Below are 144,179 nucleotides of genomic sequence, written 5' to 3' on the forward strand. Positions count from 1 at the left end.
AAAGCATTTTTATGGAGACACTATGAGAACCAACAGAATATTATGCCATGAAGCAAAGTAAGAGTCCAACATGAATTAAATAAAAGTTTTTAAAAAGCAACTACATATTTGAAAGAATACCATGAAACAAAAATGAAAAAACTCAGATATGGGAAAGCAATAGGAAGATATGAAATGGAAACTGGCAGGACTGAATGAAAATGAATAAAAAGATAAGAGATTACTTGCAAGGAATATAAAGGATAAAAGCTGAATAAGTGGCATAAAGAACACCAATGTCCAGGAATTCCAGTTGTGGCTCAGTGGTTAACGAATCCGACTAGGAAGCATGAGGTTGCGGGTTCAATCCCTGGCCTTGCTCAATGGGTTAAGGATCCAGCGTTGCCGAGAGCTGTGGTGTAGGTGCAGACACAGCTCAGATCTCGCGTTGCTGTGGCTCTGGCGTAGGAGGGCAGCTACAGCTCCGATTCAACCCCTAGCCTGGGAACCTCCATACGCCGCAGAAGTAGCCCAAGAAATGGCAAAAAGACAAAAAGACAAAAAAAAAAAAGAAAAATGTCTAAACTCAGGAAAATAAAACAAATGAGGTAATAAAAACAGATTAGAAAGAATCTGTAATGAACAATCCAAAAAGGAATTTTTACAAAATCCATTTACAATAGAACCAAAAAGAATAAAATATTTATGAATAAATTCAGCAACAAAAAACAAAGTCTTGAACACTGAAAACTACCCCCCTAAAAAAAGCCTGCTGAAGGTAATTAAAGAAGATATATATAAATGGAAAGATATCCCAGGTTCATAGATTAGAAGACTTAATATTGTTGACATGACAATACTACCCAAAGTACTCTACAGATTTGATGCAATCTCTACCAAGTTCCCAAGGGCATTTTTTTTTTTCTTTTATAGACACACCTGTGGCATATGGAAGTTCCCAGACTAGGGGTCAAATCAGAGCTGCAGCCACAGGCCTACTCCACAGCCACGGCAACGGCAGATCCAAGCTGCATCTTCAAACTATGCTGCAGCTTGCGGCAACACCAGATCCTTAACCCAGTGAGCAAGGCCAGGGATTGAATCCACATCTTCACAGACACTATGTCAGGATCTTAACCTGCTGAGTCCATGGGAACTCCAAATGGCATTTTTTAATATTAAAATTCATATGAATTGCAAGGGTACCTGGAAAGTCAAACAATCTTAAAAAAAAAAAAAAGGAACAAAATGGGAGGACTTACACACCCATTTTCAAAATTTACCACAAAGCTACAGTAATCAAAACAGTGTGATACTGGCATAAATGCAGACATACAGACCAATGGAATAGGACAGAGAGCCCAGAAATATAGTCAATTCATCTTAGGCAAGGGTGCCAAGACCATTCAATGGGGACAGGTCAGGCTTTTCAACAAGTAGTACTGGGAAAACTTGGAAAAGAATGAAGTTGGACCCTTACTTAACACCATATATGAATATGAAGTCAAAAATGGATCGAAGACCTAAATGTATGTGCTAAAACTATAAAACTTTCAGAAGAAAAAATTGCTGTCTGATTTGACCCTTAGCATGGGAACCTCCATGTACCACAGGTGCAGCCCTAAAAAAAAAGACAAGATAAAATTTGTTACATATAGGGAGTTCCCACTGTGGCTCAGTGGTTAACAAATCCGACTGGGAACCATGAGGTTGCAGGTTTGATCCCTGGCCTCGCCCGGTGGGTTGAGGATCTGGCATTGCTGTGAGCTGTGGTGTGGGTCGCAGATGCAGCTCAAATCCCGCGTTGCTGTGGCTGTGGTGTCAGCCAGCGGCTACAGCTCTGGTTGGACCCCTAGCTGGGAACCTCCATATGGTGCCGTGGGTGCGGCCCTAGAAAAGGCAAAAAGACAAAAAATTAAAAAAAAATTGTTACATATATCCTATCATTTTTTAAAAAAACAAAAAACACTGTTACTAAAGTTTTGTTTGACTAATGTTGTCTGTCTACCTAATGTGCACTCGTTCCGTTCCTTTCCCCAATCATTTCCAATCTTCAAATTCCAGTTCTAATTTTTCTAATTAGAAATCTAACTTCCCAGGCTCCTTCCAGTTCCAAAGTTTGTCACTTTTTTTTCTGGATTTCAAGAACTCTCACTGTCTGAGTGAATTAATTTGACAATTAATGATTTTCTGCCTGGTGACAGTTCTTCTGCTTTCTTACCTTAAAAAATTTTTAAATATTTGTATGTAGAAACAGATTAATTTAAACTCAGTATCATCTCGACTAGACTACGTACACTAGATTAAATCTTATCTAAGTAAGTGGCAATATCCTATTCTTGATGTTAGTAAAGATGAAAGTTTTTAGAACTTGTGCCTGGGTTTGATTAATAACAGATTTTAAAATATTCCATTTTATCCCAATTCACCACTTCTTTCACTTGTAGATCCCAGGAATTTCTTCTTTCAGGTTCTCCATGTTGAGGAAGCTCTAGACACTTGCTGTGGGTCTGATTTTTAGTCATTAGGTTGGCACAGGATTATGCGCATCACCCCAGTGGGGGAGCAGCCAATGATAAGCTATAGACAGCACCCCACTTATGCTGGATTAAAGAATGTGTGTGTGGGATGAGATCTTTGCCCCTAACTCATGCTCACGTCATCTCTAACTCTCTGACTCAGGACAGCATAGTGCTGGCACTCATCTAGCCTCTGTCAGCCTGAGTGACCACAGAGGGGCCCGAAGAATAGACCATTTACCTTCAGGGTTCCTGAGAGATTGTCTTTATTTACATGCTGATGTTCACCATAGATGAGATAAAACCTGTAACGCTCCGAGAACAGCGAGCTCCAGCTTGAAGACCGCAAAACTCTTCTTCCTTACCTATCCCTGTAAGACGCTTTTTTTTAAATAGGAAGGAAAAACCAGAGCGGTTTTCCTGAGAGCCTTAATGATTCTTCTGCACTGCTTTCTTGAGCCCTCCACACCATCACCACACTTAGGCACAGAGAGGAAGAAGAAGGGGGCGAGTTGTGACTAATCCCTCTTTGAAGAAATCCCTAAGGAAAACAGGCTGGATGTGGTGGAATAAATCAAAGAGGATTCTTCGGATGATTCAACAGCTGGGAGCTTTTCAGGTTGTGTTTTAGGATGAGAGAGTTCTGTGGGGGAAATTATCTCACTTGCCTCCAAGGCAGACAATGTATTTTGGAAGAGAGCCTCTCTCGTGGACTCCCGGACGGTTGCTTGGGTAGGTTCAAAGGCCTTCATGGTATGCAGCGGTTGTCTAAAGTAATCCTTGTGAACCATGGGTTTCTTGATGGTTTCCTTGACTGACTCTTGCTTTCGAGCTTTCTTCTCGGGCACTACTGAAAAATGGCTAGAGTGTGGTTGCTTCCTTATGCTCCTGGTTAAAGATGGGTAGTGGGCTGTGTGAGTCCAAGGGATCTCCATAACGCGGGTGGGAGGCTCCATGGATAAATTTGAAGCTTTTTGACTCTGACGTTTTCCCTTTTGGAGGTTGATACTCGGAGAGTCTGTGGGATACAAAAGAAAAAAACAACAACAACACACTCCTCAAATGTCACTTCTCTAATCTTTGCCAGTCATGTGGTAAAATCCTAATCATCTTTAAAATGTTAGCGCCTCACTTACCACCTTGGGTCCTTTCTTCCTATTTCTCTCCCTTCCCAGGCTTTGGGCAGTCTTTGTTGACGTCCTCGATTCAGCACGGTGCTGGAGTTTAATAGTCTATACGTGAGGTTTTAGCGCATCATGGAAGCCTCAGAAGGCAAAGACTGACATTTACTTAAAGTGCATGCATTTCACAACCACTGTTTCCAAATCATTTTGAATAGAAAAATGAACACATTCTCCATTAGAATGTGAGCTTTTTAAGGACAGTCTTTGTCTTGTTTGCCACCACATACACAGTGCTTAGAAGTGTCTGCCACACAGTAAGTGCTCAAAAATAATTTTTATCTCACTGATAGAAAAAAAATAGATGGAGACTTTCAGTAATGGAGCTAGGACATTCACTCCTATCAAAGACAAATTAAAAATGGATAATATATACAACCAAGAAAACATCTTAAATTTATCTAAGAATTTACAATGTATGGTGAGAAACCATGGGGCCAAAACCTAGACGAAAGTGAGATTCCAAAGAAATAAACCCAAACTTGGTTATAGTTGCCCTGAGTGTAATTTCAATACTGATAAGAGCTGAACATGAGAGCTTCATTTCTTGTCAGCTTCACAGAAGATTTCTATTGCACTTGAATTGACTTGGTAGGTCAATTCCATGACAACAATATCTATGATAGTAAGATTTCTAATTAATGAAAGTGGTATGCTGCTCCATTTATCTGGGTCTTCTTTTTCTCACTAAACTGTTGTAGTTTTCAATGACCAATCATCTATCTTCTTTGCAAGGGCTTGCAACATTTCCCTTAATTTTTCCAATTTATGTTTTTATGCTGCTGTAAATGATGCCATTTTAACTTAAAATTTCCAATTATTCACTGATAATATATAGACATGCAATTGAGTTTTTCTGTATACTAACTTTGTATCCTAAGACATTGCTCAACCTACTTTTTAGTTCTGGAAGATTTTTTGATTCATTAGAATTTTTAATGTAAATAATAACTTCAAATCGAGAGATTTATTTCTTCTTTATGCCTATTATTATTTTTTATGCCTATTATTTATCTTAGTGAACTGGCTAGGATATCCAGCACAATGCCAAATAGAAGTGGTAAGATCAGATATCCTTGTTCATTGCTTTATTTTTTAATTGAAATACAGTTCATTTACACTGTATCTGGATACAGCAAAATGACCCAGATATATGTACGTATTCTTATTTTTCTCCATTATTGTTTATCATAGGATATGCAGTTCCTTGTGCTATACAGTAGAACATTATTGTTTAGTAGTTTGTACCTGCTAATCCTCAAACTCCTAATTTATTCCTTCCCTACCCCATTTCTTCTTTGGTAACCATAAGTTTCTTTCCTATGTCTGTGTACCTACTTCTGTTTTGTAAATAAGTTAATTTGCGTTATATTTTAGATTCCACATATAATTGATACCATATGGTATTTGTCTTTCTCTTTGTGACTTAGTATGATAATCTCTAGGTCCATCCATGTTGCTGCAGGTGGTAGTTATTTCCCTTTTTAGCAGCTGAAGAGTATTCCACTGTGTGTCTGCGTGTATATACATATATGTATACATATACACATACATATATGCACATATGTATATATACACGTGTGTACACACATATACACGTATACATACATGTGTGTATACACACGTGTATATACATTTACATACATATACACACATGTATATACACATATTATATATGGTATATGTATACACACATGCATATGTATATACACATATGTACATATGGTATATGTATACACATATGTATATACACATATGTACATATACACACATATATGTATACACACACATACACACACAAACACATACTTACGTACATAGAAGAGGTATATTTTCAAATTAGAATTTTCTCTGGATATATGCCCAGGATTGGAATTGCTAGATCATAGAGCAACTCTATTTTTTGTTTTTTGAGGAACCTCCAACTATTTTCCATAGTGGCTGCATCAATTTACATTCTTATCAACAGCGTAGGAGGGTTCCCTATTCTCCAGAACCTCTCCAGCATTTTTTATTTGTAGATCTTTTAATGATGACCATTTTGACTGGTGATGTGGTAACACTGTAGTTTTGATTTGTATTTCTTAGTAATTAGCAAAGTTGAGCATCTTTTCTTGTGCCTACTGGCCAACCATATGTCTGCCTTGGAGAAATGTCTATTTAGGCCTTCTGCCTATTTTTTGATTGGGTTGTTTGCTTTTTATGATACTGAGTTGAATGAGCTATTCATATATTTTGGAGACTAAGCCCTTGTTGGTCACATTATTGGCAAATATTTTCTCCCATTCCACAGACTGTCTTTTCATTTTGTTTATGGTTTCCTTTTCTGTGTGAAAGCTTCTAGGTTTGATTAATTCCATTTGTTTATTTTTGCTTTTATTTCTAGTGCCTTGGGAGGCTGACCTAAGAAAACATTAGTAGAATTTATGACAGAGAATGTTCTGCCTATGTTCTCTTTAAGGAGTTTTGTGTGTCATGTCTTATAGTTCAGTTTTTACGCCATTTTGAGTTAATTTTTGTGTATGGTGTAAGGGTGTGTTTTAACTTCACTGCTTTATATGCACCTGTTTGGTTTTCCCAACACAACTTGCTGAAGAACTCTTTTTTACAATTACATATTCTAGCTTCTTTTGTCAAAGACTAATTGACCACAGATGTGTGGGTTTATTTCTGGGCTCTCTATTCTGCTCCATTGATCCATATGTCTATTTGTGTGCCAATACCACACTGTTTCAATTACTGTTACTTTGCCATATTTTCTGAAGTCTGGGAGGGTTATACCTTCTGCTTTGTTCATTTTCTCAGGATTGCTTTGGCAATCCTGGCTCTTTCATGGATCCATACAAATTTTAGAATTATTTGCTCTAGTTCTGTGAAAAATGAAATGGTTAGTTTCATAGGAATCACATTAACCTGTAGACTGCTTTGAGTAATAGAGCCATTTTAACAATATCAGTTCTTCCAATCCAAAAGCATTGGATATCTCTCCATTTCTTTAAATCATGTTCAATTTCCTTTATCAGTGTTTTATACTTCTCAGTATATAAGGCTTTCATTTCCTAGGTAAGGTTTATTCCTAATTATTTTATTTTTTGATGTGGTTTTAGAGGGGATTTCTTTCCCTTTCCCTTTCTGATATGTTTAGTGTGAAGAAATGCAATTGATTTCCATATGTTAATCTTGTATCTTGCTACTTTGCTGAATTTGTTTATCAGTCCTAATAGTTTCTGTGTGGAGTCTTTAGGGTTTTCTATATATAGGATCATGTCCTCTGTATACCATGACAATTTTACCTCTTCTCTTCCAATTTGGATAACTTTTTTTCTTTCTAATTGCTGGAGCAAGGCCTTCAAATACTATAAGTGGTGAGAATGGACATTCTTTTCTTTGCCAGGATTTACAGTAAGCCTTTCAGGTTTTCACCATTTAGTATTAAGTTGGCTATGCATTTGTCATAAATGGCTTTTCTTATGTTGAATTACGTTTCCTCTCTGCCCACTTTGGTAAGTTTTTTATCATGAAAGGATGTTGAAATTTTTTCTTCCAACTTTCCTGTAACTTTAATCAAAAAAAATTTAAGGGAGTTCCTGTCGTGGCGCAGTGGTTAACGAATCCAACTACGAACCATGAGGTTGCGAGTTCGGCCCCTGTGCTTGCTCAGTGGGTTAAGGATCCAGCGTTGCCATGAGCTGTGGTGTAGGTTGCAGACGCGGCTCAGATCCCGCGTTGCTGTGGCTCTGGCGTAGGCCAGTGGCTACAGCTCTGATTCGACCCCTAGCCTGGGAACCTCCATATGCCGCAGGAGTGGCCCAAGAAATAGCAAAAAAAAAAGACAAAAAAATTTAAATTATAGTTGATTTCAATGTGCCAATTTCTCCTGTACAGCAGTGACTTATATATATATATATATATATACACACATTACGTTGAATTGTACTGAATGCCTGTTTTGCATCTTAGATGATCATGCAATTTTTGTCTTTTCTTTTATTGATGCCTTTAAAAGGCTGAAAAAATACATCCTGAACCTGTAGAGGTGATGAAAACCTTCTGGTGGCAGCAGCAGGTGCAGCAGTGTGTAAGCCCCATTCCCAGGAGTGGTTGTGCTGCAAGATGTGCCACTATGTGTTCAAGGCTCTATTCTATCAAACATGAATGAAACTGGGCTGAGGTTCTAGCCTCTTTCCAGTCTTCCTTGTTCCTTCTCTGATTCTAAATTTGGTCCTGCCCATTCTAGGTACTCAAACAGCCTTTCAATGTATTTACTTAGATCTGGAAAAATTGGCTTTTGCAAATGGACAATGAAAAACTCTTAAAAACAAGAAAAATTCTTTATTTTCTACTCAACTTATTTTCTTATCATCACTTCAACATGGTATGAAGTGGGGATCAAGTTAACATTTTTTAAATCCAATTTACATAGTTTTCTTTTTTTAACTTTCCCTCAAAAATTCTCTAGACCCGAGAGAGGATGCTTTGTCTTGCCTCATTGGCACAGGTTCAAAAATACCTCACATGGAATGTGCAGATAAAGCCTATGTGGTGTTCAGCATAAAGAAAACACACACACACACACACACACAAAACTACTCTCTCCCACCCATGCCTCCCTCACCATTTCCATAATCTTTTCATTTCTTGGCTGGATTACTGTTACACACTGAATTGTGTACCCTACAGATTCGTATGTTGAAGCCATAACCTCCAATACCTCAAAACCTGACTATATTTGGAAACTGGGCCTTTAAAGAGGTGATTAAAACGAGGCCATTGGGGTAAGCTCTGGTCCAACTGAGCAGAGAAGAGAAAAACTGAACACAGAGAGGATATGAGGGTGTGCAGAGGGGACACATGGGGCGGGGCGGGGGAGGCGCTCAGAAGTAAGGCTGCATGAGGACAAAGCAAGAAAGTGGCTATTTACAAGCCAAGAAAAGAGCTCTCAGAAGAGACGAAACCTGCCGACACAATGATCTTGGACCTCTAGCCTCCAAAACTGTGAGAAAATAAAGGTCTGTTGTGTAAGCCACCCGGTCTTTGGTATTTTGTTATGATAGCCCCAGTTTGTTCATACGACTACTGCAAAATCATAAAGCAGCTGGAATGCAGTCTTCAGTCTTAACAGCTGACAGAGTGGACTTCTCAAAAGCCAGGTAACTCAGACTTGAATCTCTCTGTCCCTTAAGAGATTTCAGTGAACTTGGCTTGAACCTAGTTTCACAAAATGAAAGTCTATTTCCTGTCATTTAATTTATTCACATTTCTGAACTTTTTTTATGGTCCCTGTGAATCCATTCTGCAACTCTAAGTACTATATGAGTTTAACCCTTTGCCAACTGGTACACAGCATCTCATAATCTTCACCACTATCCACAAGAAATTAAATTAATTCATAATTTTGTGACCATACCATCTTTACTTAAGGATCCAAGAGCTATGAGAGGAAACTGTACCATGTACTGCACAGTCCTCTGACTCCTAACGGGTTTATCCTCTGATGTTGCACTGGCTTCCCAAACCAGTAACTCACTGTGTGATTACAGAATAAACTCTAGCTTCCCTTCTCCTTACTGGGCCTGTCTCAGTTTCTCAACCCCTGAGTTACTCTGATGCATATTAAGTTATTCTGCTATTCCATCCCTTCACACCGAAGTCTAAGCATATTGTTCTCTTGTTTGAAACTCATGTGCCATCACCTGATTGGTTATACGCAAAGCCTAGATCCTAGTTCAGGATTCCAAGATAGCTGCACTTGTCTCCCTCCACCTTCCAATCTCCATCTCTCACAGCTGAAGCCCCATAAAGCACATTAAGCCCTGACGGGCATGGAAGTGTCCCTGTCCTGGCCTTCAGTGCCTGGTCTAAGGGTGTCAGCAGCTATGCCTTGCCTGCTTCCTCACTGCTCTCTGTGGAACACCCTCTTTTCTCTTGGGCCACCCTCTATTGACAGCTTTCAGTTACTTCAGCCTCTCAAGAGTTCCTGGCACAAAGTGAGACTCAATAATTGGGTGATGAATGAATATATCAGCAAGTGAACGGAGTTCCCATCGTGGCGCAGTGGAAATGAATCCAACTAGGAACGGTGAGGTTGCGGGTTTGATCCCTGGCCTCGCTCAGTGGGTTAAGGATCTGGCGTTGCCACGAACCGTGGTGCAGGTCGCAGACATGGCTCGGATCTGACATTGCTGCAGCTCTAGTGTAGGCTGGCGGCTGTAGCTCTGATTAGACCCCTAGCCTTGGAACCTCCATACGCTGTGGGTGAGGCCCTATGAAGACAAAAAAAAAAAAAAGTGAACAAAGAAATATCCATATTCGAAATCTTCCAAGGTGTCTCATGGCTTACACAATAAACTCCAACATAATGCCTGATGCCAAAAGCCCCCCAGAATCTGTGCCCAGCCTATCTGTCAACCTCTCGCTGGTCCCCGCCAAGTGATTTCAGACTCCTTCAACTATTATCAGAAACATTAAGGAAGGCACTGTGTCCCGGAGGCAACAAGCAGGAATAAAGAAACATATGAGGGTGGGCTAGGCCTCTGACTTTACCTGTGACAGTGCTGCTGCTTTTGAGTAATGTTTCTTTTTTGCTCTTTCTCCACCTGCAAGGAAGCAGACTACCTATGAGCCTCATAGACCTCTTCCAAAAAAAAAAAAAAGCCAATAATCCAAGCAATTATTTGCAATAATTCGAAAAGAACATCATCCAGTCAAATACTCAATTAGGTAGAGGGTTTGTAGTTTCACCCTTTAAATGACACCTCAAATGAAGAAACGGTGGACATGAGGAGGTCTCAACTGTCATGGTCTCTTCTAGCTAATTCTTCTACCAGATGTCCCCTCTCCCACCCTGTACTTTGCAATATTATAGCATCTGCCTTGCAAGGATTCTCAAATGTCATTTTCTTGGACAGATTTTTTAAGATCTATGACCTGGAAAGGGCAATGATTCCAAGGGTTGCCCAGCAGCCAAGGGCAAAGCCAGGACAAATATCGAGGCTTCCCAGATTGTGAACTTGCCCTGACACGGCACCCCGCTATGTGCAATTCTGTGGAAAGTGGGACAATTTGGAGGCACTTTGGTGAACAACCTTTGGTCCCTGTCCCCTCCCAGTTGATCCACACTGAATCTGTAGTCACAGGCTTTGGTTAAGCTTTAGTAAGAGTCCTCGTCCTTCAAATGTGGTCTCATGTTCAGTAGGTAGATGGTGTGTGAGGAGCTGCAGGCAGCGTGAGAAGAGATGAGAGGTTCAGATGATACAACCCTGTCTCCCTGAGGATTTGCCATGCGGGATTATGAGAAAAATGTACTTGTTTTTTCTCAAATTTCCGTAAGAACCATTTATACTTTTATTTTGGGGGAAAAAATCACTTAAAATTACAAATATATGCTTACCAATGGAAATAAAATATGGCAACAATAAAAACTGCAGAAACACAATCCATGAGAATCCATATGAACATGTAGAAATTTGGTGTCTGCAAAACAGAGAACAGAGTTAAAGGATGTAGAGCTGGAAGGGATTTTAGATCCTGTGGGCCAAGTCCCTTTCCTGGCTGCCAGGGCTGGAGTGAGGGCAGCCCAGACAGAGGAAGCTTGATTGATGAAGCTGGTCTCCAGCACAGAGTATCTGCTGCAATTCTAGCAATCACCGCTCACAAGGGCAGAGGGCTCCACGAGGGATTAAACACATCTCACCCTTCATCTTCCTAGATCCCCAACACAAAGGTCACATAGGAAGTCTATTCTGGAGCCAAGATCTCAGCCCAAGCTTCTTCTTGACTTCCAGTGCTCTATGTTTTCATGGCTTCCCAAACCTCGCTATGTATCCGGGTCTACATGAGCAGCTTTTAGCAATATAGGTTCCTGGGCCTCACTACAAACTCAGGAATTAGAATTTTGACATTTTTAACAAGCTCCACAGGAACAAGCAACCAGCCGGTGAACCAGCATTTAGGAATCATTCTCCTAAATGTTCACACCTCACATAAGTATGTTGAAATTATAATTCTTGCCTAACATGCCTGAATCACCCATTTCACAGAGCTCCATATTTTAGCTTCTGTTGTATGAGTTTTCTAATTCCCTGGTGTGATCCTCCCTTTCCACCTTCATTGTCCTCCAATATTACTAGAGGTGTGGGTATTGTCATTTTTTATTCTTATGCCACTTCTACCCTATCTCAAGGTCTTCCCTTGGACTGATTACTAATGATAATAACACAAAGGATCCTAATAATGATGAGAACAACAACGAACATTGCTAAGCATTTACAGGAGCTAAGGACATGTCCCAAGGACATGAAGGCTGTTTTCACAGCTAATCCTCGCTTCAGCTCTCCTAGGCTGGTACAATAGAAGCGCTTAAGAAACTGCCACTAAACTGAGGCTTGTAATCTCCTCTTGGAACCTGACTGACCAATGGCTTGGTCTGCTCCAGGATGCCCACCAGGCGAGCTGTATGGTCACCAAGAATCAGTAGTTCTTACCGTCCATGTGGCTTAGAATGGCTGTACCTGTTGTTATAACGCCACAGTGTAATTAAATATTACTTAGATCTATAAAATCTGAGTTTAAAAAGTATGGCAGTTTCAAGGAAACTAAGTGATACTTTGAAAAACCTGACAAGGACAGAAAAAGTCATTAAAAAATAAACTGCAATTGACTTAGGTGTGAGTGAAACACTAAGAGATGATGGGGTGGGAGAATGATAAAAATCTGGGCATAGGCCTCATTCAGGTCATTTCTTCCATACCTTTAAGTACTTGTGCTTTAAGGAAACAAGACTTGGAAGTCCTATCTGGTTCAGTTGGAAATATACATACACAAAAGAATACAGAATTCAATCATCTGACACACACTCAAAGGGAAAACCATGAGGCTGTGTCAAAAGGTGAACAAATACTTAAAATGTGTGAGATGTGATGTGACAGACTGTTTATTAAAATGACCACATTACTCCTCCTGAAACGCAGGTCTGTGTGCAGCGTGACCCTGCTGTTCTTCTCCAACAAAGGTAAAGTCTGTGTCTTCTCTGCGCCGCCTTCAATCTGGACTTGACCATGTAACTTCCTTTGGCCAATGGAACATTAGCAAACATCATAGTGGGAGAGCACTAAAAAGGCACATGCATTGGGGCTTGACTTCTCTTGCTGCTGGGAACCTGCTGCCACCAGGTGAACATGCTCAAGCTGCCCTCCCTGAGGATGAGTGACCAAATGAAGAGAGAACGCAATCATACCATGTAAGACCCTAGACATATGAACAAGGCCATCCTAGAGCACCTAGTCCAGCCAAGCTGGCTCAGACCAGAGAAACTACTCAGCTGTCAAAACAGAATGTGACAAACAAATATTTATCAGTTTTAAGCCCTTAAATATTAGGTAATAGACTGTATACTGTTTATTTCACAATTCCCCAGTTTAATTTTTTCAGATGAACAGACTACTAAACAGAATAGATTGTGTTGGATAAATTTAATTCTATTGTAGTGTTTTTGTTCCTAATCTACAAATAAACAAACTAAGGCCCAGACAGGTGAACTAACATTTCCAAGTCCACACAGTAAGTGGCAGAGCCAGGATTTGAATCTTCATATTTTAACCCAGAGTGTGGGCAGCTTAGGAAAGCCCTTGGGATACGGACCCCCCCTCTGAACAAAGTGACCTTGGGTCCCTTATAAAAGCCAAGGCCAGGGAGTTCCCACTGTGACACAGCAGGTTAGGGATGCAGCATTATCCCTGCAGTGTCAAGGGTTTAATCCCTGGGCCAGTAGAGTGGGTTAAGGATCTGGTGTTGCCACAGCTGTGGCATAGGTCGAAGCTATAGCTCCAATTCAATACCTGGTCCAGGAAATTCTATATGCCACAAGTGTGCCAAAAAAAAAAAAAAAAAAAGGCTCAGGCCAGGTAGAGAAGGAAGTTTTTTACTTACTTCCTTTTACACTCTTTGAATTGTGAATCATACGAATCTATTATCAATTTAAACATTATCGATTCAAGAATTAAAATGAATAATTTTACTTAATAAAGATAAGTATATTTAATATATCCAAAGGGACAACTTTAATACATTACTGATTTAGGGGGATAGAATTATGGAGGGGTATGCTGCTTGTTAATTTATGCGTTTTTGTAATTATTGGATTTTATATAATGAAGTTTACTTTGCAATCAATTTTAAAAAAAAATGTATATAGTACATACTTGAAGAGGGACAATATGGGGACAGACAAGTGGAGAGGCTTCACCTACACCAAGAGACCTGCCATCCAAGGTTTCCTTGAGGGTCATCTGCAAAGCTGCCCAAGCCACCAAGAAAGAAGGGGTAAGCAATATCACACTGCCACCAGAGGGCCTCAGTGCAGTACTGGCCCTGCAACTGTGCCCTTGGTCCTGATGCCCCTTCTCCTGTCCTGACCCTGACGAAGTCAGAAACAAGGGCCAGTGAGGCTGGGGGATGGAGAAGGCAACTGAAATATTTAGGCTTCTCATTTAGGTTCCTTCGCCTAAAGCTTTAACTCTCAAGGCAGTTTAGAATCTGAGTTACTACCCTGGACTAGACACTTTGATGCTGAATTGAGGCCTTTTGGTGACTAAACTGTACTTTAAAAATTTATCTAAGAGGGACTAGAAAAGTTATGGGATATGAGTGCGATCTAACTCAGAGTCAGGGAAAGACCTAGGCTTAAGGAGCAATTTAAATAGTCAGTGGAGGGAAATTAAGCTGTTTTCTGTTGAAGGCTGTTGGTTCCACGCAGTCAGTCAACCTGCTCTACACTGATGAGAAAAATGGGCTCTGTAGCAGTTAGCGGTTAGCTGGGGCTCCCTTCACAGGTAATAAGTGATGGGATTTAGCTGAAATTGTAACCCGGGTCCTCAGGTCCCCAAGCCTCTGGCCATAAGCAGTAGCAGGGCAGAGGGGGAAATCAAGCTAGCTGGCTGGACACTCGCTCCTCTTTTCAAAAGCCTTTTCTCAGGACACGACACACAGTTGTCCCCTTGGGCTTGAGGACACCTGGTTTTCTCTCCGCAGCCCATGCCACTGTCATTGTTGCCACGCCTGCAGGTATGTGGGGCTGCACTGACACAGCTCTGGAGTCAGACTTCATCTGAACCTTGCATTACGTGATGATGTGCAAGGATCTTAGCTTCAAGCTTCCGATTCCCCATGGGGATACCAACTGTGGATACCTCAGAGGGTTAAATTACGTAATGCATGAAAGGTACATTGTGAGGATTCGGTAAACAGCAATTACGACACCAATATTGATTTCTCCCTCAAAATCACAGAACTATCTGGGGGAGAGAAGGGAGAAAGCCATAGATCCAATATCACATTAGTCTCTGCTCTTAACTGGCTCCCATGGAGACTGCACAGTAGGCAAGGGAGGAGTGGGGTGTGGGACAGAGGCTCCTATTTTACCAGATGTGGAAGAACAGTCTGGACAACCAGCTCACCATGAAGTAGTAAGGGTGATTGATCTTATTCAGGACCTGAATGTTGTCTGTGGTCACTGACTGAATCCTGGAGCACCAGGCCAGTGAGAAGAGCCAAGGTTCATTGATGACGTACAAGTTGATGTTGATGTTAGCTGCTTTATATTCTCTGGGAAGACAAAGAACCCACAGGAGATTCAGGCTTAATCTCACCTTCATCATGTAAGAGGGAAATAGCCACCATAGTTGGGAAGGCTGTTGCTTAAATAACCAGAAGCAGCTGGTCCTGGGACAATTTATAATATGGCATGCAGAATGGTGTTACAGTGAGATAAAGTACTAGACTTAACACCTTTCTTCTGTTCCAACGGGAGTATTTTAGTGAAGTGGCTGTCCTAAGGGAGGGAGGAAGGGAGAGGGTGAGAGTGTATGTGAGAGGGAGAAAGAGAGATGCAAAGAGAAGGGAAGGAAGGAAGGGAAGAAGGAAGGGAGGGAGGGAAGGAAGAAAGGAAGGTGAAGGAGGAAAGGTGGGAAAGGAGGAAAAAGGAGAGAGGAAGAAAGAAAGGAGGGAAGGAAGGAGGTGAGGGAAGGAAGGAATGAAGGAAGTAAAGAAGGAAAGAAAAGAAAGAGAAGGAAAAAGAAAGAAAGAAAGAAGAAAAGAAGGCAGGAAAGAACAGAGGTAAGGAAAGAGAGAAGGAAGGAAGGGTAAGAGAAAGAGACAAAGGGGAAGAGGGGAGAGAGGGAGGGGGGGAGAGAGGGAGGAAGGGAAGAAGGAAGGGAGGGAGGAACAGAGGGAGGGAGAAAGAAAAGAAGGAAGAAGGAAGAGAAAGGAAGGAAGGAGAGATGGAGGGAAAGAAAAAAGAGGAAAGCCCTAACTATATAATTTGCCAGTTTCCATGGTGTAAGTATTCCTACAAGAGCCAATTTTGAGCTACCACTGATAAAACAAACTTGCAAATTTCCTGAATATTTAATAATTTCACTCCCTTAAGTGATATGTGCCAGCAAAAGCACACTATTGTGTAGCAAATGTACTTACTTCCATCAGAGCACTTATTTATCCGCTTTCCTATCAGTCTTCTTTACTTGACTGTAAGCAATTAAAAATAGAGAATGCGTCTTATTCAGTTCTGTGTATCCACTACCTAGTGTAATACCTGTATTCAGAAATATTTAATTGAGAGATGGGATTAAGATGGCAGAATAGAAAGAATGGAGCTCAACTTCTCCCCTAAAAACAACAAAATTACAACCAAATGCTCAGCAATCTTCAACAAAATCAACTGGAAACTTTCAAAAAGATATCCTACTCCAGAAGACAAAGAAGAGGTCATATCAAGAGGTAGGAGGGGCAATATAAGCAACCCCATACTGCCTGGGGTTGGGAAGCCCCACAGACTGGAAAGTTAACTGTATCACAGAGACTCACCTACAGGAATGAGAGTTTTGAGCCCCACGTCAAGTCCCCACACCTGGGGATCTGGCATTGGGAGAAAGAATCCCTGGGAGTATCTGGCGTTGAAGGACAGTGGGGCTTGTGCACAGGAACTCCACAGGACTGGGGGAAACAGAGACCCCATTCTTAAAAGGCACACACAGACTTTCACATGCACTGGCTCCCAGGGCAAAGCAAAGTCTCCATAGGAATCTGGGTTGGACCTGACTGCAGTTCTTGGAGGACCTCCTGGGAAAACAGGGGTAAATGTGACTTGTCAGGGAAGGGCACTGGAAACAAAGCTCTTGGAAATATTCATCAGCATGCCTTTCTCTGGAGGTGGCCATTTTGGGAAAATCTGACCTCACCCGTCAGCACTGAGAAGCCCCAGGGCAAACAACAATCCAAGTGGGATCACAGCACCACCCATCAGTACACAGGCTGCCTAAAGACCCCCCAGGCACACAGCTGCCTCAAATCTACCCCAGAGATAAAGCCCCACCCACCAGAGGGATAGGAATCAGCTCCACCTACCAGTGGGTAGGCACCGGTCCCTCCCATCAGGAAGCCTACAGAAAGCCCCCATACCAACTTCAGCCACAAGGGGAGCAGAAGCCAGAAGAAAGAGACACTACAACTCTATTATCTGTAAAAAGGTCACGACACCAAAAACCTATAAAAATGAGAAGACAGAGAACTCTAACTCAGTGAGGGAGAAAGAAAAAACCCAGAAAAACAGCTAAGTGATATGGAGATTCTCAGCCTCCAGGAAAAAGACTTTATAGACTCTTGATGCTGAAGATGATGCATGACACTGGAAATAAACTGGAGGCAAAGATGGATAACTTACAGGAAACACTAAGCAAAGAAGCCCAAGATATAAAACTTAAGCAAGAAGAGATGCAAAATACAATAACCGAAATAAAAAATTCACTAGAAGCAACCAACAGCAGAATACAGGAGGAAAAGAATGACTAAGCGAGCTGCAAGACAGATTAATGGAAATGACAGATGCGCAACAGAAAAGAGAAAAAAGACTGAAAACAAATGAAGAGAGTCTCAGAGAACCCTGAGTCAATGTCAAACACACCAACATCTGTGTTATAAGGGTGCCAGAAAGACAAGAGAGAGAGAAGGGGACAGAAAAAATATTCAAAGAGATAATAGCTGAAAACTTCCCTAACATGGGAAAGGAACCACTCACTCAAATCCAGGAAGCACAACGAGTACCATATAAAATAAACCCAAGGAGGACCACCCCAAGACACATATTAATCAAACTGACCAAAATCAAAGACAAAGAGAAAATCTTGAAAGCAGCTAGGGAAAAGAAACAAATAACATATAAGGGAACCCTGATAAGGTTCTCGGCAGATTTTTCAGCTGAAAATCTGTGGGCCACAAGGGAGTGGCATGAAATACTTAACATGATGAATGGAAAAATCCTCCAACCAAGATTACTCTACCCAGCAAGGATCTCATTCAGATTTGAAGGAGAAATCAAAACCTTCACAGATAAGCAAAAGTTGAGACAATTCAGCAATACTAAACCAGCTTTACAACAAATACTAAAGGAACTTCTCTAGGCAGAAAAGAAAAGGCCGCAACCAGAAACAAAAATACCACAAATGACAAGGCTCACCAGTAAAGGTATATATACAGTAAAGATATGAAATCATCTACACACAATTATGCCACCAAAATCAGAAATCATGAGAAGAGGAGGGTACAAATGCACTGGACACTGGAGATGTACCTGCAATTAAGAGACCACAACTTAAAGAAATCTCCTATATATACAGACTCTTATATCAAAACTTCAGAATAACTGCAAACCAAAAAACTACAACTGATACACAAACAAATAAGAAAAATCAACTCAAATACAACACTAAAGACAGTCATCAAACCACAAGAGGAGAGAACAAGAGAAGAAGAGAAGAAAAAAGAGCAACAAAAATAAATCCAAAGCAATTCACAAAATAGCAAGAAGAACAATAATTAATTACCTTAAATGTGAATAGACTAAATATCCCAACCAAAAGAGACAGACTGGCTGAATGGATACAAGAACAAGACCCATATACATGCTGTCTTCAAGAGACCCCCTTCACTTCTAGAAACACATACAAATTGAAAATGAGGAGTTCCCGTCGTGGCGCAGTGGTTAACGAATCCGACTAGGAACCATGAGGTTGCGGGTTTGGTCCCTGCCCTTGCTCAGTGGGTTAACGATCCGGCGTTGCTGTGAGCTGTGGTGTAGGTTGCAGACACGGCTCGGATCCTGCGTTGCTGTGGCTCTGGTGTAGGCCGGTGGCTACAGCTCCGATTCGACCCCTAGCCTGGGAACCTCCATATGCCGTGGGAGCGGCCCAAAGAAATAACAAAAAGACAAAAAAAGAAAAAAGAAAAAAAGGAAAAAAAAAAAAAAATGAGAGATGGAAGAAAATATTCCATGCAAATGGGAATCAAAAGAAAACTGGAGTAACAATGCTCATATCAGACAAAATAGACTTTAAAATGAAGAATATTTTAAGGGATAAGGAAGGTCACTACATAATGACCAAAGGATCAATCCAAGAAGATATAACAATTTTAAATGTCTACACACCCAACCTAGGTTCACCACAATATATAAGGCAACTGCTAACAACCTTAAAAGGACCAATCAACAATAATGCAATCATAGTGGGGGACTTGAACACCCCACTTACAGCAATCAACCAGACAGAAAATCAATAAGGAAACACAGGCCCTGAATGACGCATTAGACCAGATGGACTTAACAGATATTTATAGGACATTCCATCCAAAAGCAACAGAATACACATTCTTCTCAAGTTCACATGGAACATTCTCTAAGATTCATCACATCCTGGGCTACAAATCAAGGCTTGGTAACTTTGAGAAAATTGAAATCATATCAAGCATCTTTTCTGACCAGAAAGCTATATGACTGGAAATCAACAACAAGAAAAAAAAACCTGCAAAAAACACAAACATGTGGAGACTAAACAACATGCTACTAAACAACCAATGGACACTGAAGAAATCAACGAGGAAATTAAAAAATACCTAGAAGCAAATGGCAACAAAGATATGACACCCCAAAACCTATGTGATGCGGCAAAAGCCGTTCTAAGAGGAATGTTTATAGCAATACAAGCTCACCTCAGCAAACAAGAAAAAGCTCACATAAACAACCTAACTTTACATCTAAAGCAGCTAGAGAGAGCAGAACAGACAATACCTAAAGTTAATAGAAGGAAAGGAATCATAAAGACCAGAGCAGAAATCAATGAAATAGAAATGAAGAAAACCATAGAGATGGTCAATGAAATGAAAAGCTGGTTCTTTGAAAACATCAACAAAATTGATAATCCCTTAGCCAAACTTACCAAGAAAAAAAGAGCAAGGACTCAAATCAATAAAATTAGAAATGAAAAAGGAGAAGTAACAACAGACATCACAGAAATACAAAGGATTATAAGAGACTACTATATGCAACTATACGCCAATAAAACGGAAAACCTAGAAGAAATAGACAATCTTAGAAAAGCACAATCTTCCAAGACTAAACCAAGATGAAACAGATAAGATGAAAAGACCAATCACAAGTACTGAAATTGAAACTATGATTTAAAAACTTCCAACAAACAAACGTCCAGGACCAGATGGCTTCACAGGTGAATTCTATCAAACATTTAGAGAAGAGATAACACCTATCCTTCGGAAACTATTCCAAAAAATCACAGAGGAAGGGACACTTCCAAATTCATTCTGTGAGGCCACCATCACCCTGATACCAAAAGCAGACAAAGATAACACAAAAAAAGAAAATTATAGGCCAATTTCACTGATGAACATAGATGCAAACATCCTCAACAAAATACTTGCAAACCACATCCAACAATACATTAAAAGGATTGTACGTCATGGTCAAGTGAGATTTATCCCAGGGATGCAAGGATTCTTCAATATCCACAAATCAAGCAGTCTGATACGCCACATTAACAAACTGAAGAATAAAAACCATATGATCCTCTCGATAGATGCAGAAAAAGCCTTCAACAAAATCCAACACCCATTTCCGATTAAAAAAAAAAAAAAACCCTTCAGAAAGTGGGCATAGAGGGAACCTACCTCAACATAATAAAGGCCATATGTGATAAACCCACAGCTAACACCATTCTCAATGGTGAAAAGCTGAAGGAATCCCCGCTGAGATCAGGAACAAGACAAGGATGTCCGCTCTCGCCACTACTCTTCAACAGAGTTTTGGAAGTCCTAGCCACGGCAATCAGACAAACAAAAGAAATCAAAGGAATCCAAATTGGAAAGGAAGAAGTAAAACTATCACTGTTTGCAGATGACATGATACTATACCTAGAGAATCCTAAAGACTCTACCAGAAAACTGTTAGAGCTCATCCATGAATTTGGCAAAGTCGCAGGATACAAAATTAATACACAGAAATCGACGGCATTTCTATGCACTAACAATCAAAGAGCAGAAAAAGAAATTAGGGAAACAATCCCATTTACACCATCACATCCAAAAGAATGAAATACCTAGGAGTAAACCTACCTAAAGAGACAAAAGACCTGTACTCTGAAAACTATAAGACACTGATGAAAGAAATCAAAGATGACACAAACAGATGGAAAGACATACTATGCTCTTGGATTCGAAGAGTCAGTATTATCACAATGACTCTACTACCCAAAGCAATCTACAGATTCAATGCAATCCCTATCAAATTACCAAGGGCATTCTTCACAGAACTCCAACAAAATATGTTAAAGTTTGTTTGGAAGCACAAAGGACCCAGAATAGCCAAAGACATCCTGAAAAAGAAAAATGGAGCTGGAGGAGTCAGGCTTCCGGACTTCAGGCTATACTACAAAACAATAGTCATCAAAACTGCATGGTACTGGCACAAAGACAGAAATATAGATCAGTGGCTCAGGATAGAAAGCCCAGAATTCAACCCATGCACCTACAGCCAACTCATCTATGACAAAGGAGGCAAGGACATACAATGGAGAAAAGACAGCCTGTTCAATAAGTAGTGCTGGGAAAACTGGACAGCCACATGGAAAAGAATGAAATTTGAACACTCCCTAACACCATACACAAAAATAAACTCCAAATGGATTAAAGACCTAGATGTAAGACCAGACACCGTAAAACTCTTAGGGGAAAACATAGACCAAACACGCTCTGACATAAATGACAGCAACCTTCTCAGACCCACCTCTTAGAGTATTGACAATAAAAACAAAAATAAACAAATGGTACCTAAACAAACTTAAAAGTTTCTGCACAGCAAAGGAAACCCTAAACAAAATGAAAAGACAACCCACAGAATGGGAGAAAAATTTTGCAAGTGAATCAACTGACGAGGGATTAATCTCCAAAATTTAAATTCCTCCTACTGCTCATATATGAATTATCTCATTTAATTTTTTAACCATTCCATCAAATTAGTGTCATCTTATTTATAATGAGAGAATTGATTTTTAGAAACTTGTCCAAAGTCATATGTTTAGTTGGTAAGCCAGGGTTTCAAAAAGAGCCTGTGGTCACCCAACCACAGAACTTGACACATAATAAAGGCTCAATAAGTGGAAGCTATTATAATTATTGTTCAACTGTTAATCTAAATTATGATGAGAGAAGGAAATCATCTGGAGCCATTTTCCCTTTGATAAAAAGTAAAAGGAGAGAGACATATACTCAAAATAGAAGGGTTGTTGGAGAAAGAGAAATACTCTGGGAAAAAGAGGTAAAACATGTAGAATTTTCTAATGCTAAAAGAAAAAAAGACATATTTTATGATCAACTTTTCCATGGCCAGAGAGGAGGGAAGAGTCAGAACACAAACAGAGGTGCATTCAATAGCCTAGCTCATGGACTGAAATAAAGGTATCAAGAGGAATTTTTACTAGCTCAAGATTTTGGAGATATGGATATATACATATCTATTTATCTGGAAAATATACACATGTTCAGACTGTCTTGGAAGTGGTTAGAATTATCTGAAAAAAAAATTTAAATCTAAGAGAAAGATGATTTGGATTAAATTAAGCAGTGACTGATAAGAGTTAAATTTGAAAAAATTACCATTTTATTCCCAGGTGTTTTTAATTCTAAAAATCTGTTTCTAATTACATATTTATAAACATAGCTGTTAAGAATTTTAGTTTCAGGAGTTCCCTGGTGGCTTAGAAGTTAAGGATTCAATTCTGTCACAGCTATGGCTCATGGTTCTATCCCTGGCCCAGAAATTTCTGCACACTGTGGGCATAGCCAAAAAAAGAAAAAAAAATGTAGCTTAAAAAAAAGAATTTCAGTTTCATTTCATGTTTGCCTGTTTAAGGGTTTTTTGAATAATGATCTGAATGGTATCTCTAAGAAATTTGGGAGTTTTTGTTGTGAGTCAGTGGGTTAAGGACCCGATGTAGTCTCTCCAAGAATGCAGGTTCAATCCCTGGCCTTGTTCAGTGGGTTAATGATCCGTGTTGATGCAGGCTGCAGCATAGGTCACAGACGCAGCTCAGATCCAGTGTTTCCATGGCTGTGGTGTAGGCCTGCACCTGGAGCTCCAATTCGACCCCTATTCTGGGAACTTCCATATGCCACAAGCGCAGCCATTAAAAAAAAGAAAGAAAGAAATCTGGCTACCTGGATCACAAAGTTATTTATGAGGTAGTGCAATCCATCTGGTAATGGCAGAAGTAAATCAACTTTTTGAGTAATGACTTTCAATCATTTTATATAAAAGCAAACATACCAGGCATACAGAAAGGTATGTTGAATGATGAAAGACTGGAGCATGAAGAAGAAGGGCCTAAAGAGTATGTTCCAGAGCAGGTAAGTGTTCATTAGCAGAGAAAGAAGGAAGGACAAAAAGAGAAAAGCAGGAGATTCCAAAAAGGTAGCCACACACTGAAATCCTGAGATGAAAGGGGGTACCTAAGTAGCTTGGTTGGGATGCATATTTTGTGCAAATAAGGCATTACATGTTGAGAAAGATGTAGTCAAACACTTACCTCAATCCATTGTAGAACAACCTCTTGTAGTCAACATTTACCCTACTGATATTTTCTTTTGCAAGGTGTTCAAGTGAGAACAACTGGCTCACTTGCTGAAAGCCAGGAGCTCTTTTCTTGACATACTGCCTATCAGTATCTGGCAACCAAAAAATCTGGGAGGAGAAACAGGAAGTCTTTCAGCAGATCATCATCTATCTAGGTACAAACAGCCCCAAGTAGAATTGAGTAGAGCCCAATTCCAGCTTGCCTAACAGTCCATAGCAAGCAGAGACTCTAGCCCTTGGTGAGTCAATCTGGCCTAACATTGCCTAATCAACTCTTCCAACGGGGCTTCCATTGGGGTTTTTCTGGATCTAGGTTTTCCCAGTTAACCTCATGAGACCAAGAGTTCATTGCGTGCTTACACTAGCCAAAGCGGATGAAGAGCTGGTAGGTGGGGATGAAAGACTGGAATCATAAACGAATGATGATGCTAAAAATGATTCTTGAGAGGGGTCATTTCTTGCCAACAGGGAATTCTATTATGACTCATCTGTGAAAATAGTTCTATTTGGAAAAGACTCATTTGTTTTACTCATAGCATTCTTCCATGTTCTGAGAATTTAAAACATTTGGAATGATTGACTGCCCAAATGCAGAGAGTAGCTTCTGAAAGACATGATGAACAAATCTCTTAAGTAGGAACTAGTTGTCCTTTCTATATAATTAACAAATGCTGATCTTCAAAGCCTTGGTATTCTATACCCAGGCCCTTTTTAACAGCTCTATTTTGGTGATGGCACAGGTCACACTATACAGTCATGATACAATTCCCTTTTAACAGCATATTGACATTTCATTTGGTAGAGAATAGCGAACAGCTTCAATGTTTTTCCCCCACTTATATAAATTTCATTGGGTCAATTCTTAGGTTGCCACAAGTAGATGTATAAAGCAATCATCTCCATTTTTATAGGGAGCAAAATTATTTAAGGATCCGAGGAAGACCTACAAGGTAGATCAGTTTCAACTTCTATGCTCCTAGGACATGCTACTGACCTCCCAACCTCTACCATAAATACTCAGAGGACACATACCAGATGTTGCTCAATTCTAGAGTCAAGGATCACTCTTACTATGTGGCGTACGTATGAGCTTCTGTGAAAATGTTTTGGTGCAGGGCCATTAAGATCAAATATCACAAATTTTTTCTCCTTCTGTGCAAGTTGCAATAAATCAGTTAGTTTTGGAATCTTCTGATTTCCTGCTTTTTCTCTGTCAGCCTCTGATAGGGGTTTCATACGGTAAAATGGTTTGAACTAAAAATAAATACATCAGAGAAAATATTGTCTCCTATCAAAACCATTTTCAAATAAATTCTCCTGCTCTTTAGTCCCACACACCCAACCCTAACTCCATGTTGGTCATTACCATTCAACCCACCCATCTTTCTCAAATGCTGATCCTGAGATAAGAGTTGCCAAGGAGAGAAATTATATCTTCGTAGGTCATTATGGAATGTGGAAGGATTTATTCTATTATCATACAACCTATTATATATGTACTGAAGGTCCTTCATGTTCTTGTCTTGAGCTTCCTTTTCAGCCTTTTTTCTATAACTCAAAGTAATTCAATCCCTTTTCAGTCTCACTGGCTTCCCACATTTTCTACCAGTTCAAATGTTACCTCCTTCATGAAGCTTTCCTTAAATATTCCTGAATTAAAGATAGTTCCATGGTATTAAACCCCAATGACCCACTTTTATGCCTTTGTAATTATATGTTTCATTCTGCCTTCTGCAGTTATTTTTACATATCTTAAACCATATTCAAATTCTGGCTTCATGTATCTTGCTATGCAACATTGGTAAAACCATTTAAAATTTCAGAGCCTTCACTACCCTAATAAAATGGGGAATGGGAAAAGTAATCTATGTATTTCTCAGGATTATTATTATTAATTATTATTTGCTTTTTAGGGCCATACTTGTGACATATGGAGGTTCCCAGGGTAGGGGTTGAATCAGAGCTGCAACTGCTGGCCTACATCACAGCCACAGCAATGCCAGATCCAAGCCGTGTCTGCAACCTGCACCATAGCTCACAGCAATGCCAGATCTTTGACCCTGAGTGAGGCCAGCGTTCAAACCCAAATCCTTATGGATCCTAGTCGGGTTCATTAACCACTGAGCCACAAAGGGAACTCCCTCAGGATTATTTTGAAGGTCAAATATGATAAAATATTCCCGAGGTCTAGGAGCATATCTGGTACATGGAGAAGTGCACAATTTACAAATGTTCCCTGTCTCTGCTGCTTCGAAGGAATATAACTGTCTTTGTCAGAAACTGTCATTTCTTCACAATACACAGCATTCCTTCCATCTTATGCCTCAGTCTACACAAATGTTGGCCATGCTAAATTTAATAGACGGCTACTTTTAGATCATTGGTGGGTGAAGTCAGTGATAGAAGACTATTTATCAAGAGAAGGAAGCATAGCTACCTCACAGTTTCTCAAGACTCAGATCATTTCCCTTTTCCCTACACAACTTCACTTTCATTCTCCTTCTAATCCTGTCTGTGGTCTTCTCCTTTCTTTAACCTCCTAAGCAAAGTGCCCCTTCTTACCTTTTTCGTAAGAAAACCAATCACACTGCCCAGTGTTCCCATTCGATACCAGAAAACAGATCCTAAGTGTGGAAGTGGACCATTGTCTACCTCTGAGTCAAGGTCTATAACTAAGGGTTTTCTTAATCCTTAAGAAAATAGAAATGTGCTTTAGAATACAAGATTTTGTTAGAGTCTACCCGATCTAGACCAAATGATCCAGTTAATTGTTAGACCTTATGTCAGGGAAATTGTAAAAAACAAACAAACAAACAAACAAAAAACCAGGATAGAAAAGACCAAGCCTGGATTTAAATAACTCAGCCATGCATAATTTTTTAAATGTCCCTGAATGGGCAAAAAGAATAGGAAATGCAAGGACATTTATCTATGAAGCCTTTCCCTTAATGATTAAGTAAATGAAAATTCAAAATGGCAAAACTATAAATATTAATCAATAGGAGAATTTAAAACTAGATTTCAGTAATTTCTAAATAGTGTTATGGCCTTGATCTACTATCTGAAGTAAACTGAGCCTCTATTTTGTATACAAAATTGGAGGACTTAGAAAAATAAACTGGGAAGGGACGATACCAGTTTAGACCATCTCCAATAGAAGATTGAAATTTTCAAAACAGTACTAAAAGGTCCTCGGTTCTCTATGCCTGTGCCTTGAGAAATTACAAGAAGTGTCCTTGGGTGATCCAATGTATCACATTGGTTTAGAAGCAGGAAAACTATCCAAAATCTCCCAGTGATGCCACTTACAGGGAAACAACACCACTCAACAGACAGTTATGAGAACTATCTGAAAACACAGATGAATGATGATACAGTTTTCTTGTTGATACAAGTGCCACTACCTTTACTATTAGTCTCACTATCAGAGAAAATCAGGTTGCCAGAGTACTAAAACCAAGAAGTGGGAATTGGTAACAAACCTAAGCCCTTTTCCATGTCCTCACCTGTAACTGTCAGAAGACCATTCCTTTCTTCTCTACAGCACTTTCTTATAAATGTTATTGTTAGGAAGCTATGTTGTAAGAAGAAACACAAGAATAAACGTACCACAGACAAATTATCATCAGGAGTCACAAAAAATTCTACTGCATTATCAAATTATGGCTATGGATGTCAGCAAACTGACTTTTAAAAACTACCAAATAGCTGTCCATGGTACCAGAACCTCTGAGGGGGAAAGAGGCGGAATAACTGGAGTCAAACCCATAAAGTTCAGACTGACTCTGTTGACACTGTTGCCTAAAATCCTCTTAATGGTGAAGTTAGAGAAGATCTAAGACAACTATAACAGATAATACAAGGGTTAATTATCCCTTTTTAAAACATGCAAAAACAGTTTTACATGTTTTTTAAAAACCCCAAAACTGAGACGGTGGTCCTCCACCAATATTTGTGAGCTATTAACCAAGAGTTTCACCTCATTTTCTGGCACTGCCTAACCCACATTTGTTCTCTTTGGTCTTATCTTTACTTTCTTTCATGTCCTATCTGATGAAGGCAGTCAATACTGACCATCTTCATCAGAGGAAAATCAACAACTTACCTAGAAAGTCATGTTTCAGGCATTTACTGAAGTCCCATCCTATTTTTTTTAAACCAAGACCTTAAGGATATGTATCAACTCATCTTGAAATTCTAAGACTGGCTCTATAATTTTATTCACATAGCTTCTAGGGAGAAATCTTAACTCTACACAGTAACAGTTCCCAAGAACACAATCAGTGTTCAGCGAACTTATTCTGTGAAAGGCCATACACTTTTTTTACTTTCTTAGATAGATAGTCTCTGTCACAATTACACAACTCTGCTATTATAATAAAAAAAAAAAAACAGCCATAGACAATTAAGTGAATAAGTATGGCTGTGTTCCAATAAAACTCTGTTTATGGATACTGAATTCTGAATTTTATATAATTTTTACATGTCATGAAATATTAACCAAAGCCAAAGTTACAGCTCTCTCTAGGGCATGTGGGATACTAAAAATAAAGGGGTAAATATACACACTGCTTGTTCGCTTCTGAAGTAGCACTGAACTTTGAAATGCTATGGGGGGGGGAATAAATTTTTAATCTCTTCAGTTATCTGTGTTAAAAATAAATAATAAATAATGTATTACTAAATGCTAGAGCTCCCCACATAAACTGCTGTCCTAAAGGTAGAGCTCTGCAGTAAAACAGACATTAGAGGAAATAGTTTGGCAGATCATCATGCCAAGCAGAATGCTCTGATTAAAGTCCTTAGCTAAGAACCTCTTGTAAAGAAGAAAGACCAGTCTACGGGATTCAAAAATTCCATTATTAATGCAAACTTGGTAACTCAGGAGAAATTCATTCTCTCTCAGTTTGGAGGCCCAAGAGTAATCAAGGTGCCGTCAGGCCCAGGCTCACTCTGGTGGCTCGGGGGAGAATTTGGTCTCGCCTCTACTAGCTTCAGGTCGCCTGGGTCGACTGGCGGCATGCCTTGGCCCTTCTTGGCTAAGTGCCTCATCATGCCGATCCCCACCTTCACGATCACATCCCTTCCCTTCTCTGTGTGGTCTCCTCTGTATGTGTGTCTGTTCTCCCTTTGTCTCTCCATTACAATATACGAGATTGTAATTAGGGCCCACGCAGGTAATCCAAGCTCCTTCTTGACAGATCCTTAATTTAATCACACCTTTTGCCTTTATGATAACAGTTACAGGTTCTGGAGATTAGGATGTGGCTATATGTTTTTGAGGGTCACCAATCAACTTAATACACCAATTTTATCAATAATCATTTCTTTGTAAACAATACCAAAATAAAAAGAAATTCCCTTGAGCTAGTAGTAGATTAAAAAAATTCTTGGGGTATAATAGTGAATGTTTGTCATGACAATTCTCAGAGAAAATATATGTTAACTTCACCAAAATTGTTTGTGTCTCTTGTATAACTAATTCCTCTCTTCTTTCGATATGTGGAAATTAGACTTTCTGACGTTAATCCAGGCCAGGGTTAAATGTTCAGTGGGGCTATTAGACCACTCAATTGCAGGGCTCCCCAAACCCTTAGAAAACAGTATCTGTTTATAAAGAGTCTGAAAACATAGCATATGTCCAAGGGGGAGATAAATTAGGAGATTGGGATTAACGTACACAGATTAACTACCTATAAAACAGATAACCAGGGAGTTTCCATCATGGCTCAGTGGTAACAAAGCCAACTAGTATCCATGAGAATACGCGTTTGATCCCTGACCTCACTCAGTGAACCAGGGATCCAGCATTGCTGTGAGCTGTGGTATAGGTCACAGAAGCAGCTCAGATCCTACATTGCTGTGGCTGTGGTGTACGCTGGCAGCTACAGCTCCAATTTGTCCCCTAGCTTGGGAACTTCCATACACACACACACACACACACACACACACACTGAATCACTTTTTTATATACCTGAAACTAACACAACATGGAAAATCAATTATACTTCAATTAAAAATAGCATATTTTCTAGGAAACAGCCTTCTAAGGATACTGATCCCATCAGCAGGCACTGAATAACTTGAAGTAATTATCAAAGATTTGTCTTCCACTTTGGCTGATATAATAAATAACACAGCCTGAGCCATCAGTGTACAATATATAACAGTTTAAATTCTTTAGCCTAAGTAGTTATGAAAAATAAAAAAGCCCTAGATTTTCTTCTGACCAACCAGAGCCATTATTAATATCTTGTGTTGTACCTGATTAAAGATAAATTGTGGCTTAATTGAGTAGGTAGTATCTATTAAATACAATTTAGAGGACTTCCATTAGACTTGATTTTGTAGCAGTGGATGCTACTTGAAATGCAGTATTTCAGGAATATTAATTTATCGATGCCATTAACTGTATATTTTCAACAGTGAGAGAACAAATGAGTGTAACACACAAATTTGCTTAATAAGCCTTTGATACTAGGCAATCATTCATTCAGCAAGCATGCTCTGTGTGTTCAAAAAACATAAATCCTGCTCTCAAGATACTCACATTTGAGTAAAGGAGATAAGACAGACAGAAAAAGTATCATAAAAGTACCACGACAGTGGTCACTAAGAAGTGACCTTCTTAGAATTGGACTACAGAAAACTTCAAATGGATTACTTGATATCAGAACATTATGAATTAAAAATTTAAAAAACCAAAGCTGTTAACTAGGATAAATGACATGTTCAATGATTCAACTAATAGATAAATGTAAGTGACAACAACTGGTGAACAATTCTAGGCAAAAATCCAGCCCCGATGGTGGGATTCTCTCCTTGGGTGTATTATTTCCCACTATAAATATCACACTAAAATAAGGATATTCAAAGTGCTGGTTACTAATTAGATGAGGAGTTTGTACCAGAATGTATTTTAACAAACTATTTTCTCCACCAAGAAAATCTTGCTATGGAAAGAAAAAAGTTGACTGAACTAAACAGTGTATTTGGTGATACAGCTGATATAAATATTCAGTTGTTCTAAAATGTGAAACAAAATAATTAAAGACAAATGGGTGGGTAAAATAAGTTTTAGCAGATTTCAGAGAAAGTGAACTGTATCTGCTTTAATTTATGATAAGTGAAAATAATGAATGTGGTAAGAAGCAATTAAATGCATTAAAATTTTGACGAAGTTGGTCCAGAAACAAACTCATTTAAGATTTTTTTAGGAGTTCCTGTAGTGGCGCAGCAGAAACGAATCCAACTAGTATCCACGAGGATGCAGGTTTGATCCCAGCCCTCGCTCAGTGGGTTGGGGATACGGCACTGTAGCTCTGAGCCGTGGTATAGGTCGCAGATGCAGTTTGGATCCCGTGTTGCTGTGGCTGGGGTATAGGCCTAAAGCTATAGCTCCAATTCGACCCCTAGCCTGGAAACTTTCATATGCTGCAGGTGCTGCCCTAAAAAGAAAAAAAAAAAAAAAGATTTTTTTTTAAAGTCTTGGGAATCCTTTACCAACAAATGTTATACTATTGCAAGATTATAATTCAATTTTCTCTTTGTTAAAATGACAGATTGATCTTTGAATAATCTTCTCCTTAAAATTTGAACTAAATCTTTACTTACATTGCAGGTCAGTTGCCAAAATAGTCGAAGTCCTATTATTTCCCCTAAAATAACAGTGTGCTTTGTGCTAACTTTGTCATGCCTAGTATTATTTTTAAAAAAGAATAAAAAGCAAGAGTTTCTCATTTCTGAAGGAGCTCAAGCTCCTTAAAATTGCACTTTAAAACACTGTATTATCAGTCTGCTTAATAGGTAGTAAAACTACAAACATTCATAGTTCTCTGAAGTACTTAATATGAAGTGACCAACCCAGTACAACAACATTTTATATATATATATATATCACCTTTCCAACATAGGACTCTAAATTCAGAAAAAATAGAATTCCCTGAACAATTCAGGAGGTAGTGACAGACACACAGTCAAAAATCTGAGTTTAACTTTACAGTCCATCATCTATTTCCATAGTGCTGCATCTGCAGATTCAACCAACCAGACTGTGTAGTAATTCAGTACATATTTATTTTTTTAATCTGCATACAAGTGGAACCATGCAGTTCAAGTTCCTATTGTTCCCAGGGTCAAGTGTAAAATTATTAATTTTTTTTCAAAGAAATAGTAAGATATCCCATGCTCTTGGAGTGGAAGAAATAACATTGTTAACATGGCCATACTACCCAAAGCAACATACAGATTTAATGCAAAAATCTATCAACTTACCCATGATATTTTTCACATAACTAGAACAATTAATCCAAAATGTTATATGGAACCATAGAAGACCCAGAATTGCCAAAGCAATTCTGAAGGAAAAGAACAAAACGGGAAGCATAATCCTCCCAGACTTCAGACAATACTACAGAGCTACAGTAATAAAAACAGTGTGGTATTGGTTCAAAAACAGATATATGGATCAATGGAATAGAATAGAGAGCCCAGAAATAAACCCACACACCTAAGGACAATTAATCTTTGAAAAAGAAGGTAAGAACATAAAATGGGGAAAAGACTGTCTCTTCAGCAAGTGGGATTAGAAAAGTTAGTCAGCCACATGTAAATCAATAAAGTAAGAACACAACCTCCCACCATGCAAAAACAAAAAAATTCAAAATGGCTTAAAGACCTAAATATAGTACATGATACCATAAAACTCCTAGAAGAAAACATAGGTAAAACATTCTCTGACATAAATTGGAATAATGTTTTCTTAGGTCAATCTCCCAAGGAAATAAAGGAAAAACAAAAATAAGTGGGACCTAATCAAACTTAACTACCTTTTGCACAGCAAAGGAAATCATTTTTAAAAAAATGAAAAGACAACCCATGGAATGGGAGAAAATGTCCGCAAATGATGTGACCAACAAGGGCTTAATCTCCAAAATATACAAATAGCTCACATAACTCAACAACAGAAAAACAAACAACCCAATCAAAAAAATGGGCAGAAGACCTAAATAAACATTTCTCCAAAGAAGACATACAGATGGCCAACAGGCACATGAAAAGATGCTCGACAATGCTAATTATTAATGAAATGCATATCAGAACTATGATGAAGTATCACCTCACACCAGTCAGAATGGCCATCATTAAAAAGTCTACAAATAATAAATGTTGGGGAGCGTGTGGAAAATGGGCAACTCTCTTACCCTATTGATGAGAAAGTTAATTGGTGCAGCCATTATAGAAAACAGTAGGGAGACTCCTCAGAAAACTAAACAGAGTTGCCATATGATCCTGCAATTCCACTCCTGGGCATATACCTGTACAAAGCTATAGTTCAAGAAGATATATGCACCCCTATGTTTGTAGCAGCACTATTTATAATAGCCAAGATATGGAAACAAGCTAAATGTCCACTGACAGATGAATGGATAAAGAAGATGTGGTACATATATACAATGGAATATTACTCAACCATAAAAAGAACAAAATAATGCTATTTGCAGCAACATGGATGTAACTAGAGATAATCATACTAAGCGAAGTAAATCAGAAAGACAGTACCACGTGATATTACTTATATGCAGAATCTAAAATATGACACAAATGAACATATATATGAAACAGAAACAGACTCATAGACATAGAGAACAGACATGTTGTTGTGGGGGCTCGGGGGAGGGGAAGACAGAAGTACTGGGAGTTTGGGATTAGCTAATACAAACTAGTATATAGAGAATGGATAAAACAAATGTTCCTATGTAAGCACAGGGAACTACAACTAATATCCTGTGATAAACCACAGTGGGAAAGAATATGAACATTCTGCACAGCAGAAATTAACATAATATTTTAAATCAACCATACTTCAATAAAATTTTTTAAAGAATGATGTTAAAATTCCCCTTTGTGAGTTTAAGGAAGTTCCCTTATAGTTCTACTCTGCTGGGAGTTTTTAATCACAAATGGAATTTAGTTGAATATTGATTGTCGAATGTTTTTGCTACATCAATCTAAGTAATCATGTAGTTTTCTTTAGCTTGTTAATATAGTAAATTATATTGACTTATTTTTTTTTTTAATGTTGAACCAATCTCACACTCCCAAGATGACCCCACTTGGTCATGATATATTTTCTTTTTCATGCCATCATGCATTTGAGATGCTAATATTTTGCCAAAGTGTTTTCTGTCTATGTTCGTAAATTATAATTATCATTGACACAGAGGGATTATATCATGATTAGTGTTCTATTGCTACTGTAACAACACAAATTTAGTGGACTGAAGCAACACAAGTATATTATTTTATGGCTTTTTAGGTTGGAAGTCTTGTCTGGGTCTCACTTGACTAAAATCAAGTTGCCAGCAGGGCCATGCTCCTTTCTAGTGTCCCATAGAGAGGGATAATCCATTTCCTGCTCATTCAGGCTGTTGGCAGAATTTAGTTTTTTGTGGCTGAAGACTTAGGTCCTCATTCCCTTGCTGTCTGTCACCTAAAGGCCATCCTTATCTTCTAGAGGGAACCTGCATTCCTTGGCTCATAGCCTGGTTCCTTCATCTTCAAAAGTAGCAACACTGGGTTGCGTCTCTCTCATGCTTGGAACATCCCTTCCTTTTCTTCACTGTTGCAGCTTTTTAAAAAATTACTCAATGAATTTTATTACTTTTATAGTTGTACAATGTTGCAGCTTTTTGATTGCAACTAGAAAAGATTCTCTCCTGTTAAGAACTCTTGTGATTATATTGGACCCACCCATATAATCCAGGATAATCTCCTCATCTAAGGATCCATAACCTCAATTAAATCTGCAAAGAACTTTTTATCAGGGATGGTAACATATTTACCAATTCCAGATATTATGGCACAACCATCTTTGGGAGGCCATTATTCTGCCTACCACATGTTGTAAAAATGAGGCAAATTCTCCAAGGAGACATACTAAACCTAAATATGTATGCTGTTAACAAGAGAGATTCAAAAATGTATGAAGCAGAATTTACAGATTGAAAAGAAATATAGAAATCAACAATTACGGTTTTTTTGTTTTGTGTTTTTTTTTTGTCTTTTTTTTTGCCTTTTCTAGGGCCACTTCCCAGGGCATATGGAGGTTCCCAGGCTAGGGGTCTAATCCGAGCTGTAGCCACCGGCCTACGCCACAGCCACAGCAATGTGAAATCCGAGCCGCGTCTGCAACCTACAACACAGCTCATGGCAGTGCCAGATCCTTAACCCACTGAGCAAGGCCAGGGATTGAACCCTCAACCTCATGGTTCCTAGTTGGATTCATTAACCACTGTGCCATGATGGGAACTCCAACAATTATGGTTGAAGACTTCACTACTCTTCTCTCAGTAATGGATAGAATGGGCAGAAAATCCTTAAGAACAGAGACAATGTGAACAGCATTATTAGCCAACTTGACCTAACAACATTTACAGAACAATCTCTTTAACGAATGCAGACTATACATGTCTCTCACAGACTCTTGAAATATTAAGACAGGCCATATTCAAGACCATAAAACGAATCATAGTAAATTTAAAAAAACAGCAATCACATAAAGTATGCACTCAGATGAGAACACAATTGCATTAGAAACCAACAATAAGAAAATAACTAGGAAATCTAAACTATTAAAAATTAAAATATTTCTAAATAACCTATGAAAACTCAAGGAAAAATTTTAAATATTTGGAACTAAATAAAGATTAAAATGTCACATATCAAATCTATGCAATGAAGCTAAAGCAGTACTTAGAGGTAAATTAAGTGCCTATGCTAGAAAAAAAAGACTTAGAATCAGTAACCTAAATTTCTGCTTCAGCAAACTAGAAACAAAAGATAAAATCAAACCCAAAGCAAACAAAAGGAATAAAGTATAAAGACTTTAGCAAAAATCTATGAAATTACTAACAAAAAACCCGCAATAAAACCTTAGTGCTCCTTTGACAAAATCAACGCATTTGATAGATCTCTAGCCAGGTGAATGGAAAGAGAAGGGGGAAGAGAACTACAAACTATGGAAAGCAAGAATAAAAGAGGAAATATAATCACTGGCCTCACAGTCACTAAAAAGATAATATTATGAGCAACTCTGTCCATAAACTCAATAACTTAATAATACAGACTAATCTGAAAAGACAAACTAACAATAATCACTGAAGAAGAATGAGATAAACTCAAAGCCATGTATCTATTAATGAAATTGATTTTGTAAGTAAAAATTTTTCCACAAAGAAAACTTTAGGCTCAGGTGTGCTTACTTTTGAATTCTACCAAATACACAAGAATAAATAATACCAATTCTACACAGCTTCTTCCAGGAAATACAGAAGACAAACATTTTTAACTCATTTGTGAGGTCAACATTATCATAACACCAAAACCAGATAATGACATTACTAGAAAATTACAGACCAATATTCCTTATGAAAATCTTGTGAATTTTATTTATTTATTTTTTATCATTTTAGAGCTGCACCCACGGCATATGGATGTTCCCAGGCTAGAGGTCGAATCGAAGCTGCAGCTGCTGGCCTACACCACAGCCACAGCAACCTGGGATCTGACCCATGTCTGCGACCTACACGACAGCTCAGGGCAACACTGGATCCTTAACCCACTGAGCAAGGCCAGGGATCAAACCTGCGACCTTATGGATACTACTCGGGCTCGTTACCACTGAGACACAATGGAAACTCCAATCTTGTAAATTTTAAGTTTCAAACATTATTAGTTTCATAAACTCTATTTGGTTCTTTTTATACCTCACACATCTCTCATTGTATAGTTTTTCTTTAAATTCTTGATACATTTATAATAGTTTCTTAAAGGACCCTTTCTGTTAATTCTATCAGTTTTGTCTTTTCTGGATCTTTTTTTTTTTTTGCTTTTTAGGGCTGAACCCGCAGCATATGGAGGTTCCCAGGCTAGGGGTCCAATCGGAACTGCAGCCACCGGCCTACACCAGAGCCACAGAAATGCAGGATCTGAGCCACGTCTGTGACCTCCACCATATTTGATGGCAATGCCAGATCCTTAACCCATAGATTGAGGCCAGGGATCTAACCCAGGTCCTAGTCGGGTTCGCTAACCACTGAGCCATGATGGGAACTCCCTGGATCTTTTTTTAATGCATAGTTTTGTTCCTGGTTTTAAGTGACATTTTCCTGTTTCTTTGTATGACTAGTAATTTTATTATTGGCTGCTGGACATTGTGACTGCTAGACTGTTAGAGGCTTGACATTGCTGTCCCTTTTAAAGTATAGTAAAATATTTTGAGCAGGCATTTAGGTTACTGTTTTAGAGTAGGTCTTAAATGGCCTTTACTCTAGAGCTAGTTTAGCCCTATTACTGAGGTGTGACCTTTTGGGGGTTTACACATGTTCAGGAAAGTCTATCTTCCAGGATGGCTGGTTAGAACTTAAATATCTTCCAGAGCCCCACCATCTTTTAGAAGGGTTCAGTTAAAGCTCCCTAGTAGAACTTTGTCCAACCTTCTGGAGGTTCGCCTATTTGTCTGCATCTTAGATAGCAGCAATATACTCAAACAGACCCCATGGAGATTTCTGGAGGCCTTTCTCTAGAAAGTTCTCTCCATTCTGGTATTCTTCCCTCAACATTACCACTACCTCAATCCCCCCCAAAATCCAATCTCTCTCTCCTCAATTCCACAAGATAGCCATGATTTGGTTACATTCCTCCTGCTATGTAATAACTGCAAAGTGCTTCCAGGCAAAACATGAGGGGCAATCCTAACAGGCTTCCTAGTGTAAGCAAACACTGTCATCTCAATTAGATACCAATCCATCTGTATCAGAGAACTGAGTCAGAATTGCCAATATTAAATTTTAGAGCAGAAGCAGATAACTCTGTGGATACACTCTGTAACCCTAGATATAGCAGGACGTTAACTATGCCAGATTGAATGAACTGATGAGGGCCATCTAATTATGCTTATTTATTTTGGAATTTTGTTGACGCTCATTTAACGTTCTATTTTCTGATGAGCATATGATAAAACCCATTTTCTTTTGACTTTTCTATAATTTTTATGCTTGTACAAAACATTCCTTGTATTTGGTAGCTTGTTTTCATCACTTCACAGAATTCGGGTACAATATTTTTACTGAGTCTCTACGTTTCTGGGAAATGCAGTTATTTGTGTGAGTTGAATAAAAATCTATCCTCCTGGAGTTTCTGCCATGGCACAACTGGTTAAGAATCCGACTGCAGCAGCTCAGGTTACTGCGGAGGTACGAGTTTGATCCCCAGCCCGGAGCAGTAAGTTAAAAGATCCAGTGTTTCCACAGCTGTGGTTCAGGTCACAGCTGCAGTTCAGATTCAGTCCCTGACCCAGAAACTTCCCTATGTTACAGGTGCAGCCATAAAAAGAAAAAAAAATCTATCTTCCTTCTCATTAGGATATAATTGGACAATCTGATTGTGTAATTAAGGCCCTATCTGAAGGATCATATTTCAGGATATATTTCATTCAACCCAATATGATAAACCTCAAGCCTCATTAAGGACACAGGTGCAACTGGTATTTGGAACTAATTCTATGATCCTTCCTAGGCAAACTGTCCAGTGTCTGTTGTTGTACAGTGTCCCAGCTTTAAATGTAGTAAGAATATCCACTGACTTGCAGTTAAAGGAGAGAGGACTTTGCCCACATTTTAAAATACACAGATGAATTTATTTTGTAAATAACAGTGATTAAAAAGGGCTCTAGAATGATGAGGACTATTAAAAATGAAGTTCTAGATTCCCTGCATATGCTCCAGACAGAAACTAATTTAATACCCTTAGCAGTTGTTTGACATAATGTGTATATTTGCTGATTATGTAATAAGGAACATTATGTGTGTTAACTGACCGTTCTTACTGCACTGATATGAATCAATAAAGCCAAATACTACAAAAATCATAATGAGACCAGTCCCTAAATAATCTACAGAGATTATTTATGATCACAAGAGAAGACAAATTATTCAAAATTTAGGAATAAGGCAAAAGGTGATTGCTGGACTTTGTAATATCATGGTAGCACATGGTTTAACAAGCACACCTAAGGATCATTGGACTCTTACGGAAATACACCTTTCTTTGAATTATAAATTACTATTTATTATTCACTAGAGTCAGACTACATAAAGTTAGATGTCGGCTTACAGAAAACAAATAAAAGTGGAAATGATTTTTGTCCGGTAGAGATGCAAATGAGTTCTGACAGAGAAGACAATTCCAAAGATACACTTTATTATTATAGAATATACTGACTGGATTAATGTACTAGGTTTGTATCCAACTTAGGAATGTAATTTCAGCTTTTCTTTGTTACATGACCACTTGCATCTTGGTTTCTCACATCTCTTTCGAGTGGGTTTTGTCATCCTGCTTGCCCTCGCATTAACATATTAAATAAAACTTGTACTCTGCTCATTACCTATACGCATGAGAATTACATTTTTATAATTTTGAGATTCACTTTCAGAAAAGGATATAGAAATGCTCCACATAAATGTTGGTTTTACTGGAAAAAGAGGAATTCAGCTGAGCTTCCAGGGACAATTCCCAAAACTTCAATATCTATGTTTACTTCATTATCCATCAGATTAACTACCTAATTTTCAGACATGATTTCAAGAATAATAACTTTACTGATAAGCAGTAATCAACTCATGACCACCAATCCATAATTATACCCATCCAAATGAAGAGCAACCCACAATAATTTTCACAAATAAAACCAATTTCTTAGCTATGGAAAATTACCCAAACATCCAAATCTTTTCAGTCATGTGCAATACCATTTCAATCACCTCTGACCACATGGCATCCAAACAAAGAAAGTTCCACAATCAAACCCAAAAATAAAGCCCCCTAGATAACCACATTGGAAGTCAAGGTTTCAGGGTACTCATTTAGTAGCCAGAGTAACAGCATAATTAAACTCTGCAAAAAGACCACCAAAATATGCTAAAATAAAACCATTAATCCTAAAGATATCCACAAAAATGTATTATAAGAGCATATCCAACCCTACCACTTACAATATGTAGCTCTTATGAGCCATAGGTTACACGTTAGATACATTAACAGCCTTTTCATTTGGAACACACATTTGCCAAAACATTATCTATGGCTAACTAAACATATACATTCTAATGAAGCTTCTCAAGTTTATACCTGTCTTTTTATTCATGTATGATAAGACTTGTATAGAGAGCCTACATACACACAGAACCTGGAAGGCCAGATTGATCCTATCACTTTCACATGTGGAAAGAGCATTTACTCTGAGGTGACATAGTAATTACTCTAGTTAATACTATTTTATAGAATGAATTTGAAAGGGATAAGTCTATCCTTACATAATTCTTTACTTTTCACTTTTTTAACATGAAAAAGGATCAAATCAGTCCTTAGGATTAACATGAAAAATAAATAATATATATATATTATTTCCGTTCCACCTTAGTACATAAACAAAAAGTTTTTTTTTTTTTGGTCTTTTTAGGGTCACACCCACGGCATACGGCAGTTCCCAGGCTAGGGGTTGTATTGGAGCTGTAGCCACCAGCCTACACCACAGCCACAGCCACACCAGATCTGAGCCATGTCTGTGACCTACACCACAGCTCACGGCAACACCAGATCCTTAACCCACTGATCGAGGCCAGGGATTGAACCCACAACCTCATTGTTCCTAGTCAGATTCGTTTCCGCTGCACCATGATGGGAACTCCCAGCAAGAGTATCTTACAGTTTATTTTCCTAATTACATAACAACCTGCTAAGAGAGCTATTACCACAGCTGAGCCCCAACCATGATGGCTCTGCTGCCACAGGTGCCGACAATATGAACGAATGCTGTCTGCGCTGCTCGGATATTTACTGTCAAAATCAAAGACTCAAAATGAGTAGATCTGATGGGAAGCCTCTAGGTTACACAGATTTCCTCGAGGCATATGATAACCTGGAAAGCGCTGTTTTGTTTTAACCTATCTTGAGAAGGCAGGCTTGACCTTTATCAAATGCAAATTTGTCCTTTAGTTTTACTCATTTTAAAATGCTGAAGATGGAGTTCCCGTCGTGGCGCAGTGGTTAACGAATCCGACTAGGAACCATGAGGTTGCGGGTTCGGTCCCTGCCCTTGCTCAGTGGGTTAACGATCCGGCGTTGCCGTGAGCTGTGGTGTAGATTGCAGACGCGGCTCGGATCCTGCGTTGCTGTGGCTGTGGTGTAGGCCGGTGGCTACAGCTGCGATTCAACCCCTAGCCTGGGAACCTCCATATGCCGCGGGAGCGGCCCAAGAAATAGCAACAACAACAAAAAAAAAATAAAAGACAAAAAAAAAAAGCTGAAGATAATTCTAAACTCTCTAACTTGTTAAGCACTACTATAATCTCTTCATAACATATTTTCCCAGATTTTTCTCCCAACCTATCCCCTCCCTACACCTCCTTTGGTCTCTCTCCTTCCTTTCACCCTTCCTTTCTTCTCTCTCTCTCTCTCTCTTTCTCACACACACACACACACACACACACACACACACACACACACACTATATCCTCTCTTGCTTCGGTGTACTGTAATCTCTGAAAGAAACCAGTATCACTGCCTGTGAGCCCCCTTAGTACTTATCTTCTCTCAGCTCAAATGATACCTTTGTATGAAGTATTCTCCAACTCTCTTAAGTAGAACCATTCACTCTGTCCTCAAAATTACAGTGTTCACAGCAAATACTTTCTATTTTACCACATCTCTGCTAGCCCATACATCCCCTTCTTTCCAGAATCCCCCATCCCCATCCCCATCCCTCAGCCTGAGCTAGAAATTGTTCTTGTGTGCTCCTAACTTTAGCACTTACAGTGAGCTGCAATTGCCTCTTTCTTACACCAGTTTGTGAACTCCATTAGAGCTAGGTGTAATCACCATCGTAATTCATGTGTCTAGTGCCCAATAGGTATGCAACACACAGGTGTTGAAAGGTAAGAAAGAATCCAGAATTAACGTTTCCTAGTCTACTCATCCACCCCTGTGAACGCCTCAAGATGTGCCCAGGAAAATGCTATTTACTTAAGAGATGTTAACCATAACAGTTTAGGAAATACTGAGATAAAAACAAATTAAATGACAAAAGTAGGTTTACAAGTTTGTCTTCAGAATTTCCAATGAATGTAAAATGTAGCAATGCGACTGACTGCATAACTGCAATAGCCCTCCTGCCAATGATATTGACAGTCCTGCTATCAAACTGGGATGAAACTGTGTACACCTGGCTAACTTCATCTAAAGCCTTTATCTCTAGGAGTTGGGGAATGTGTCTTACCCGTGAATGTGAAAACCATCTGCCTGCATTCAGAGTCGACAGGAAACTCCAATCAAATAAGGAAGGGTGTGTGAAAGAGGCATTTGGCTTGACCTCCTTGATATTGGTTGTTCTTCTCAGGTTATTGTCATGCATGAGAAAAGGCACATCATCATTACTGCAGGCAGAGGGGGAAAAGAGGGGAAGGTGTGGATAGGCTGAATGCAGCCACCTTGGCAGATAAGGTTCTCAAAAAGCCCATCGAGGTCACAAGTCTTACTAGGGTTCCTTACTCCCTCCCGCGTCTTAGCAAAGGGATAAGCACCAGTAATTTATACTTTGACATCAACATTTTTCTGCCCAAGGAAGCAATCGCTTGCATGTACAGGAACTGTTATTAGTTGCTGCTATCCAGGGAATTCTGGGTCAAGAAAACAATAGGCAGAGTAATGATCTGAGAGTAGGGTGAGTGGAGTGTGGATGGGACAAGGCCCTGAGATCCCCAGAACCACACCAAGCAGGCACCCACACAATCTTCCTGTCTTTCTAACTCACTTCCCAGGTGGCAACTGCCCTGAGTATTTCTGGTCCTAGACCCTTCGCATCAGACGTCATCATTAGAAAAGTTCATCTGAAAACTTCTATCTGCTATATGCCTTGAAGAATCTCTGCTTTTATGAAAACCTCTTTCTCATTAAAACACATATGAAGAAAAATCTGAACTGACAATGAAGGAGTAACAGGGTTGAAAGCCTACTGCTCTTAGACAACTGGAAAACTGGACAGAATAGAAGAGCGAACTTTTTTAGGAAATGGACAATGGGGAGGGAGCACAGTGTAATGAACTCTCAAAAAAGGTAAACAAATGAAATGAGCTCTACGATGACCCAGGCTTCCTTCTTGCAGGTAAATACTAGAATGCGGCATGGGGCAAGGAAGGGGGCATCTAAAAAGGACCCAGCTACAGTAATAAAAAGAGGAGAAAGAGATAAGATTAAGGAGAGGTCAAGACAAATAAAATTTGTTGGATAGAGACCTTTAGAGAATGGAGCTATGCAAAAAGAAAGCATTCCAGGGAGTTCCTGTCATCGCATAGCAGAAACGAATCTGACTAGTATCTATGAGGATGCAGGTTCGACCCCTGCCCTTGCTCAGTAGGTCAGGGATCCAGTGTGGCCATGAGCTATGGGGTAGGTCACAGACGTGGCTTGGATCCCAAGTTGCTGTGGCTGTGGCCCGCAGCTGTAGCTCCGATTCGACCCCTAGCCTGGGAAACTCCATGTGCCACAGGTGTGGCCTTAAAAAGCAAAAAACAAAAAACGAAAAGCATTCCAGGGAAATATGCAGAGGTCCCTTGAAATATGGTTGAATATCAATTTGTGCATGTGCAGAGTAAAACTCTATGAAGCTTGCCAAGAACAACTTCCAAGAAAAGGAAAATTACCAGAAAGTTCTAAAACAATTTGCAGGGTTCACAGAGGGATACGACTCATTCAAGTTCTATCAGTGACAGTGAAGTAACTTCAATAATTACATGGGCACATCTTTGAAATGGGAATAATTTAAAACTAGAGTGACTTTAGAGCCTCCATAAAAGAACTTTTAAAAACAAGCCTCCAAAGGATCAAATTAATTGCAAGTAACTTAACTGACTGCTAGAAAAAGTCCAAAATTCTTAAAAGGAATACAAGAAAATATGCCACTCGGCATGGTAAAAATTACAAAGTCTGGCATGTAACTGAAATTTACCAGACATGTAAAGAACTAGGAAAATGTAACCACAACCAGGAAAAATTACTCAATAAAAGCAAACTCGGGGGTTTCCATTGTGGCTCAGCATGTTGAGAACCTGATCAGAATCCATGAGCATTTGGGTTTGATCTCTGGCCTCGCTCAGTGAGTTAATGATCCAGCATTGCCACAAGCTGCAATGCAGGCCACAGATGCAGCCTGGATCCAGCGTTGCTGTGGCTGTGGTGCAGGCCAGTAGCTACAGCTCTGACTGGATCCCTGCCTAGCAGAGAACTTCCCTATGCCATAGATGTAGCCCTAAAAAGAAAAAAAACTTGCAAATGATAGAGTAACAGAATTATAACTGAAACAAAAATTTTACTAGATGAGTTTAACAGCAGATTAAATATTATAGATCATGTAAAGATCAGTGAATTTGAAGAGGTAGCAATAGAATCTATCCAAATGAACTGTGAAACAATATCAAGCAGTATTATATATGTGTGACTGGGGTCCTAAAAAGAGGAGAGGAACAGAAAAAAAAAAAAAACTGAGGAAGTAAAAGTGAAAAAATACAAAATTTTATAAAAATTAAGCATCAAGAGATCCAAAAATATTAATGAATACCCAAAAAAATATGTAAGAGTACACATACACATGTGCATACCCCATAGTAAGAATTATTATAACCAAATTGTGGGAAATTGATGAGGAAAAGAATATTGTAAATGTAGTCACAGAAAAAGAAAATATATATCTAGAGAGAAATAAAAATAAGCATACAACAGACTTCTCATCAGAAAATACGAGGCAAAGAAAACAATGAAACATTTTTTTTGGCTGATGTAGAAGTTCCTGAGCCAGGAATCAAACCCACGCCACAGCAGCAACCCAAGCCACAGCAGTGACAACACTGGATCCTTAACCCGCTAAACCACAAGGGAACTCCAAAACAACACATTTTCTTTTATTTTATCTTATCTAACTTTATTGTCTTTGTTTGCAAATTTCAAGGGTAAGCTTAGATGTAAACTGGAGTTAATTTCAGTCAGTTTCAGCTCTTAGCACACTAGCTGCTACCCATCACAGGTCCCTAACCACATGACAAACAAATGTATACATGCTCCTGGAATTAATTGAACAGCAGCTCATGAGAGCGAAGGTGGCAAAAAATGAGCCTGTATTTCAAATATAGGGGTTCCCTGGTCTGATCACTATTTTTTTGCTACAAAAGGGCAGACAGGAAGGTGGGCAACCATGTTGGTGCACTTTCTTCCACTGTGGCAAAGCCCTCACCTTCTAACTCAAGTGATTTCCACAAGATTTAAAGGGACAGCACAGCTTTAAACCCTCCTCATTTTTCTCCATTTCTCCATATATGCCCAAGGGTAAGATCAAAACAACCTGAGAAAAATTAAGTTTAAACCTCACACAGAGACATCTTACAATTTTTAATTAAAAAGCAATAACAAAAAAGATAGCAAACACCAAAGAAGGGAGAGGGGATCTGATTTCCAATGTTACCACATTATTTGACTCAAAGGTCCAATTTTCAACCAAAAAAAAAAAAATCACAAGATATAAAAAAAAAAAACCAATAAAGTATGGCCCATTCGAAGGGAAAAAATATCAACAGAAACTGTCCCTGAAAAAGAGCTGATGGCAAATATACTAAACAAAGATTTTAAAACAACTGTCTTAAAGATACTCAAACAACTAGAGGAAAATTTGGATAAAGTCAAGAAAACAATGTACAAAGTGGAAGTATTAATAAAGAGATTTTTTAAATCCTAAAAAGAAACCAAAAAGAAATTCTGGAGCTGAAAAGTACAATAACTGAAATGAAAAGTTGACCACAGCAATTTGAAGGCAGATTTAAAAAGGCAGAAGAAAGAATCAGTGACCTGAAAGATAGGACAATACGACCTATTGAATCTAAGAATTAAAAAAAAGATTGAGGAGAAGTTACCAGCATCTGAGGGATAATCCAACACCAAAGCCAAACACACTACAACAACAAAAAAACCCACACATCAATATTCCTTATGAACACTGATGCAAAAACACTTAACAATATTCCTTATTAATATTGATGGAAAAAATCCTCAATAAAGTATTAGCAAATAGAATTCAGCAGTGTATTAAAAGGATTATATACAATGACCAAGTAGGATTTATTCCCAAAATGCAAGAATATTTCAACGTAATGAAGTCGATCAAGGTAATACATCACATTAAGAGGATGAAAGGGAAAAAAACACACAATCATCTCAATTAATGCAGAAGAGGCATTTGACAACATTCAACATCCTTTCATGATAAAAATTATCCACAAATTTGTAACAGAAGGAAAATACCCCAAATTAATAAAAGACATACATGAAAAACCCACAGCATACATCATATTCAATGGTGAAAGACGACGAAAAGCTTTTCCTCTAAAATTAGGAACAAGGCAAAGTTTTCTGCTTTTGGCACTTACATTCACAGTGACACTAAAAGTTCTAACCAGAGTAAGTAAGCAACATAGAAAAATAAAATTCATCCAAACTGTAATGGAAGAAAATAAAATTACTTCTGTTTCTAGATGATATAATCTTATATGCAGAAAGCCTAAAGTTTCTACAATGACAGCAACAAAGAAAATAAGTGAAATAAAAGCAGCAGAATACAAAGGAAACATCCAAAAATCAGTTCCATTTCTATAAAGTAACAATGAAGAATCTGTGTAGAAGTTCATGAAGTAAATCTCAAGGCATCCACTATAGACCCAAAGCGGCAAAAAAAAAAAAGATTTGTACTCCAAATATAGGAAATCTCTGCTCTGGTCAATGATTACAGAAATCTCAAAAACAGTTTCATTTGCAATAGCATCAAAAAGAATAAAACAGAGTATTTTAAAAATTAACTGAGCCAAGGAGGTGAAAGGCATATGCAATGAAACTAGAAAAAAAATTGCTGAAAGAAATGAAGGAAGACCTAAAGAAATGGAAATATATCCGACATTCACGGATTGGAAAAATTAACATCGTTAACATGTCATTTCACGTGCAATTTGTCTCGGCACGAACCTCTTTGGGTTGATCCGCTTGGTATTCTCTGTCCTTTATGAATGTGATGTCTGTTAATTCTCCTAGGTTAGGAATGTAATTATATCTTCAAACATGTCCTCTGCCTCTCTTTCTCTCTTCTTGGGACCCCCTTATAATATGAATGTTAGTATGCTTAATGTTGTCTCAAAGGTCTCTTAAACTGTCTTCATTTGTTTTCTTACTTTGCTCAGCTTCAGAAATTTCCACTACTCTGTCTTCTGTTAGCTGATCTGTTCCACGGTATTGTCTGATCTACCATTGATGCCTTCTAGTTTATTTTTTTATATCACTTAACTATATTCTTCAGCTCTGTTTGGTTCCATTTTCAAAATCTTTGCTAAAAATTCCTAATGTCTCCTTTGTTCATACATTCTCCCCCTATGTTCTCTTGAGCATCTTATTGATCTTTACCTTAAATTTGTCAGGTAGATTGTTTATCTCTCACTTTGTTCTTCTTCTGGATTTTTATCTTATTCCTTCTTTTGGAACATACTTCTGTGTGGACACATTTTGCCTATATCACTACTTCTATTTCTGTGAATTTCATAGGTTAGTACATTTCCTGATGTTGGAGAAGTGACCTTATTTTTTTTTCATTTTTTTTTTGTTACTCAAATGAATTTATCACATCTGTAGTTGTATAATGATCATAACAATCTGATTTCACAGGATTTCCATCCCTTAGGACATTTCCTATAGGGCCCAGTAGCACATTATCATCTGGTAACCATAGCTATATGCTTACAGTGTTGGTTACAGGGGCTGTGTGCATCCCTCTGTTGTGGTGGGCTGACTCTTGCAGGCACACAGGTAGGCATGACTGGCCTCTGGTCTGCTTAGACGCCAGGGCTTGCCTTGTGCAGATGCTGCTGGCCACTAGTGGGTGAGGCCATCCTGTAGGGCAACTTGCTGCTCAGCCAAAGGAGTCCCAGACCTGGTGCTGGCCCACAGATGGGTGGGACTCAATAGCAAGGTGACTAGCTAAATGCTCCAGGAGGCCCCACATGTAGCTCTGGCCCAATGTTGGGCACAAGTGGGGCCTCCATGGCTGGCTGCAGGGGGAGGGTTCGCAGAAATAGTGGCACCCAGCTGATAGATGTGGTTGTGGCCTGGAGGTATCCCAGGGCAGGCGTCAGTCTGCTGATGGGCATGGGCAATTTTTGACATGGCTGGCTGCAGGATCTGGAGATGATAATGGCCCATTGGTGAGTAGTACTGAGTCCTGACACAGCTGGCTGAGGGGCCCAAGGTGTGCAACAGCTGGTAATTTCCTGCTGTTGAATGGGGCCAGGAGCCTGGCTGAAAGGCTGGTGTTGGCACACTGGTGAGCAGGGCCAGGTCCCAGGGTGGCTGGGGGCTCAGATGTCCTATGGCACCTGTCCTACTGGTGGGTAAGGCTATGTCTCCAATAGGCTAGATACATGGTGCGGGGCATCCTAGGATTGGTGCCATACAACTGGTGGACATGGCCAGATCCTAGCATTAATAAGCTAGAAGAAGGATTTTATTTTACTTTATTTTAAATGATTTTTATTTTTTGATTACAGTTGGTTTACAATGTTCTGCTAATTTTCTACTGTACAGCAAAGTGACCCAGTCACACATACATATATACATTCTTTTTCTCACATTATCCTCCATCATGCTCCATTATAAGTGACTAGACATAGTTCCTAGTGCTATACAGCTGGATCTCATTACTTATCCATTCCAAGGGCAATAGTTTGCATCTATTAACCCAGACTCCCCCTCCCCCTTGGCAACCACAAGTCTATTATCCAAGTCTATGCATTTTTCTGTGGAAAGGTTCCTTTGTGCTGTATATTAGATTCCAGATATAAGTGATAACATATGGTATTTGTCTTTCTCTTTCTGACTTACTTCACTTAGTATGAGAGTCTCTAGCTCCATCCCTGTTGTTGCAAATGGCATTATTTTGTTCTTTTTAATAACTGAGTAGTATTCTGTTGTGTATGTATACCACATCTTCTTAATCCAATCATCTTTTGATGGACACTGAGGTTGTTTCCATGTCTTGGCTATTGTGAATAGTGCTGCAATGAACATACGGGTGCATGTGTCTTTTTCAAGGAAAGTTTTGTCTGGATATATGTCCAAGAGTGGGATTGCTGGATCATATGCTAATTCTCTATTCAGTTTTCTAAGGTACCTCCATACTGTTTTCCATAGTGGCTGTACCAATTTACATTCCCACCAACAGTACAGGAGAGTTCCCTTTTCTCCACACTCTCTCTAGCATTCGTTATCTGTGGACTTATTAATGATGGCCATTCTGACTGGTGTGAGGTGGTACCTCATTGTAGTTTTGATTTGCAAAAATTAAAAATAGAAGTCACATATGTCTCATCAATCCCCTTTCTGGGTATACGCCCAAAATAACTGAAAGAGATATTTGTTCACTCATGCTCAGAATAGCATTTTAACTATAGCTAAAATGTAAAAGCATAACTAGAAACAAGAAAAGTTCAAATAAGAAAACTCACTGGTAAAGGCAAACATGCAATAAAAGGAGGAAATAATCCACTGGGGAAAAAATATGAAAACTAGCAACTATGAAAAGAGGAGACTACAAATGCATAATATTGCATATGCACTTGAAATTAAGAGAGCAGCAACCTAGAACACTTCTGTATATACAGAGACTGCTATATAAAAATCTAATGGGAACTACAAACCAATAAACTACAACAGACACACATAATTAAAAAAGCAAACCTAATACAGCACTAAAGATAGCAAATCACAAAAGAAGAGAATAAAAGAGAAAGGGGGGAAGGACCTAAAATAACAAATCCAAAACAATTAATAAAATGGTAATAAGTACATACCTATCCATAATTCCAATGAATGTAAATGATTAAATGCTCCAACCAAAAGACACAGTCTGGCTGAAAGGATATAAAATGTCACCCATATATATCACCCATAAATATTCCATCTATAAGAGTCCCACTTCAGATCTAAGGACACATTCAGATGGAAAGTGAAGGAATGAAAGAAGATACTCCATGCAAATGGAAATCAAAAGAAAGCTGGAGTACCAATACTCTTATCAGACAAAATAGACATTAAAATAAAGATAATCACAAGAGACAAAGGAGGACACTACATAATGATCAAAAGATAAATCCAAGAAGATAACAGAATTGGAAATATACGGCACTTAACATAGGAGAACCACAATATACAAGGTAAATGCTAACAGCCATAAAAGGAGAAATTGGCAGTAACACAATAATAGGAGGGGATTTTAACACCCTAGTTACATCAATGGATAGATTATCCAGACCAAAAAATCAATGAGGAAAAAGGCCTTAAATAACACATTAGAAAAGATAAACTTAACTGATATTTACAGAACATTCCATCCAAAAGCAGCAGAATACACATTCTTCTCGAGTGCATATGGAATATTCTCTCTTGGGCCACAAATCAAGCCTCGGTAAATTTAAAAGACTGAAATTACATCAAGTATCTTTTCCAACGACAATGCTATGAGACTAGAAATCAACAACAAAAGAAAAAAAAAACAGCAAAAAGACACAAAACACCTGGCAGCTAAACAATATGATACTAAACAGGGAGTTAAAGTTCTGGCTCAGTACATGAAGGACTTGACATTTTATCTGTGAAGATGTGGGTTTGATTCTTGGCCTTGCTCAGTGGGTTAAGGATTGAGCATTGCCACAAGCTGTGGCCTAGGTTGCAGCTGTAGCTCAAATCCAGTGTGGCCAAGGCTGTGGCATAGGCCAGTAAATGCAGCTCCAATCCCCACTAACCCAGGAACCTACATATGCCACACACATGACCAGAAAAAGAAAAAAAAAATGTTACTAAACAACAAATGAAGTACATGTGTCTTTGCAAGTTGCGGTTTTCTCTGGATAGATGCCCAGAAGTGGGATTGCTGGATCAAATGGTGGTTCTATTTTAGTTTTCTGAGGAATCTCCATACTGCTTTCCACAGTGGTTGCACCAATTTACATTCCCACCAACAGTATAATAAGGTTCCTTTTTCTCCACACCCTCTCCAGCGCTTACTGTTTGTGACTTTTGGATGATGGCCATTCTGCCTGCTGTAAGGTGGTGCCTCATAGTTGTTTTGATTTGCATCTCTCTAATTATGAGTGATGTTGAACATCTTTTCATGTGCTTTTTGGCCATCTGTATGTCTTCTTTGGAGAACTGTCTGTTTAGATCTTCTGCCCATTTTTTGATAGGCTTGTTTGTTTTTTTGGTATGGAGCTGCAGCAGGTGTTTATAAATTTTGGAGATTAATCCCTTGTCAGTCGATTCATTTGCAAAGATTTTCTCCCATTCTGGGGGTTGTCTTTTTGTGTTGTTTAGGATTTCCTTTGCTGTGCAGAAACTTTGAAGTTTGATTAGGTCCCATTTGTTTATTTTTGTTTTTATTGTCAATACTCTAAGAGGTGGGTCTGAGAAGATGTTGCTGTCATTTATGTCAGAGCGTGTTTGACCCATGTTTTCCCCTAAGAGTTTTATAGTGTCTGATCTTATATCTAGGTCTTTAATCCATTTGGAGTTTATTTTTGTGTATGGTGTTAGGGAGTGTTCAAATTTCATTCTTTTCCATGTGGCTGTCCAGTTTTCTCAGCACCACTTATTGAACAGGCTGTCTTTTCTCCATGTATATCCTTGCCCCCTTTGTCATAGATGAGTTGGCTGTAGGTGCATGGGTTGAATTCTGGGCTTTCTATCCTGTTCCACTGATCTATGGTTCTGTCTTTGTGCCAGTACCATGCAGTTTTGATGACTGTTGTTCTGTAGTGTAGCCTGAGGTCAGGGAGCCTGACTCCTCCAGCTCCATTTTTCTTTTTCAGGATGTCTTTGGCTATTCTGCTGGGTCTTTTGTGCTTCCAAACAAACTTTAACATATTTTGTTGGAGTTCTGTGAAGAATGCCCTTGGTAATTTGATAGGGATTGCATTGAATCTGTAGATTGCTTTGGGTAGTAGAGTCATTGTGATAATATCGACTCTTCCAACCCAAGAGCATAGTATGTCTTTCCATCTGTTTGTGTCATCTTTGATTTCTTTCATCAGTATCTTACAGTTTTCAGAGTACAGGTCTTTTGTCTCTTTAGGTAGGTTTACTCCTAGGTATTTTATTCTTTTGGATGTGATGGTATAAATGGGATTGCTTCCCTAATTTCTTTTCATTGTTAGTGCATAGAAATGCCGTCGATGTCTGTGTATTAATTTTGTATCCTGCGACTTTGCCAAATTCATGGATGAGCTCTAACAGTTTTCTGGTAGAGTCTTTAGGATTCTCTAGGTATAGTATCATGTCATCTGCAAATAGTGATAGTTTTACTTCTTACTTTCCAATTTGGATTCCTTTTTCTTCTCTGATTGCTGTGGCTAGGACTTCCAAAACTATGTTGAAGAGTAGTGGCAAGAGCGGACATCCGTGTCTTGTTCCTGATCTCAGCAGGAATAGCCAAGACATGGAAACAACCTAAATGTCCATCAACAGAGGAGTGGATCAACAAGATGTGGTACATATACACAATGGAATATTACTCAGCCATTAAAAAGAACGAAATACTGGCATTTTTAGCCACATGGATGGACCTAGAAATTATCATGCTAAGTGAAGTCAGTCAGACAATGAGACACCAACATCAAATGCTTTCACTGACATGTGGAATCTGAAAAAAGGACAGACTGAACTTCTTTGCAGAACAGATGCTGACTCACAGACATTGAAAAACTTATGGTCTCCTGAGGAGAAAGTTTGGGGGGGTGGTGGGATGTGCTTGGGCTGTGGGATGGAAATCCTGTGAAATTAGTGTTATAATCATTATACAACTACAAAAAAATACATTAGTTATTGAAATACTGAGGGAAAAAAAAAACGAGTGAATCACTGAAGAAATTAAAGAGGAAACCATAAAGTGCCTAGAGAAAAATGACAATGAAAACACAGTGATTCAAAACCTGCAGGATGCAGCAAAAGCAATTCTAAGAGGGAAGTTTATAGCAATACAATCTTATCTCAGGAAACAAGAAAAATCTCAAACAATCTAAACTTACACCTATAGCAACTAAAGAAAGAAGAAGAAACAAAACCTGAAGTTAGTAGAAGAAATCATAAATATCAGAGCAAGAAATAAATGAAATACAGGCAAAGAAAACTATAAAGAAGATCAATGAAACCAAAAGTTGGTTCTTTGAAAAGATCAGCAAAATTGATAAGCCTTTAGCCAGACTCATCAAGAAGGGAGATGGTTCAAATCAATAAAATTAGAAGTGAAAAAAGAGAAGTTACAACTGACACCACAGAAATACAAAGAATCATGAAAAACTACTATAAGCAACTATATACCAATAAAAAGGACAACCTAGAAGAAAGGGACAAATTCTTACAAAGGTACAACCTTCCAAGACTGAACCAGGAAGTAACAGAAAATATGAATAGACCAATCACAAGTAATGAAATTGAAAATATGATTTAAAAACTTCCAAAAAATAAAAGTCCAAACTTAATGACTTCACAGGTGAATTTTATCAAACATTCAGAGAAGAGTTAACACCTATTCTACTGAAACATTTCCAAAAAATTGCAGCAGAAGGAAGCTCTCTAGCTCATCCTTTGATGCCACCATTACCATGACACTAAAACCAGAAAAAGACACCACAAAAGAAGAGAAAATTACAGACCAATATCACTGCTGAATATAAATGCGAAAATCCTCAGCAAGAATCCAACCATATATTGAAAGAATCCAACCATATATTGATCATACGCCATGATCACGTGGGATTATCCCAAGGATGCAAGGATTCTTCAATATCCACAAATCAATCAGTGTGATACTCCACATTAACGTATTGAATAATAAAAACTAAATGATCATCTCAATAAATGCAAAAAAGTTTTTGACAAAATTCAACATCCATTTCTGGTTTAAAAAAAAAAACTGTCCAGAAAGTGGGCATAGAGGGAACCTACCTCAACATAATAAAGGCCATATATGACAAATCCATAGCTAATATCATTCTCAAAGGTGAAAAGCTGAAAGCATTTCCAGTAAGTTCAGGAACAAATCATGGATGTCCTCTATCACCACTATTACCCAACATAGTTGTGGAAATCTGATCCATGGCAATCAGAAAAAAAAAAAAGAAATAAAAGGAATCCAAACTGAAAAAGAGCAAGTAAAACTGTCACTGTTTGCAGTTGACATGATGCTATATCTAGAAAATCCTAAAGGTGCTACCAGAAAACTGTTAGAGCTCATCAATGTATCTGGTAAAAGTGCAGGATACAAAATTAACACACAGAAATTGATTCATTTCTATATACTAATAATGAAAGATCAGAAATAGAAATTAGGGAGTTACCATCATGGCGCAGCAGAAATGAATTAGACTGGGAAACATGAGGTTGCAGGTTCAATACCTGGCCTCACTCAGAGGGTTAAGGATTTGACATTGCTGTGAGCTGTGATGTAGGTCACAGACAGCTTGGATCTGGCACTGCTGTGACTCTGGTGTAGGCTGGCAGCAACAGCTCTGATTGGATCCCTAGCTTGGGAACCTCCATATGCCATGGTTGTGACCCTAAAAAAAAAAAAAATTAGGGAAACCAACCCATTTACCACTATACCAAAAAGAGTAAAATACCTCAGAACAAACCTATCTAAAGAAAACAAAAGACCTGTACACTGAAAACTATAAAATGCTGATGAAAGAAATCAAAGATGACACAAACAGATGCAAAGATATACCATGATCTTAGACCAGAAGAATCAACATAGTCAAAATGACTATGCTACCCAAGGCAATCTACAGATTCAACATAATCCCAATCAAACTACCAATGGCATTTTTCACAGAATTAGAACAAAAATATTCTAAAATCTGTATGGAAACTCAAAAGACCTCAAACAGCCAAACTAATGTAAAAGAAGAACTGGAGGAATCAGGCTCCTAGCCTTCAGTCTGTACTACAAAGATACAGTAATCAAAACAGTATGGTACTGGCACAAAAGCAGCAACGTAGATCAGCAGAACAGATAGAAAGCCCAGAAATCAACCCATGCACCTATGGTCAACTTATCTATGACAAAGGAAGTAATAACATACAATGGAGGAAAGACAGTCTCTTCAATAAGTGGTGCTGGGAAAACTGGACAGCTACATGTAAAAGAATAAAATTAGAACATTCTCTAACACCATACCCAAAAATAAACTCAAAATGTATTAAGGACCTAAATGTAAGGCCATACACTATAAAACTCCTAGAGGAAAGCATAGGCAGAACACTCTTTGACATAAATCACAGCAATATCTTTTTGGATCCATCTCCTAGAGAAATGAAAATGAAAATAAACAAATGGGACCTAATTAAACTCAGAAGTTTTTTGCACACCAAAGGAAACCATAAACAGAATGAAAAGAAAACTCACAGAATGGAGAAAATATTTGTAAATGAAGCAACTGACAAGGGATTAATCTCCAAAATATATAAATACCTCCTGAAACTCATTATCAAAAAAACCCAAACAACCTCATCCAAAATGGCCAGAAGAACTAAACAGGGATTTCTCCAAAGAAAACATACAGACACCAAAAAAAAAAAACCACACGAAAAAATGCTCAACACCACTAATTATTAGAGAAAAGCATATCAAAACAACAATGACAGTGGAGTTCATGCTATGGTGCAGCGGAAATGAATCCAACTAGCATCCATGAGGATGCAGGTTTGATTCCTGGCCTCACTCAGTGAGTTAAGGGTCTGGCATTGCAGTGAGCTGTGGTGTAGGTCGAAGAAGTAGCTCAGATTCTGCACTGCTATGGCTGTGGCGTAGGCCAGCAGCTGTAGCTCCAATTCAGGCCCTAGCCTGGGAACTTCTATATGCTGCAGGTATGGCCCTAAAAAGCAAACAAAACAAAAGAAAACAACTACAGCGAGGCACCACTTTACACAAGCCAGAATGGCCGTCATGAAAAAGTCTACAAACAATAATGCTGGAGAGGGTGCAGAGAAAAGGAAATCCTCTTACACTGCTGGTGGGAATGTAAATGGGTGCAACCACTATGGAAAACAGCATGGAGGTTCCTTCAAAAACAAAAAAATAGAACTACCATATGATCTAGCAATCCCACTCGTGGGCATCTATTTGGAGAAAACCATAATTCAAAAAGATGCATGTATCCCAATATTCATTGCAGCACTATTCACAATAGCCAAGACATGGAAACAACCTAAAGGTCCATCAACGGATGGATTAAGAAGATGTCATATATATATATATATATATATATACACACACACACACACACACAATGGAATACTACTCAGTTATTAAGAATAATAATATAATGCCATTTGCAGCAACATGGATGGAACTAGAGATGCTCAATACTAAGTGCAGTAAGTCAGAAAGAGAAAGACATACCATATGTTATCACTTATATCTGGAATCTGATATACAGCATAAAGGAACTTTTCCACAGAAAAGAAAATCATGGACTTGGAGAACAGACTTGTGGTTGCCAAGGGGAAGGGAGTGGGATGGACTGGGAATCTGGGGTTAATAGATGCAAACTATTGCCTTTGGAACAGATATGCAATGGGAACCTGCTGTATAGCACTAGGAACTCTATCTAGTCATTTATGATGGAGCATGATAATGTGAGAAAAAGAATATATACATGAATGGGTCACATTGCTATACAGTAGAAAATTGACAGAACACTGTAAACCAGCTAAAATGGAAAAAATAAAAATCATTAAAAAAATAATATGTGGTATACATATACAACGGAATATTAATGAGCTATCAAAAAGAATGAAATAATGTTGCAACAATGGATAATAATAATAATGCAGCAACATGGATGGACCTATAAATTATCAAACTAAGTGAAGTTAGACAGTGAGACTCAAACATCATAAGATCTAAGTGTGGAATCTAAAAGAAGGATTCAAATGAACTTATTTGCAGAACAGAAACAGACTCACAGACTTTGAAAACTTGTGGTTACCAAAGGGGACAGGTGTGGGTGAGGGATGGGTGGACTGGGGGTTTGGGATGGAAATGTCTAAAATCAGGTTGTGATGATAGTTGTACAACTATAAACACAATGAAATTCATTGAATTATAAAAAAAATTTAATGTAAAAACAACACGTGTCCTTTAATTGATTAAAGCAAAATGTGGTACATACATACAGTTGAATATTAGTCATCTTTTTTTAAGATGGAAATTCCCAATAGGATATAACAGAAATGAACTTTTGGGATTATATGCTAAGTGGCATATGCCAGTCGTACAAAAAAAATCAAATACTGGGAGTTCCCGGCATGGTGCAGTGGTTAACGAATCTGACTAGGAACCATAAGGTTGAGAGTTCGATCCCTGGCCTCGCTCAGTGGGTTAAGGATCCAGCGTTGCCATGAGCTGTGGTGTAGGTCGCAGACGTGGCTCAGATCCCGAGTTGCTGTGGCTCTGGTGTAGGCCGGTGGCTACAGATCCGATTGGACCCCTAGCCTGGGAACCTCCATATGCTGCGGGAGCGGCCCAAGAAAAGGCAAAAAGACAAAAAGACAAAAAAAAAATCAAATACTGTATGAATCATACACTTAGATGAGGCACCTATAATAGTCAAAATCATAGTCAGAAACATAGAATGGGGTTTCTAGGGGCTGGCGGAGGAGGGAATGGGGAGTCAGTGTTTAAATGGTATAGAATTTCAGTTTTACAAGATGAAAAGAGTCACAGAGATGGCTGGTTGAAGGTTTTACAACATTAAATATATATATAATACCACGGACCCATACATTTAAAGATGGTAAAGATGGTAAATTTTATGTTTTACATTTCACTACAACTTTTTTTAATTAAAAAAAAAGGAGGCCAGCACAAAATACTTACTTGGCAAAGTAATCCCAATTACATAATTGTTTTCTTGGTGAACGAGTATATCTCGAAGTAGAGAGACAGGAGTTCTCGTCGTGGCACAGTGGTTAACAAATCCGACTAGGAACCATGAGGTTGTGGGTTCAATCCCTGGCCTTGCTCAGTGGGTGAAGGATCCGGCGTTGCCGTGAGTTGTGATGCAGGTCGGAGACGCGGCTCGGATCTGGCATTGCTGTGGCTCTGCCGTAGTCTGGCAGCAACAGCTCCGATTAGACCCCTAGCCTGGGAACCTCCATATGCCGCAGTTGTGGCCCTAGAAAAGACAAAAGAAAAAGAGAAAAAAGAAAACAAAGTAGAGAGATGAAGAATTAAATACACGTATGTTTAAAATCATACTTTTTTTTGAGAGCATTATAGTAACTGCATACATGTTACTAATATTTGTATTTAAGGAATCTTTGGGTATTTGGTATTTTTAGTAAATTTATATGTTTAAGAGAATTTGGCCAGGTTACATTTGCAAATCCAATTTCAAATATGAAACTGAGTAACTGATCTAGATTTGTGATTACAAGTTCAAAACTTATAAAGGATTTGAAATATATAAAAACATCTACAGTTTATATGGCTCTACATGCAATGTTAGACTCATGGGAAGTGCTCAAGTATTCTGAAAACACTGAAGTCAGACAACTGCAGTACCTAAGAAAGAAAGTACATTGAATGCATAAATGCAGTTTAAAACATCTAAAGTATTTAACTAAAATGCATTAAGTATCATTCAAAGGCCCTCAAAAATGCTGTTTAAAATGTTCAACTTATAAATGGAGTAGGTTTTATAAGCTAAATGTATAAGCTTAAGAATGAACTAGGATTCTGAATATAATAAGTTGAATACTTATTTTGATTTCAACCAAAGTAAAATGCTTCTGGCACACAAAAATCACCTAAAAACTCAAAAGAAACGTATTATTTAACCAAAAAAAAAAAAGAGAGAGAGGAAAATGTTTCCATACAGACAAATGAGACGATAACTCATTCCCAGCAGATTTGCCCAGTAAGAAAAATTAAAAGACATTCTCAGGCCAAAAGTAGATACCAACTGTAATCTTGAATCTACACAAAAGAATGAAGAATGCCAGAAATGATAAATATGAATAAACAGCTAAAACTTTTTTCCTACTTTTTAATTTTTAAAAACATTATTGACTGTTAAAGTAAAAATTCATAACCATGTATTATGAGATTAATGACAACAGGTCAAATGTTGGGAGCGGTGAAGTGGAAATATATTTTACACACAAAAAAATGAGTAATATTTAAGGAAGAGATCAGAAGTTAAAGATCATATTTAACTCTAGCGTATCCACTAAAAATAAGAGGTATGGCTAATAAGCTCACAGTGAAGATAAGTCCTAAAAAAATATATTCTGTTAATCTCAAAGGAAGCAGGAAACAAAAAGACACAGAATACTAGTGCACTCACTTCAGGTATAAAATTGATAGGTCATGCCAAAAAGTTCAGTAGTCAAGGCAAATACTATTTTCATGTGATATTTTAAAAATCTAAATTAATGTAAAAATAAAAATTCATGATAAACAAAATGTGACATTTTAAATATATACAAAAGATTATTATTGACCATTTTTTTTCTTTTTCCTCAAGCTCTAATATGGCCTCGCACTGGCACATTGTTACAGAAATACCTGACGTTTGGTTCTTCGTGGATGTTAAAATAGGAAACACTGAAATTATCACTGCGCGCTCACTCACGCTGTCTGTCTCTCTGTCTCTCTCTCTCACACACACACAGATTAGTTACAAGTTACACTTATTTTCCTTTAAAAGCTAAGTGAAGCCTGAGTTGGTAGGGAAGGAGTGGGGCACTAGACCCACCTAAGCTTGTCGAAATCTGTCTCTGTCTCAGCTTCCAGTGACTCCCAGCGACTACTGTCAAGATTTCTCCTTTTGGTCCACACCAGGAGGTCCACACTGCCTCAGGAAATATGATTCAGTGTTGTCCAGAGACTTGTGGCTACATGGTCCTCAAGGGAGGATATGGCTGGCCTGGCTTTTATGCTAAACCTCAGCAGCCAAAAATCTTTGCATAGATTCTTATCAGGGCCTCCTCAGGCTTTCTCTCAGGTGCTGAATACCTGTTTGTATTACTTGCTTCTGAAGTACAGACATGCCACCTGTTCTTTGATTATTTCTCAAAAATATGAGTTTCCAATCAAAGTTTCATATAAACACGTTTAATATGTTAAAGAACGACGCGCTTATAATTTTACAAAGTGGGGTGAACACCCTATCAAAATAAGTTCACTTTGGGAGTGGAATGGGGACGAGACTTCCCCTGGGAATATTTTATCACAAACCTCAAAAATGCCAACATTTTGAAGGCAAGAAGAGATGGTAGGAATGAGCAAGCAAATCACAAAGGAAACAGCCAAGAAGAAAGTAAATCGGCAGGGTATGAAATTCTGGAAGCCAAAGAATGAAAATATTCTTTCAAAGAAAGAATATTCAAATGCAGAAAGGTTAAGTGAAAAGTGAAATTTTACGGAAATGTTTAGGAAACTTAAGAGCTGGGGTGACGTGATGTGGGAAAAGCGTGGTTGGGATGGGCTCAAAAGAGATTGGAAAAGCAAAAGAGACAGGGAGTAGAAATAACCCTTTGGAGGAAGTTGCCTAAAAGAAAGTAAAGATATAGGGCATGAACTGGAACAGAATATGGGCATTGAAAAGCTTTTAAACATAAGAATATATTATCATCAATATACAAATATGACATAACTCAATTACGTATGTATTATATCCATGTATGGATATATGTGTATGTGTACAGCACTATGAAATTTTATCACAGGGATAGATTTGTGTGACCGCCACCACAAAGGGGATACAGAACTGCAACATCACCACAAAGAAACTCTCTCATGCTGCCTCTCAGTCAGACCCTCTTCCAAACACTAACCCCTGGAAACCACTGATACCTCTCCACCGCTGTAACTGTGTGTATCACTGAGGAGGGATATACAAATGGAGTCATATAAGATGTAACTTTAAGGCTTAGGGTTTTTTTTCATTCAGCATAATACCATTGAGATTCATCCAAGTTGTTGTGTATATCAATACTTCTTTCCTTTTTGTGACTGAATGTTATCCCATTGTATGGATGCACCACAGTTTTTTTATCCATTAGTCTGCTGAAGGACATTTGGGTTCTTCCCAGTTTGGGGCTATTACAAATAAAGCTTCCTTGAACATAAGCCCATATGTTTATGTGGACATATATTTTCATTTCTTTAGGATAAATATCCAGGAGAGTATCTGCTGCATCACATGGCAAGTGAATGTTTAAAAGAAATTGCCAAACCATATCTCAGAGTGGCTACACCATTTTACATTGCCCACAGTATATATAAGAAATTTAGCTCTCTGCATCCTTGCCAGTATTTGCTATTTTTTATTTCAGCTGTTGTGATAGGTGTGTGGTGGTGTCTTATCATGGTTTTGATTTGCCTTTCTCTAATGACTAATCATGTTGACCATATTTTCTTGTGCTTATATGACAACCATATATCCTCCTGAGGAAAGCACTGGTTCATTTCTTTCACCTGTTTTCTGATGAGCTTGTTTGCTTCTTTACTGCTCAGTTGAGAGAGTTTTTTATATTTAAATATATATAAATATATATATATATTTTTTATTTTGACGAAGTCCAATTTAACAATTTTTTCTTTATGGTCCACACTTCTGGTGTCATATCTAAGAAGTCTTCACCCAATTCTAGGTCACAAAGATCTTCTCCTACAGGTTCTTCTACAAGTTTTAGAGTTTTACATTTAGATCTATAATTCATTTTGAGTTAATTTTATATTTATATATTTGTATTTATATAAGGTGTAAGATACAGGATGAGGTTCTCTGCCACCTCCCATCCCCACCATAGAAGTCCAGTTGTTCCAAGACTTTTTGTTGAAAAAACTACCTTTTTTTTTGGCCATGCCTGTGGCATATGGAAGTTCCTGGGCCAGGATCAAACCTGTGCCACAGCAGTAACCCAAGCCACTGAAGTGACAGTGCCAGATCCTTAATCCACTGTGTCACAGCAGGAACTCCTGAAAAGAATACCTTTACTTCATTGAACTGATCTTTCACCTTGTTTAGGAGAAAAAAAAAAAAAAACACGAGTGTATGTATCGGGGTTTAATTCTGGAATCTCTACCTTTCTGAACTGATTTATATGTCTGACTCTCCTCCAGTACCACACTGTCTGGATTGTCTGGATTTCTGTGGCTGTACCATATGTCTTGAAATCACATAGTGTGACTCTAACTTTATTCTTCTTTGTCAATGTTTTTGTTGACATCCTAGGCTATGTTTTGCCTAAATTCTCTTCTAGAAGTTTTATGGTGTCTTTAAGCCATTTTGAATTTAGTGCAGGGTGTGAAGGTGTGTTCTAGTTTCACTGATTGTACATGAAGCTGTCCAGTTTTCCCAGCACCACTTTTTGAAGAGACTTTTTCCCATTTTATATTCTCACCTCCTTTGTCATATATTGATTGTAGGTGTGTAGGTTTATTTCTGAGCTCTCTAGTCTGTTCCATTGGTCCATATACCTGTTTTTATATCAATACACACTATTTTGATTACCGTAGGCTTGTAGTATTGTCTAAAGTTTAAAAAGTTATGCCTCCTGTCCCCCACCCCTTGGGGCTCCTTTGGCAATTATGTGTCTTTTGCAGTTTCATACAAGTTTTTGCATTATTTGTTCTTGTCCTATGAAAAATGTCATGGGTAATTTCATAGGATGACAGGAATCACAGTAAACCTGAGGATTGGGTAGTATGGCCATTTTAATAATATTAATTCTTCCAGCCCAAGAGCATAGGCTATTTTTCCACTTCTTTGTATCCTCTTTAATTTATTTCATTAATGTTTTATAGTTCTCAGCATATGTCTTTCACCTTCCTGGTCAGGTTTATACCTAGGTATTTTTTGGTGCATTGCCAATGTCTTTATCATTGTGAAAGTGAAATTTGAAAAAAACAAAGTATGTAACTTTTAAGACTGGCCTTTTCAGTCAACATAATTCCTATGAAACCCATCCAAATTGTTGCATGTATCAATAAACTGTTTATTTTTATTTTTATTTACTTATTTATTTAGCTTTTTAGGGCCACACCTGCAGCAGGTGGAGGTTCCCAGGCTAGGGGTCAAATCAGAGCTACAGCTGCTGGCCTACACCACAGCCACAGCAACGCCAGATCCGAGCCACGTCTGCAACCTACACCACAGCTCACGGCAACGCTGGATCCTTAACCCACTGAGTGAGACCAGGGATCGAACCCACATCCTCATGGATTCTAGTCGGGTTCGTTAACCCCTGAGCCATGAAAGGAATTCCTAAGTTGTTTCTTTTTAATACTAGGTAGCATTCCATGGATACACCACAGCTTGATCATTTACCTCTTAAACCTCTTAAAGGACATGAGGATATTACCTATTATAAATAAAGCTGCCATGAACATTAATGAAGAGGTCTTTGTACAAACATCAACTTTTTTTCCCCTCTGGAATAAATGCCCAGGAGTGCAATTTCTGAATTGTATGGTAAGCACATGTTTGGCTTTATAAGAAACTGCCAAACTTACCAGAGGACCTACAGCATTTTACATTGCCATCGGCAATATATAAGTGATCCAGTTTATCCACCAGCATTTGGAGTTATCTCTATTTCTTAAACTTAGCCAGTCTGATAGGTGAATAGTGATTTCAATTTTCGTTTTCACTTTCCTAATGGCTAATGAAGCTGAACATCTCTTCATGTGACTATTTACCATCTATAGGTCCTCTTTGTGAAATATCTTCATGGCATTTGCCCAGTTAACCAACTGGATTGTTTGGTGCTTTTTTAAAAAACACTATTAGGTTTTAAGATAAACCTTTATCATATATAATTTGCAAGTATTTTCTCCCATCTGTAATTTGTCTTTTAACCTTCCTGACAATGTCATTTGATACACACAAGTTTTTAATTCTGAAGACCAGTTTATCCATTTTTTTGTTGCGTGTGCTTTTAGTGTCCTATCCAAGAATTCACTGCCATATCCAAAGTCATAAAGATTTAATCTTGTGTTTTCTTCTTGTGTTTTACACTTTTAGCTCATATTTATATCATCAATCCATTTTGAGTTAATTTTTATACAAAGTATAAAGCAGAGTCATCGAATTGCCTTGCATCTTTACCAAAATCAGCTAGCATAAAGAAAATGAAAGAAAACTCACATAATAGGAGAAAATTGTTGCAAATCACATATCAAATAAAGGAGGCTTCTGCTTTAACTCATGGTTTATTGAGAAATTCATTTGCCTCATTTCCAAATGTTTGAAGATTTAAACTTTATTATTAACTTCTAGTGTGACTCTACTGTTGTCAGAGAATTCATTCTGTATAATTTCAGTTCTTTTAAATTTTCTGAAGTTTGTTTTGCAATCCTAGATATGATCTATTAACATTTATATGTGTCTTTTGATGTTTTTGTGTTAAGGGTTCTATGTCACTTAGATCCTGTTGGTTAATGGTATTACTCAGCTGTTCTGTACCTTTAATAATTTTCTGTTAGTTAGTTATATCAATAACTAAGGGAAGGATACTGTAATGCTCAACATAGTTTGTCTGTTTCTCCTTTCAGTTTCGTCAGTTTTTGATTCATGTATATTGAAGCTCTGCTCTTGGGCTCATACACAGAATTGTTACATCCTCTTCATGAACTGACTTTTTAAAATCATCATGTAACATCCCTTTTTGTCTCTAGTGGTTTTCTTTGCTTCGAAGTCTACTTTGGGTAGTATTGATATAGCCACTCTAGCGTGAATGAGAATTTGTATAGTATGTTTTTTCCACTCTCTTAATCTACCTGTATCACTATAATCAAAGTGAATTTCTTCAACATATAGTAGTGTCATTTTTTAAAAAAATCTATTCTGCCACCTCTTTTAATTGATATGTTTAGATCACTTAACTTGATTATTAATATGTTATGGTTTAAGCCTTCCATTTTAATATTAGTTTTATGTTTGTTCTGATTTTTTTTTTTCTGTTTCCTCTTCTGGCTTTCCTTTTGGTTATTGGAATTTTTTTGATCCGCAGTGTTTTTTAGTAGTAGATCTCCTTTTATGATTTTTGGTGTGGTTGCCCTAGAAATTACAATATGCATACCTAACTTAACACATTCTACTAGTGTCAACATTCTACCACTTAAGGTATAAGGTAGAAAACTAAACCCTTTTTAGGTCCCTTCATGAGACAGATATTAAATATCTCAAAATACACTGAGATGAATATGACAAGGTTGACTTTTGCTTTTAACTATCAAACATAATTTTTAAGGTCTGGAGGAAGAGAATTGTCTATTTTGCGCCTGTACACACACACATGCACACATACTACATTCTCTATTGCTCTTTATTTCTGATGTCCCAAGTTGACTTTCTTTCCCTTGTTTTATTGAGATATAATTGATAGATAACATATTAATTTTAGGTGGACAACATAATGATTTGATATATACATACAAGTTGACTATTTAAATCATTTTCTGTTGTCCAAAAAACTTATTTCCATTTGATTCTTCCTTATTCCTTCTATTTATTTGCTAACACTTCTTACTTTTTCATTTGTTTGATGAATATCCAAAACTGCTTGTCAAGGACATCTTCTCATAGCTGCTCTAAAATTCTTAGGTAATTCCAGTATTTGGTTCTCTTGGTGTTGACATCTGTTGATTACCTTTGCTCACTCAAGTTGAGGATTTTGTATTTTGATCTGATGAAAACTTTGGAGTATATCCTGGGAATTGTGAGTATTAGGAGATTCTCAAGAATCAACATGTTCAGGTCTGGAACACTAGCCCCTTTCTATGAGGTATGGTTCAAATGCCAATTTAGTTTCCAAAAGCTGTGCAGTGCTTTCCAGGCCTTTCTCACTGTGTGCTACTCAGAGGTCAATCTAAAACATGGATGGTACCCCATACCAGTGTTCACTAATAAAATAATCTGCTGTGTTGCTTCAATGTGGCTTCATGAATGAGCTATACAAAAGTCTGCCAAGGGTTTTATACACAGTTTTTTATATCCCATTCTCCAGCACAGTTGTTCCTCAGAAAATTAAATTACCACATGACCCAGCAATTCCACTTTTGGGTGCATACCCAAAAGAACTGAAACCAGGGTCTTAAAAAGCTATTTGTATACTCCTGTTCATAGAAGCATTATTCAAAATGGCAAAAAAGGAGTTTCCATCGTGGCAGAGTGGAAATGAATCTGACCAGGAACCATGAGCTTGAAGGTTCGATCCCTGGCCTCACCCAGTGGGTTAAGGATCTGGCGTTGCTGTGAGCTGTGGTGTAGATTGCAGACATGGCTCAGATCCTACATTGCAGTGGCTGTGGTGTATGCCGGTAGCTATAGCTCCAATGAGACCCCCAGCCTGGGAATCTCCAGATGCCGTGGGTGCAGCCCAAAAAAGCCAAAAGGAGGAAGTAACCCAAATCTATCAGTGCATGAACAGATAAACAAACCAAAATAATAATAACAATAACAATAATACTAATAATAATGCAATGGACTATTATTCAGCCTGAAAAATGAAGGAAATTCTGTCACATGCTACAGCGTGGATGAACTTTTGAAGATACTATGCTAAGAGAAATGGTTACCAGGAGCTAAGGGGAGAAGAAAGAGGAGTTGTTTTTTAATGAGTATACAGTTTCAGACTTGCAAGATGAAAAGCTCTAGAGGTTTGTTTCACAACAATATAAATACACTTAGCGTTCCTAACTACATTTTTAAATGGTTAAGACAGTAAATCTTGAGAAGACTGACAAAATGGCATACAGATCCCACACCCCCGCCCCAGAGGACGGGCAAGTGCTTCACATCCCCCACTTCACATGACGTCTCCCTGCTTCCAGAGTCTCAGTCCGACCTGGAATAGCTGTGGCTAGAGGGGGGCCGCATCAGGAGCCACAGAGCCGGATTGGGAACAAGTTCCAGTTCCAGTCTATCATCCAACACCTGGCCAGACTCGCCTAGTAACTCAGCTGACCGAAAAGGAACAAATCAGGACAGCTCAGAGAACAGGCCTTGTACAGCATGTGCCTAAAGGAGTTGATGACCCTGGAAGAGATGGATCAGGAAAAAAGATCCGGGAGTGTGTGATCCGTACGATGGGCTTTGTTTGTGGAGACCCAATTTGATTTCTGCCGGACACGCACATCTATCGCTTGGACTGTCGAGATCACTGGTTGGTGAGATCCTTCATCTGCCTCTCCTGCACAGAGCCAGTTGAGGCAGTACTGCTTTCATCCTACGAGACTAAGCGAGCCGGGGTCTCTCATCTGACTTCAAGTGAACCATAATTGTTGGTAGTTTTGATCTTTTGTCACTGAGCCCAAAGAGCCAGGGATTAGGAACTGAGATCGGAATTCCCCTCGTGGCTCAGTGCTTAATGAATCCGACTAGGAACCATGAGGTTGCAGGTTCGATCCCTGCCCTTGCTCCCAGTGGGTTAACGATCCGGCGTTGCCGTGAGCTGTGGTGTAGCTTGCAGACGCGGCTTGGATCCCGCGTTGCTGTGGCTCTGGCGTAGACCGGGGGCTGCAGCTCCGATTTGACCCCTAGCCTGGGAACCTCCATATGCTTCGGGAGCGGCCCAAGAAATAGCTAAAAAGACAAAAAAAAAAGGAATTAAGATTATGCACAAAAGTTTCCTAAAAATTCCTGAATAGCTGTAGATGTTGGGGAAAAGTATGTGATATTTTGAAAACTAGGGGGAAAAGTAGGACGGTACTTTTATGTAAAGCCTTAACCCAGTGTTTAAAAATATAATTATATTTAGATATGGCTCCAGTACATAGGAATTGTGTAAAGTGTTACAGCAGCTCTATATATTTAAATTATGTGTGTTGAAGATTAGGAAAAAGATAGCGACTGTTTTTCCTAAGTGAAATAACTTTCTTCCCCTCACTCAAATTCTTCTCTGAAGTTGCTGGAATTTGGGTCAAGGTTTTATTAAAAGCTACATTTTATAGCATTGGCACAAAAAAAAAAGTTTTAAGCTTGTTTGCACAGTTTTTTTTTTCTATTGGATATGGAACTCATTAGGTTTTTAAAAATAGTGTATTATTTTGGGGGCTGGCTCTATGCTTGAAAACCAGTTTATTTATAACCCGTTATAAGTGCTATATCTGTTTGCAGTTAGAAATGCAGGATTCAAAGTGATCTCCTAGCTTGTAAGCAAACTGAGATCTTCTATCCCTTGCCTATTAAAAAAAGTAGAGTTAAATGAGTTAATGTGTCAAGAAACCAACTCTAGTAAAGTTTTATCTAATTTTGGTTGTTAATAATGGTGATAAATAAAAGTCAAGGTAAACTTTTTTTTTCTTCTTTTTAGGGCCGCACCTGCAGCCCACAGAGGTTCTCAGGCTAGGGGTTTAATCGGAGCTGTAGCTGCCGGCCTACAGCACAGCCACAGCAATGCCAGATCCAAGTCATGTCTGTGACCTACACCACAGCTCATGCAAGGCCGAATCCTGAACCCACTGAGCAAGGCCAGGGATCAAACCTGCGTCCTCATGAATACTAGACAGAATTGTTTCCACTGAGCCACAATGGGAACTTCTCAAGGTAAACGTTAAATATTAAGATTTCTGATTTATTGAGCTTGAATTATGCCACCATGCTTATGTAAAAATAAAAGCGGCACCATGATAAAACTGAGAATTTTCTCAATTGTGGCAATTTTGATTTATTCCTTCCTGCAACCTCCTTCCCTGTTGTCTTGAACCACAGCAAAAGGATACTGCATCTCTTCTTACTGTGGTGCTGACGTTACTGAAGTTATGTAAAACACGTCCAGTCTCTGTTTCGTGGAAGGCAAGTCATGCTAGTGGACCAACAGGTCTAAGCAGGGAGAATTAAGATAACCATGTTTCATGTTTTGCACGTGAATGCAGAATTTGTATAACCACATGACTTCATAGATGCGATCTCGAAAAAGAAGGAACTTCTGTATCTTTTTCTTGCAGTTAATGTAAGGACACTCTGAATCTCTAAGCTTCTGAAGTGTCAGAGGTAGAGATGACCTAGTAGAGATACAGTAGTATTGTTTTATCCATCCAGCATGTGCTCTTCTTTATGTACTCAAAGATGACATATTTGTTGAGCTCACTGATATTACAGCTAAAAAATCACTCATTAGCAAAAAGAGGTGTAATCTCAACAAATCAGAAATGTTTCTTATTATTTTACATTGAGTTGACTATTTGCCTCTAACACTTTTCTACATTCAAAACACAAGTCTCTTAAAGGGTTCTTCATAATTGCATTGTAGAAGAATTTAGTATGGCATAAGCATTTCTTTAAGATCTGACATTCAACTGCAGTAGTATCCATTTTGGTTAATTTTTTTATGAGCCCCATGATGAGTCTCAGAAAAATCGAAAAAAATCAGATTATCAGGTTAATTTAAATGGTCACATGGATCTTGCTTAAGTTTTTGCTCATTAATTCATATCTACCCAACTATATAAAGCAAATTTGGAGAAAAAAAATACAGTAAATTTTATGCTATGTATTTTTTTAACACAAAATAGAAACAAAGAAAACCATAGAGAAGATCAATGAAATGAAAAGCTGGTTCTTCGAAAACATCAACAAAATTGATAAACCCTTAGCCAGACTTACCAAGAAAAAAAGAGCAAGGACTCAAATCAATAAAATTAGAAATGAAAAAGGAGAACGACAGACATCACAGAAATACAAAGGATTATAAGAGACTACTATATGCAACTATACGCCAATAAAACGGAAAACCTAGAAGAAATAGACAATCTTAGAAAAGCACAATCTTCCAAGACTAAACCAAGATGAAACAGATAAGATGAAAAGACCAATCACAAGTACTGAAATTGAAACTATGATTTAAAAACTTCCAACAAACAAACGTCCAGGACCAGATGGCTTCACAGGTGAATTCTATCAAACATTTAGAGAAGAGATAACACCTATCCTTCGGAAACTATTCCAAAAAATCACAGAGGAAGGGACACTTCCAAATTCATTCTGTGAGGCCACCATCACCCTGATACCAAAAGCAGACAAAGATAACACAAAAAAAGAAAATTATAGGCCAATTTCACTGATGAACATAGATGCAAAGCCCTCAACAAAATACTAGCAAATTGAATCCAACAATACATTAAAAGGATTGTACGTCATGGTCAAGTGAGATTTATCCCAGGGATGCAAGGATTCTTCAATATCCACAAATCAAGCAGTCTGATACGCCACATTAACAAACTGAAGAATAAAAACCATATGACCCTCTCGATAGATGCAGAAAAAGCCTTCAACAAAATCCAACACCCATTTCCGATTAAAAAAAAAAAAAAAAACCTTCAGAAAGTGGGCATAGAGGGAACCTACCTCAACATAATAAAGGCCATATGTGATAAACCCACAGCTAACACCATTCTCAATGGTGAAAAGCTGAAAGAATCCCCGCTGAGATCAGGAACAAGACAAGGATGTCCACTCTCGCCACTACTCTTCAACATAGTTTTGGAAGTCCTAGCCACGGCAATCAGACAAACAAAAGAAATCAAAAAGAATCCAAATTGGAAAGGAAGAAGTAAAACTACCACTGTTTGCAGATGACATGATACTATACCTAGAGAATCCTAAAGACTCTACCAGAAAACTGTTAGAGCTCATCCATGAATTTGGCAAAGTCGCAGGATACAAAATTAATACACAGACATCGACGGCATTTCTATGCACTAACAATGAAAAGAAATTAGGGAAGAAATCCCATTTATACCATCACATCCAAAAGAATAAAATACCTAGGAGTAAACCTACCTAAAGAGACAAAAGACCTGTACTCTGAAAACTGTAAGATACTGATGAAAGAAATCAAAGATGACACAAACAGATGGAAAGACATACCATGCTCTTGGATTCGAAGAGTCAGTATTATCAAAAGGACTTTACTACCCAAGGCAATCTACAGATTCAATGCAATCCCTATCAAATTACCACGGGCATTCTTCACAGAACTCCAACAAAATATGTTAAAGTTTGTTTGGAAGCACAAAAGACCCAGCAGAATAGCCAAAGACATCCTGAAAAAGAAAAATGGAGCTGGAGGAGTCAGGCTCCCTGACCTCAGGCTACACTACAGAACAACAGTCATCAAAACTGCATGGTACTGGCACAAAGACAGAACCATAGATCAGTGGAACAGGATAGAAAGCCCAGAATTCAACCCATGCACCTACAGCCAACTCATCTATGACAAAGGGGGCAAGGATATACATGGAGAAAAGACAGCCTGTTCAATAAGTAGTGCTGGGAAAACTGGACAGCCACATGAAAAAGAATGAAATTAGAACACTCCCTAACACCATACACAAAAATAAACTCCAAATGGATTAAAGACCTAGATATAAGACCAGACACCATAAAACTCTTAGAGGAAAACATAGGCCAAACACGCTCTGACATAAATGACAGCAACATCTTCTCAGACCCACCTCTTAGAGTATTGACAATAAAAACAAAAATAAACAAACGGGACTTAATTAAACTTAAAAGTTTCTGCACAGCAAAGCAAACGAAATGACAACCCCCAGAATGGGAGAAAATCTTTGCAAATGAATCGACTGACAAGGGATTAATCTCCAAAATTTATAAACACCTTCTGCAGCTCAATTAAAAAAAAAAAAAACATCAAAAAATGGGCAGAAGATCTAAGCAGACAATTCTCCAAAGAAGACTTACGGATGGCCAAAAAGCACATGAAAAGGTGTTTAACATCACTCATGATTAAAGAAATGCACATCAAAACCACTATAAGGTACCATCTTACACCGGCCAGAATGGCCATCATCCAAAAGTCTACAAACAAGTGCTGGAGAGGGTGTGGAGAAAAAGGAACCCTACCTAGTACACTGTTGGTGGGATTGTAAATTGGTGCAACCACCATGGAAAACAGTATGAAGATTCCTCAGAAAACTAAAATAGAACTACCATTTGACCCAGCAATCCCACTCCTGGGCATCTATCCAGAGAAAACCATGACTCAAAAAGACACATGTACTCCAATGTTCACTGCAGCAGTATTTGCAATAGGCAAGACATGGAAACAACCTAAATGTCCATCGACAGAGGAGTGGATCAACAAGATGTAATACATAATGGAATATTACTCAGCCATATTACTCAGGAACAAAATGCTGGCATTTTTAGCAACATGGATGGACCTAGAAATTATCATGCTAAGTGAAGTCAGTCAGACAATGAGACACCAACATCAAATGCTATCACTGACATGTGGAATCTGAAAAAAGGACACAATAAACTTCTTTTCAGAACAGATACTGACTTACAGACTTTGAAAAAATTATGGTTTCCAAAGGAGAGAGTTTGGATGGTGGGCGGATGCGCTGGGGGTGTGGGATGGAAATCCTATAAAACTGGATTGTGATGATCACTGTACAACTATAAACGTAATAAATTCACTGAGTAATAAAAAAAGATGTACAGAGTTTCATTTTGAGAAGATGAAAAAGTTCTTGAGATGGATGGTGATTAAAGTAGCTAAATTAGGGTAAGGTACTTAGTATCACTGAACTGTACATCTTAAAATGGTTAAAGTTGTAAATTTTGTTAAGTATACTTCACTACAATAAAAAAAATCACTTTCTCTAGCAAACTTCTCTCAATTATTCTCCGCTCACTCTCTCGATAGTAGAAAGGACATGGGTAGTACCTCTTATTTCAGGGCAGAGATATGAGACAGAGATCTACCCGCAGTCTCCAGGGCCACAGCCCCAGGCAGTGAGAGGAAGGAGAGTGGTTCTGCCCTGAGTAGAACTGACATGGCCAAAATATTTCTATCAGGCTGGGCAACCACTCTGCCAGTCCTTTGGCTAAAAAAGATCAGATTTTTGCGGGGACTTTTTTGTCTTTGTGCAACTAACTATAGGTGTTTCTGGGTCTCAAGTCTCTTCAGAGCTCACAACAGGATATGTGAGAAAAAAAGGCAAAAAGAAAACCACCAAAACAACATGGATCACTCCCTACTAGGTAGTTCCTTCAGTCTTAAGAACTCAGGCCACCTTCTTTTCTTAACTTTTCAGAGTCTTCTGACAGCTGCTCTGTGAATTTTGTCCAGTTTTTAAAATGTTTTTTGGCCCCACCCATGGCATGTGGAAGTTCCCAGGCCAAGGATAAAACCTACACCACAGTAGCCATCACAGCCACTATAGAGACAACGCAGGGTCCTAAACTCACTGCACCAGAAAGGGACACCTATGTTTTGTTCTGTTTTAATGTTTTAATGTTTTGTAATTCTTGGAGAGAATAGGACAGAATGTGCAAAAGTTCAGTAGCTTCTACTTTTGCACTCTCTGGGGTCCTGTGTTCGTCATTTAGCAGTTAAGCCTATTTTAGTACTTAGTAATTCTTACTATTACATTTTTCTGTTCTAGTTACTGCTGCGGAATTTGGGCCCTGACTGGACTATGACTATAAGCAATTTTTGCTAATGATGAAGCCGAGGCTCTGACCATCAGCGTGGGTGGTGGAGGTATGTGGAGGAGGTGGTCACTGGTAATGAAGACATCAACTGCGGTGTTGGAGGGTCATCTACACAGAGCTGAAGTCACAGAAGTAAGAGAAGAGAGGACGTCACGCTAAGAGCTCGCGGGCTCAGAACCAGGACCGTGTTAGGCCATGACCAAGAGGCACAAATGACCCCAGAAGCTCTGACAGAACATCAAGATTCCATCCTGATTCAAGCATCCTGCATGAAACGGTTGTCGTTGCTGGGTAATGTCAAGGACGCCAGTGTGGGGTCAGGAAATCTAGCTCTAATCCTGGCTTTACCATGTGCATTCCAGCCTCATGTCCTCGGCAACACCTTTCCCTTCTGCGACTCCAGGGTCAGACAACATTTCCTCCTTGAGAAAGAGGATGTTCAGTCCTCTTCTGTTTGCCTCACAGAATGGCTGAGAAAGGAGGAGCACCTGCCACAGGCACTAATACACCCAGGGGACAGGTAACCTCCTCTGGCTGTTCAGGTACAGAGATTCTACAGAAAATCATGTTTTTCAGACTAGGAGATGGCCTCTTCCTCCTCCACTGATGTTCCACAGCATTTGACTTACTCTTCTCTGGGAGGCACTCACCGCAAATGGTCTTACCCTGGGTTTGTTTGTAAACATGCCGTGTCTCCTTCACTGCCTGGGAGCAGCTCTTAGGCAGGACTCGATCTCACTCATCTGCTCCTAACCCACACTCAGAAGAGGGATTTACAGTAGGTATACAATAGGTGCCCAGGGAACACTGGTTCAATAGGTTGCTAAGGGAGGGCGTGGGGATAAGTGGTAAGCAGGTTTGCAGTGTGGCCAGGACAAATTTGAATGGTGTGTGAGGCTCCACAGAGGGTATCTGATCATACAGGGGTCAGATGCATGGCTCGTAAAGGAGAAGTGGTTCGTGTGTGTGTGCTATGTGCAGATGCACATGTGAACACCAGGAAACTCCCCAGGACTTGCCCTCTCTAACTGGGGCCAGGCTGGAGTCTTCCTTGGTATTGGTCTGTTCTCCTCCCACCCTGGCCCCTGCTTTCCTACCTTATGTGTACATCACTCTCCAGCCCAAAGGCACCTTCTTCAACAGCTTTCTCAAAGGACATCATGGTATTCTCAGGTCCCAGCTGTGGAAGAAAAGGACAGGAGGCCCTTAATCTCAGAGTCCGTTCTGCCGACATCCCTTTTAGGGTAGAGAGGGAGCCCAGTAACAAAAGGACTTTAGCAAGCAGAGTCTGGCTCCCTTGGCTCTTTTGCTTTTCCTTTCTGGCTGCACCCAAGGTATATGGAAGTTCTTGCGCCAGGGATCGAACCTGAACCCACACCTCTGCAGCAACCCGAGCTGCTGCATTTGGATTCCTAACCCACGGCACCACACTGGGAACTCCCCCTTGGCGTTTTTTGAAAGAACCTACCTACATTCTCTACCCAATCCGATTAGGAGACTCTGGTCATCTGAGGCAATGTCACTGAACACACACACACAAAAGAGAAATGGACTGGAGTTCCTTCTGTGGTGCAATGAGATTGGCAGCGTCTTGGGAACACTGGGATGCAGGTTCGATCTCTGTCCTGACACAGTGTGTTAAAGATCCAGTGTTGCTACAGCAGTGACTTGGCTTGCAACTATAGCTCAGATCTGATCCCTGGCCAGGGAATTCCACATGCTGCTGGGTGGCCAAAAAAGAGAGACACAGAGAGAGAAATGAACTGAGAATTAGGTGACCTGGGTTCACGTCCAACCTCTACAATTAATCCTTTATTCTTACCGTAACAAGCCAACCCCTTTATTCCTACAGGGCCTCCTACAGTCCGGACATGCCCTTCTCTCATCCATACACCTTGCACACCTGTACCCACCCACATCCATCATGCTCAGACGTACCATGGGTGCACCTCTATGTCCAAAGAAGCTCGGCTTAGGTCCCAATTCATCCTTCTCCTGAATGCAGGGAGAGTAAATCCCCAATGGAATCAAATAGAGAGACAAAAGGATAAGACAAAAGGGCAATCCAATAGCCACTTGTAGAGCTGAAAAAGTTGTAAGGAGGGGGAAGTAAGAAAAAAAGGCAAACAGGAATGGAGAACCATCACAAAGAACTAATTATCCCAAAGCAACAGTCAGTAAGTACTCAGTCCATGGGTTCACCAGACTCTGAACTCACGGATTTATTCACTGTTTGTTGCATCCTTATGTTCTCTCAGTGATTTTAAAGCACAAGCATATCCATATATAAACATTATCATTAAAGCAATATTACTACAAATTTACAAAGCAATGAATTGTATAGAAGATGGGAAGGAAAGGAAGAAGAAGCAATGTTAAGGAAATCTCAGAAGGAAGAGTTTGGCTGTTTCTGAGAAAGCCCTGAAGCCCTTAATGATCAGCCTAAAATGCCCCCATATTTCAGGCAGTGAGATATAGTGGAAGGGACACTAGTTGACAGAAATCTGATTTCAAAGGCAGACTTCATCACTTTCTAACTGCGTGACTAAAGACATGTTGCATAACCTCTCTGGGTCTTCATTTCCTTCATTTTTAAAAATGGAGCTATCTTGCCACCAACATCTGCCTCATAGAGTTGATATGACTAACAGTGTTGACTCATCATAGGTCCTCAATAAAGAGTAAGCATTTCTTTCTCCCTCCACCTCTCTCCCCCTCCCTCCCTCTCTCTTTCCCTCTCTCTCTCATAGACACACACACACACCTGAACAATATACCTATTATCACTGGCATTTCCACAACACTATTTTAGACCTCTGAAGATTTTACCTATTTGTGTGTGTGTGTGTGTGTGTGTGTGTGTGTGTGTGTGTGTGTGTGTGTGTGTGTGTCTTTTTAGGGGTGCACCTGCAGCACATGGAGGTTCTCAGGCTAAGGGTCAATTTGCAGCTTCAGGTGCCAGCCACAGCCACAGCCACAGCAACTGGGGATACAAGCCAAGTCTGCAACCTACACCACAGCTCATGGCAACACTGGATCCTTAATGCACTGAGCAAGGCCAGGGATCACACCTGCGTCCTCATGGATACACGCCAGGCTGGCTACCACTGAGCCACCACCAGAACTCCCATTTGTACATTTTTAAGTTACCACTTGCATCACTTTCAAATCTAGATCTCCAGCTCTAACCTCTCAACTTTGTGAGCATAGCACATCTCTTCTTTCTTTTTCTTTCATAAAATGTCATCTGGTGTCTTCGGATTCTAGCTAAGATTCAGGAAATGAAAAAAGAGTTTGTTACTGTTCCCTTTAAGTTCTTTTTTAAAAATTTATCTATCTATTAATTTATTTTTGGTCTTTTAGGGTCACAGCCGTGGCATATGGAGGTTCCCAGGCTAAGGGTCTAATCAGAGCTGTAGCTGCCAGCCTACATCAGCGCCACAGCAATGCCATTTCCAAGCTGCAGCTGCGATCTACAGCATAGCTCAGGGCATCGCTGGATCCTTAACTCACTGAGTGAGGCCAGGGATTGAACCCACATCCTTATGGATACTAGTCGGGTTCATTACTGCTGAGCCACAATGGGAACTCCTCCTTTAAGTTCTTACCCTCCCTCCAGAAACATTTCCTAAAATTCACCCTCTACCTATACATACACATGTGTACAAACATAAAATATCAACACTACGAATCAAGTCTTTTTCTTGCCTGCATCCTCGCACAAGTCAGGAAGCAAGCAGTACTGAAAGAGAGAAATGTATGAAGAAGAAGGTCCTACTGGTCACTTAGTAACAGTGCTGAGAGGTAACTACACTCTCAAAACAGTTTGGTGTACAGCTCTGATTCTTGTTTGTTTGCATGGTAACAGGGCAAAGACTGGAGAGAAAAGCAGTGGCAGAGACAGACATTTCTGCTTCTGCTGCAAGTCCCCAAACATGACAGGGACTCACAGGGCCCCACTTTGAAGTACCAAGATGTAACCACGGATATTCACACCTAGTTCTTAAGTTTAAAATAGTAATATCTGAGTACAAAGTTAAAGAACTGTATCTTGTACTGTCACTGGTCAAATAAAATTAAATTTGAATCTGCCCTCACTCCTAATCCCAATCCATTCCCAGACAGTCAATGTGTTAACAAAAGAAAAATTCCTTATTTTTCTAGAAGGAGAGTCTCTCTTTAGAAGAAGGCCAGTTTGATCAAGGGAATGCCATGACAGGCCACGGAGAGTTGTGAGTTTGGCCACAAGGAGCATGCCTAAGTAATATGCTAAACAAATTTCAAAGAAGTATAGTGCTGACTATCTACCAAGCTTGTTGTGCTGAGCGAGTGCTAAAGCTAAAGCCAGAGCTGAAAGGATCAGGCAAGGTTCCACCCACGTGACATACCTTCTCCTTCCAAATGGATCACGTAGAAGGCCACAGGCCACGAAAGCAGAACCATCATAGATATGCTGCCCAGGTGTATGTAGGGAGCGAAGACCTGGGGGGAAGCCAAAAGTCAGGCTGAGCATATCTGGACAGACAAGGCTAGAACAAAGGATGATGCTTACCTGCAGTGACAGCCCAACAGTGAGCCACCTGTCTTTCCAGTAAGTGAATAACATCCAGAAAAAAAACGAGCATGTCAGAAGCACTAGCAGAATCAGGATCTGGAGAAAGAAAAAGAATCTCCTGACTTCTAAGCACTAATCTTGGATGAGAACCATTCTTGGGAAACATATGTGTGTTCCTACACTGTCAGGGGTCTCATTTTGTCATTATTTTAATCTAACCATCCTGAAAATACCCAATATTAGACAGATCTAACAATTTATCTTCTTTGGTCCCAGGTCTTTGTTGTGCATCTTGGCTGAAAAACAAAATTACTCAGTTGTGCGTGGTCTGATGCCGTTACTAATTTATCATCTCCATCTCAGCGGGGCCCTCAATATTGCGGGGCATGTGTCACTCAGTTTCAACAATGGCCTTTATAAATACTCACTACTTTTTTATGTGACTCAATAGAGTCACAAGTAAATAATATTTTGTAACTGTCTTTTCAGTGAATGTTTTCCCCAACAGACTAAACTTCATGAGGTCAAGGACAATTATTTGTTTATAATTATATCTTCACTGTCTGCAGAATGCCTGATACATAGCAAACAACCAATAAATATTTGTTGAACAGAGGGAAAAAATTCTACTGGACAGAACAATATTTACTTTATATAGAAAGAACACTGAGATCAAGAAGACACAACTCTAACTTCTTCTCTTTCAAATGTAGTTTTTCTAAATCTGTGTTGCCCTCTAGAGAATGCCCAGTTCCCTCTCTTCCATAATATCTCTATATCCATGAAAGCGATTGAATCCATAATTAAACCTTCTCACAAAATAATTCCAGGCCTTGCTGCCTTCAATGGTTAATTTTCCAAACATCTAAGGAAGAAACATTTCCACTTTCACAAACTCTTTCACAATATAAACTACCCTATACCCGCTGGGTGAGCAACTCACAAACTAGAAAATAACTATATCACATAGGCTCACCCATAGAAGTGAGTTCTGAACCCCACATCAGGTCCCCAGCCTGGGGGTCTGACATTGAGAGGAGCAGTCCCCGGAGCATTTGGCACTGAAGGCCAGTAGGGCTTGAGCGCAGGAGCTACACAAGATTGGGGGAAAGAAACTCCACTCTTGGAGGGTGCACACGTAGTTTCATGTAGACTGGGTCCCAGGGCAAAGGAGAGACTCTAAAATAATCTGAGTCAGACCTACCTTGCGAGACCTGGAGGGTCTTCTGGGAAAGTAGGGAGAAGCTGTGGCTCACAGCGAGACAAGACATTGGAGGCGGAAGTCCCGGGAATAATGACTCTGACGAAGGCCACCATTTTGGAAAAACCTGGCCCCACCCATCAGGCCAGGGAAGCCCCAGGCCAAACAGCAAACAGGCTGCCTAAAGACCCCCCAGAAACACAGCCACCTCTAATCACACTCAGAGACAGAGTCCTATCCACTAGAGGGTTAAGACTCAGTTCCACCCTCAGCGGGCAAACACCAGTCTCTCCCATCAGGAACTGGCCACAAGTCCAGGTATCAACTTCACCCACAAGGTGGAAGTCACCAGAAGCAAGAGAGGCTACAACCTAGTAGCCTGCAAAAAGGAGACCACATAGAAAGCTAAAGAAAATAAAATGGCAGATACTAATGCAACATTGTAAATCGACTATGCTTCAATTAAAAAAATTTTTTTTCACATGTGAGGTGTATTTTGAGCAAAATATATGGAAACACTGCTTCAAAGAATGGAGTCTTCTGGGTTATAGAGCATCCTTATCTTATATCCCACCAATTATACAACTTGAGTCAGCCATTTCTCCCACCCAACAAGTCTATAATTTTCAAGTTTATTTATAATAAGTAACCAGATAATCATAAATCATTATATCCTGCTAGAAATTTTCACATATAAGGATTCTCTATTATCTTTCAGCTAATAAATATCTTTAGTATGTTTACCAGAAGGCTGTTATGAGCTTTATAAAGAGATTTGATTGAGGTCAGCCATTCCTCTCTAAACACCCCTAAGTAGGAGACTGGGTTATAGGCCTGGTGCTCACCATTTGCTTCCAGGTTTATTCTTTATATACTAAAACTGAAACTCAAAGCCCTACAGAATCTCTGTTGCCAATAGAAGCAATCTCTCCTCCAAGTCCAATAAGCCTAATCCTTCCTGGTTTTAAGCCTCAGCTAAGGTGGTCACCTTCCAAAGGGACAGCCATTCTTCTCATACCTCATCTGCATCACTTCCCATTGCCTACAGACTCATAACCAGAATCAGATTCCAGAAAGCTTTAGGGGATGGTTGTGTTAAGCCTATTGACCAAAGTCTGTAGAATATATGTGTGGGAATGAATCCTATGGTTGTTAGATAAGGTGAAAAGAAGACAATTTTAGATCAAGTTATATTTATTCATATATGTGCACTTACCCCTGATTCTGAATTCAATATACCAGAATCCAGGTATAAAGCATCTTAAAGTGGTTCTAATTGCATGCTTCATTTTCTGAAACCTTGGCTCAATAGTGACCTACACTAGCAAAAATATATGCCAGGGAAAAGACAGTCTCTTTAACAACTGGTGCTGGGAAAAGTGAATAGCTACATGTAAAAGAATGCAATTAGAACTTTTTTTCACATCATTTATAAAAATAAGCTCAAAACAAATTAAAGACATAAATCTAAGACAAGAAATCATAAAACTACTAGAAGAAAACATAGACAATACACTCTCTGACATAAGTCTTAACAATATTTTTTGAATTTGTCTCCTCAGGCAAGGGAAACAAAAGCAAAAACAAATAAGGACCTAAGCAAACTTAAAAGCTTTTGTATAGCAAAGGAACCAGCAACAAAATGAAAAGACAACCTACTGAATGAGAGAAGATATTTGGAAATCACATGCCTTATAAGAGGTTATTATCCAAAATATATAAAAAGTTCATACAACACAATATCAAAAAAAAAAACCTAATTTAAAAATGGAACCAAGCTTTTCCGACTCCCCCCACTCTCCTTGGATTATAAAAATGTGGCCCACCTAATCCTTGAGGCAGAGCTTTGTGCCTGCCTGCTTGTATCTCTCACAAGCATCGTATCTTAATAAATCTATTTTTTGCCTATCACTGTCTCTCACTGAATTCCTTCTGTGCTAAAGCACCAAGAACCTGAATTTCAGCAAATTCAGACACGAGGACTTAATGATTTTCCTGTTGGTGAGCAGTGGGAGTTTTGAGTAGCTCTCAACCAAAGGAATATATCCCCCAAAATATCAGAAATGTGACTAATTATGTACACCGATATTCACCCTGTCTTTAATTTTAATAGTGAAAATCTTCAGGAACCTAAATGTCAGATAATAGGGCAATGACTAAATAAAAGTAACCATTACAATAAAGTCATTAAAATTACACATACATAATAGAACTAGAATATAAAATTCTAAAATTTATATGGGAGCATAAAAGACCCAGAATTGCCAAAATAATCCTAAGGAAAAAAGACAAAGTAGGAGGCATAATCCTCCCAGACTTCAGATAATACCACAAAGCTACAGTTATCAAAACATGCATGATATTGGCTCAAAAATAGACATACGGATCAACAGAACAAAATAAAGAGGCAGGAAATACACCCACACATTTAAAGTCAATTAACCTTCAACAAAGGAGGCAGGAATATACAATGGGAAAACAGTCTCTTCAGCAAGTGGTGTTGGGAAAACCGGACAGTCGTTATGTAAATCAATGAAGTCAGAACACTCTCACGCCATACACAAAAATAAACTCAAAATGGCTTAAAGACTTAAATATAAGACATAATACCATAAAGCTCCTGGGAGAGAACATAGGCAAAACATCCTCTGACATAAATCACACCAATTTTCTCCTAGGTCAGTCTACCAAGGCAACAGAAACAAAAGTAAAAAATAAACAATTTGGGACCTAATCAAACTTAAAAGCTTTGCACAGCAAAGGAAACCAAATGAAAAGACAACTTATGCACTCGGAGAAAATATATGTGAATGACGTCACTTACAAGGACTTAATTTCCAAAATATACAAACAATTCATAACTCAGTAACAACTCAGTTCAAAAATGGGCAGGAGATCTAAACAGACATTCCTCAAAGGACTCATACAGATGGCTAACAGGCACATGAAATTATTCTCAACATCACTAATTATTAGAGAAATACAAAACTATAATAAGGTACCACCTCTACCAGTCAGAATGGCCATCATTAAAAAGTCTACAAGTAACAAATGCTGGAGAGGGTGTGGAGAAAAGGGAACCCTTCTATACTCTTGGTGGGAATGTAAATTGGTGGAGCCAACATGAAAAACCTATGGAGATTACTCAAAAAATTAAAGAGAGTTGCCATATGATCCAAAAATCCCACTCCTGCACATATTTCCACACTATAATTTGAAAAGATACATGTACCCCTGTGTTCATAGCAGCCTATTCACAATAGCCAAGACATGGAAACAATCTAAATATCCACTGACAGATGGATGGATAAAGAAGATGTAGTATATACCCACAATGGAATGCTACTCAGCCATAAAAAAGAATGAAATGATGCTATTTGCACCAACATGGATGGACCTTGATATTATCATGCTAAGTGAAGTAAGTCAGAAAAATAAAGACAAATACATTATATCACTTATATGCGGTGTTTAAAATATGACACAAATGTGAAAAAAGGACAGAATGAACTTCTTTGCAGAACAGATACTGACTCACAGACTTTGAAAAACATGGTTTCCAAAGGAGAAAGTTGGAGGGTGGGGGGATACGCTGGGGTTGTGGGATGAAAATCCTGTAAAATTGGATTGTGATGATCATTGTACAACTATAAATGTAATAAATTCATTGAGTAATAAAAAATTTTTTCAAATATGACACAAATGAACTTATTAACTAAACAGAAACAGACTCATGGATGTAGAGAACAGACTTGTGGTTGCCAATGGGAAGGGGAGTAAGGGAGGGATGGAAGGGAAATTTGGGATTAGCAGATGCAAACTATTAGGCTTAGACTGGATAAACAACAAGGTCCTAGTGTATCTATAGCACAGGGAACTATATTCAATATCCTGTGATAATCCATAATGGAAAAGAATATGAAAAATAAATAATACATATATAAAACGGAGTCACTCTGCTGTACAGCAGAAAGGAACACAATATTGTAAACCAACTATACTTAAATAATTTTTTTAAAATTACATATACATAAGCACAAACTATTGTGTATAAAATAAAGTATAAGAGGATATACACAGGGAATATAGCCAACATTCTGTAATAACTATAAATGGAGTATAATCTTTAAAAAGTGCAAATCACCTATAACTTATATACTATTGTGCATCAATACTATATTTCAATAAAAAGTACATATAAAAAACTTTTTAAATAAAAAAATTAAAACGGGCCCAAGACCTGAATAGACATTTTTCTAAAGAAGACACACGGATGGCCAAGAGGCATATGAAAAGATGCTCAACATCATTAAACATCAGGAAAATGCAAATCAAAACCACAATGAGATATCACCTCACAACTGTCAGAATGGAAACTGTGAAAAATACAACAAATAATAAATGTTGGTGAGGATGTGGAGAAAAAAGAACCCTAGAACACACTGATGTGAATAAAATCAGTAAGTCAGTATGGAAGCCAGTATGGAGGTTCTTCAAAAACTTAAAAATAGGAGTTCCCATTGTGGCACAGCAGAAACAAATCTGACTAAGAACCATGAGGTTGTGGGTCCGATCTCTGGCCTCGCTCAGTGGGTTAAGGATCCGGCATTGCCGTGAGCTATGGTGTAGGTCGCAGGTGCACCTCAGATCTGGCATTGCTGTGGCTGTGGAGTAGGCCGGCAGCTACAGCTCCGATTAGACCCCGAGCCTGGGAACCTCCATATGCTGAGAGTGTGGCCCTAAAAAAAAAAAAAAAAGAGAGAGAGAGAGAGAGAGAGAGACCAAAAAAAAAAAACTTAAAAAATAGAACTACCATATGATCCAGCAGTTCCATTCCTGGGGATATACTGAAGAAAATTAAAACACTAATTCAAAAAGATACACGCCCCCCAGTGTTAACAGCTTTACTTACAATAGCCAAGATGTGGAAACAAACTAAGAATTCATCAATAGATGAACAGGAGTTCCCGTTGTGGCGCAGTGGTTAACGAATCCAACTAGGAACCATGAGGTTGCGGGTTCGGTCCCTGCCCTTGCTCAGTGGGTTAAGGATCCGGCGTTGCCGTGAGCTGTGGTGTAGGTTGCAGACGCAGCTTGGATCCTGCGTTGCTGTGGCTCTGGCATAGGCTGGCAGCTACAGCTCCGATTCGACCCCTAGCCTGGGAACCTCCATATGCCACACGGGAGTGGCCCTAGAAATAGCAAAAAGACAAAAAAAAAAATAGATGAACAGATGAGAAGATGTGGGAGGTGTTTGTGTGTGTGTTTTGTCTGTGTGTGTCTGGGTGTGTGTGTGTGTCTGTGCATGAATGGAGTATTACCCAGCCATAAAAAAGAATTAGACTTTGAATTTATAACAACATGAATGGACCTAGAGGATACTATGCTTAATAAAGTCAGACTGAGAACAACAAATACTATATGTTTTCATGTAGATGTAGAATATTAAAATATAAAACAAATGAATGAATATAACAGAACAGAAACAGACATACAGACACAGAAAACAAACTAGTGGTTACTAGTGGAAAAAGAGGTGGGGCCAGACAAGGAAAGTAGATTAAGATGTACTAACAACGAGGTATAAAATAAGTAAGATACAAGGATGTAATGTACAGCACAGGGAACACAGCCAAAACTTTACAGTAACCTTAAATGGAATATAATCTATAAACATAATGGATCACTATGTAACATACCTAAAACTAATATAACACTGTAAACCAACGCTACTCCAATTTAAAAAAAATAGTGGCCTATGCTTTGTAAACTTGGGATGCCAGCAATTTCTCAGAATAATATGGAAGACTCCAATAATTTATTGCAAAAAGGCTTCCACCTATGATCAGCTAACCCATTCCAGATCATGTTCTCTGGGAGGTCTCAGAGGACAGAGAAAAAACACATGGGTGAGGAAAGTGTCAGCATCCTTGAAAAGTATGGTAGCGGCTATCCTTTATCCCTGGATAAAGGTGACTGATGCTGCCACTGAAACTGGCTTCCTAATTTCAAAAGCAATGATGAGATCCTGCTGTGGCAAGAGGCCAAGAAGCAGCACTCACTGCCAGAGGCAAAGTAAGCATGCTTTCTATAAAAGGCACAAGCCTGGAATGGTTAATAGAATGGCACAACCCATAGGGTTATACCTTGGTTAGTTAACTGATCACGGCGTGCCAGTTCCAAAACAGATGCTGATCTCATCTGTAAGCCCTATTCATCCTCTTCTCAATATATATTCTTTGAAGTGTAAGAAGATCTTACAACTTCAAATTCCATCTATTTTTAACTCTTAAGATTAATTTTCAATTCATGCTTCCCATTTGAGTAAGAGAAAATCTAACGGGAGCACTCAGAGATTTAGACATATTCCTGGATTTCAGCAAACAAGGAATAGTATCAAAACCATGCCTGAGTCTATAAACAGCAAGAGGCTGTGGCTGGAGATGCTCCAGGCCAGGGCAGAACAAAACATGGGAGGCTATGCTGGAAATGAGCTGCGTGTCCACAGATGTTGGGACAATGATGCCTGCTTCCTGGGACCAGATACGTATCCTCTGAGAGAAACCATGCTTCCTGTAAGTGTAAAGGGCTCCAAACTAAGGGAGAGTCAAAAGGACCTTAAAAGAGAAATTTCAGGGGTTACAGCATGACAGGCATTGACTCCAAGAGAGGTGCAGTCCAGGTTCTCAGCAGCAGAGTCTCTGAAAATACACACAGAAAAGTCCATGCGGTAAAGAGCCAACAATGGTGCATTTACTTGGTCCTCATGGAACCAACCCCCCCTTGTGGGACAGTGTTCCTTTATCCTACCTCTCCTTCCCCTGAGTTCTGCTCTCATGGAAGAAAGGAGAAAGGACAATTATACTCTTTCCACCACTGCAGGTTTCCTGGCCTGGATTATGTGAAAACAGCGGAAGGGTAAAGTCTCATAAAGTTGGAGTTTGGTGTATTACAATGAACTGAATTTTTAAATGACTGAAATGAGAATCTTCTTCTGACTAAAAAGGACTGGGAAAATAAGGGAGCATGCCTCAGCTCTTATGGGGGTGGGAAGAACAGAGTCAGAGAACAAGTTTAACAGAGAGTAAAACCCAAAATCAAGTTTGGGTTCAGCACCTTCAGTAAATCAGTTACATCTGTTACAAATGTAATAATGACTTCAGTTAAAACAGTGTAAGTAGATCTTTTTTTATAAGGGGAACAATGAAGGAAAGGTAACTATGTACTGCAACACTGAGTGCCAAAGAGGCACATTCTGTCCTGGCCTAAGGCCTCCTGTGAAGACTCGGATGTCCTACCTTATGACACCAGTGCAGGGAGAGTTCTCTCCCTTCCCAACACAACAAAAATCCAAGTACCTGAAAAAAACAAAAAAGTAAAGAGAAGTTAAGAGTTCCCGTTGTGGCTCAGTGATAACAAACCTGACTAGATGTGGATTCAATCCACGGCTCGCTCAGTGGGTTAAGTATTCAGTGTTGCCATGAACTGTGGCAGAGGTTGCAGACAAAGCTCAGATCCTGCATTGCTATGGCTGTGGTGTAGGCCGGCAGCTTCAGCCCTGATTCAACCCCTAGCCTGGGATCTTCCATGTGCCTCATTTGTGGACATAAAAAGCAAGCAAGCAAGCAAAAAAGGACAAGAGTGAGCAAGCAAGCAAGAAAGAGGTTTTCCTGAAATCACCAAGATTCTACCAAAAACAATATTCTGAACTCAAAATTCCTTTTGCAGTCTGGCACTACATTAACATGTTGCTACATCTGCACTTTGCAACATCCAGGAGTTTGCTATGCTGTTCTCTGCCTAAAAAGCTCTCCCTCCTCATGTCACTGACCCTTCCAAGTCAGTTCACCTCTTACTTGTAACTTTCACCAGCAACCTTCGAAAAACTTATTATCATCTTCTCTGGGATTCTGTAACAATCACCACACTGACATCCTTCCTGAGTTCCTACCAATTTCTCCTCCCTGGGATGGAGCTTATTCCTGGTGTTACTTAGGGTCACTTGTGAGATAACAGAGGTCAGGGGCAGCCCTTTTCAAGGGTCATTTAAAAGCACTTTCACCAGGGAGAGACAGATCAAGATGGCAGAGGAGTAAGATGTCAAGCTCACCCTCTCCCACAAACACATCAAAAAAAACCACATCTACATGTTTTAAAAAAATTACTGTAAAAGCCATGATACACACAAGGAACAGCAAAAGGACAAACAGGAAGGTGTTTAAAAAAAAAAGACTTCAAAATCATAGAATGTGGGGAAGGAAAGTAAGAACATATAGATTCTTTTTTTTTTATTTTAATAATGTATTTGAGCCTATACGACTATCAGGCTAAAGCAAGCAGATACAGGAAGGGGTTAACACACTTAAAAAACAAGGCAAACACAAATCAAAGCCAAACATTACATTCACAAAAACGAAAAAGAAAAGTTACTCGAGCACAAAATAAATGGAAATCATCCAACTAAAAAAGGAAAGAAAGGAGAAACATAGAATCAACTGGAAAACAAGGTTTAAAATGTCAATAAATACATATCTATCAATAATCACCTTAAATGTCAATGGACTGAATGTGCCAATCAAAAGACACAGAGTGGCATACTGGATAGAAAAGCAAAAACCTTCAATCTACTGTCTACAAGAGACTCGCTTTAGGGCAACATACAAAGATAGATTGAAAGCGAGGGGATGGGAAAAGATATTTCATGCCAATGGACAAGGCAGAAAAAAGCTGGAGTTGCAATACTCATATCAGACAAAACAGACTTTAAAATGAGGACCACAGAATGGATTAGCAATGAGATCCTGCTGTGTAGCACTGGGAACTTTGTCTAGTCACTTATGATGGAACATGATGATGTCCAAAAAAAGAATGTATACATGTATGTGTAACTGGGTCACCATGCTGTATAGTAGGAAAAAAATAATAATGCATTGGGGAAATAAAAAAAATTAAATAAAATGAAGGCCATAAAGAAAGACAAAGAAGGACACAGAGTGGCTGATTGGATAAAAAAGCAAAAACCTTCAATATGCTGCCTACAAGAAACTCACCTTAGGACAAAGGACACATACAGATTGAAAGTGAGGGGATGGGAAAAGATATTTCAAGCCAATGGACAAGACAGGAAAGTAGGAGTTGCAATACTCATATCAGACAAAATAGACTTTAAAACGAAGGCCATAAAGAAAGACAAAGAAGGACACTATTTAATGGTTAAAGGATCCATTCAAGAAGTGGATATTCCAATCGTCAACATATATGCCCCAAATATAGGAGCACCCAGATACATACAACAAATATTAACAGACACAAAAGGAGAAATTGATGGGAATACAATCATAGTAGGAGACTTTAACACCCCATTCACATCAATGGACAGATCCTCTAGACAGAAAACCAATAAAGCCACAGAGATCCTAAGGAAACAGAAAAGCTAGACTTAATTGACATTTTCAGGACACAACATACAAAAAAATCAGAATACACATTCTTCTCAAGTGCACATGGAACATTCTCAAGAATCAATCACATATTGGGGCACAAAGCTAACCTCAACACATTTAAGAGTACAGAAATTATTTCAAGTATCTTCTCTGACCACAATGGCATGAAACTAGAAATCAATCACAGGAAAAGAAAAGAGAAAAAACCTCCTACATGGAGACTAAACAACATGCTATTAAAAAGCCAATGGGTCAATGGGGAAATCAAGAAGGAAATTAAAAAATACCTCGAGACAAATGATAATGAAGACACAACCTCTCAAAATCTATGGGATGCCGCAAAAGCAGTACTCAGCGGGAAATTCATAGCAATACAGGCCTTCCTCAAAAAAGAAGGAAGATCTCAAATTGACAACTTAACCCACCACCTAAATGAATTAGAAAAAGAAGAACGAAAGAAACCTAAAATCAGCAGAAGGAAGGAAATCGCAAAGATCAAAGAGGAAATCAGTAAAATAGAGATTCAAAAAGCAATAGGAAAAAAAATCAATAAAACCAAGAACTGGTTCTTTGAAAGGTAAGCAAAACTGACAAACCTCTGGCTAGACTCACTAAGAAGAGGAGAGAAAGAACCCAAATGAACAAAGTAAGAAATGAAAAAGGAGAAACCACAACGGATACTGTAGAAATACAAAAAAACCATGCGAGAATACTATGAAAATTATATGCCAATAAATTTGACAATGTGGAAGAAATGGACAACTTTCTAGAGTCTTACAGCCTGCCAAAACTGAATCAAGAAGAAACAGACCAATCAAGAAGAACAGACCCATCACTAGAAATGAAATTGAATATGTCATAAAAACACTCCCTACAAATAAAAGTCCAGAACCAGATGACTTCATAGGCAAATTTACAAAACTTGAACCAAAGAGGAACTTATACCCATCCTCCTTCAACTTTCCCAAAAGAATGAAGAAGAAGGAACACTCCCAAAGACATTCTATGATGTCACCATCACACTAATTCCAAAACCAGACAAAGATATCACCAGAAAAGAAAATTATAGGCCAATATTTTTTATGAATATTGACGCAAAAATTACCAACAAAATTTTAGCCAACCAAATCCAACAACATATAAAAAAGATCATACACCACGACCAGGTGGGATTCATCCCAGGTTCACAAGGATGGTTCAACATACGCACATCAATCAACATATGATATTCAATGGAGAAAAACTAAAAGCCTTCCCACTAAAATCTGGAACAAGGAGTTCCCGTCGTGGTGCAGTGGTTAACGAATCCGACTAGGAACCATGATGTTGCGGGTTCGGTCCCTGCCCTTGCTCAGTGGGTTAACGATCCGGCGTTGCCGTGAGCTGTGGTGTAGGTTCCAGATGCGGCTCGGATCCCGCGTTGCTGTGGCTCTGGCATAGGCCAGTGGCTACAGCTCTGTTTAGACCCCTAGCCTGGGAACCTCCATATGCCACGGGAGCGGCCCAAAGAAATAGCAAAAAGACCAAAAAATAAATAAAAAATAAAAAATAAATAAAATCTGGAACAAGACAGGGATGTCCACTCTCACCATTGCTATTCAACATAGTATTGGAAGTCCTAGCCACAGCAATCAGACAAACAAAAGAAATAAAAGGCATCCAAATAGGAAGAGAAGAGATAAAACTGTCACTGTATGCAGACGACATGATACTATATATAGAAAACCCTAAGGACTCAACCCAAAAACTACTTGAACTGATCAACAAATTAAGCAAAGTAGTAGGATATAAGATTAACATTCAGAAATCAGTTGTGGAGTTCCCGTCATGGCTCAGTGGTTAACAAATCTGACTAGAAACCATGAGGTTGCAGGTTCAATCCCTGGCCTTGCTCAGTGGGTTAAGGATCCAGCATTGCCGTGAGCTGTTGTGTAGGTTGCAGATGTGGCTCAGATCTCACATTGCTATGGCTCTGGCATAGGCTTGGCAGCTACAGCTCCAATCAGACCCCTAGCCTGGGAACCTCCATGTGCCGCGGGTGTGGCCCTAGAAAAGGCAGAAAGACAAAAAAATAAAATAAAATAATTTAAAAAACAGAAATCAGTCGCATTTCTGTATACTAACAATGAAGTATTAGAAAAGGAATACAGAAATACAATGCCTTTTAAAATTGCACTACAGGAGTTCCCGTCGTGGCGCAGTGGTTAACGAATCCGACTGGGAACCATGAGGTTGCAGGTTCGATCCCTGCCCTTGCTCAGTGGGTTAACGATCAGGCGTTGCCGTGAGCTGTGATGTAGGTTGCAGGCGCGGCCCAGATCCTGCATTGCTGTGGCTCTGGCGTAGGCCGGTAGCTCCAGCTCCAATTCAACCCCTAGCCTGGGAACCTCCATATGCCGCGGGAGCGGCCCAAAGAAATAGCAAAAAGACAAAAAATAAATAAATAAATAAATAAATAAAATAAAACTGCACTACAAAAAATCAAATACCTGGGAATACACCTGACCAAGGAGGTAAAGGACTTACATGCCGAGAACTATAAAACATTAATCAAGGAAATTAAAGAAGATGTATTGAAATGGAAAGATATTCCATGTTCCTGGGTCAGAAAAATTAATATTGTAAAAATGGCCATACTACCCAAAGCAGTCTACAGATTCAATGCAATCCCTATCAATTTACCCATGACATTTTTCACAGAACTAGAACAATCCAAACATTTATATGGAACCACAAAAAAACCAGAATCGTGAACGCAATCCTGAGAAACAAAAACCAAGCAGGAGGCATAACTCTCCCAGACTTCAAGCAACATTACAAAACCACAGTCATCAAGACAGTGTGGTACTGGTACCTAAACATACATATAGACCAATGGAACAGAATAGAGAACCCAGAAATAAACCCTGACACCTATGGTCACTTAATCTTTGACAAAGGAGGCAAGAACATAAAATGGGAAAAAGAAAGTCTATTCAGCAAGCATTGCTGGGAAACCTGGACAGCTGTATGCACATCAGTGAAACTAGAACACATCCTCACACCATGCACAAAAATTAACTCAAAATAGCTTGAAGACTTAAATATAAGACAAGACACCATCAAACTCCTGGAAGAGAACATAGGCAAAATATTCCCTGACATCAACCTTATGAATATTTTCTCAGGGCAGTCTCCCAAAGCAACAGAAATAAAAGCAAAAATAAACCAATGGAACCTAATCAAACTGAAAAGCTTTTGCACAGCAAAGGAAACCAAAAAGAAAACAAAGACAACTTACAGAATGGGAGAAAATAGTTTCAAATGAAGCAACTGACAAGGGCTTAATCTCTAGAATATACAAGCAACTTATACAACTCAACAGCCAAAATGCCAACCACCCAATGGAAAAACGGGCAGAAGACCTGAACAGACATTTCTCCAAGGAAGATATACAGATGCCCAACAAGCACATGAAAAGATGCTCAGCATCCCTGATTATTAGAGAAATGCAAATCAAAACTACCATGAGATACCACCTCACACCATTGAGGAATGGCCATTGTTAACAAGTCCACAAACAACAAGTGCCGGAGGGGGTGTGGAGAAAAGGGAACCCTCCTGCACTGTTGATGGGAATGTAAGCTGGGATAGCCACTGTGGAGAACAGTATGGCGGTACCTTAGAAATCTATACATAGAACTACGATATGATCCAACAATCCCACTCTTGGGCATATATCTGGACAAAATGTTCCTTAAAAAAGATACATGCACCCACATGTTCACTGCAGCTCTATTCATAATAGCCAACACACGGAAACAACCCAAATGTCCATCAACAGACAAATGGATTAGGAAGATATGGTATATTTACACAATGGAATACTACTCAGCCATACAAAAGAACAAAATAGTGCCATTTGCAGCAACATGGATGGAACCAGACACTCTCATACTGAGTAAAATAAGTCAGAAAGAAGAAAAATATCATATGATATCACTCATATCTGGTATCTAATATATAGAACAAATGAACCTTTCCACAGAAACGAAAATCATGGGTTTGGAGAACAGACTTGTGGTTGCCCGGGAGGAGTGGGAGGGAGTGGGAGGGATTGGGAGCTTGGGGTTAACGGATGCAAACTATTGCTCTTGGAATGGATTTACACTGAGATCCTGCTGTGTAGCACTGAGAACTATGTCTAGATACTTACATCACAGCACGACAATGGGAGAAAAAATTATGTATACATGTATGTGTAACTGGGTCCCCATGCAGTACAGTGGAAAAAAAAAACAATAATAAAATAAAGTGGAGAAGCGATACCAACAGAGATAAACACAACAGCAGCATCAAACAGAGTAAAGAAAAAGCCTAAGATAATCAACAAGGACCTCCTGCACAGCACAGGGAACTCTACTAAATATTCTGTAATAACCTGTATGGAAAAGAATCTGAAAAAGAATGGATATATGTATATGTATTACTGAATCACTTTGCTGTACAGCTGAAACACAACATTGTAAATCAACTATACTCCAATGTAAAATAATAAAAATTAAATTAAAAAAAAACAGTATGGAACTCCCTCAGAAAACTAAGGATAGAACTACCATATGATCCAGCAATCCCACTCCTGAGCATATACCCACACAAAACTATAATTCAAAAAGATATATGCACCCCTATGTTCAGAGCAACACTATTTACAATCGCCAAGACATGAAAACATCCTAAATGTCCACTGACAGAAGAATGGATAAAGAGGATGTGATACATACATATAATTGAATACTACTCAGCCATAAAAAATTAACAATGCCAGTTGCAGCAACATGGATGCAACTAGATTATCATACTAAGTGAAGGAAATCAGAAAGAGAAACATAAATACCCTATGATTTCACTTGTATGTGGAACCTAAAATATGACACAAATGAACCTATCATTTGAACAGACTCACAGACAAGAAAAGACCTGTCTTTTGCCAAAGACTTGTCTTGTTGCCAAGGGGAACAGAAGAGGGTTGGGAGAGAGAGAGTAGGGGTTTGCAGATGTAAGCTATTATACACGGAGGGGATAAACAACAAGGCCCTACTGTGGAGCACAGAGAACTATATTCCATGTCTTATGATAAACCTTAATGGAAAGAATATCTTCAAAAAGACTGTGTGTGTGTGTGTATATATATATATATATATATATATATATATATATATATATATATCTGAATCACTTTACTTACATAAGAAATTAACACATCAGGGAGTTTCCATAGTGGCGCAATGGTTAACGAATATGACTAGGAACCATGAGGTTGCGGGTTCGGTCCCTGCCCTTGCTCAGTGGGTTAACGATCCGGCATTGCCGTGAGCTGTGGTGTAGGTTGCAGACGCGGCTCGGATCCTGCGTTGCTGTGGCTCTGGCGTAGCCGGTGGCTACAGCTCTGATTAGACCCCTAGCCTGGGAACCTCCATATGCCGAGGGAGTGGCCCAAGAAATGGCAAAAAGACAAAAAAAAAAAAAAACCACAAGAAATTAACACATCATTGTAAATCAATTATACTTCAATAAAAAAATTAATGAGCTGGAGTTCCCACTGTAGCACAGCGGAATTGAACCTGACTAGTATCCACGAGGATGTGGGTTCGATCCCTGGCCTTGCTCAGTGGGTCAAGGATCTGGCGTTGCCGTGAGCTGTGGCGTAGGTCGCAGATGAGGCTCGGATCCTGAGTTGCTGTGGCTCTGGCGTAGGCCAGTGGCTACTGCTCCGATTAGACCCCTAGCCTGGGAACCTCCATATGCTGTGGGAGCAGCCCTAGAAAAGACAAAAAAAAAAAAGATACGTTTCTTTTTTTTCTTTTTTTTTTGTCTTTTTGCTATTTCTTGGGCCGCTCCGGCAGCATATGGAGGTTCCCAGGCTAGGGGTCGAATCGGAGCTGTAGCCGCCAGCCTATGCCAGAGCCACAGCAACGCAGGATCCGAGCCGTGTCTGTGACCTACCTCACAGCTCACGGCAACGCTGGATCCTTAACCCCCTGAGCAAGGGCAGGGACCGAACCCGCAACCTCATGGTTCCTAGTCGGATTCGTTAACCCCTGCGCCACGACGGGAACTCCAAAAGATACGTTTCTAACTGGTCTCTCTGCCTATAGCCACCCTCCTACCGCAACTTTCAGGATGATTTTCCTAAATAGAAATATGATTTCTGCTAAATGTTATTAGCCTACTTTTCAGGCTTTCCAAAGTCCGTCACAAGCCTATCTAAAAAGATGCTCCCCTGGAGCTCCTGCTGTGATTCAGCAGGTTAAGGACCCACTGTTGTCTCTATGAGGATTCAGGTTCAACCCCTGGCCTCACTGAGTTAAGGGATCTGGTGTTGCCACAAGCTACGGTGGAGGTCGCAGACGATGCTCGGATTCAGTTTTGCTGTGGCCGTGGTGTTGCCATGACTATGGTGTAGGCTGCAGCTTCAGCTCCAATTCAACCCCTGGTCCAGGAACTGCTATATGCCACAGAAGCGACCTTAAAAAGAAAAATTACAAATTAAAAAAAAATGGAAAGATGCTCCCCATCATTCTTTAATATACCCTAAATGCTAACAGCACGGAGTCTTCCCTCTTCTCTAGTCACACCCCATATTTTCTGTCTTGCTGACTTTGCCATGATGTTCCCATGGTCTGCAACGCTCTTTCTCATCCCCATAAACACATGTCCAAGTCCAACATCCCTTCAAGGTCCCACTCCATTGCCACCTCTTCCAGGAAGCCTCACTTAGTCCTCCTGGCTGGACGTCATCTCTTCTGTCTAAGACTCCATGTAGAACTTTATTTAGGCCTTTCTAATGACAATCTTAATGTTCTGCCTGTGGTGGTTATTTTTGTCTAAGACTTAGTTCCCTACTAGATTCTAGATTCATATAATTAAGGACTATTGTAACTTTATCCTAATACCGATCTCTTTGACGTACTCTGCCTGAAAACAGAGACTGCACATTCTTGTTGATCTCTTCATCCTCAGTACTTATCACTCATATAATGATCTTCATTGAAAGAAAAATTAATGCAGATGTCAACTGACTTGGGGGTTGGGCTCTTCTTCATCAGATATGAAATTAGTGGGGATAAGGAATCATGAAATCAGAGAAAGCTATATATGCCTCATGTGCACACGCACAATGAAAAATTTCAATTACCCAGAAGTTAATCTCTCATAAGCTTTCCACTTCAGAACTTCTCTACTGCCTGGTCTGAATTCCTCACACCACATGACACTGCTGTCAGGAAACACGGAGGGTCACGACTGCCTAAAGGCTTCTGCTAAAATGTATTTTGCACTGGGGGACTAGCATTAGAGCAAGATTAATACACTAGCTAATTTGTATGGCCCATAAAGACTGATTCTCAGGAGATGGGCTATGAAACAAGCAATTTAATGTGTAATGAGTGAACCGGAAAATAAGCTATGAAACAAAGAAACAGAAAAAGAATGTCCTGAGAATCCCTTTGTGGCTCAGTGGGTTAAGGGTCTGGCATTGTCAATGCATTAGCTTGTGTCGCTGCTGTGACACAAGTTCAATCCCTGCCCTGGGAACCTCCACATGCCATGGGTGTGGCCAAAAAAAGAGAAGAAAAAAAATGTCTTGCCACCCTTTCAAAGGGTCAAAGTGGTAAGACACATTCTCCAATAGCACAAGTCTTTTTTCCCTTCATTTATCTCTCATGCTTAATACTCAAGTGGCTGATATAAACCGCAACTCTGCTAAGCACGGTCTGAGGTTCTGAGGGCTCCCAGCACCAACTGGGAACCATGCTACACACAGAGCACCTCCTAAGGACACTCACTAAGGGAGCAGGAGAAATGGGAAATGTTACTCACCAACAGCAAGGCTGTGTAGGCAGTCAGGATCCCAAAGAAACTCAGCAAGACAATGGACCAGAAGAACCAGTATCCCGTGCCCAGAAATATGACCCTGCAAAAACGTGTTTCATTTCTTAAAATACAGCAAAAATTAATAGCATCTGTGTCAAGGATCGGGGAGATAAGAAAGGACCAAATGAGGCCTAAGAAAACAGAGGGATGGAGTTCCCGTCATGGTGCAGTGGTTAATGAATCCAACTAGGAACCATGAGGTCACAGGTTCAATCCCTGGCCTCACTCAGTGGGTTAAGAATCCGGCATTGCCCTGAGCTGTGGTGTAGGTCACAGACGCAGCTCGGATCCTGCATTGCTGTGGCTCCTGTGTAGGCCGGCAGCTACAGCTCTGATTAGACCCTTAGACTGGGAACCTCCATATGCCGCGGGAGCGGCCCAAGAAATGGCAAAAAGACAGAAAGGAAGGAAGGAAGGGAGGAAGGGAGGGAGGGAGGGAGGAAGGAAGGAAGGAAAGAAGGAAGGAAGGAAGGAAGGAAAACAGAGGGAGATAAGAAAAGCAATTTGGGAACAGTTGCGGAAGCACTGGGGATATTTAGCTGATAAGTTCTTACTTTGTCCTATAAGCAAATGGGTATTTTAATGGGGTTTTGTATAAGTGCTAAGATTTTTTGAAGTTATTTAGAATATATACTCAAAAATTACAATATAGAAATAATGGAATGCCAAAAAAGAAAAAGCCCACTGCCTTAATAAAACTAACACTTTCCATTTTGGCAGGTTCCTTGTCCATGGGAAGGCACATTTTCTTACATAGTTGCAAGAAACAATATTAATTTCTCTATTCTGTATGAGATGTGGCTCCTTTAAAAACAGTCCTGACGTGTTCTGTTCCTAAAGTAGCCGATGAGAAAAAACTCCTAATGATTTGCTAAGAGAAACAGTGTTACACTTGGTTTACCTATTATATGTCAAAATTGTTTTAGACTCTTCATTTCAAGATAAAAGAAATTACTCCTTCACCATATGAAACTTGGAGAAATTATATTTTAACAATACAGGTATACCTTGTCTTATTGCACTTCAAAGATACTGCATTTTTTACATACAGAAGGTTTGTGGCAATTCTGCATCAAGCAAGTCTACTAGCACCATTTTTCCAACAGCATTTGCTCACTTCATGTTGTTATGTCACATTTTGCTAATTCTTGGCAATATTATCAAGTTTTTCATTATTATTATATTTGTGATAATAATCTGTCATCATTTTTTTTTCTTTTTAGGGCCACCCCTGCGGCATATGGAGGTTCCCAGGCTAGGGGTCAAATCAGAGCTGCAGCTGCAGGCCTACACCACAGCCACAGCAATGCAGGACCCAAACCATATCTGTAACCTACACCAGAGCTCATGGCAATGCCAGATCCTTAACCTACTGAGCAAGGCCAGGGATCAAACCCACATCCTCATCGAAGGCTCTGATAATGGTTAGCAACTTTTAGCAATAAAATATTTTTACCTAAGGCATGTACATTGCTTTTTAAATAAATAATGCTATTGTACACTTAACGGACTACAATATAATGTAAACATAACTCGTACATGCACTGGGAAATGTTGCTCTATTGCTATACTCACTTGATTGCTATCATCTGGAACTGAACCCTCAATATTTCTGAGGTATGCATATATAAAACATAAGTTTGTGAACATGTAGTAACATTATAAATAAGAAAGGAAATTCCCTCTGATCAGGGGCTATAACACACACCAAGAAGAATGAAACAGGCAAGCAGCCATCCTAACAAGAGCTATGTCAGATTGAGACACTAAGAGTACACTGTAAAAGATGAGCTCACTATCAGGAATTAGAAAACACAAGAGGAATGTCTACAAATTAACCCAATAAAGCCAACTATTAGAGGAACTTGAACACACAAAAATATAACTAATAAAACAATCAGAAAAGAATTAAAGAAGTTCCTGCTCTGGGGCAGGGGGGCTAAGGATCTGGCATTGCCTCTGCAGTGCCATGGGTTCAACCCCCAGCCCAGTACAGGGGGTTGAGGGTTATGGATCCAACATTGCCACAGCTATGGCACAGGTTGCAGCTGTGGCTCAGATTCGAGCCCTGGCCCGGGAACGTCCATGTGCCATGGGTGTGGCTGAAAAAGAGAAAAAAAAAGAATCAAAAAATTAGTATATTCAAGATCTTCAGAAAAATAAAGGACTCACACCATGTAACAAGAACAGATGTTTTAAAAGAAGCACAGGAGCAAACTGGTGGCACAGCTGGTTAAGGGTCTGGCATTATCACTGCTGTGACTCAAGTTGCTCCTAAGGCTTGGGTTCAATCCCTAGCCCAGGAAATTCCACATGCCACGAGCATGGCCAAAAAATAAAATAAAATAAAACTAAGAAAATTAATATGAGTTCTCTTGTGGCACAGTAGATTAAGGATACAGTGTTGTCACTGCAGTGGTCTGGGTCGCTGCTATGGCAAAGATTTGATCCCTGGCCTGGGAATTTCCACGTGCTACAGATACAGCCAAAAAATAAAAAAGTTAAAATTAAATAAATAAAAATTAAAAATTAAAAATTAAACAGGAGTTCCTGTCATGGTGCAGTGGTTAACGAATCCGACTAGGAACCATGAGGTTGTGGGTTCAATCCCTGGCCTTGCTCAGTGGGTTAAGGATCTAACGTTGCCGAGAGCTGTGGTGTGAAGTTGCAGACTCGGCTTGGTTCTCGCAGCTACAGCTCCAATTAGACCCCTAGCCTGGGAATTGCCACATGCTCCAGGGGCGGCCCTAGAAAAGGCTAAAACACACACACACAAAAAAAAATTAAACAGATTAGTTATCAAAACAATGAAAGAGACCTTTAAAAATAAGCAAGGTGACATATAATAGAGAAGAATCTGAAAAAGAATGTATAGATATACATGTATATACAAAAAACTTAATCACTTTTCTGTACACTTGAAACTAACACAGCAATGTAAATTAACTACACTTCAATTTTTAAAAATGAGGAATTCTGCTGTTGTGCCGCAGGCTAAGGATCTGGTGTTGTCCCCTGTGATGGCCTGGTTTGATCCCCAGCCTAGCCCAGTGGGTTAAAGATTCAGCAATGCTGCAGCTGTGGCACAGGTCGCAGCTGCAGATCAGATTCAATCCATAGCCCAAGAATTTCCATATACCATAGGTATAGCTGAAAAACAGAAGAAGAGAAAAAAACATCTAAGATGGAGTAGTCTAGATACGGTCAAGAATTCTTCAAACAGCTTAACCAAGTAGTAATTTTGACTTTGCTTTCCAAGTGAGAAAGTTAAGGTTTACATTTAATAATGCCTCTTTCAGGAGTTCCCATCATGAAGCAGCAGAAACGAATCCGACTAGGAACCATGAGGTTGCAGGTTCGATCCCTGGCCTCGCTCAGGAGGTTAAGGATCCAGCATTGCTGTGAGCTGTGGTGTAGGTCGCAGACGCAGCTTGGATCTGGCGTTGCTGTGGCTGTGGCGTAGGCTGGCAGCTACAGCTCCAATTATTCTAGCCTGGGAACCTCCACATGCCGCGGGTGCAGCCCTAAAAAGACAAAAGACCAAAAATAATAATAATAATGCCTCTTCCTTTTCTAATCATTTTTCTGGCCATATTTGATTTTTTTTTCACTCTCTTTCAACTTAAAGGGTCTTCTTTTGTATATTCAATCACATGTAAATATTATTATTAGTTTAGTTCAGCAAGTTCCCACCCACGCGCCATGAACTGCAGAAAGAATTTTGATTTTTTTCCTCTCTTTTCCTCTTTCCCTCTTGTACTTCTTCTTGTCCTCTTCACCTGTCCTCACGCTAGGTGGTGGTGGAGTGGGAAGAATGGAAAGGACTGGCTTGGCCACTGCCTATACACATCAGTGGGAAATGAAAAAGGAAGGCCTTCTCGGCCCTCACTGTTTTAAACTGGGAATATACAGTTACTGAAGACTAAGCAGTGGGCTCACTCTACACGGATTGTCCACTTTAGGGTTCTTCTGACTTAGTATTTTCAAGCAATTTTCTCTCTGCTCTGGGTCATTGTTTTCTATCCCTCTCTGTATAGAAAAGCAGTATAATCACACTCGCTTTTGGATGAAGTCCTTCTCATGCAACAGAGACAGCCTTTTTCTGACAGCCTAAGTCAATGCAACCTTCTCATCTAGATCCACATGCTCTGCACCAATGTTCAAATAAATCTTCTAGAACGTCTTCCCTGCTTTCCCACAGCTGCAAGGTGCAGCTTTCTTGCATCTTCTCCCAATGCTTACCCTACATACCACAATGCTTTTATTGGCAGAACCAACTGTCAGCTGACAGGAACTACTAGGGAAAGAAGACATGCCATGATGAGCCAATGCGTATCTTCACATAGCAAGGAACAAGGAGACAAGTCTAACACCACGACACACACAGGGGAAAAATGAAAAATGATAGTTACACATCAAAAATTCTGCTCAACTCTCTCACTAGCTAAAAGGAATAACTTGGAAAAGCTGGACAATATGCTTTTTAAAATCTAAATGAAGGCATCAGAGAGCTACCAGGCAATGGAGAAGTAACTAACCAATATCCAAATAAGGGGGGAAATTCAGAAACATAATTTGGCATTTGGGTGACTTTTCTCTAGAAGTGGCTGAGATATAGGAAGGAGAGTTTCCTGTAACCTTACAAGCCTAGGAGGACAAATGCAGGGGGTACTCTGGTAAAGACTGTACACTTTGATTTGGAGCTTCTAGAACTCTCTCCTAAGAATAAGCACAAACTGGAAATCGACTGCTTTTGGCGAAGTGAATCCTAGCTTTGAACCATCTAAATGTGTGATATGGGATTAAGGTGAATAAAATTTGCTAATACTCCTAGTTACCTGTCAGAGTAACTCTATGGGATGGCATACTATAATTCAGGGTCTCAAATTATATACAGAACTTTCTATATACAAAGCCTGGCACTCAAGCAAAACAGGCACACTAGGAGAATTCACACAGTAAATGCCAAAACAAACAATGGACAACCTAAAAAGATATTCAGCAAATCTAAATAAAAAGCATCAGACACAGACTTCAAAATAACTATCTTTAAAATGTTTAGACTGGGACAAAATTAAGAATTTTAGTAGATAACTATTCAAAATAGGACCAATTATGAATTTTAGAAAGGAAAAATACAACAATAAAAATTAAGAACCCAGTGAATCGATTTAATAGCAGATAAAAAGACAGCCAAAAGGAACTCGCTAAACGAAAGACAATTCGGGAAAAAATATCAAGAATGGAACAGAGATACATGAAAAAAGCACATGTTAAATACAGAAGAAAGGGTAAGACATTTAGAGGATAAGGGGAAGATGTCTAATATTCATTAGATTGAATTAGAAACAAGAGAAAGTGGAGTAAAAAGCTATATTTGAAAAATAATGGCTGAGAGCTTTTCCAAAATGATCAAAAATACTGTACTGGTTTGAGCATTCAGAAAAGAATGTATTGTGGGGATTAGATCTTAAGCTATTACAGAAGCTTCTAGAGAAGGCTATGTAAGGCTGTGACATCTGCTCTGATATCTGGTTTAAAGATGTTACAAGTCAGACAGGCTAGCAGCTGGGAAAGAAAACTGAGCTCAACATCTGCGGAAACTGAAACCCACGAGGAGGAGCCAGAACCCACAAGGACAAACTGAAGCACATAAGGACAGACTGGTACCCATGAGGACATTCAGAAACTATGGAACCTGTGTTTGTCCACTGCTGGGTTAAGTTTAGCTAAGCTACTCCAAGGTACTGCTGCCTTGGTATCCATTTTGTTTTTCCAAGTGGACGCAGGGACCTTAAATTAACACTAGTGCCCTCGAGGGAGCATGTGCCCTAGATAGCAGCCCTCAGTCACAGAAAACATAAGTTCCTGATATGACTTCCACAGCAGCCCTTGTGATCAACAGTCTCCCACGCGTCCCAGCCACTGTATGCCTCATGTGCTCCTTAGATAAGACTCCCAGGGGGCTTACGAAAACCCTACTCTTATAGTCTGAAAAAACCAATCTGGCCCTAGCCTAGGAACCCCAAAGCACTCTAGCCATGGACCCTAATAAAGACATGTGTCCACGTTCTGCCTCCCTGCCTGCTTTCTGCCTTGACCTCCTCATGTGGCCCCTCAAGGTATCCCTGTACTTCCTCCAGTACTGACGAGTATAAAATTCTCTATTTTCTCTCATGGTCTGTTGCTGAACCACCACGCACCACTGTTGTTGCCTTGACTCACCATCCAGCACCCTGTGCTCCACATAAGAAATGTTAACAAAAACATAACACACTTCCTCCAAACTTGGGTAAGAAAAGTGACTTGCAGGAAAAGTTCATGCCTTTCATCATCTGGCTGCATACTTATCTGGCTCACGTCGTGAAGAAGCTGAAGACGACCTGGCAGGAGAAAGAAGAATGTGGGCCCAAGTGTCTCCCCACGTCAACTAAATGACCTATCAGATACTGACATGGCATGAAGGCTGCCATGATGCCTGGGTCCATCATGGATCTTCAGAGTACAAAGAAATGGCTAATGACTGACTTCCTACTTCCAAATTGCACACAAACTTCTCTTGTGCTTAATCCTAACCCAGTCTACTGGGAATAGAACAGTACGAAAGGTGGCTTCAGTTTAGCTAAATGGACCCAGTTAGTACACTACCACTGTTCACTCATGGTCAACTTGGTATTCATACACACCTCCATAAACATCCTTACTTTATGTCCAATGTGATACGATTACCTCTCGTACAACCAAAAACACACCAATCCTCTCCCACAACGAGGATAAAAAGTTCCTTCATTACTTCTATGTGATGTGCATACCCCTAATTTAAGTACTGATACATATGCTAACCACTATTCATACATCTTATTTTTCACGGTAGAGAAATGGAAGAAGGAAAAAAACATAGACACACACACACAATTCTGGCTCCTCTGATCTTTGTCCTTTGGAATCACATGAGTGATGATGCTGTATTAGATGGTAAAAGGAACTGTGAAGATGTAATTAAGGTTATTAATCAGCTGACTTGAAAATAGGGAGATTATTTTAGATTATCAGACTGAATCCAATATAATCTCATAAGCTCTTAAAACTTAGACAAGGAAGGCAGAAGAAACGTCACAGAGATGATAAAGAAGGAGAACGCAGGGAAATCTGAGGTCTGAGAAGGACTTCACTGCTAACTTTGAAGACAGAGAGGGCCAGAAGCTAGAAGCCAGTAACAACTCACATCTGTTTGGCCACTAAAGAATAAGCACTTCATCCCTAAAAGTACAAGTAACTGGATTCCACCAACGACCTAAATGAATCTGGAAATGGACTCTCACTCACAGCCTCAAGTAAAAGCTCAGGCCAGCTGGCACCTTGATTTCAAACTTATGAGACCATAAGCAGCATATTCAGCCAATCATGTCTAATTTGTGACATAAAGAACTGTGAGAAAATAAATGGGTATGGCTTTCGGCCATTGAATTTGTGGTAATTTTCTATGGGAGCAACGGAAAACTGACCATTAAATAAATGTACAGTGGCTTTCGGACCAGCAGGGTCTCACTCTTATATTTATAACTTCTATTGGATGATGCGGTACTGCTGTGAAAATTCTGCCTGCCTCTGCATATGTTTATTCCAACTAGGCATTCCAAAACTAGCGAAGTAACTGCAGGGTGGGTTTGGAGTCCCACTAGACCCACTGTAGAGACGGGCCGAAACTACAACTCCATGATTACCCATCTCCATTGATTCTGACTGGTGAAGCATAGTTCTGCTTCATATCTCAAGGAACATGTGTCAGTTCAGAGTCAGCGTCCAGTAATTCCCCTAAAAGTATTTCTTATTCCCCACTACACAACCACTCTGGCGAATGCCCAGAGGTTCTTTGTGGGGGACAAAGAAGGAAGATTCATAGTACACAGTTTTATACAGTCAGGTCCTTCTGTGTAGCAAGGTCCTTCCTCAAGGATTTCTCTTCAATCAAGAGCTATTTTTTGACTTGATAAATATGGAAAATAGAAAATAGGAAAAATGACCAAAACTAAGAGTTTGTTCTTTGAAAAAAAAAATACACAAAATTGACAAATCTTTAGCAAGATTACCAAGAAAAAAAGTAGGATCCAAATAAATAAAATTTTAAATGAAAAAGGAGTCATTGCAAATGATATGACAGAAAGGAACATAAGAGACAACTATAAACAACTAACTATATGCCATCAAACTGGACAATCTAGGAAAAAAGGATAAATTTCTACAAAGATATAACCCACCAAGACTGAATCATGACGAAATAGCAACTCTGAAGAGACTAATAATGAGTAAGGAAACTGAATGAGTAATCAAAACCCCCCCCCAAAAAAGAAAAGCACAGGACCTGACTGTTTCACTGCAAAATTTTAAATATTTAAAAAAGAATTAACATCAATTCTTTTCAAACTATGACAAAAAATTGAAGAGGCGAGAACACTCCCAAACTCATTTTAGAAAGCAGTAATTTTCCTGATACAGAAGCCAGATTAAGATACTACAAGAAAAGAAACTACAGGCCAATATCCCTGCAAGAATTCACAACAAAATACTACAAGCCAAATACAACACATTAAAAGGAACATACACTTGATCAAACGGGATTCCTCCCTGTAATGCAAGGATGGTTCTATACATACAAATCAATAAATGTAATCTATCACATTAATAGAATGAAAGATAAAAATTGTATGATCATTTCAATAGGCACAAAAATAGCATCTGACAAATTCAAACTCCTTTCATGATTAAATAAAAACTCTCAACATATTAAATATAGAAGGAATACACCTCAACAAAATAAAGGCCACATATCACAAGCCCACATCTAACATCTCACCCAAGGTGAAAGGTTAAAAGATTTTCCTCTAAGATCAGAAATAAGACAAGGGTGCATAGTCTCACCACTTCCATTCAACCTAGTATTACAAGTCCTATCTAGAGCAATCAGGAAAAAAAAAAAAAAAGACATCAGAATTGGAAAGGAAGAAATAAAACTTTATTTGAAGACGACATGATTTTATATATAAAAATATTAAAGATGCTATCAAAAAACTGTTTAGATCTAACTTTAGTGCTATATTTGGTTTGCTTTTTTTTATATGTGTATCTATCGTAGTTTTTTTTTGGTTTGTGGTTCCCAATAGATTTTGATATAGTAGTCCACATACGTACAGAATTGTTTTAGGTTGTTGGTCTCTTACTTTCAAATGCATGTTCAATATTCTACATTTGTGCTTCTGTCTTCTCAAAATTGGCAGTTTCCCATTGGGGGGTTTTTTGGCCATGCCCATCAAACGTGGAAGTTTCCAGGTCCAGCATCGAACCCATGCCACAGAGGCAATACAAGCTGCTGCTGTAGCACCACCGGATCCTTAACCTGCTGCACCACAAAAGAATTCCCAAGATTACTAGTTTTGATATCATATTTGTCAATGGGTGATTTCCTAAATTTACTATGTTTGTCTTTACCAGTGAGCTTTGTCATTTGTAATTTTCTTGTTTCTAAATGTGGCCTTTTCCTTTCTACCTATAATGGTCATCAAATCACAAGAGAACAAAAGAGGAAGGGGAAAAAAGGCCTAAAATAACAAATCCAAAACAATTTTTAAAAAGGCCGTTTTAAGTACACACATATCCATAATCACACTGCATGTAAATGGATTAAATGCTTCAACCAAAAGACAGACTGGCTGAATGGATACAAAACAGACGTGTACACACTGTCTACAAGAGACCCACTTTAGAGCTAAGGACACAGGCAGACTGAAAGTGAGGGAATGAAAGAAGATACTCCCCACCATGGAAATCAAAATAAAGTGGCAACTGCAGAATAACAATACTCTATCAGACAAAACAAAATTTAAAATAAAGACAGTCACAAGAGACAAAGACACTAAATAGTGATCAAAGGATCAATCCAAGAAGATAAAACAAGTGGAAATACATATGCACCCAACATAAAAGCACCACAATATATAAGGCAAGTGCTAACAGCCGTAAAAGGAGAAATCAACAATAACACAACAATAGTGGGGGACTTTTAACACCCCACTTAGATTAATGGACAGATCATCCAGATAGAAAATCAGTAAGAAAACAAAGACCTTCAATAATACATCAGACCAGATAGACTTAACTGATATTTATAGAACATTCCATCCAAAAGCAGCAGAATATACATTCTTCTCAAGTGTACATGGGACATTCTTCAGAATAGATCACATCTTGGGCCACAAAAAAAGCCTTAGTGAATTTAAGAAAACTGAAACTACATCAACCATCTTTTCCAACCGCCACACAATGAGACGACAAATCAACTACACAAAAAACATAAACACCTGGCAGCTAAACAATGTGCTTCTAAACAAACAATGGATCAATGAAGAAATTAAAGAGGAAATCAAAAATACCTAGAGACCAATGACAGGGAAAACATCCCATCCAAAACCTATGGGATGCAGCAAAAGCAGTTCTAACATAGTGGGGAAGGGGAAGGGCCTTCCCAGCACAAAGGGGAGGCAACATGCAACATCAGCACCTGCACCCGCATGGGCAGCTCTGTAACAATGTAACATAACCTGAATCCACGGGCACAGGAGTACCTATAAATGTCCATTCAGAAATTACAGAATGTATGTTACCTTATAAGGGGGACACCTTTGTGTATAAGGGAGACAAAGGGACCAAAGTATAAAAGAAAAAAATAACGGAGGGTATAGAAGACAGCACCCCACTACGTTCGGGGCTCAGCCTCTGGATATGAATCCGCTGAGCCAGTGTTGGCACGAAGAAATGCTGCTTCCTGGCAAAAAGCCTCGGTGTCTCATTTCTCTGTATGTAAGTCCTGTAACATTCCTTGGGGGCTCGTTGGGGATTCGGAGATGGTGATTTCACCTCCTTTTTCACCAAGGTGCAACCCCCTGGATGTAGGGAGTGGTGACCTTCCCTGGTGCCAGCAGACTTATTGATCTGTAGGGGACTAGCCCTCCCAGCATGTCAGGGCAAGAACCCCAGGAGCATGACAGAACCTGGTGAGGCCCAGGAACTAGCCAAGGGAGCACCGCCCATCAGAGTGATAAGAATCCGGGTTCGACTTGGTGGCCTGCCCCTAAGAGGCAGAAGGGGAGCCTGATCACCTCCCAGAGCTGCCCCAGTAGTCTCATAGGAGCTCTCATGCGGGGAGACAGCAGACGAAACCGCAACTCTAAGGCATGGGGCAGCAGGTTGGAGATGTTGTATGAATGCGAGTGATTGATACGGATGACAGGAGAGTCCCCACTCTACCAGACGGGCTGAAGCAAGTGTGGAGTCCTGATCCACGGTTCCGTGGTGATCCTCATGTGGCTTATGGTGGCTTTCTTTGGAGGGGTCCTGACGTTGGGGTTTATACAGTCCCACCAATGCTAAGAGGCACCTGAAATATCTCCCCCAGGAGAACGGCCAGAGATGGACAAAGCAATTGTTTACTGTTTCCCTTTCTCTTCCTGTGTGTGACTGTCATCTTTTAGGGGGGCGAAATGGGTGGAAAACAGAGTAAAAAAACACCCTTGGAATGTAAAATAAAGAATTTCAGGAGGAGTTCCTGTCACGGCTCAGTGGTTAACGAATCCAGCTAGGAACCTTGAGGTTTCAGGTTCGATCCCTCGCCTTGCTCAGTGGGTTAAGGATCCGGCATTGCTGTGAGCTGTGGTGTAGGTCGCAGATGCAGCTCTGATCCCACATTGCTGTGGCTCTGGTGTAGGCCGGCAGCTACAGCTCCCATTAGACCCCTAGCCTGGGAACCTCCACATGCTGTGGGAGTGGCCCTAGAAAAGGCGAAAAGACAAAAAAAAAAAAAAAAAAGATTTTCAAAAGGGATATTCAGGAAATTACGGTACTCAGTTGACTCCTGGAAAACCCTGGATGTTCTGTGAGATAGGCTGGCCTTCATTCAGGGTAGGTTTGCCTTCTGAGGGATCACCAGATAAAGAACTAGTTAGCAAAGTGTTTAGAGTCATCACGGGTGACCCAGGGCACCGGGACCAATTCCTTTGCATTGACTGCTGGCAAGACTCAGTCCTTTCTCAGCCACCTTGGCTAAAAGCCTGTCTGGAAGAAAACTGTAAAATTATGATGGCTCAGATAATGGCCCCCTCAAAATGCCGACCAGAACCCGAGAAGCCCATCTTATTTGAGGAACCAAAGGAAATTCCCCCACCTTATGCACTATTGTACCCTCCACTGCCACCTGCACTTCCAGCAGCCGGGCCGGTACCAGAGGCAGCTGCCTCCCCCAAGAGCAGCCCCTCCGCTGACTCACCCATGATGTCACCAGGTGCCACCTCTCCCAAGCCTCCAGTGTTAACCTCGTATTCTCTGGCCAGAAAGCAACCAAAAGCCGAGCCAGCAGGGATAGCCCCTCTCCACGATGCGAGGGGGTCCTACAGATGCCACTGAGAGAGACCAGAGGGCCTATTTTGATCAAGGTCAGATTTAAGGAGGCCAGTGTATTTTTGTATGTTAACCCCTCGCCACCACTGATCTCCTAAATCGGAAAAATCATACCCCCTCCAACACAGAGAAGCCTCAGGCTATGACTGATCTAATGCGGTCCATCACTCAGACCCACAAGCCCACCTGGACTGACTGCCACCAGCTCTTGACCGTGTTCAGCACTGAAAAGCACCGCTGAATTACTTGGGCCACTTTAGAATGGTTAAAAACCCACACACACACACCCTGGCAGGGAAAATCAACAAGGAGGCTTACGCCCAGAGCCAGTTCCCCAAGAAAAGAAAAAAAAATCCCCAGTGGGACCCTAATAATGCCTGGGGATCTCAAATACTCGAGGGCCACCAAGGGGCTCTTTTAAGCAACATGGGCGGCAGGCGGCGGCGGGGAGGCTATAAACATGAGCAAAACCTCAGAGGTGCTCCAGGGACCTGCAGAGAGTCCCAATCAATTTTTTGAGAGGCCATGTGAAGCATTTCGCCTCTATACCTGCTGTGACCCAGAAACAACTGAAAACCAGCAGGTGGTCAACGCAGCCTTCAGGATCCAGGCACAAGGCGACATTCGACACAAGCTCCAGAAGTTAGAGGGCTTTACAGGCATAAATGCTAGTCAGTTGCTGGGGACAGCAACCAAAGTGTTTGCCAATTGTAACCAGGCAGCACTAAAGGCTGAAAACAAAAAACAACAACAACAAAATGCAAAAAAGGCGAGCCTAATGGCCACTGCCTTGGTGAAGCAAATGGAAGGTGCCCCATGGGGCCAAGGCAAGAAAGGGGGGCAACGAGGAGGACCATCTCGCCCAGGGCCAAAACTGGGATGAAACCAATGTACCTACTGTCACTAGGAAGGCCACTGGAAAAAGGAGTGCCCCCAACTGTCAGATGAGTCCCAATCGGGCCCCAAGCAGAGGGGAGGAGGCCAAGTGGTCCGGGGCTGATATCAGCTGGCCCAATAGCCACATGGGGCCCCTGAAGATGGTTTTGTAGGGCTGGCTGCTATGGGGAAATAAGACAGGCTGGGCTCCATTCTGTTAGGCCCCCAAGAGCCTATGGTCCGAATGAATGTAGGGGGCCAGCCCATTGACTTCAAGGTAGATACTGGGGCAGAACACTCATGGCAACTCAGCCTATGGGCCCACTCTCTCAGAGACAAACCACCACTGTACGGGCCACAGGCAACCAAACATGGTACCCCTTCCTGCCGCCTAGATGATGCACTTTGAGGGGGGACATGAAGTCATTCACGAATTTTCATACCTCCCCAACTGTCCTGTGGCTTTTTTGATGGGTCGGGACTTATTGACAGTCCCAGAGAACTTTCAACTTCCACGCCAAACGGCCCTGATCCTATGGAAGCCAGGGGCAGGGCCCATCCAACAAAACCAATATTTTGTCCCTCTAAGGCCCAAATGGGAATTCAAAGGCAACTAGAAAGGCTCCAAAGTACAGAATTCTCCAGCCTTGCTATAAAATTTCAAGGAAGAAAGCCCAAATCTGTTGAGAAAAAGTCAAATACCTGGGTTTTCATCTGTCCCATGGACAATGTCAACTGGGCCTCAGGAGAAAGCAGGCTGTCTGTTCAATCCCGGCTCCCTCCATCTGACTGCAGGTTCAAGAATTTCTCGGGGCCACAGCTTTCTGTAGAATCTGGATATACAACTTCTCCATTTTGGCAAAGCCCCTTTATAAGGCCACAAAGAGGGGAGAACAAGAACCTCTGTTGTGGAAACGAGTGCAACAAAAGGCCTTTGAAGAAATTAAGCAGGCCCACACCAATGCGCCCGGCCTAGGGCTCCCAGACACGGCCAAGCCCTTCTTCTTGGATGTGCACGAGCACACTGATGTTGCGGTAGAGCTCTTAACTCAGATGCTGGGCTCATGGCATCATCCAGTGGCACACCTTTCCAAGCAACTTGACTCTGTTGCCCAAGGATAGGGACCTTGCCTGCGGGCACTTGCAGCCACAGCTATTACTGTAAGAAGCTGATAAATTAACTACGGGACAAGAATTAACAGTCCGAGTGCCACACTTGGCACTGACATTAATGGACTATGAGGGAGAATACTGGCTAATGCCCGGATGGTTAAATATCAGGGGATGTTATATAAAAACCTGCACATTCACCTAGAGGTAACGAGGACTCTAAACCCTGCAACCCTCCTGCCTGTCGGGCCCGGTCAGTCAGATCATGACTGTATTAAATCATGGATGAAATATTCTCCAGTTGACTGGATTTAACGGACCAGCATGTGTGACAGAAATGGTACAAGTGGTGACAAAGGGGTTAAAGATCACCGGGAAGCTGCACACAGCCTGTCAGCCCCAGAGCTCCAGGAAGGTGGAGCAGATGAATCGGACTCTAAAACTGCAATTAAGCAAACTGTGCCAGGAGACACACCTACACTGGGACAAGCTCTTGCCAGCAGCCCTGCTAAGCAGACTGGGTATTCTCCTTAGGAAATCCTCTATGGGTGCCCACCCCCCACTAAGGGTAAAAAGGAGGACTTAAAGGAACTAGGGAAACTCACCCTGAGGCAGCAGATGCAGGTGCTAGGTTCTACCCTGGCCACCCTCCATCAGTGGGTTAGGGAATGGTCACCTGTAGGCCTAACCACAGACACCCATCCCCTCAAACCAGGGGATGCAACATGGGTAAAACCTCTTTGGAAGGGCCCATTTACTGTCCTTTTATCCACCCCTACTGCAGTAAAAGGTGGCAGAAGTGGCTCCTTGGGTTCACCACAGCAGAGTAAAGCCAGCATCTCAAGACTGGGAGCGCATCCCTGATCCCTCAACACAGTGCAAGCTGACCATCCGAAAGAAGCAAGCTGCAGCTCCAGAGACGCACGAGCACAAGACTAGTCTACACACAGCAGAAGCCTGAGGAATCAGCCACCAGACGGGATAGGTAGACTGTTTCCATTCCCCATTTTGGTCCCCTTATTGGGATGCACTGCCACCCCTTGTACCTGTCTGTTCTTGTGGTCATTGTCCTAATCTTCGCCACAGGCCTAGCAGAGACTGCTCCAGCTGATTGGAAATGTGGCAAAAGGTCCCTGCCCTCGCTCTGCTTCATCTTCTTGGCAGGATGTTTTGTTGCTACTGGTTGCTTCTGGTCTGGAGCCCCTTTGCCCCTTTTGTAGACTCAAATTCCACCCCTTGCGATAAATGTATGGGGAAGGTTTGGTATCAGGGGGAGGTTGGATCGTCCTTCACCTCCTATGCCTACCAACCAGCTGCTTGTTATCGAGGCACCATTCCCACCCTTTGTGCATATAATGGTAAAAGATATTGGATGGGATGGATAAAAGACAAAATACCTACAGGGGCACACTTGCCAGGGACCAAAGAGAAGGGGAACAGGGGCTTGGGCCTGTTGGACCTATAACAGGCATTGGGGCATGTCCGATGGAGGGGGAATTCAGGATCTCACCGAGGCCCAGCTAGTCAAAGAAACTATGCAAAGGATAAAACAACAGGTAGGCCCAAGGCCCCCACAATAGGGGTCCATTCCAGTCTATGACCAACTCAGGAAGGACCTAGGTCCAGACCGGGACTTCCCCACCCTAGGGAAGAACCTTTTCATTGTCCTAGCTAAAAGGATTGCCCATGAGTTCAATGTCACTAACTGCTGAGTCTATGGAGGGGCCCTTATGAATGAAAAATGGCCTTGGAAGGGGACCAGCCTAACTGCACTCCATCTGCTTCAATGGAATCATTCCATAACAGAGAGAGAAAACAACTGGCCCCAACGTTGGGTCTTGACCTCAGAGGTAACTGAAAAGGAGTGCACAGGACCCGATTATACACAATGGGTAGGAGAAACTCCATGCAAAAGAAGGCTTTCGTGGGAGTGTGCCAGTTTCAAGTGGTGGTACCCTGGCCTCCATAACTAACACCTCCCAGTGCCAATCCTCTCCCTGTCAAGCCATAGTCAGCTGTACTATACATACTGAGGAGGGAGCCCATCCATTCCATGGCATACCTGAAATTAGTAAACACTGGGATAACTTCACCTTTAGCGACCCCGAACACTGGAGGGCACCTGATGGGCTATTTTGGATCTTTGGAAGGAGAGCATATACACAGCTCCCCACTCAATGGAAAGGGAACTACACCATTGGAATAATCCAACTGGGATTTTTCCTCCTGCCTAACTAGGAGGGAGGATAAATGAGGGATTACCCTTTATCAGAGCCTGAAGATTAGGACCAAAAGGAGTCCTGTAATAGGAGGACAACAAAGATGGGGAGAAATGTGTGGCCACCCCAGAAATTATTAAGATATATGGTCCAGCCACTTGGGCACAAGATGGGAACTGGGGGCTACCAGACCCTTAAATATAGATGTGCTCAACTGAAGCATCAGGTTACAGGTGGTACTGGAAACTATTACTAACCAAACAGCCAAGGCCCTGGAACTCATGGAAAAACCACAACTGCAAATGCGTGCAGCTATTTACCAGAACCACCTAGCCTTAGATTACCTATTAGCAGAAGAAGGAGGACTTTGCAGAAAATTTAATCAATCTGACTGCTGCCTCCAGAGAGATGACAATGGCCAAGCCTTAATTAACATAGCCACAAACATCAGAAAAATGGTTCATGTCCCTGTACAGACTTGGAAGGGCTGGAACCCCAGGGAGCTATTCCAGGGATGGTTTTCAACCTTTGGAGGAGTCAAAACCCTCATAGGTATCACGCTCATAATCTTGGGAGGCTCCCTGATCTTATCCTATCTGGCTCCTCAAGTTGTAAGATCTGTCTCTAGTCTCATTGAGGCCATGATCAAAAGGAAAACGGCCATGCATATTATGATGCCATGGAAATATAAACCCCTAGCTCAAGATGATGCTCTTTGACCCTGAGAAAGGGATCAAAGCATCCAAGGGGGGAATATAGTGGGAAAGGGGAAGGGCCCTCCCAGAACAAAGGGAAGGCAACGTGCAACATCAGCACCTGTACAGGCATGCGCAGTTCTGTAACAAACGTAACATAAGCTGAATCCATGGGCACAAGTGTATCTGACTGTCCACTCAGAAATTACAGAATGTATGTTACTTTATAAGGGGGACAAAGGGATCAAAGTGTAAAAGAAAAAAATAACGGAGGGTATATAAGACAGCACCCCACTACGTTCGGGGCTCAGCCTTTGGATATGAATCCACTGAGCCAGTGAAGGCACAAATAAATGCTACTTCTTGGCAAAAAGCCTCAGTGTTTCATTTCTACGTACGTAATTCCTGCAACACTAAGAGGGAAGTTTACAGCAATAGACTCTTATCTTAGGAAGCAAGAAAAACCTCAAATGAACAACCTAAATGTACACCTGTAGCAACTACAGAAAGAAGAACAAACAAAGCCCAAAGTTGGAATAAGGAAAGAAATCATAAATATTAGAGCAGAAATAAATGAAATACAAACAAAGAAAACAATAGAGAAGATCAATGAAACCCAAGGTTGGTTTTTTAAAAGATAAACAAAATAGATAAACCTTTAGCCAAACCCATCAAGAAAAAAAGGGAGAAGGCTTAAATCAATAAAATTAGAAATGAAGAGTTCCTGTTGTGACTCAGCAGGTTAAGAACCCAACTAGTATCCTTGAGGATGCGGCTTCAATCCCTGGCCTTGCTCAGTGGGTTAAGGATCCAGCATAGCTGCAAACTGCAGCCTAGGTCACTGATGTGGCTTAGATCTGGCATTGCTATAGCTACAGCATAGGCCATGGCTGAGGCTTCAATCTGACCCATAGCCTGGGAACATCCATATGCCATGTGTGCAGCCTTAAAAAGAAATGAAAAAGAAGTTACAACTTACACCACACAAGTATGAAGGATAATTACAGACTACTATAAGCAAATACGTACCCAAAAAATGGACAACCTAGGAGAAATGGACAAATTCTTACAAAGATACAACCTTCCAAGACTAAACCAGGAAGAAATAAAAAGTATGAATAGACCAATCATAAGTACAAATACTGAAACTGTGATTTTAAAACTTCCAAAATACACAAGTATAGGATCAAATGGCTTCACAAGTGAATTCTATTAAACATTTAGAGAAGAGTTAACACCAATTCTACTGAAACAATTCCAAAAAATTGCAGAGGGAGGAACACGTGCAAGCTCATCCTATGAGGCCACCATCACCCTGATTCCAAAACCAAAGATACCACAAAAAAAGAAAATTATAAGCCAATATCACTAATAAATATAGATGGAAAAATCCTCAACAAAATATTAGCAAACCAAATCCAACAATACATCAAAAGGATCATATACCATGATCAACTGGGATTTATCCCAGGGATGCAAAGATTCTTCAATATCCAAAAATCAATCAGTGTGATACACCACATTAACAAACTGAAGAATTAAAAACATATGACCATCTCAGTAGATGAAGAAAAAGATTGTGACAAAATTCAACTCCCCTTTTAAACAAAAACTCTCCAGAAAGTGAGTATAGAAGGAATCTACTTCAACAAAATAAAGGCCATATATAACAAACCCACAGCCAGTATTATCAATGGCGAAACGCTGAAAGCATTTCCACTAAGTTCAGGAACAAGACAAGGATGTCCTTACTCACCACTGTTATTCAACACAGTTTTGGAAGTCAGAGCCATAGCAATCAGAGAATAAAGAGGAATAAAAGAAGTCCAAATTGGAAAAGAAGTAAAACTGGCATTGTTTGTAGATGACATGATACTATACATAAAAAATCCTAAAGACACTACCAGAAAAATGTTAGAGGTCATCAATGAATTTCATAAAGTTGAACGATACAAAATTAATACACAGAAATCTCTTGCATCTCTAAATACTAAAAATAAAAGATCAGAAAGAGAAATTAAGGAAACAATCCCATTTACTAACAAATCAAAGAGAAAAAAATACCTAAGAATAAACCCACCTAAAGAGATAAAAGTCCTGTACTCTGAAAACTCTAAGATGTTGATGAAAAAAATCAAAGATGACACAAACAATTGGAAAGCTATATCATACTCCTGGGTTGGAAGATCAATATTGTCAAAATAACTATATTAACCAAGGTAGTCTACAGATGCAATGCAATCCCTATCAAATTACCAATGACATTCTTTACAAAAATAGAACAAAATATTTAAAAATTTTTATGGAAACATAAAACCTGTGAATATCTAAAGTAATCTTGAAAAGGAAAAATGGGGAGTTCTCCTCTGGTGCACCAGGTTAAGGATTAAAGAATTCATACAACTGAATAGCAAACAAACAACCCAATATAAAAGTGGGCAGAGGGGAGTTCCCATCATGGCACAGCAGAAATGAATCTGACTAGGAAACATGAGGTTGCAGGTTCGATTCCTGACCTCGCTCAGTGGTTAAGGACTGAGCTGTGGTGTAAGTCACAGACTCAGCTTGGATCCTGTGTGGCTGTGGCTATGGCTGTGGCAGCAGCTGTAGCTTTGATTTGACCCTTAGCCTAGGAACTTCCAAATGCCGCAAGTGCAGCCCTAAAAAGCAAAAAGCAGGCAGAGGATCTGAACAGACTCTTTTTTTTTTTTTTTTGTCTTTCTCTCTTTTTAGGGCCATACCCGCAGCATATGGAGGTTCCCAGGCCAGGGGTCCAATCAGAGCCGTAGCCGCCAGCCTATACCAGGGCCACAGCGATGCAGGATCCAAGCCGTGTCTGAGACCTACCCCACAGCTCAAGGTAAAGCCAGACCCTTAACCCACTGAGCAAGGTCAGGGATTGAACCTGTGTCCGCATGGATGCCAGTCAGGTTCATTAACTGCTGAGCCATGACAGGAACTCCTAAACTAGCCTTTTTTTTTTTTTTCCTGAGAAGACATACAGGTCATAGGTACTTGTAAAGGTATTTAATATTACTTATCATCAGTAAAATGCAAATCAAAACCATAATGAGAGATCATCTCATACCTGTTCGGATGACTATTATCAAAAAGACAAGTTATAAGAAGTATTTGTGAGGATATGGAGAAAAGGAAGCCCTTGTGCCTTACTGGTGGGAATGTAAGTTGTTATAGGTATTATGGAAAACAGCAGTATGGAGTTTCCTCAAAAAATGAAAATGGAGCTATCATATGATCCAACAACTGAATTTCTGAGTATTTATCCAAAGAAAATGGAAAAAACTAACTTGAAAGATATCGGCACTCCTATGTTCACTGCAACATCATTCACAACAGCCATGACAGAGAAACCGCCTAAACAACCTATCGACTGACAGATAAGTGGACAGAGAATATGTGGTTTGTATATCCAATGGAATATTACACAGCCATTTAAACAACGAAGGATACCTTGCAATTTGTGACAATCCTGATGAACCCTTGAGGACATTATCCTAAGTGAAATAAGTCAGACAGAAAAAGACAAATACCATATGATTATCCTTATATGTGGAATCTGAAAAACAAAAACAGGGAGTTCCCCCTTGTGACTCAGCAGAAACCAAGCCAACTAGTATCTGCGTTGGATAGTTTCACCCCTGGCCTCACTCATGGGTTAATGATCCAGCGTTGCCATGAGTTGTGGTGACTTGTGGTGTATGTCGTAGTTGCAACTTGGACCTGGCATTGCTGTGGCTGTGGCATTAGGTGGGCAGCTGTAGCTCTGCTTCGACCCCTAGCCCGGGAACTTCCATACACTGCAGCTGTCCCCTAAAAAGCAAAAAAATAAAACAAACAAACAAAATAAACCCAGAACAGATTGGTGGTTACGGTGGGTGAAGAGAGACGAAATGGGTGAAGGGAGTCGAAACGTACAGACCGCCAATTATCAAATAAATAAGTCATGGGAATGTAACACACAGCACGTTGACATAGTTAATAACATCGCATTATATATTTGAAAATTGCTGGGAGAGTAGATTCTAAAACTTCTCATCACAAGAAAAAAAACTGTAATTATGTGTGTTGATGGATGTAACAAAATGTTATGATCATTTTACAACATATACCAATATCAAACTATTAGGCTGTATACCCAAAACTAATAAAATGTCACACATCAATCACATTTCAATAAAAAGATTTTTAAAAACTGATGAAGGAGGAGTTCTTGTCGTGGTTCAGCAGAAACAAATCTGACTAGCATCCACGAGGACACAGGTTCGATCCCTGCCCTTGCTCAGTGGGTTAAGGATCTGGCATTGCGGTGAGCTATGGTATAGGCTGCAGATGCAGCTCAGATCTGGCGTTGATGTGGCTGCGGCATAGGCCAGCAGCTAAAGCTCCCCCAGCCGCCACCATATGCCACAGGTGCGGCCCTAAAAAGACACACACACACACACACACACACACACACACACACACACACACACACACACACGAACTGATGAAGTTCATGCTGTGGTGCAGTAGGATAAGTGGCAAGTTTGGTCCCCAGCCTGCAAATTCGATCCTGGATGCAAGTTTGGTCCCCAGCCTGGCACACTGGCTTAAACAATGCAGCACAGATCGCAACTACAACTTGGATCTGATCCCTGATCAGGGAATTCCATACGCCACACGGCAGCCAAAAAAGAAAAAAACATTAATTTTTTAAATTAAAAAATAAATAACTGAGGGAAAGTTTACTGAAAAATAAAGCAGTTTGGTATCTCAATCCTGTGGAATAATTTAGAATGAGTCCAGAAATAAAAACTGCATATAAACTGATGAAAATTCAGAAAGGTCCCACAAAATAAAGGGAGGAAATGAAAAAGTAAATAAATTAAATAAACCAATATTGAAACTTGTAATGATTAAATTAAAACACAACAAATTCCATCTAGAAAATTAACAAAAATGATCAAAATGAGAATAGTTAATGTTTCAATAGCAGGTTAAAACAGAAACTCGTATACTTCTCTTTTGAATGGAAATTGCTAGAATCTTTTGAGAAAGTACCCTGGCAATAGGCATAATGAATTTTACTATTGTTTATTCTTAATAACACCACATATGGGAATCCATAGTTTATAAGAACGTAAGTCAGAGAACAAAGGTTTCTCATTTTATAAAAAAAAAAAAATAGAAACATTCATAATGCCTAAAAATATAAAGTGGTTAAGTAAGTGCACTAGACTACCTCCATGTCAGGAAGTTGTTGTGGGTTTTTTTGGTCTTTTGTCTTTTTAGAGCCACACTCACAGCATATGCAGGTTCCCAGGCTAGGGGTCTAATCAGAACTGTTGCTGCCAGGCCTACGCCAGAGCCACAGCTATACCAGATCCAAGCCATGTGTGTGACCTACACCACAGCTCACAGTAACACCAGATCCTTAACCCGCTGAGCTAGGCCAGGGATTGAACCCGCAACCTCATGGTTCCTCATTGGATTTGTTTCCGCTGCACCACGACGGGAACTCCAGGAAGTTGTTTTTGTTTTATTTTGTTTTGTTTGTTAATGGCCGCACTTGCAGCACATGGAAGTTCCCAGGCTAGGTGTCAAATCAGAGCTACAGCTGCAAGCCTACACGACAGCCACGGCAACACCAGATCCGAGCCATGTCTGTGACCTACACCACAGCTCATGGCAACACCAGATCCTTAAACCACTGAGTGAGGCAGGACTGACCTCACAGCCTCATGGATAATAGTTGGGTTCATCACCACTGAGCCACAAGGGAGCTCTCAGGAAGTATTTTAAAACCTTTTTAAATGATGTTAATAAGAACTTCAACAATTTGTAAAAATGTGTACAACCATTTTAAGTGAAAAGGAAGAGCAAAATTATATGTATGGGATGAGCATAATAATACAAAAATAAAGCATCAAAAAAAAAAAGACTGGGAAATATAGCAAGTGACTATCACTCAAGAATAAAACTAAAGCAGATTTTTTATATTTTCTACTTGCTGCATTTTTTATATTTAAAATAACAAACCATATTTTACTTCTATAAAAGGAAAAATACACTGTATTCCATTTAAAATAAAGCCTCTTACTCAAACATACCCCCTTCTCCCCCAAACACCAAATAATGGGTAAGTTTTGCAACCATCAGGCCACCGAAACTCCAAGAATGGGAGCAGTTGAGGAAGATGGAGTCTGGCCAGAAAGGCTGCTGAGACTGGACACCCTTTCTGTCTTCAGAGTCCTAGGAAGCCCCCTCAAGACCGAAGGAAGAAGCAGGGACTGGAGGTGAGGCGGAGACACCAGGGCTTCAGGGACAGAGATCATGAAGACCAACACGAGCAAGTGGCATCAGTAACCCAGACACAGAGACCCAGGAGCAAGGGGTCAGGGAGTCACGTGAACAGAAGCACTGGGCAAGGACGCGACAAAGCTTCCCCCGAGCCAGACCCGCGAGGGGGAGAGTGTGCACAGGGGAAGGGAAGTGTGACAGCCGAGGGTGCCGCAGCATCCTCACTCCTCCCCAGAGCCAGGCCTCCCATCCACCAGCTGCAGAAAACCCAATTTTGTCCACCCTCCCTCACAGCCATCTTTTTAGCTTGAGGTTGTATCCATGTGGCTATTAGACCAAAGAGGCCTTACACATATGAAAATATAAAAAGGAAAACTTACCAGTTAAAGCCATTGTATTCGTTTGAGGATTCTATCCACACGAACAGCAAAAGCACAGACAAGCAAAATGAAATAACCAGACATGGATAAAATAATTGCTCTCTCTGAAAAGAGAAAGAAGGAAATCTAATTCAGCTCCATTTATCCATGGTACCTCAGACACATCTGTATATACCTGTCAGAGGTCTGCATGGTTGCCATGAAGCATGACTCTCCCCAGGCTGGAGGGTATTGTTTTATGCCTATGGAATTCTTTATAAGTTTTTAACATTTACTACACTGAATTGCAATTACATTTTTATATGTTTGTATCTGATGCCAGGTGCTTCTCTGAGGAAAAGGAACTTCTGTTACACATCTCTATAATGCCAACATCTAGCATAGCTCCTGAAATGGAGCTGACTCTCTACAATCAGCTATTGAATTCATCTACCTCTCATCTACCAAATGTTTCTTCAGTGACTCGTTCATTGAGTAATGCATGCATTCATCAGTTCATTTATGCTTTTATCGATCCACATTTGGGGGAGGAGAAAAGCAGATTATGGAATAAACTATATTTCAGTAGCCATTCTGCACCAATACAATGCTAGGGACTTCACAAGCTACTTTCATTCTGCTTTATTTCTCAACAGAACCATATAAGGTATTGTTAACCTCATTTTGCAGAGAAAAGAACTCAGTCTCAGAGAGGTAAAGTAATTCACTCGAGGTCAAACAACTAAGAAGTGGCAGGGGCACTGCCCAGATCCGTGAGCCTAAAGCCAAAGTGGAGGATATCTTTACGGAAAAGGTGTACAAACTGAGCCTTGAAGGCAATTCCCTGCACTGAAAATTGTATCACAAACCAGCCAAGACAGAGGTTTTCAAACTCTTCTTGGGACCATTAGATTTGGGTTGCTACTTGAGTTATAATCCTAAAATTTCTGTTTCACATGGGTAAGAAATTCTGTCTCTTTGGGATACTATTTGTAATCTGTAAAACATGGATAGAATAACCCATGCCTTGTCTAAAATAGGGAGTCATTGTGAAGAGTAAGAATAAAGAAATAAAATTAACAACATAGAGTGGGTATTGACATACCCATTCTGATGACAGACATTAACAGCCTAAGGCACTAAACCACCAATTCCTGAGTGTAGGAAGATGAAGAGAATGGAATTTGACTCAAGTTTATACTCATTCTCTACAAAAAAACCATGGCGGACTTTAAAAAACATGTATCTGATAAAGACACTTCCCCATGCACAACCCACCCAGGAATTCCTACTGCACTAGGATATCACCCAAACGCCTGCCTTGGCCCAAAGGTCCTACGTGATCAACCCTTGCCCATCTCTGACCTCACCCCTTTCTACACACTGATCCATTTCTGAACCACAGCCACACTGGCCTCCTTTCTGTTTCTAGAACATGACCAAATCTGTTTCCATCTCAAGAATTTTGCACCTCTTGGTTCCTCTGCCTGGAATATTTTTGCCCCCAGATGTACACAAGGCTGGCTCCACCTCTTTAAGAAACCACACACATGACACTGTTTCAAAGAGGTCTTCTCTAATCACTCTCCCATCCACCTAACACATTTTCCTATGTATTTTCTCCAAAGCTCCTATCACTGAAACCACCTTTCTTCATGATCTTTATTTCCTAAGTCATCCCACCAGAACGTAAGAGGCAGGAAGGCCAAGGCCTTACGGGTCTTATTCATTGTGGTGCACATTCAATAAACTCGTTGTTAAATCCACTGCCTTATTTTGATTCTCATTGTTGCCACTCTTGTTTAAAAATGTTCAAAGAGGAGTTCCCGTCGTAGCGCAGTGGTTAACGAATCCGACTAGGAACCATGAGGTTGCGGGTTCGGTCCCTGCCCTTGCTCAGTGGGTTAACGATCTGGCGTTGCCGTGAGCTGTGGTGTAGGTTGCAGACGCGACTCGGATCCCGCGTTGCTGTGGCTCTGGCGTAGGCCAGCAGCTACAGCTCCGATTGGACCCCTAGCCTGGGAACCTCCATATGCCGCGGGAGCAGCCCAAGAAATAGCAACAACAACAACAACAACAATAACAACAATAACAACAACAACAACAACAAAATGTTCAAAGCTCTTCCACTGTTTACAGAATACAGTTCAAATATTTTATCCTGACCTAAAGATGCATCATAACATGTTTAAAATCCTCCTTTCCAACTCAATCACTCCCCATTTATTGCCTTATATGTTCGTAAATTCAACATTCAAAATTCATTTTCCCCTAGACACACCACTGTGCTTCTCCATCTCTGGCCCTTTCCCCACCTTATTTCCTCTCCCCAGAATTCCTTACATCATTCGTGTCTGTGGAAGATCACATCCATAAGACAGTGACTCCAAGAACAGTAGTAATAATAGCTAACATTTATGGGGTGCTGATGATGTGCTGAGCCCAATTCTACCTCTCCCCTCCTCTCTCCTCAGAACAAATCACATTGGTGGGTACTGTTGTTACCATCTCCATTATTCTAATGAGGAATCAATCACCGGAATGTTGGGTACCTTGCCCAAGGTCCCACAGTGGTAAAGCGCTAATACGGAGAAACCAGTGAAGCCATAAACTGAATCCAGACAGTCTTTCCCCAGAACACAGGGTCTGTGCACTTTTGCTATATGCTATACTCCTCCTGTGCAGAAATAGGGCCTTGAGAATTGTGTAGTTTAATACCCTAGTTATAGGGAGCTCGGTGCTATCACATAAACTAGACCAAAAGGAGAGCTGGCACAAGGAACTAAACATACTCCCCATTATACCAACTACCTCCAATGTCACCTTTCCCATGAAGCCTCCCTTCGCCTTTCTCTTGGGGACCTTCTTGACAGCTCTCCTGGGAAGACATCATACACGCCTGTTGAGTCATTTTGTTCTTCTCCCTTTCTACCATCACTAATCTAATTCAGGAACCAACATCTCCTACCTTGAATCCTACTACTGCTTTCTCTTTGAAGGCAAAGATATCTCCTTCAATTACTTTTGTTATCCTCCAATGCATCTTTCACATGGGATCAAACAAACACTGCAAAACACAGCTCAGGCAACATCAGTACCTTAAAATCTTTAGGGACTCTTTATTCCCTACATGGCAGAGGTCAAATTATTAAAACCACACAACACCGACCCTACCTCCCTCTCCAGCTTCATTTCCCATCACCTCCATTTCTATCCTCTGCTCCACCTAAAGTAAACCCTATACTAAGCCCTTTGACTCTTCCTCTAAAACCATTTCTTCTGTCATCCTCTATCCAATTCTTGATCACCTTTCACCTTCTAAAGTTATTTGTGCCCCCTCTCTTGCACATGGATGCATCTATGCATATACACAAATTATAGCACTTCTCTCAACATACTGAGGTTGCGTACTTGTCTTTTGCTCCAGTAGACTGTGAATTCCTTGAGAGTAGGAACCATGCCTGAGGCACTTGTGTTATCCCCGATCACTATCTGGGCAGGAAAGCTACACAGACAGAGGAACCTGCCTAATCCAGGGAAGCCTTCCATTTCCCCCCTTTCCTCGTGCTCCCCATCTCAGACAAGAGACATTAATGATCCAATTGGTCAGTGTCTTGGATCCTAGCTAGGCCAAGTTTATAAATAAGTGAAGGTACATGATATGACCCTCCTCTTCTCACTTCAGTGGGCTCATCATTTAGTCTCTTCCATCATGTAGCCCACCAGAGGCCCAAAATATGGCTTACAGAAAGAAAGAGGCACTCAGTGAGGCTGGACCACATGCCACCACTCAGGCTTACCAGTGATCTTCATTAGAGAAAATCAGATATTGGCCGGACCAAGAATAAAGGAGCACCTTGTTTCCTACTTGCTGTATTTTATCATAAGTGTAGCTCCTTTGGGAAACTCGCACTGAAGAGAGATTTAAAGATTCAAGAATTCCTATATTCCCTAGAAAAAATCATCTAACTGTACCTAAACCTCAATTTTTCTTCAGGGTTCACTTACTAATAAAAGCAAAGGTGAATAAATAAATAAGTGAAGGACCAAAAAGAAGAGAAATGAAGAATAAAAGTGAAAGAAAATTAAGAAAACAAGCACATGTTTCAGGGAACTTTGGCTCCAGAATTGTACTCATCCTTCCGTAGAAGAACTAGAGCCCTAGCATGCCCAGTCCTAAAGACACTCCATGAGCCCGCATGAGGGCAGAGACCAGCCCATGCTCCCCATTTCCAAGAAAGTGTGGTCCAGTTCCTTCCCATCTCTCTGTACCCATGAGCAGCAGGCTCCATGTCTATACTTTTTCGCCTGTTTGGTTTTCCACTGGCAGCTGTAGCAGCCAGTAATGGAAGCAACAAAGCACTCATTGTTGAAGATGTGTATAATCCATGGACTATTCTTTTTCTGTCTTCTTGTCCTCTGGCTCATAGGCACAATCCTTTTAGCCTTCATAGACATGGTTCACGTTTTTGCTGTAATGACAAATAAAACAATCAGGATCTCATAGTTTCTTCAAATGTTTCCTACCTCACCATTCTACAGAAATTCCATCAAAACAGATGGATTTAAAATTGTTTATAATCTAGGATAATAATGCACTGGATTTGATGTAGAGCTTCATCCTATCTTTCCAACTAACTAGTTGAGTGTTTACAGCAATCATTGTACCATTCAACATTTAAGTTTTCATTTCTATAAAGGGGACCATATTATCTGTCCTAGCCAACTAATAGATGATAAAGGCATCAAGTTAGGTAATGCATACAAATTATGTTTTAACTGTATTATGCTCTGGAAATAACTTGAAAACTTAGAGACATGAGGAAGCTATATAAAAAACATAAACTTTGATTAATAAATGACTCAAACACACAGCTGCCTGCCCCTTCTCTTTCTCCCCTCTCCCATATGGAATAAGTTAGGATTAGCCTCAATTAAGAATTATACAATTCCCCTTGGATGATAGCCCACTGGATCCTGGGGCCGGAACCTCCTTGCCTGCCTGCTTGCATCTCTCACAAACATCCTATCTTAATAAGTCTATTTCTTGCCCATCACTTTGTCTCTCGCTGAATTCCTTCTGCATGGAGCCATAAAAACCTGAAGCCTCAGTAAGTCCAGACACCGGAGAATCTAAGTTTGTAGATGGCAGAATAGAAGGACTGGAGCTCAACTTCTCTCCTAAAAACAACAAAATCCACAACTTAAGACTGAGCACTCTTCACCCAAATGGAACGGAAACCTTAAAAAAGATACCCTACTCCAGAAGAAAAAGAGGAGGCCACATCAAGAGGCAGGAGGGGCGATTTCACGATATAAACAACCCCATACCTCCCAGGTGGGAAGCTCCACATACTGGAAACTAACTGGTTCACAGAGACTCACCTACAGGAGTGAGAGTTCTGAGCCACACATCAAACTCTCGCATGCGGGGATCTGTCACTGGGAGAAAGAGCCCTGGAGCATCTGGCATCAAAGGCCAGTGGGGCTTGTGCGCAGGAGCTCCACAGGACTGGGGGAAATGGAGACCCCATTCTTAAAAAGCACACACAGACTTTCACGTGCACTGGGTCCCAGGGCAAAGCAAAGTCTCCATGGAAATCTAGGTCAAACCTGACCACAGTTCTTGGAGGACATCCTGAGAAAACAGGGGTAAACGTGGCTTGTTGTGAGGGAGGGACATTGAAAGCAAAGCTCTCGGGAATATTCAGCAGCAGTGCCTTTCTCTGGAGGTGGCCATTTTGGGAAAATCTGGCCCCACCTGTCAGTCAGCTGTTGAGAAGCCCCAGGCCAAACAGGAATCCAGGTGGGATCACAGCCCTGCCCCTCAGTAAACAGGCTACCTAAAGACCCCTCAGGCACACAGCTGCCTCTAATTCCATCCAGAGACTAAGCCCCACCCAACAGAGGGATAGGAATCGGCTCCACCTACCAGGAGGCAGGGCTTCAGACTATACTACAAAGCAACAATCATCAAAACCGCATGGTACTGGCACAAAGACAGAAAGATAGATCAGTGGAACAGGATAGAAAGCCCAGAATTCAACCCATGCACCTACAGCCAACTCATCTACGACAAAGGGGGCAAGGATATACAATGGAGAAAAGACAGCCTGTTCAATAAGTGGTGCTGAGAAAACTGGACAGCCACATGGAAAAGAATGAAATTTGAACACTCCCTAACACCATACACAAAAATAAACTCCAAATGGATTAAAGACCTAGATATAAGACCAGACACTATAAAACTCCTAGAGGAAAACATAGGCCAAACACTCTATGACATAAATGACAGCAACATCTTCTCAGACCCACCTCTTAGAGTATTGACAACAAAAATTAAAATAAACAAATGGGACCTAATCAAACTTCAAAGTTTCTGTACAGCAAAGGAAACCCTAAACAACACAAAAAGACAACCCACAGAATGGGAGAAAATCTTTGCAAGTGAATCGACTGATAAGGGATTAATCTCCAAAATTTATAAACACCTGCTGCAGCTCCATACCAAAAAAACAAACAACCCCACCCAAAAATGGGCAGAAGATCTAAACAGACAGTTCTCCAAAGAAGACATACAGATGGCCAAGAAACACATGAAAAGATGTTCAACATCACTCATTATTAGAGAGATACAAATCAAAACCACTCTGAGGTACCACCTTACTTCAGCCAGAATGGCCATCATCCAAAAGTCACAAACAGTAAGCGCTGGAGAGGGTGTAGAGAAAAAGGAACACTAGTACACTGTTGGTGGGATTGTAAATTGGTGCAACCACTGTGGAAAGCAGTATGGAGATTTCTCAGAAAACTAAACACAGAACTACCATTTGATCCAGCAATCCCACTCCTGGGTATCTACCCAGAGAAAACCATGACTCGTAAAGACACATGTACTCCAATGTTCATTGCAGCACTATTTGCAAATAGCCAAGATATGGAAACAACCTAAATGTCCATTGACAGAGGAGTGGATCAAGAAGATGTGGTACACATACACAATGGAATATTACTCAGCCATTAAAAAGAACGAAATACCAGCATCTCTTGCAACATGGATGGACCTAGAAACTATCATGTTAAGTGAAACCAGCCATACAATGACATACCAACATCAAATGCTTTCACTGACATGTGGAATCTTAAAAAAGTACAGACTGAACTTCTTTGCAGATCAGATGCTGACTCACAGACACTGAAAAACTTATGGTCTCCAGAGGAGACAGTTTGGGGGTGGGGGGATGTGCTTGGGTTGTGGGATGGAAATCCTGTGAAATCAGATTGTTATGATCATTATACAACTACGGATGTGATAAATTCATTTGAGAAAGAAAGAAAGAAGAAAGAAAGAAAGAAAGAAAGAAAGAAAGAAAGAAAGAAAGAAAGAAAGAAAGAAAGAAAGAAAGAAAGAAGAGAGAAAGAGAGAGAGAGAGAAAGAGAGAAAGAAAGAAAGAAAGAAAGAACGAACTATACAGCATTCAAAATAGCAATGGCGGAGTTCCCACCGTGGCACAGTAGAAACGAATCCGACTAGGAACCATGAGATTGCCAGTTCAATCCCTGGCCTCGCTCAGTGGGTTAAGGATCCGGTGTTGCCATGAGTTGTGCTATGTGTCTCAGACAAGGCTCAGATCTGGCATGGCTGTGGCTGTGGCATAGGCCGGCAGCTACAGCTCCGATTGGATCCCTAGCCTGGGAATCTCCATATGCCCTGGGTGTGGCCCTAAAAAAAAAACAAAAAAAAATAGCAATGACTGAAACAGACTTTTTTTTACCATTAGTTGTTTTTTTTTGTTTTGTTTTTTTGTTTGTTTGTTTGTTTTTTCCTTTTTAGGGCCACACCTGCAGCATATGGAAGTTCCAGGCTAGGAGTTGAATAGGAGCTGCAGCTGACAGCCTATGCCACAGCCACAGCAACACCAGATCCAAGCTGCATCTGCAACCTACACAGCTTGCAACCACACTGGATCCTTAACCCATATGATGAGGCCAGGGATTGAACCCACATCCTCATGGCTGCTAGTGGAGTTCTTAACCTGCTGAGCCACAACAGAAACTCCTATTTTTTTTTAATTTTTAGTAACAAAAATATCTCAAAGGTAAAAAGAACACATTACATCATATGCTAACTTTACAATTTCATTAAGAAGCCAGATATCTTCCACCTTGCTATTCCACTGTAGCACAGGGTCTAAAGTGAGTTCATATTTTTAAAAGAGGTAAACTGAACTTCTAGATACAAAAAATACATTGCTGGGGTTAAGATCAAATTACACACCGCAGAGGAAAACATGAGAATTTGAGATTTGGTGGTGGTGGGAGTGGAGAACAAGACAGAAATGAACTGTAGAACAATTATAAGCATTCTAATATAAATATGACTAGAGTTCCTGGACGAGAGGAGGGTGAATGTAAAAAAAAAAAAAGCAAAAACAAAAGCAAAAACAAAAAAAACCAGTGTCTGAAGAATAAATGGCTAAAAAATTTCCAAATTTGATGAAAACTGTAAAGTCACAGACCAAGAAGCACAATAAACCCCAAGGAAAAGGCACATACAGAAAACTACAAAATATATAATACCCAAGATGCATATAAACACTGATAAAAATCTCAAAACCAGCCAGAGAGGAAGACACATTACATCTAGAGGAATAGGAATGAGAATGATTTCTTATGATAGGAGGAAGATGGCAGAGTAGTAGGACAAGAGGCTCACCTATTCCCACAAACACACTGAGAATGCATCTACATGTGGAACTATTTGCACAGAAAATGTGCTAAACACTGAAAAAAGACCTCAGGATTAAGACAGAACAAGAAAAACTTCACGAAACTGGATAGGACGAAAGAAGGAAGAAAGAAGAAAAAGAAGAGGAAAGAAACAAAATGGGACCTGCACCCCTAGGAAGGAGCCGGAGAAAGGAAAAGCTCCTGCACCCTGGGAAGGTCCCCCCCACACACACAAGGAGAACAGCTGGGACAGATGAGGAACTTTAGAGTATTAGAGGGGAACACAGCAATCCCCGAGATGCAGTTAAAATGTAAACAACCCTCCTCAAAGGGTCAGTGCTATGGCAAGGTAAGTGCCATGGCCACAAGCAACCGTATGCGCATGCCAGCAAGTGTCAGGAACTAAAAATCTGGCTTTAGAGATCAGACTTAAAGAGACAGCTGGGGCTGGCTATGTGGGAACAAACAGGTCGGCTGCATGGAAACAGCCTGGAGGGACTAAAGTATAGGGTAACCACACTTGAAGGCGTAAGCTGAGGCAACCCAGTAGGATTTAGAGGCTAGGCACTACTGTTTGGGTGTGCTGGAAGGAAGGGGAAAGATCCACCACTACAGCCTTGCTCCTTGTGCAAGCTCTCAGGCTGTAGGACACTGCTTCAGCTCTGGGAGCTACCCAGCAGCAGCTGTTCCCTAGCAACAGCTAGGGAGCAGCCCTGCCCTTAAGGCTACAGAGAACTTGGAGCAAGTAGAGTAACCACCTGGGGGAATAACATGAGCTCCACAGTTCCTGCCAGTGGCCTTGCAGGGGCCTGTGCTGGCAGTTGTTCCTTTCATACCAAAGGAGCTGCAAGAGGCCTGCTGGTGCACATTTCCTGCAGAAGCCACAAAGTGCCCAACCAGAAAAGCACAAGCTCTGCCAGCAGCCTTGCAGGAGCCCTTTCTGCCCCAAAGGATCAGGGAGAGGGCCAATGGTGCATGTTCCTTATGGGAGCCACAAACTGCCCAGCCATAGAAAAGGCACAAACTCTGAAGCTCCTGCCAGTGGCCCCGCAGAGGTCTGAGCCAGTGGTACTCCTTCCAAAGGAGCCGTGAGAGGCCCACTGGTCCACATTCTTAACCATGGCAGCTATAGACAGCCTGCAGGCAGGCAAGCTGGGGGGAAGAATCCCCAGAAGTGCAAGTCCTGCAGCTACAGAAAGAGCCTTTTAGCAACAGTTCTGGAGCAGCCCCTTGGGGATATAGAGAGATATTCCCAGAGTGGCCAAACAAGGGGAGTGACTACAGATGACACCAGTCCTACAGTTACAGAGAGCAGTCCCAAGAGCCTCCAAGGCAAAGGGAGGGGCTGCAGGAGCAGCAGCTGACATTGCCAGCTACAGGAAATAGACCTGAGAGCTACCTGGTAGAAGGAGGGGCCACAGGAGCCATTGCTGTGCCCACATACTACAAAAGCAATCCTGTGAACTGTGAGTCACTGCCACCTCCCTCAGATACTCCATTCCTAGCAGCCACCCAGCTCCAGGAGAGGCAGTTTGATACCACTGCTCCCATCTCACACTCCAGGTATACATGAACTACTACCACCTCTGAGAACTCCAGGACTGGGCACCTGCTGCTGCAGCTACATACCTGCTGTCAAGGGGACAATAAACAGAAAGGTAGATATTATGAGATGACAAAGAAGTAGCTTTCAGACAAAGGAACAAGAAAAAACACACAAAACAACTAACTGATGAAGAGATAGGCAATCTACCCAAAAAAGAACTTGTGATGATAGTGTAGATGATCCAAGATATTGGAAAAGAAGGGAGACACAGATGGAAAAGTTAAAAGAAGTGTTTGACAAAGAGCTAGATGATTTAAAGATCAAGTAAACTAAGATGAACAGCACGATATCCAAAGTGAAAAATACATCAGAAGGAATCAATAGCAGGATAACAGAGGAACAAGATGGATAGGTGATATAGAAGACAGAGTGGTGGAAATCACTGCCATAGAAAAGAATAAAGAAAAAAGAATGAGCTGAAAGACTTAAATATACGACAGGACACCATCAAACTCCTAGAAGAAAATATAGGCAAAACACTCTCGGACATCAACATCATGAATATTTTCTCAGGTCAGTCTCCCAAAGCAATAGAAATTAGAGCAAAAATAAACCCATGGGACCTAATCAAACTGAAAAGCTTTTGCACAGCAAAGGAAACCAAAAAGAAAACAAAAAGACAACTTACAGAATGGGAGAAAATAGTTTCACAACAACAACAAAAAAAAGACAAAAAGACAAAAAAAAAAAAAGAGTTCCCGTCGTGGCGCAGTGGTTAACAAATCCGACTAGGAACCATGAGGTTGTGGGTTTGGTCCCTGCCCTTGCTCAGTGGGTTAACGATCCGGCGTTGCCATGAGCTGTGGTGTAGGTTCCAGATGCGGCTCGGATCCCACGTTGCTGTGGCTCTGGCGTAGGCCGGTGGCTACAGCTCCGATTCAACCCCTAGCCTGGGAACCTCCATGTGCCGCGGGAGCGGCCCAAGAAATAGCAACAACAACAACAACAACAAAGACAAAAAAAAAATAGTTTCAAATGATGCAACAGACAAGGGCTTAATATCTAGAATATATAAACAACTTATACAACCCAACAGCAAAAAAGCCAATCAATCAATGGGAAAATGGGCAAAAGACCTGAATAGACATTTCTCCAAAGAAGATATACAGATGGCCAGCAAACACATGAAAAAAGGCTCAACATCGCTGATTATAAGAGAAATGCAAATCAAAACTACCATGAGATACCACCTCACACCAGCCAGAATGGCCCTCATTAATAAATCCACAAATAACAAGTGCTGGAGGGGCTGTGGAGAAAAGGGAACCCTCCTGCACTGTTGGTGGGAATGGAAACTGGTACAGCCACTATGGAGAACAGTTTGGAGATACCTTAGAAATCTATACACAGAACTTCCACATGACCCCGCAATCCCACTCTTGGGCATCTATCCGGACAAAACTCTACTTAAAAGAGACACATGCACCCGCATGTTCACTGCAGCACTATTCACAATAGCCAGGACATGGAAACAACTCAAATGTCCATCGACAGAGGATTGGATTCGGAAGAGGTGGTATATATACACAATGGAATACTACTCAGCCATCAAAAAAGAATGACATGATGCCATTTGCAGCAACATGGATGGAGCTAGAGAACCTCATACTGAGTGAAATGAGCCAGAAAGACAAAGACAAATACCATATGAGATCACTTATAACTGGAATCTAATATCCAGCACAAATGAGCATCTCCTCAGAAAAGAAAATCATGGACTTGGAGAAGAGACTTGTGGCTGCCTGATGGGAGGGGGAGGGAGTGGGAGGGATCAGGAGCTTGGGCTTATCAGACACAACTTAGAACATATTTACAAGGAGATCCTGCTGAACAGCATTGAGAACTTTGTCTAGATACTCATGTTGCAACAGAAGAAAGGCGGGTGGGGGGGGGAATGTAATTGTAATGTATACATGTAAGGATAACCTGACCCCCTTGCTGTACAGTGGGAAAAGAAAAAAAAAAAGAAAAAAGAATGAAAAGAACTGAGGACCATCTAAGAGACCTCTGGGACAACATTAAACATGCCAACATACACATCATAGGAGTTCCACAAGGAGAAGAGAGAAAGAGCCAGAAAAAAAATATTTGAAGAGATTAGAGCTGAAAATGTCCCTAATATGGGAAAGGAAACACTCAAGTTGAGGAAGCACAGAGAATCCCATACAGAATAAGTCCAAGGAGAAACACAGTGAGACACCTACTAATCAAACTGACAAAAATTAAATACAAAGAAAAAATATTAAAAGCCACAAAGGAAAAGCAACAAATAACATACAAGGGAACCCCCAATAGGATAACAGCTGCTTTTGCAGCAGAAACTCTACAAGCCAGAAGGGAGTGGCAAGGTATATTTGAAGTGATTAAGAGGAGGAACCTGGAACCAAGATTTCTCTACCCAGCAAAGCTCTCATTCAGATATGATGGAGAGATTGAAAAAGCTTTTCAGACAATTTTACTAAGAGAATTCAGCACCTCCAAACCAGCTCTACAACAACTACGAAAGGAACTTCTCTAAGCAGAAAAGGAAAAGCCACAGTTAGAAATGAGTATTACAAATGAAAAAGCTCACTGGTGCAAAGATAATATAAAAGTAGAAAAGCACCCACTGAAAAATATGATATCAAAACTAGCAAGCATGAGAAGACAAATGCAGAACACTGAAAATGCACTTAAAATTAAGAGACCAGCAATCAGAAACAATTCTGCACACCTATAAATGGTTACATCAACATATAATGGGAACCACAAATCAAAAAACTATAATGGACACACACACATAAAATAAAAGCAATCTAAATATAACATTAAAAATGGTCAGCAGGAGTTCCCATCGTGGCGCAGTGGTTAACAAATCCAACTAGGAACCATGAGGTTGTGGGTTCGGTCCCTGCCCTTGCTCAGTGGGTTAACGATCCGGCGTTGCCATGAGCTGTGGTGTAGGTTGCAGACGCGGCTCGGATCCCACGTTGCTGTGGCCCTGGCATAGACTGGTGGCTACAGCTCCGATTAGACCCCTAGCCTGGGAACCTCCATATGCCACAGGAACGGCCCAAGAAATGGCAAAGAGACCAAAAAAAAAAAAAAAAAAAAGGTCAGCAAATCACAAGAGAAGACAACAAAAGAGGAAGGGAAGAAAAAGACCCAAATTTTCAACCCCCCAAAATTAATAAAATGGCAATAAGTACATACTTACACGTAATTATATTCATAAATGGATTAAATGCTCCAACTAAAAGACACAAACTGGCTGAACGGATACAAAAAAAAAGACCCATATATATGCTGTTTACAAGAGACCCACTTCAGATATAAGAACACATACAGACTTAAAGTGAGGGGATAGAAGAAAGTATTACATGCAAATAGAAAACATAGAAAAGTGGGAGTAGAAATACTCATATCTGAGTTCCCGTTGTGGCGCAGTGGTTAATGAATCCGACTAGGAACTATGAGGTTGCGGGTTTGGTCCCTGCCCTTGCTCAGTGGGTTAAGGATCTGGTGTTGCCGTGAGCTGTGGTGTAGGTTGCAGACGCGGCATGGATCCCGCGTTGCTATGGCTCTGGTGTAGGCTGGCAGCTACAGCTCTGATTAGACCCCTAGCCTGGGAACCTCCATATGCCACGGGAGCGGCCCAAGAAATAGCAAAAAAGACAAAAAAAAAAAAGAAATACTCATATCAAGAGTTCCCATCATGGCTCAGCAGTAATGAACCCAACTAATATCCATGAGGATGCAAATACACCACAAAAAAAAAATACAGGCCAATATCACTGATGAACATAGATGCAAAAATCCTCAACAAAATAATAGCAAACCATATACAAATATATATTTAAAAAATCATACACCATGATCAAGTAGGATTTATCGCAGGGATGGAAGGATACTTCAATATATGCAAATTTATTAATGTAATATACCACATAGAAAAACTGAAAAATAAAAACCATATGATCATCTCAATAGATACAGGAAAAGCTTTTAACAAAATTCAACACTCGTTCCTGATAAAAACTCTTCAGAGAGTGGGCATGGAGGGGAACCACCTCAATATAATAAAAGCCATTTATGACAAACCCACAGCTAATATCATTCTCAATGGTGAAAAACTGAAATAGTGATATATTCCACCAATACCAGGAAAAAGACAAAGATGCCCACTTTCACAACTGTTATTCAACATAGTTTTGGGGAGTTCCCATTATGGCACAGCAGAAACGAATCCAACTAGGAGACATGAGTTTGCAGGTTCAATCCCTGGCCTTGCTGAGTGGGTTAAGGGTCCAGCATTGCCATGAGCAGCAGTGTAGGTTGCAGACTTGGCTTGGATCTGGCATTGCTGTATCTGTGGTATAAGCCAGCAGCTACGGCTTCACTTCGACCCCTAGCCTGGGAACCTCCACATGCCATGGGTGCAGCCCTCAAAAGACAAAAAGACAAAAACACAACAAAACAAAAAAAAAACATAGTCTTGGAAACCCTAGCCATGGCAATCAGAGAAGAAAAATAAATAAATGCAGTCCAAATTAGAAAAGAGGTAAAACTATCACTGTTTGATGACATGATACTGTAACTAGAAATTCCTAAAGACACTACCAGAAAACTATTAGAGCTCATCAATGAATTTGGTAAAGTTGCATAATACAAAATTAATTCACAGATATAGATTGCATTTCTATATACTAACAATAAAATCTGAGAAAGAGAAATTAGGGAGACCATTCCTTTTACAATCATATCAAAAAGAATATAATACCTAAGAATAAACCTACCTAAAGAAACAAAAGACCTGTACTTGGAAAACTATAAGATTTTTTGAAAGAAATCAAAGATGACACAAACAGATGGAAAGCTATACCATGCTCTTGGCCTAGAAGAATCAATATTGTCAAAATAACTATACTATCCAAGACAATCTACAGATTCAATGCAATTCCTATCAAACTACCAAGGACATTCTTCACAGAACTAGAAAAATACACTTTAAAAATTTTATGGAAACACAAAAGACCCCAAATAGCCAGCAATATCAAACAGAAAAGTTAGAACTGGAGAAATCAAGCTCCCTGTCTTCAGAGTATACTCCAAAGCTACAGGCATCAAAACAGTATGGTGCTAGCACAAAAAAAAAAAAAATACAGATCTATGGAACAGGGTAGAAAGCCCAGAAATAAACCCATGCACCTATGGTCAACTAATCTATGACAAAGGAAGCAAAAACATACAACAGAGGAAAGATAGTCTTCTTCAATAAGTGGGGCTGGGAAAACTAGACAGCTACATGTAAAAGAATGAAATCAGAACATTCTCTAACACCATACACAAAAATAAACTTGAAATAGATTAAAGACATAAATGTTAAGTCCAGATACTATAAAACTCTAGAGGAAAATATAGGCAGAATGCTATTTGACCTAAATCACAGCAACATCTTGTTTGACATGCCTCCTAGAATAATGACAATAAAGACAAAAATAAACCAATGGGACCTGGTTAAAATTTGCTTTTGCACAGCAAAGGAAACCATAAACAGAATGAAAAGACAACCCATAGAATGGTAGAAAAATCTTTGCAAACAATGCAATCGACAAAGGCTTAATCTCCAAAATATACAAACAACTCATACAACCCAGAAACAAAAAAACAAACAAACTAATTGAAAAATGGGCAGAAGACCTAAAGAGACATTTCTCCAAATGAGACATACAGATGGCCAGCAGGCACATGAAAAAATGCTCAACATCACTAATTATTAGAGAAATGCAAATCAAAACTACAATAACGGAGAAGGATCAAGATGGCAGAGGAGTAAGACATGGCACTCACCTTCTACCACAAACAGATCAAAAAAAAAAAACTATATGTAGAACGATTCACACAGAACATTTACTGAATGCTGGCAGAAGACCTTAAACCTCCAAAGGCAAGAAACCCTCCACATTACTGCATAGAACAAAAGGAAAAAAGAGAGCGAGAAAAGGACTCAGGATGGAACTAGCACCACTGATAGGGAGCTGTGAAAGAAGAAAGGAACCCACACCCTGGGAAGCCACCTAACTGACAGGCAGATCAGCCAAGACAGAGGTACCTTGAAGTCACGGAGAAAAGGGCAGCAGCTGGACTAAGGAGGGCAAAGCAGAGTGAAAGCCACACAGACCAGCTGCACCACTGCCCCTGGACACCACAGCCTGAGATGCTCGGGCAGGGGCTGGGCGCTGAGACTCAGGCTCCAGAGGTCAGTTCCAGGTAGGGAACTAGGATTGGCTGTATGGGGACAGCCCAAGGGGCTAGGGAACGGTGTGCCACAGGCTGGGGAGCCAAATGCCACAAGCTGGGATGCGAAACACCACAGCCGAGGGAACCTGGGCCCACAGGAGAAGCAAGGCACCATTGCTGGGGAGGGCGACAGGAGGAGGGGTGGACTGCCTTAAGAATCTCTTTCCCTGCACACGCACAACTCTCAGAGGGCAGGGTACCTCTGGCACAGACTACAGGTGGTGAGGTGCCAAGTGTGTGGGCTACCGGTGACCAGGCACCTCTTCTGTGGCCTAAGGGCAGCAGGGGGTTAAGCATGATGCAGCCTCTCTTTCATGATCTACAGGCAGTGGGGACAAACCACAGCAGTCATCCAAGACACCAGAGGTGGGCATGGCCTGAAACCACTAGGCATCTGTAAACAGGCACCACCTGCAGCCCCAGTCACCTCAGAGGTTGGCAAAGAAGAGAGCACTGCAACCGAGCACCACCAATTATTGCTCTCACACCCCGGGAACACACCCTCCCTGCTGCTGCCACTGCCAAGTACTCAGGGAGCCACCAACACATGACTGATCACTGTCACTTCCCAGGGCCCTGCAACTAGGAACAGCCTGCGCTACCTTCCCGCGGGTCCCTGCCACTGTCAAGGGCCCAGCAACCAGGAACTGGCTGCTAGTCTTGCCCATTACCTCCATCTCCCTGGAAGCAGGCACGGCACACTAACAATAAAAAGTGAGCCCTAACAAAATACCCAGGGGCACTCAAGCATATAAATAGCCCTCCAAGACTACACTAGTTGTTCTCCCCAAACTTACAGAATAAGAAAAATATAAGCAAAATGATGACGCTCAGCAACCATTCCCAACTAAAAGAACAGGAGAATTCTTTCATGAGGGAGCTAACAATGAAACAGACCTCTGCATTCTAACAGACACCAAATTCAAAAAGGAGATAGTGAAAATACTGAAGGACTTAAGACTGAATATGAAAGAACTGAGAGCAGATATGAACAGTAATGCAGATTACCTTAGAAAGGAACTAGAAGATACAAGGAGGAGCCAAGAAAAATTTAAAAAATTCATTTGCAGTGACATGAGCTGAGCTATAGGCAGTAAAGAGGAGAATGAATAATGCAGAAGAATGAATTAGTGACTTGGTAGATAGAATAATGGAAATCACCCAATCAGGACAGCAGACAGAAAGCCAAAGGAAAACACACAAAAGCAATATAAGAGATCTATGGGATAATATAAAGCAGACCAATCTATGCATAATAGGGATTCCAGAAGGAGAAGAAAAAGGGGACTGAAAATATATTTGAAGCCTTTGAAAAACTTATGGTTTCCAAATGAGACAGATTGGGGGGTGGGGGGGATGTGCTGGGGGTTTGGGTTGGAAATGCTATAAAATTTGGTTGTAAGGATTGATGTACAACTATAAATGTAATTGAGTAATAAAACAATGCTATAGGACAAAAAAATATATAAGCAGAAGAAAAAGAAAAGAAAATATATTTGAAGAAATTACAGTTGAAAACTTTCCAAATCTAACGGAAATAGATATCAAGACACAGGAAGCACAGAGGGCCCCAAACAAGTTGAACCCAAAGAGGCCCACACCAAGACGTATTATAATACAAATGGCAAAAGTTAGAAGATAAAGAGAGGATTCTAAAGGCAGCAAGAGAAAAACAAAGAGCTAATTATAAAGGAACCCTCATAAGGCTATCAGCTGATTTATCTACAGAAACACTACAGGCCAGAAGAGAGTGGCAAGATATATTCAAAGTTCTAAAAGGGAAAATTTTTCACCCTAGAATAATCCACCCAGCAAGAATATCATTTAAAAATAGGAGAAATAAACATGTTCTCCAACAAGCAAATGCTAAAGAGTACAGCAATACTAAACCCATTCTAAAAGAAATGTTGAAAGGGCTCCTCTAAATAAAAAAGAAGAATAGGATGGAAGAAATAACAACTGGAAAGCAATCACTTAAATAAGCCAGTATACAGATCCAAAAAAAAAAAAAAAAAAAAAACCTATTGTAAAAGTGATGTTAAAACACAAGGAACAGCAAAAGGGCAAACATGAAGATGTTAAAAAAGGATATCAAAATGATAAAATGTGGGAGTTCCCATCATGGCGCAGTGGTTAACGAATCCGACTCGGAACCATGAGGTTGCGGGTTCGGTCCCCGCCCTTGCTCAGTGGGTTAACGATCCAGCGTTGCCGTAAGCTGTGGTGTAGATTGCAGACGTGGCTTGGATCCCGCGTTGCTGTGGCTCTGGCGTAGGCCGGTGGCTACAGCTCCGATTCAACCCCTAGCCTGGGAACCTCCATATGCCGTGGGAGCGGCCCAAGAAATAGCAGCAGCAACAACAACAACAACAGACAAAAAGACAAAAAAAAAAGATAAAATGTGGGGAAGGAAAGTAAGAAAATCTAGACTCTTTTTTTTTTTTTGGAATGTGTTTGAGCCTATATGACTATCAGACTAAAGCAAATAGATATAGGAAGGGGTTAACACACTTGAAAAACAGGGCAAACACAAATCAAAAACAAACATTACATTCACAAAAACTAAAAAAAAGGAGGAAATGAGCATAAAATAAAAGGAAATAACTCAACCAAAAAAAGAAAGGAACAAAGGAGAAACACAGAATCAACTGGAAAACAAGGTTTAAAATGGCAATAAATATGTATTTATCAATAACTACCTTAAATGCCAATAAACTGAATGCTCCAATCAAAAGACACAGAGTGGAAGATTGGATAAAAAAGCAAGAGCCTACAATATGCTGCCTAAAAGACTCACCTTAGGGCAAAGGACACATATAAATTGAAAGTGAGGGGACAGAGAAAGATTTTACATGTGAATGGAAAAGACAGGAAAGCAGGAGCTGCAATATTCATATCAGACAAAACAGACTTTAAAACGAAGGCTCAGCAGAAACAAATCTGACTAGCATTCATGAGGATGCGGGTTTGATCCCTGGCCTTGCTCAGCGGGTTAAGGACCTGGAGTTGCCATGAGCTGTGGTGTAGGTCATAGACACGGCTTGGATCCCATGTCGCTGTGGCTGTGGTGTAGGTCACCAACTATAGCTCTGATTTGACCCCTAGCCTGGGAACCTCCATATGCCCCAGTGCAGCCCTAAAAGGAAAACAAAGAAAAAACAAACAAACAAAAAATGAAGGCCATAAAGAAAAAGGACACTATTTAAAGATAAAAGGATCCATTTAAGAAAAGGATATTATAATTGTCAATATACATGCCCCTAATATAGAAGCAACAGGATACATGAAACAAATACTAACAGACATAAAAGGGGAAATTGATGGGAATACAATCATAGTAGGAGACTTTAACACCCCACTCACGTCAATGGACAGATCCTCTAGACAGAAAATCAATAAGGCAACAGAGATCCTAAATGACACAACAGAAGACTTAATTGGCATTTCCAGGACATTACATCCAAAAAAATCAGAATATACATTCTTCTCAAGTGCACATTGAACATTCTCAAGGATTAAACCACATACTGGGGCACAAAACTAACCCCAATAAATTTAAGAGTATCGAAATTATTTCAAGTATCTTCTCTGACCACAATGACATGAAACTAGAAATACAGACCCACAGGAAAAGATATGAGAAAAACTGACTACATGGAGATGACACAACATGCTACTGAAAAACTAATGTGTCAGCGAGGAAATCAGAACGGAAATTGAAGAATACCTAGAGACAAATGATAATGAACACACAACCACTCAAAATCTGTGGGATGCCACAAAAGCAGGGCTTAGAGCAAAGCTTGTAGCGATATAGGGCTTCCTCACAAAAGAAGCCCTATATCGCTGACAACTTAACCACCACCTAAAAGAATCAGAAAAAGAAGAACAAACAAAACTTAAAGTCAGCAGAAGGAAGGAAATCACAAAGATCCGAGAGGAAATCAATAAAAGAGAGATTCAAAAAAACAGAAAAAAAAATCAAGAAAACTAAGAGCTGTTTCTTTGAAAAGGTAAACAAAATTGACGAACCTCTGGCCAGACTAACCAAGAAGAGGAGAGAAAGAACTCAAATAAACAAAATAAGAAATGAAAAAGGAGAAATCTCAGTGGACACTGCAGAAATACCAAAAAACATAAAATAATACGATGAACAATTACATGCCACCAAATTGGACACACTAGAAGAAACGGACAATTTTCTAAAGACTTACGGCCTGCCAAAACTGAATCAAGAAGAAATAGGTCAGAGTTCCTGTCATAGTGCAGCAGAAACGAATGTGACTAGGAACCATGACATTGCAGGTTCAGTTCCTAGCCTTGATCAGTGGGTTAAGGATGTGATGTTGCCATGAGCTGTGGTGTAGGTCGAAGACGCAGCTTGGATCTGGCATTGCTGTGGCTCTGGCGTAGGCTGCCGGCTACAGTTCCGATTGGACCCCTAGCCTGGGAACCTCCATATGTCACAAATGCGGCCCTAAAAAGACAAAAAGACCAAAAAAAAAAAAAAAGGGAAGAAGAAGAAGAAATCAATCAATTGAACAGACTGATCACTAGAAATGAAATTGAGTATGTAATAAAAATACTCCCTACAATAAAAAATCCAGAACTAGATGGCTTCACAGGAGAATCCTACCAAATACACAAAAAGGAACTTATACCCATCCTCCTTAAACTTTTCCAAAAGACTGAAGAAGAAGGAACACTTCCAAAGACCTTCTATGATGCCACCATCACCCTAATTCCAAAACCAGACAAAGATATCACCAGAAAAGAAAACCATAGGCCAATATTTTTGATGAATATAAGCACAAAAATTCTCAACAAAATTTTAGCCAAACGAATCCAACAACATATAAAAAAGATCATACACCACAACCAAATGGGATTCATCCCAGGTTCACAAGGATGGTTCAACATATGCAAATCAACGTCATACACTACATTAACAAAAGAAAAGTCAAAAACCACATGATCATTTCAATAGATGCAGAAAAAGCATTTGACAAAGTCCAACATCCATTCATGATCAAAGCTCTTACCAAAGTGGGTATAAACAGAACATACCTTAACATAATAAAAGCCATTTATGACAAACCCACAGCAAATATAATACTCAATGGAGAAAAGCTGAAAACCTTCCCACTAAAATCTGGAACAAGACAAGGATGCCCACTCTCACCACTGTTACTCAAAATAGTATTGGCAGTCCTAGCCACAGCAATCAGAAAAACAAAAGAAATAAAAGGTATCCAAACTGGAAGAGAAGAGGTAAAACTGTCACTGTATGCAGATGACATGATACTATATATAGAAAACTCTAACAACTCCACACAAAAACTACTCAAACTGACCAATGGATTCAGCAAAGTATCAGGATACAAGATTAACACTCAAAAATCGGTTGCATTTCTGTATACTAAAAATGATTATTACAAAAGGAATATAAAAATATATTACCTTTTAAAATTGCACCCCCAAAAAATAAATACCTAGGAATAAACCTAAGGAGGTGAAAGCCCCCTATCAAATTACCCATGACATTTTTCACAGAACTAGAACAAACAATCCAAACATTTATATGGAACAACCAAAGACTCAGAATCACCAAAGCAATCCTGAGAAACAAAAACCAAGCAGGAGGCATCACTCTCCCAGACTTCAAGAAATACTACAAAGCCACAGTCATCAAAACAGTGTGGCACTGGTATCAAAACACAGACAGACCAATGGAACAGAAAAGAGAACCCAGAAATAAACCCTGACACCTATGGTCAATTAATCTTTGACAAGGGAGGCAAGAACATCAAATGGGAAAAAGAAAGTCTATTCAGCAAGCATTGCTGGGAAACCTGGACAGCTGCATGCAAAGCAATGAAACTAGAACACACCCTCACACCATGCACAAAAATGAACTCAAAATGGCTGAAAGACTTAAATATACGACAGGACACCATCAAACTCCTAGAAGAAAACATAGGCAAAACACTCTCGGACATCAACATCATGAATATTTTCTCAGGTCAGTCTCCCAAAGCAATCGAAATTAGAGCAAAAATAAACCCATGGGACCTAATCAAACTGAAAAGCTTTTGCACAGCAAAGGAAACCAAAAAGAAAACAAAAAGACAACTTACAGAATGGGAGAAAACAGTTTCAAATGATACGACCGACAAGGGCTTGATCTCTAGAATATATAAACAACTTATACAACCCAGCAGCAAAAAAAGCCAATCAATCAATGGGAAAATGGGCAAAAGACCTGAATAGACATTTCTCCAAAGAAGATACACAGATGGCCAACAAACACATGAAAAAAGGCTCAACATCGCTGGTTATAAGAGAAATGTGAATCAAAACTACCATGAGATACCACCTCACACCAGTCAGAATGGCCCTCATTAATAAATCCACAAATAACAAGTGCTGGAGGGGCTGTGGAGAAAAGGGAACCCTCCTACACTGTTGGTGGGAATGGAAACTGGTACAGCCACCCTGGAGAACAGTTTGGAGATACCTTAGAAATCTATACACAGAACTTCCACATGACCCCGCAATCCCACTCTTGGGCATCTATCCGGACAAAACTCTACTTAAAAGAGACACATGCACCCGCATGTTCATTGCAGCACTATTCACAATAGCCAGGACATGGAAACAACTCAAATGTCCATCGACAGAGGATTGGATTCGGAAGAGGTGGTATATATACACAATGGAATACTACTCAGCCATCAAAAAGAATGACATGATGCCATTTGCAGCAACATGGATGGAGCTAGAGAACCTCATACTGAGTGAAATGAGCCAGAAAGACAAAGACAAATACCATATGAGATCACTTATAACTGGAATCTAATATCCAGCACAAATGAGCATCTCCTCAGAAAAGAAAATCATGGACTTGGAGAAGAGACTTGTGGCTGCCTGATGGGAGGGGGAGGGAGTGGGAGGGATCAGGAGCTTGGGCTTATCAGACACAACTTAGAGTAGATTTACAAGATCCTGCTGAACAGCATTGAGAACTTTGTCTAGATACCCATGTTGCAACAGAAGAAAGGGTGGGGAAAAAAATGTAATTGTAATGTATACATGTAAGGATAACTTGATCCCCTTGCTGTACAGTGGGA

The 144,179-nt window shown here is 40.1% G+C and overlaps 1 protein-coding gene across 1 annotated transcript; it reads right to left on the reverse strand.

Annotated features, from left to right (window-relative positions):
- Positions 1-3,009: 3,009 nt before the first annotated feature.
- Positions 3,010-97,550, reverse strand: LOC125112075 (glycerophosphodiester phosphodiesterase domain-containing protein 4-like). Its single transcript, XM_047754333.1, has 16 exons — positions 97,546-97,550; positions 96,375-96,468; positions 86,370-86,429; positions 77,868-77,966; positions 77,704-77,797; positions 76,505-76,582; positions 75,254-75,399; positions 74,413-74,495; positions 41,986-42,142; positions 24,681-24,902; positions 23,602-23,756; positions 15,133-15,280; positions 11,070-11,152; positions 10,223-10,275; positions 6,018-6,068; positions 3,010-3,516 (listed from the first exon to the last, which is right to left on the reverse strand). The coding sequence occupies exons 1-16, from the start codon at positions 97,548-97,550 to the stop codon at positions 3,017-3,019; spliced, it is 2,028 nt and encodes a 675-aa protein (XP_047610289.1). The 3' UTR covers positions 3,010-3,016.
- Positions 97,551-144,179: the final 46,629 nt, after the last annotated feature.

Source organism: Phacochoerus africanus, chromosome 11 (genome assembly GCF_016906955.1).
Source record: "Phacochoerus africanus isolate WHEZ1 chromosome 11, ROS_Pafr_v1, whole genome shotgun sequence".
Lineage (NCBI taxonomy): Eukaryota > Metazoa > Chordata > Mammalia > Artiodactyla > Suidae > Phacochoerus > Phacochoerus africanus.

Excerpts from the sequence above, each read along its gene's own strand:
- LOC125112075 (XM_047754333.1), bottom strand. Across the intron at positions 74,496-75,253 it reads GACATAGAGGTGCACCCATG|CTGGGACCTGAGAATACCAT; the intron begins GTACGTCTGAGC and ends TTTCTTCCACAG. Across the intron at positions 42,143-74,412 it reads GAGAGTGATGTACACATAAG|TAATGATGATGTGCCTTTTC; the intron begins GTAGGAAAGCAG and ends CTCTGCCTGCAG.